This window comes from Mus caroli, unplaced genomic scaffold (assembly GCF_978045245.1).
Source record: "Mus caroli unplaced genomic scaffold, Mus_caroli_1 scaffold_7, whole genome shotgun sequence".
NCBI lineage: Eukaryota > Metazoa > Chordata > Mammalia > Rodentia > Muridae > Mus > Mus caroli.
The window spans coordinates 66,547,698-66,690,649 of NW_028227262.1; the positions used below are offsets into that span (position 1 = coordinate 66,547,698).

Below are 142,952 nucleotides of genomic sequence, written 5' to 3' on the forward strand. Positions count from 1 at the left end.
TGAATCCCAAGGAATGAATTCAGGTCACCTGGCTTGGTGGTGAGTGCTTACCCACTGAGCCATCTCACAGGTCCTCAGAAGACAACTTTTGAGGGTCATTTCTTTCCTACCACCAAGGACTCTAAGAATCAGATTCAGGTCATCAGGTGTGGTGGTTTGTATATGTTTGGCCCAGGGAGTAGCACTATTAGGGGGTGTGGCCTTGTTGGAGTAGGTGTGGTCTTGTTGGAGTAAGTGAGTCACTGTGGGTGTAGGCTTTCAGATCCTCAGTTTAGCTGCCTGAAAGTCAGTCTTCTCCTGTTTGCTTTCAGAACAAGATATTGAACTCTCAACTCCTCCTGCACTATGCCTGCCTGGATGCTGCCATGCTCCAACTTGATGATAACAGACTGAACCTCTGAACCTGTAAACCAGCACCAATTAAATGTTGTCCTTATAAGAGTTGCCTTGGTCATGGTGTCTGTTCATAGCAGTAAAACCCCAACTAAGACATCAGGCTTGCATGTCAAGTGCTTTTACCCACTGAGCCACCTTATCTGCCCTTAAGCTGTAATTCACCATAGCCACAAGAAGTGGCTCATATACTGTGACAGCAGTAGCCAGAGCATTAATATTTTTGTATTCATTCCTCAAATCCCAGTTGGTATAAGAGGGCATGTAAAAGCCAAATAATTGTACATGTACTAGGTCACATGACAAGAGCTGACCCCCAAGTTTAAGGTCACCAGGCTTCTGTAAAGTTCAGTAAGCCTACTTCAGTATGATGGTTGGATGAGAATGGCCATACTGGCTCACACATTTAGACGTTTGATCCCCAGTTGGCAGAACTGTCTTGGAAGGATTAAGGAGGTATGGCCTTGTTGGAGGAGGTGTGTCACTGGGGGTGGGCCTTGAGGTTTCAAAATTCCATGCCATTCCCACATTCCCAATTCATTCTCTCTCTCTCTCTCTCTCTCTCTCTCTCTCTCTCTCTCTCTCTCTCTCTCTCTCTGTCTGTCTCTCCCTCCCTCCCCTCCCCCTCATCAGATGTAAGCTCTCAGCTACTGCTCCAGTGCCATTCCTGCCATGTTTCTCACCATGATGGTAAAGGACTCTACTATCCTTTAAAATTGGAAGCCCAAATTAAACACTTTTTAATGAGTTGCCTTGGCCGTGCTGTCTCTTCGCAACGACAGAACAGTAACTAAGAGACTTGGGCTTGCCACAAAGAGACCCTGCTACTATGTAGGCAGCAAATAAGCCTGTATTTGCTCTAGAGGGGGATACCATCTCTGTTTTCCATGACAGTTTCCTACACAGTGGTCCTTGATGGTGCTCTGAATCCAAGATATGGAGAGGGGAGAGAGAGAGAGAAAGGGAGGGAGGGAGGGAGGGAGGGAGGGAGGGAGGGAGGAAGGAAGGGAGGAAGGGAGGGAGGGAGATGTGTTGGGGGTGGGGCAGCACTATCTGAAGAGTCATTTCCTAACACAAGCTTGAAAGGATGGTAAATTTACTTTGTGCAACTCATTATTCACTGGTGACTTTCCCAATTGTTCGGAAAGGTCAAGTCCTCCATCACACAGGCATTTTGTGCAGTGTCTTCCAGACATGGCTGCTGGGGCCCAACGTTCTAAAGTAAGGGGGAGATGTATCTGTCAGTACAAATCTGGTTTGGGGATCCTTCACAGAGCGGGTTCTTCACACTGTTTCCAGTCTTTCTGCATCAAAGCCTCAGATGCCTTACTAGATTGAAGCATTGTAAAGCTGAATCTGAGGCAAATGTGGTGGTGCACGAGTTTATAATCCCAGCTTTCTGGAGGTGGAGCCTAGAGGGGCAGGGTTCAAGTATGGCCAGGCATGGTACAGACTCCCTTAACCTCAGCAGTTGGAGGCAGAGGAAGGCACACAGGGCTACACAGTGAGGGTCTGTCTACAACAACAACAAACATGCTCCCTAAAAAGAGGAGACAATAAATAAATAAATGTAAGAAGACAAATAAATGAACATTTAAAAGTACATTGATTTGACTTCCATGGACCCAGATGAGAGCTCATGATAAAGGGACATACAAAGAATATATGGAATGTATGTATGTCCTAAAGATTCTGTCAGGTTTGAAATAAATAAATAAATAAATAAATAAATAAATAAATAAATAGAATTTCCCCAGGGTTAGTAAGATAGCTCAACAGTTAAGAGCACTGGCCACTCTTCCAGATGACCTGGGTTCCATTCCCAACGTCCACTGGTACAGCTCACAAGTGTCTGTAACTCCAATTCTGGGGAATCCAACTTCTTCTTCTGACCTCTTATGGGCACCAGGCACAGATATGCAGGTAGACTAGATATGCAGGTAGACTTGAACCTACCTATTCAGCAGCAGCAGCAGCAGCAGCAGCAGCAGCAGCACCTCTTGCTGTTCTTGGAAATCCAAGCTGAGTTCCCAGCATCCTCTTCCAGCTCCAGCTCACAGCTCAAACTCAGAGCCCCTGCAAGAGCAGCAAGCACTATCTCCCTACCCCAAACCCCTGGCAGCCTTAAAACAAAAACCAGAGCCGGGCGGTGGTGGCGCACGCCTTTAATCCCAGCACTCGGGAGGCAGAGGCAGGCGGATTTCTGAGTTCGAGGCCAGCCTGGTCTACAAAGTGAGTTCCAGGATAGCCAGGGCTAAACAGAGAAACCCTGTCTCGAAAAACAAATAAACAAAGAAAAACCCAAAAAAACCAAACCAGGTTTGTTTACTTTGATTTCGCTTGCATTTTGGCCTGCATGTGTATATTTGCACCACATTTGTGCCTGGTGTCCTCAGAGGCCAGAAGAAGAGATGAGATCCCCTAGGACAAGAGTCACAGACACTTGGGAGCCGCTATGAACCAATTTGGGTGCTGGGAACCAAACCTAGATCCTCTCAAGAGCAGTCAGTGATTTTAACCACTGAGCCATCTCTCCAGTGCCTAAATTTCTTCATCTTGAAGGTTCTTCTAGGCCAGTGATTCTCAACATTTCTAATGCTTTGACCTTTTAATACAGTTTCTTATGTGTGGGGACCTCCAACCTGATAAAGTTATTTTCAGTGCTGTTAGCATTCTGTCACCCCACAGTTACCTGGCAACAGCCAGGTAGGCCTGACCCAGTGTAAAAGGGGCTGCTTGCTCCCTCCTCCCTCTCTTTCCCCCTTGGTCTCTTGCCTTTTTGCTCCTTGCACCTTCCCCATGCCCTTTCCCACTCTCTCCATGTGCTTATGGCCGGCCTCTACTCCTCTACTCTCCCTCTCTCTGCCTTTCTCTGCCTCTACTACCCTCTTGACTCGCCTTCCCAGGCCCTAAATAAACTCTATTCTGTACTATACTGTCATGTGGCTGGTCCCTCAGGAGGAAGGGATGCCTTGACATGGGCCCACTGAGGTACCTCCTTCCCCCATACCTCACCATACCTCCACAGGACATATCCCCCGCCCCATATCTTTTTATAAACACTTCAATTGCTAGTTCATAACTAACTGTAATTTTGCTATTGTTGTGAACCATAATGTAAATGTCTGTGGTTGTTAGGTGTGGTATTATAAAATTCCTAGGGTCTTAGGCAATTCCTGTAAAAGGGTCATTCAGTCCTTAAAGGGGCCGTGACCTGCAGGTTGGAAACGACTGTCTGAGGTCATGGGCCTCATTACTCTATAATCATAAGGCAGTGGAGAGTGATACTCTGAAATCTTCAAATGACTGAGTTATCTAGGAACTGTATCTTTTTCAAGCCAAGCCCTATAGGAAGAGTCACCCTTAGTTCCACCCAAGGCTAGAGGTCTCATGTAGAAGTTGCATCTTACAGCAGTGGTCTAGTTATCTCTGTTAAATGAAACCAACAATAGTTTCATTACAATGACTGAGCCAGGAGTCAGCACCACACCAAAGATCACTGGGGACAAACTGCACATCAGGAGCCTAGCCTACTGTGAAGGAGCCCTTGAAGAATCAGCTCAGTACAGTCTACACTGGACAGGAGGCCTGAGCACTATCTACCAATCTGAGAAGGATAAACATCAGATCCACAGGGATGTTCACATGTCTCAAGTGGCATCTGCATCTAGTCACTTACTCTATCTTCCCTGCCAATTCCCCTGTTAGCATACACTACTACCTGCCTGCAGAGCCAGGACTCTGGAGTGTTCTTACCCTTTTAAACTCCAGCCAATCAGTGCATGATGTCCCTCATTTAAAGACATTGTTTTGACTCTATCTACTTCTCTGTCTGCAGCATCATCCTTTACCAAGCTTTTGCCATGTTTCGTCTCATTGTCTTACAGGCTTCTTAACTGTTCACTGTCTTCCCTATCCTACTTCCAATTTGAGGTCCAGACAGAACCCACTGTGCTTAAATATATGTGCATGCACACACACAAGTGCATGCACACACATACCTGCTCATGTGCTCCAATGTGTACACGCGCATGGAGGTACCACTCCTTTAATCCCAGTACACAGGAGGCAGAAATCTCTATGAATTCCCGTCTGACCTAAATAGGAAGTTAAGTCCACAGACTGCACAGGGCTACATAGTGAGACCCTATCTCAAAATGAGACCCCTCTCCCCAAACAACAACAATAGCAACAACACATGCATACTATCTTTCTGAACCATGTTATCACCTGCAAGACACCTGTGTGTCTTGTGTGTTTGTGTCTTTCTGTCTGTGTGTCTGTCCTCTATCAACCCACTGACAGGAATAAAGATCTCCCTTTCCTGCCTTATCCTTTAGGTTTCCCATGAATCCTAACCTTATCTTATACTCCCTTGCCCTCAACAGCACCACACTGTGTGTGTGGGTCTGCATGTTCATATGTGCCTGTGCATGCTAAGAAGAGAGGGTAGCCTTTGTTTTGTTTTGCTTTGCTTTGTTTTGTTTTGCTTTGCTTTGCTTTGCTTTGCTTTGCTTTGTTTTGTTTTGTTTTGTTTTGTTTTGTTTTGTTTTGTTTTGTTTTGTATTGTTTTGTTTTAACAGGTCATCTTTATGTAGCCCTGGCTGGCCTGGAACTCACTGTGTAGATCAGGCTGGCCTCTGGAACTCTTTACATGAACCAGACTGGCCAGCCTCTAGCTCACAGGTATCTGCTTGCCTCTGTCTCCTGATTGCTGAGATAAGGGGCCGCCACACCTGGCCCCTTTGGTTTTCTTGAGACAGGGTCTGTTACTGACCTGAAACTTACAAAGTAGGTCAGGTTAGTTGGCCAGGGAGTCCCAGGGATTGCTCTAGTCTCTCCAGTGCTGGGGTTAGCTCTGGGTAATAAGGATTAAAAAAAATCAGGTCCTCTTTCAAGGTAAACACTGTCTCTCCTGAGGTATCCTCCCAGCTTTTGTCTCCTGCCTTGCCAGCATCTGGGACTCCTGCATGTTGTGTTATTCATGAGCACTGCACCTGGAGGTGGGCATTGAGGCAGCCGTCTTTCCTGACAATTCAACCTAAAGCAATCTGAAGACACTGCCAACTTCCCATTCTGAACATACCCGCCCTTCCCCCTTAGAGTGTGAGTTCTCATTGGCAATGTACATTTTTTTGGTTGGTTGGTTGGTTGGATTTTGTTGTTGTTTGGTGTGTGTGTTTCTGTTTGTGTGTGTGTCTGTCTTCTCCTTTTGTTATGAATTCCACAGAGGAAAGGGTTAGACTTGCCTGTTAACCTCTGCATGTCAACTGGATACAGTCTGTACACTCTCTGTATCCTTGATGCAGGAGTGGATAGATGAATGAATGTTTACAGGACCAGGGGAAGGGGGCCTTACAGGGTCAGGGAAAGATGTCTCTAGGATCAGCAAGTGTGTCTCGGAGAGGCCCAGCCATCAGAGCCTTCAGAACTGTGTGCTCACTGTTCTTCAAGTGGGATAAATATTAACACAGCACATTCGCCCTGAAGGTGAACCCTGCACAGATGGCCTTATCTGTTGATATAATCATTAGAAATGTGAAAGAGAGATGAGGATTCTTGGCCAGTTCCTTGTTGAGCACTGACTCTGTCCTCTGATTTTCTGTTCTCTCAAATTCCTGAGTTCTATCTTCAGTCCCTGCCCCTACCCCCACCCACCTTCCCTTGGTTCTGTCTTTTCTCTGTCTCTACTTCTGTCTCTCTTTTTGTCTGTGTGTCTGTCTGTGTGTCTATCTGTGTCTCTGTCTCCCTTGGTTCTGTCTTTTCTCTATGTCTGCCTGTGCCGTGTCTGTCTCTGCCTCTGCCTCTGTGTGTCTGTGTGACTCTGTGTCTCTGTCTCTCTTTCTCTGTCTAGGTCTCACTCTCAGTCACTATCTCTTCTCTAGGTCCAGAGGACACTTTTTCTTTATGGCCCCTGTATTCCAGAAGAATTTCAGCACTCTGGTTCCTGTTTAGGTCATCTCAGCTCCAGGCTCCTGCATTTCTGGTCCTGGAGGCTGGAGACCCCCCACTGCTCCCTGACCTCTGCTTAGCATGAGCTCCTATGACTCGCCTGTTTCCTCAGCCAGATACCTATTCCCTCAGGCTTCATGCACTCTCTCTCTCTCTCTCTCTCTCTCTCTCTCTCTCTCTCTCTCTCTCTCTCTCTCTCTCTCTCTCTCTCTCTCTCAATGGAGGGCTTTTTCATTTCTCATGTCTTTGTCGTCTGAGGAGTCAGACATTACTTTATCACCAAGTGCTGAGAAAAACATTTTTCACAAGAGAAAACCTCCTTTCTCTGTGAGCCCTTTACTGCTTCCTCATTAAACTTCCCTTTTGAAAATGCCTGTTTTGATTTGTGTGTATAATCAGCACCAATTAAAACTGTGACTCAGTAGACAACAGAATGACTGCTGATACGTGGATGGGTACACATATTGATTACTGTTCTCCAGAAATTCTGTAGCTCCTGTCTGTGGGCACAAGATTAAGCGGGTATAAAAGCTAAGCAGGGAGTTTCAGTTGCCTTGACACACTTCCCTCTGCATCTTGCACAACCTTTCAAAGACCATCTGCAAGTTTCCAAACACAGGAGCACAACTGTCCCCTCCTCCATTTTACAGTGTCTATAATCTCATTCTGCTCTTGGAACAAATCGTTCTGTATCATTAAGCTGAAACCTTTCTAACTTAACAGCTATCTAATATTCTATTATTTGGACAAATCATAATTGACACCAAGCTTTTGTTGCTGGGACAGGGTCTCACTGTGCCACACAGGCTGGCTTAGAACTCACTCTGTAGCTCTGGCTAGCCTGGAACTTACTATGTAGACCAGGTTAGCCTGAACTCACGGATACCTGTCTACCTCTGTCTCTGCTTCACATTAGAGTAAATTATGTTTACTAGAATACCTTTTATTTATTCACCAATAATTTTATACATAGAAACAATATATTTTGATCATTTCTATCTTTTATTCTGCCTCTTACTTCCCCTGGACACCCTCTCAAATCTCTCTCTCTCTCTCTCTCTCTCTCTCTCTCTCTCTCTCTCTCTCTCTGTCTGTCTCTCTGTGTGTCTTTCTCTCTTTATTTATTTATTTATTTTTGAGACAAGGTCTTACCAAGTATTCCTGGCTAGCCTAGAACTCACTATGTAGATCAGGCTGTCCACTCATGCTTTCTGATTGCTGGGATGAGATGTGTATGTCACCTTGTCTGGAGAGAAAATGGAATATATAACATTACACAGATTCAAGTAATTTTAAAAATAAAATCTTAAGAATTAAAATGTTTTTAGTTTTAATTAAAACAGCCTTTGTTTTTATTTATTGGTGTGGGGATGGGTAGCTCCAGGACAGTCAGGGATACGCAGAGAAACATTGTCTTGAAAAACCAAAAACCCAAAACACAAACAAACAAACAAACAAAAACCATTACTATCACCACCAAAAACCCAAAGCTTAGTGTGGTGGTTCATGCCTGCAGTCTCAGAACCTTGGGAGCTGGAAGACAAGGTTTCAGGAGAGGATTGGGGATGGGATGAGCTGGAGAGATGGCTCAGTGATTAAGAGCACTGCCTGCTTTTTTTTTTTTTTTTTTTTTTTTTTTTTAAGAGGACTTGAGTTCAAATTTCTAGCACTACGTGGTGGCTCACAACTGCCTATAACTCCAGTTCCAGGGACTTGATCCCTTTGCTGACCTCTGTGGGCACCAGGCAAAAACATGTAGTACATAGATAAACATGCAGGCAAATACTCATGAATGTAAAATAAAAATAAATAAAATCTTTTAAAAAAGAAAATGCAAGTTAACCTTCTCATGTATATATATGTGTGTGTATAGAGAGGTGTGTGTATAGAGATTGTGTGTGTATGTGTGTATATTGTATATGGAGATTGTGTGTGTCCATGTGTGTGTATGTGTATATAGAGATTGTGTGTGTCTATGTGTGTGTATGTGTATATAGAGATTGTGTGTGTCTATGTGTGTGTGTGTGTGTATGTGTATATAGAGATTGTGTGTATGTGTGTAGCCTAAAGGACAACCTTCATTCAGTGTCTTTCCTCAGTCTCTAGAACTCCCCAAGTAGTCTGGGCTGACTGGACAGCAAGCCCCGAGTCTGCTTCCCCAGTGCTAAGATTTCAAAAACACCATCACTTTTGGCTTTTTGAATGTGGGTTCTGGGGACTGAACCCAGGTCCTCTGTGAGCAGGGCGAGCACTTTCCTGACCACATTACTCCTCACTCCTAGATGATCTCCTTTCTTGGTTAACTTCCCCTTTGTCCCCCCCCCCCCCCCCCCCGCACTTCGATCAATGTACTGTGTGTGTCTGGGCTGTTTGTTTTGTCTGCTGGTCTCTCTGAGGGCCCATTCTGGCTTCATGGTAGAAGTTCTATCACAAGTATTGTTTTTCCAAAGAGCTTATAACCTTACTTTAGGTTAGTACCTGCATCTGGCAAAGCTAACTAGATCCTACAGAGACAGACTCTTTAACTCTGGCCTAAACAAATCTTTGTTCATCCCAGGGCCAGCTACTTCAAAACAGGTTCTGACACTTTTCAGGAGTACTGGACTATGGGTGTCTAGAAACCTACAGGTGTTGACGAAGCCTCACAAACTCCCTGTGTGGTCGTGGCTTCCTTGGGTCATGCTAATTCCAAGAAGCAGATTCACTGAGGCTGCTTTAAATAATAAGGGGCATTGTGAGCGTGTTTATATTTGGAGATGTGAATCCCAGTCACTGTTTCAGGAGGGGCCGGTGCAGCCAGACCTCACAGGAAGGTCTCCGAGGTTTATTTTTGTATGTTACACATTATTTGTGTGATTAAAAAACATAAGCCTATAAAACACCTTTTATAAGCTTGAATGCAGGTATATTTAAGGACCTCTAGAAAATATTAGAATGCCAACCTGGGACCAGCACTGGGCAGGAAAGAGGGTATAGGTACTGGGGGCAAAGTGTGAAAAGAAAAGAGGTGACATCAGTGACAAGCTGAGAACGATGGCATGTCTACTGTAATCACAGTGTTTGGGAGACATCAACATCAGGGCCACTCTCAGCTACATAATGAGTCTGAGGCCAGCCTGGGCTACATAAGACCCTGATTCAAAAAATAGAATAAACAAGCCACCAAACCACATAGGGATCTTATGTTGAGTGGATAAAAGGGTACTATGTAACATTAGTGATCCACTTATATTGGGGTGTTTTAAAATTAAACACTGGAGTCTGGCACAAGATGGTCCAGTCAGTCAAAGTGCTTGCTGGGCAAGCCTGATGAGTTGAGTTTGATCTCTGGAACCCATAGTGAAAGGAGAGAAATGACTCATAAAATTTGTCCTCTGCCTTCTACATATGTGTTATGGTATTCACGTATACACATCACACATACCCATAGGATATACATAAGTCAAGGGCTGGGGATGTAGCTCACTTGGTAGGGTGTTTGTCTAGCATGCATAAAACCCTAGGTTCTGTCCTCAGAACCACATAAAACTGGGTGTGGTGGGCTACACTTGTAATCAGCCCTAAGGAGGCTGAGATGGAATATTCAGAAGTCCAAGGTCATTCTTGGCTACACATCAAGTTCCAAGTAGGCCTGAGCTACATGACACCCTGCCAGAGAGAGAGAGAGAGAGAGAGAGAGAGAGAGAGAGAGGAAGGAAGGAAGGAAGGAAGGAAGGAAGGAAGGAAGGAAGGAAGGAAGGAAGGAAAAAGTGTCTGGGTTTGGTGCCTGCACATGGGATGGACCCTAGGTGGGGCAGTCTCTGGATGACCTTTCCTTTAGTCTCTGATCCATTTTTGTCCCTGCTTTTCCTTTACACAGGAACAATTCTGGATCAATTATTTTGAGATGGGCAGGTGGCCCCAACACTCAACTGGGGACCATATCTACCTACTGGAGATGATCTCTTCAGCTTCCATCTCCCCACTGTTAGGCATTTCAGCTAATGTCATTCTCAATGGGTCCTGGGAACCTCTCACATCCTGGTGTCTAGGACTTTCTAGAGGTTCCCCCTGGCCCCCACCCCACACTGCTACATATTTCTATTCATTCTCCTGGTCCTCTGGGCTTCTCCCCTGTTTCCTCCCTTACCTGATCCTGCCCATCTTTTCTCCCCTCCTCCCCTCTCCTACCGGAGTCCCCACCTCCCTCTGCCTCTGGTGATTATTTTCTTCCCCTTCTAAATGGGACTGAAGTGTACACACTTGGGCCTTCCTTCTTATTAAGCTTCATATTGTCCATGAGTTGTATCTTGGGTATTCTGAACTTTTTGGCTAATATCCACTTTTCAATGAGTACATACCATGTGTTCTTTTGGGTCTGGGTTACCTCACTCAGGATGATATTTTCTAGTTCCATCCATTTTCCTGCAAAATTCGTACTGTCCTTGTTTTTAATTATTCCGTTGTGTAAATGAATCACATTTTCTGTATCCATTCTTCAGTTGAGGGACATCCGGGTTGTTTCCAGCTTCTGGCAATTATAAATAAGGCTGCTATGAGCATAGTGGAACATGTGACCTTGTGATATTGTGGAGCATCTTTTGGGTATATGCCCAGGAGTGGTATAGCTGGGTCTTCAGGTAGATCTATTTCCAATTTTATGAGGAACCACCAGATTGATTTCCAGTGTGGTTGTACCAGCTTAGAACCCCACCAGCAATGGAGGAGTGTTCCTCTTTCTCCACATCCTCGCCAGCATCTGCTCTCACTTGAGTTTTTATCTTAGCCATTGGGACCCATCCCATGTGCAGGAACCAAACCTTGACTATTGCTGATGCCATGTTATGCTTGCAGACAGGAGTCTGACATGGCTGTCCCCTGAGAGGCTCTACCAGCACCTGACTGAAACAGATGCAGATACTAACAGCCAACCATTTGTCTGAGCCCTGGGACCCCTATCGAAGAGTTAAGGGAAGGACTGAAGGAGCTGAAGGGGATTGCAACCCCATAGGAAGAACAATAGTATCATCTAACTGGACCCTTCAGAGCTCCCAGGGACTGAGTCACTAGCAAGAACCATACATGGTCTGGTCTGTGGTCCCCGATACATATGAAGCAGAGGACTGCCCTGTCTGGCCTCAGCAGGATGCCCCAGAGAAGGGAGGTGCTAGAGGGGTGAGGTGGGAGTGGGTGTGTGTGGGAGCACCCTCTTAGAGGCAAAGGGGATGGGGGATGGGGTGGCAGACTTGAGTAGAGGGTCCCAGGAAGGGGGACAATATTTGAAATGTAATAAGTAAAATGATTAATAAAAGAAAAAATTATTTAAAATATTAATATTATCCTGAAAAAAGAAAGAAAAAGCAAAAAAGAAAAACACCAGAATGTAAGACTTGAGAAGTGAGCAGTGAGGCACTGGATGGACAAAAGCAAGCCTGGACCACTGAAGGGAGAGATACAGGAGAAAGCAGATGACTAGAGCAGAGCTAATAGTTCCAGGAGGGTATCAGTCAGGGTGAAGTTGGTTCTGCTGTAGTGACAAATGATCCCCTCATTTCAGTGCATGGCACTACTAGGTCATCTCTTATAGGACTTACTCATTTCAGATTGATAGGGACCCTGCTTCCTGTTGTACTTTCCTAAGGCTCCAAGCTAAGTGTCTTAGGTTTTTACTGCTGTGAACATCATGACCAAGGCAACTTTTATAAGGACAACATTTATTTTTTAGGGCTGGCTTACAGATTCAGAGGTTCAGTCCATTATCATCAAGGTGGGAACGTGGCAGCATCCAGGCAAGCATGGTGCAGGCTGAGCAGAGAATTTTATATCTTCATCTGAATACTGACTTCTTTCTGTCAGCTAGGATGAGGGTCTTAAAGCATACACCCACAGTGACACACCTACTCCAACAAGGCCACACCTCTGAATAGTGCCACTACCCGGGTCAAGCATATTCAAACCATGACATTCCACTCCCTGGCCCCTATAGACTTGCTCAAACATATGGCATAATTAAAAAGCACATTTAGTCCAACTTGATAATGTGTAAGTCACCCAGGTGGTATTTGTTTTAAAGGCATAAAGGGGTCATGAAGAACAGCTGATGCTTGGCACTGTGAGAGGCCAGGGGAAGCCATTAGTGAGCTTCAAGCCTCAGTTGTAGTTGACAGCCCAGGTCTGAAAGGGTCATGCAAAGAATTTGAAGCTTGGCACCATGAAGAGAGCCTATGAGAGGCTATTGGTGAAGCCTAGTTGAAGAAGAAGACCCCAGTGTATAGGAGACACCAGTACCATGGGCGATCACCAAGAACAGCAGCGGCAGTGGAGTGGATCACTGAGCTTAGAGTGCTAAAGAGAGCAGAGCAGGAGAAGTGACACCAGCCCTTTCAAGGAGCCCAGAAGATCATGTGTGGATCCCAGACACTGAAACAAGAAGCTGTAATTTAAAGTTGTCTTGGAGACCCCAAGATTTTTGATATACCAGAGCCATGGGATATCTCCTAAGGAAAGCGGCTAACAGGAAGCAGAAACAGCCCAGGAAAAGAAATTTGTTGCAATCAACAAAGATGAAAAAGAAGTTGGAGATCTGAAAACTGCTGTGACATCAGACATGGAGATCCAGAGTTTGGAGTTTGCCCAGCTGGTTTCCTGTCTTGATTGTTTGAACTTTTAATATTGTTGATACTGCTCTAGACTATGGGGACATTGGAAGTTGGACTAAATGTGCTTTTTATTATGTCATGTGTTTGAACTCTGTAAATTGACCTTGAACTCAGAGATCTGTGTGGCTCTGTCTTCTGTAATGCTGGTGTTAAAGACTATATCACCATGCCTGGATTTAAGCTTTTTTTCACCTAGAGCCTGCTTTGTCCCAGGCTGTTCTTGAACTCTGAGATATGTTTGGCTTTGTCTTCTGGGATTAAAGGGGTGTACCACCACGCCTGGATCTAAATTTAGCTGGGTAAAATCTTGCCCCCAAAATTCCTTAATCTGTTATCTCCTAGTACATAGGATTCAATTCCATGCCACTTCCTGGTGTCCTGTTAATACTTGAAGCATATATTTTATATTTTTTTCCTTCCTAAGCTTGCTATGTTTGTTCAAAATGCTCTTCATGAGACTTAACCAGAGAACAAAGTCTATGATGGGCTTTTTTGAGACTTCCTTTGTCAATGCAATTAATATAAATCTCTTTACCTTAGACTCAGGTAGACTCTTCAGACCAGGGCAAAAAGCAGCCACATTCTTCAACAAAGTACCACAAAAACAGTCTCTAGGCCACGTGCTGAAGTTCTCCGCTCAAACGTCTCGAGCCAGGTCTGCAAAGTTCAAATCATACTCAGCAACACAGTCTTCCATATTTCTATTAGGATGGCCTATTAAGCCCAACTTAAAGCATTTCACTGTTTTCCAAAATTCTAAAATCTACATTCCTCTAAACAAAATCATGGTCAGACCTATCACAGCAATACCCCAGTCCCTGGTACCAACTTTTGTCTTAGGGTTTTACTGCTGTGAACAGACACCATGACCAAGGCAATTCTTGTAAGGACAACCTTTACTCTGGGCTGGATTACAGGTTCAGAGATTCAGTCCAGTATCATCAAGGATGCATGTCAGCATCCTGGCAGGCATGGTGTGGGAGGAGCTGAGAGTCTTTGTCTCTGTGATGGTGTGACTGTCAAAAGTTCATTTTAATAATATCTTCCTCATCTGGTGTGGTAGTGCACCCCTTTGGTCCCAGCACTAAGAAGGCAGAAGCAGTAGGATCTCTGTGAGTTCAAGGCCAGCCTGGTCTACCAAGTGAGTTCTAGAACAGACATGACTGTTACACAGAGAAAACCTGTCTCAAAAAAAGAAAGAAAGAAAGAAAGAAAGAAAGAAAGAAAGAAAGAAAGAAAGAAAGAAAGAAAGACAGAAAGGAAGGAAGGAAGGAAGGAAGGAAGGAAGGAAGGAAGGAAGGAAGGAAGGAAGAAAGAAAGAAGAGAAAAGAATAAAAAAGAGAGCTGGGCATGGTGGCGCACGCCCACCCAGCACTCAGGAGGCAGAAGCAGGCAGATTTCTGAGTTTGAGGCCAGCCTGGTCTACAAAGTGAGTTTCAGGATAGCCAGGGCTATACAGAGAAACCCTGTCTGGAACAACAACAAACAGCAAACAAACAAACAAAAAGAATAAAAAAGAAAAGAGAGAAAGAAAAAGAAAAAAAGAAAAAGAGAGAAAATTAATAATAATACATTTGCTCATTTTTTGTACTTTATGTATAATTTCATACAATGTGTTTTGCTTATATCCCCTTTCCCCTCAATTCCTCCCAGATCTACCTTTCCTTCCCTACCTACCCAACTCTGTGTCTTTTTTTTTTTTAAAGTAATTTGTATTGCCTGTATACTCTTAGATGTGTGGTCTTCTGCTGGAATATGGTTGACCTATGAGAAGCTTAAAGAAACTTGACTTTCCTTCTCCCAGAAGCTCTCAGTCGCCCACAGGGTCTTAGCTACGGATGAGACTTCATGCCCAACACTCTTGTCCACACTGGATTTTGTCTGGCTTGAGTGTGCATAGGTCTTATGAATGCTATCAAAGTTGCTCTGAGTTCGTATATACCACTGCCTCATTAGGTCCCCCAAACACTGATTCCTTGTAGTTCTTTGCCCCTCTGGCTCTTACCATCTTTCCACCCTTTCTTCTGACTAGCTTCCCGAGCCTTGGGAGAGAGGATGTGCTATAGATGTCTCATTCAGGTCTGAGGATTCCAGAGTCTTTTAGTCTCTATATCATGACAAGCTGCGGATCTCTGTTAATCTACTGGGGAAAAAAAGGGACGCTTCTTTGATGAAGATGCAGTGGTCTATGGGTACAGTGTTAAGTCATTAGGAGTTAATTTATACTATGTCCATTTGAAAAGAGATTCTCCCATAGAGCCTATGACCACCTAGTCACAGGTTCTTGGGTGTAGGTTTAAACTTGTGAAATGGGCTCTAAATACAATGAGAAAGTTATTGTTGGTTCCTGTGACTTTCATACTGCTCCTGTACTAGTGGGCATGCTTTGTCAGGCCAGTTATTATTGTAACTTGCTGGGTTCACAGTTGGGTAAAACTAGAGATTATTTTACTCCTCCAGCAACATGCATAGAAGCTCCCAGCAGTCTGAGACCTCGCCAGTAGGAATGGCGCTTTCAGGTCAGTACCAGTTTGATTGTACAGTCTGCGCCTTAAGTATGTGATGTCTTTAGCAATAGTCTTTTTGTTTGTTTGTTTTATTTTGTTGTTGTGAGATAGGGTCTTACTATGTAGGTCTCCGGCTGTCCTAGAACTCACTAAGATTCTCCTGCCTCTGCTTCCCAAATGCTGGAATTAAAGGCATGTGTCACCAAGTCCAACCACCAATGAGGTCTTATTGTCAAGTTCTGGAAGTAAACCAAGAACATTGGCCAGAGCTTTAAATGTTTAAGGGTCTATAGGAACTTACTAGCCAACAATTCCAAAAGAGATAACCAGGAAATGGAAAGAACTTAGTTGGAGCAGAAAAGTCCATTATTTGGCACACGAATAATAGCAATGTGGTATATGTATGTAACAGAATATTATTCAACTGTTAAGAAAACCAGAACTGTTGGGTGCATGCCTTCAGTCCCAGCACTCAGGAGGCAGAGGCAGAGGCAGAGGCAGAGGCAGAGGCAGAGGCAGAGGCAGAGGCAGAGGCAGAGGCAGAGGCAGAGGCAGAGGCAGAGGCAGAGGCAGAGGCAGAGGCAGAGGCAGAGGCAGAGGCAGAGGCAGAGGCAGAGGCAGAGGCAGAGGCAGAGGCAGAGGCAGAGGCAGAGGCAGAGGCAGAGGCAGAGGCAGAGGCAGAGGCAGAGGCAGAGGCAGAGGCAGAGGCAGAGGCAGAGGCAGAGGCAGGGAGATCTCTGAGTTCCAGTGTCCCATTGATGTCTACCGAAAAAGTAGGACAGCCAGAGGTACACAGAGAAACCCTGTCTTGGGGAGAGAGAGAGAGAGAGAGAGAGAGAGAGAGAGAGAGAGAGAGAGAGAGAGAGAGAGAGAGAGAGAGAGAGAGAGAGAGAGAGAGAGAGAGAAGAAGAAGAAGAAGAAGAAGAAGAAGAAGAAGAAGAAGAAGAAGAAGAAGAAGAAGAAGAAGAAGAAGGGAAGGAAGGAAGGAAGGAAGGAAGGAAGGAAGGAAGGAAGGAAGGAAGGAAGGAAGGAAGGAAGGAAGGAAGGAAGGAAAAAAAATCCCAAAAGTGACTTTCGTAGGTGAATGGGTAAAGATGAGAACATTCATTCTGAGTGAGGAAGACAAGACCTAGAAAGACAACTGCCACACATCTTCCCTCATATGTAGATGCTAGTGTTGAATTTTTAGATATGTAGGTTCCACTTGGAATTCTCATACAGAAGTTAGCAAGGGACCATAGGAAGCCCTTCAAGGGGATGGGGTGGAATACACTGGGCTAAAGGGGAATTGAATAGGACGGGTCCAATGGGGTGGAGAATGGGAGGGCAGGCAGAGGAAGGAATTCAGGGAGGGATAACTAACACTCAAAAAAGCCATGTAGAAACCTATTAATTTAGAAGCTTCCTACACACACACATACACACACACACACACACACACACACACACACACACACACACGAAGAATTGAAATGGAACAACCTATAACAGGGCAACAATGCCCCTACTGGACCCCATAAGTTAACAAAACCCCAATGTCAAGAAATGGTTACCTCTTTTGGAGTGTTTAGAAAACACATCTCTTTTGGGCGTCACTTGATAAAGTTTTTATTGGTCAATGGAAGTCACATTACAAGGTGTGATCTTAAAGGGACATGGTATGTCATCTCCCCTGAACTGCAAAGGAGAGGATATCTCTGGTAAGTTGAGTTAATGATTACCACCACCTATAGGATATGAGCCACAGGGTGAGTGAACCCACCTTTGAAATAGGGATGAGGATGGTCCTAATTACTTCCCATTGCTACAATATACACCATGACCAGAAGGAACTTAGAGAGGAGAAAGGTTATTTTCATTTAAAACCCATCAAGGGGGGCAAGCCAAGGCAGGAACTGAAGCAGAGACCATGGAGGAATGAATCCTACTGGCCTGCTCATCTGGCTCAAGATTGGTTACCATTTTTATCCTTCTCAGGATCACCTGCCCGGGGTGTGGTACTACCCACAGCCAACTGGGCTTTCCTGCATGATTCATTAATCTAGAAAATGCCCCATAGACTCTCCCACAGGTCAATTTGATGGAGGCATTTTCTTAGCTGAGGTTCCGTTTCCCAGAAGACACTAGTTTGTGTCAAGTAGACAAAAAGCTAACCAGTGCAGGGATGAAGTTCACTTGGTAGAGTGCTTGCCTAACACACATGAAGTCTTGGATTCCAAGTTCAGCCCTGCATAGAGTTGGCTGTGGTGATGCATGCTAGTATCCCAGCACTGGGGTTCTGGGGAGAGGTGTAGAGATAGGAAGATCAGAGCTGCAAGGTCATCCTCAGTTAAGGAGAAAGTTTGAGGCCAGCCTAGGTTAAATGAGATCTTGTCTCAAAACAAAGAAAGAAAGAAACAAATAGAGCAGAAATGGAAGATATAGCCACATTGGCTCAAAAATGGCTGATGTCTCTCTTGGGGGAATGCTCTACTGAAGACACCAGTCACCCACACCGGCACTGTTGATCTAATTACATCTTCAAGGTTTTTTTTTTTTTTTTTTTTTTTTTTTAAGGCTTTATCATCAGAACTTCTCAGTTCCTAAGATGGCATGTCAACCCTGACCTTTGCACCCCACATCTGGCCTTTCTCTGTCTCTCTCTGTCTCTCTCTGTCTCTGTCTCTGTCTCTCTCTCTCTGTCTCTCTCTCTCTCTTCTAAAGAGATATATGACATAAATACTTGTCTCAGTAAAACAAATAACAGAGATGCATTGTTCTTTTGGAGTGTGAACTCCTCTGTATCCTGAGATACCAGCCAATCGTGCCAATGGGGAGGAGCCAAGTCCACATTTTCCCACCTGGATCAGCTCCTAACAGTGTGTTGTCATGTGTTCCTCTCTAAAGTAACCCAAGGGAATAATAAGGTTTTCAGGTGGGCCAAGTAGTCTCTGGTAGCCCTTTTGAGTGACAGCTTGCTAGTCCTGAAAAGCAGTAGATTTTCAATAAAGACTATTAGCTTTACAGGCCTCCAGACTTTGTTCATATAGCCTATTGTGAATAGATCCGTGGCTTGTTTTCTCTCTTTGCTTGAGATACAATCTCGTGTTGTCACTAGATTGACTTTGAGTTCATAGCAATCCCAAAGCATGACCCTTCACATTCAGCTAGATCAACAATTACTAAATTGCCTACTTAGGCTACTGTGTAGGAGGCAGGTGCTTGCCCCCAATCATGGGTGAGGCAGTAGGGACACGATGACTGTCTACCACATACTTCCTCCCCGCTAAACCCTGATACTCTTTAGTGTGCATCCAATGATTGAGAAGAGGTAGATAGATACCCGCCATCAGCTCTAGAGGAGAGTGGTGATTAGTTTTAAGCCAAGGTGTCTCAGACTCAACACTACTAAGATGCTGGCTTCTGATGGCTAATCTGGGTTGCCAACTTGACATTCCTGGGAAGAGGGAACCTCAGCTGAAGAACTGCCTCCCGCAGACTGGCTAGTGGATTTGTCTCTGAGGCATTTGTTTGATAGCTAATTGATGTAGAAGGAACAAGCCCAGGGTAGGTGGGATGATCTCTAGGCAGATGGGCCTGGGTTGTGTAAGAAGTGGAGCTTGAACATAAGCCTGGAAGCAAGCCAGTAAGCAGCATTCTTCCAGGTTCCTGCCCCCAGGTTCCTGCCTCCATGTTCCTGCCCCCAGGTTCCTGCCTCCAGGTTCCTGCCCCCAGGTTCCTGCCCCCAGGTTCCTGCCCCCAGGTTCTTTCTGCCTTAGATTCCCTTGATGACGGACTGTAATGTGTAAGAGGAAGTAACACCCACCAAGTTGCCTTTGATCAATAAGTTTTCGCAGCAACAGAAAACCAAACTAAAACTGAGTCATTCCTTGTCGTGGAGATCTGGTGTATGTGTTTCAGGCTGTTTAGCAGAGTCCCTACCAGTAACACCTCAAGCTCTAGTAATTAAAACCCCCAAATGCCTCAGGATGCTGCCAAATGTCTCCTGGGAAGCAACTCTATCCTATCTTATGTAAAATAACTGGTAATCCCCTTCCGCATTCTAAAGAATTGGTTTAAGACTTGGTATCCAACCTCATGGCCAATAAGATTAAGAAGAAAAAGAGATAACTGAGACGTTTCAGGAAATATCTTTTTTTTTTTTTTTTTTTATGTCAGAAGAACAAGATCCAAGTCCCCTTAGACTAATCCTAGCAGATGAGAGATGGGAGAAGAAATTCCCACAAGGGGAGTCTGGGCTTTCTTTGTATGGCCTTCAAAAGAACAAGGGGTGGAGCTAGAGAGATGGTTCAGCAGGTAAGCACTTTTACCTCTTGCAGAGAACCTAAATTTGGGTTCCAGTGCCCATATGGTGGCTCACAACCATTCTTAAGTTCAGTTTGAGGGATCTAACAGTGAGAGACAGTGTCAAAACAAAACAGGACAACTGCTGGGCTTCGTGGTGGAATGCTGTAGCTCTCAGGAGGCAGAGGCAGGTGAATCTCTGTGTGTTCCAGGCCTATCTGGTGTTCTAGGACAGCCAAGCCTACATAAATGAGGGGCTGCCAAATGAGGAGGGAGGAGGAGGGAGAGGGAGGAGGAGGGAGGAGGAGGGAGAGGGAAACATTTGAAACAGTCATCACTCCCAGCTCAAAGCCTTTCGACTTGATTATAGGCCTTCATGGCAGGAAGTTTTTTCCCAGAGGGGGAGGGGGAGGGGGAGGGGGAGGGGGAGGGGGAGGGGGAGGGGGAGGGGGAGGGGGAGGGGGAGGGGGAGGGGGAGGGGGAGGGGGAGGGGGAGGGGGAGGCCTACTCAAGTAAGCCTTCACAGGCACGCAGACACCAAGCATGTATGTATACCCTACACCTAAAAGGAGAGATGGTTCTTTTCTTTTTCTTCGAATCTCATTCATGGTCAGAACCCAGATATACTGAAATCACCTTACCATCAGTTTTAAGATGAAGTCAACTCAGGGGTGGAAGCAGGGCCAAGAGATTCTCTGAGAACTTGGACACAGCCCTGACGCATGGGCCTGGAGCCTGTCCCACCACTGGGGAGCCTTTGAATTGAAACAACAAATCTCCTTATTGTTGGAGGAAGAGTATTTTGTTACTTGCATCTGAAACCATCCTAACTGAAGTCCCCGGGAGAGTGTGGCCTACAGAGAGACACCAGTGATTTGCAGGAGCTGCCAAGAACAGGGCCCCACTCATGCCTGCTGGGACAAGCGCTGTCTTAATTATAGGGGGGCACATTTCCCATCATTGAGATGACAGGAGGTTAGTAAGGATACTTGGGGATTTTGCAAGTTCATCCGAAGAATCCTGAGCTCCTACTGTCAGGGGGTAGGAATGGGGGCAGCTGTAGAAGCAAGGGCCAATTGTGCTTCTGGGACAGTAAGCGATAAGAAGCTCAGCCTGGCAGAGGGGTCAAACTGGCACTGAGGTGTTACAAGGGTCAGGCTTATTTATGTATGCATTTACTTACTATTTAACTTTATTTTTTGAGACAGGATCTCTTGTATTGCAGGCTAACCTTTTTTGCTTATCCAAAGATGACCTTGGACTTCATTTCTTGAGTGCTTGGATTACAGGTGCACTCAAATCCAGTTTATGTGGTGCTAAGGATCAAACTCAGGGTTTTACTCTTGCTTCGCAAGCAGTCTACCAACTGAGGGACAGCCCCAGTCCAGGTGTCACATGTAGATGACGAGACCAGCACATTTGCCTGAACGGCCAGACGCGGGGGTCCAAACACACAGAGTCTCCTTGGATTCTAATTGTTACCTTTGGCGTGCGGTTCGGAGCCCCTGGAGTCCTGTCTTCTGTCTCATGGGTTCTGATGAAAGAGGACTGGGGTGTTTAGGGGGGTTGCATTTTTCTTTAATGCAGAAAACATTTGAAACAGTGTCATCACTCCCAGCTCAAAGCCTTTCGACTTGATTATAGGCCTTCATGGCAGGAAGTTTTTTCCCAGTTTAATTCCTGTTTTGGGTGAGTAGCTATACATGCACCTGGTACAAGAATGTATAAGTCAGTGTGGTGGTGACTCTCCTAACCTTGTAACCTGGGAGATGCAGGTGGGGAGAATTCTCTCTCTCTCTCTCTCTCTCTCTCTCTCTCTCTCTCTCTCTCCTTCTTTCCTTCTGAATGTCTCCCCCACCTTTTTTTTTTTTTTTTTTTTTTGAGATAGGATCTCATTCTAGCTAAGGCTGGCTTTGAACTCATGACCATCTTCTTGGTTCAGCCTCCTAAAAGGAGCCATCCTGAAAGGATGATTGATGGGAGCCATCACACCTGGATCATATTTTGCATTTTCTTTTGTAAAGTATTTATTGTATATGTTTGTGCATGCCTGGATGTATGTTCCTGTACCACATCCATACAGGATTCCTTGGAGATCAGAAGAGGCATTGGATATCCTGGAAATGGAGTTCCAGACAGATATGAGCTGCTCTGTGGTTGTCAGGAACAGAACCCATGTTCACTGCAAGAGCAACAAGTGCTCTTAACTGCTGGCCATCTCTGTAGCCCTAAGCTTGCATTTTCAATATTGTGGCTAATGGCAGTCTTCTTCTCAGACGTCCAATTGATCATTTGCTGTTGTCCTATGAAGTCCCTGTGTCCTTTCCTGGAGGGTTGGGTATTTCTTAGTGACTTGCAGATACTCTTTATATAGGAGATGATACTCTGTATCTGGTGTGAATTTTTCAAAAGATTCACTTTGATTATTTGCATGTATGTGTCTAGGTCTGTGAGTGGGTATGTCCACATGTGAATGCAGTGCCCGTGGAGGCCAGAAGAGGGTGTTGGATCCCTTGGAACTGTAGTTCACAGGCAGTTGTGATCCGCTATCTGTGGGTGCTGGGAGCTGAATTCAGAGGTCTTCAGCAAGAGGAGTAGGTATTCTTTTTCTTTTTTCTTTTTTTTTTAAAGATATTTATTTATTTATTTTAGGTATATGAGTATGAGTACACTGTAGCTGCCTTCAGACACCCCAGAAGAGGGCATTGGATCTCAATACAGATGGTTGCGAGCCACCATGTAGTTACTGGGAATTGAGGAGTAGGTATTCTTAACAGATGAGCCATCTCCCCAGCCCTCCTGGGTATAATTTTGTATAGGCTCTTTTCCAGCTAGAGGAATTCCTCTATGGCGCTTTCTTTTATGGCACCTTTTAGTCTTTTTCAGGCAGGGCCCCATCACTTTCTCTTTATAAAACGAATGAGGGGCTGATGAGATGGTTCAGTGGGTAAATGCACTTGGCAAACCCAAGTGTGAGCCCAGGAGCCACGTGGTGGAAGAAGTCTGCCTCCCTGCAAGTCGTCCTCTGACTTCTACTTGATGTCGCGGACATGCACATGCTTGCTTGTACTGATGATGATGATAATCATCGTCATAATAGATAAGAAGAAGAAAGAAACAAATCCAGGAGGCGTGATGTCTCACATCTGTAATCCTAGCACTTCGGAGGGTGAGGCTGAAGGATGTCACTAGTTTGAGGCTAGCCTGGGCTTACAGTGTGAAGCTTTGTCTAAAACAAATAAGCGAACAAACAGGCAAGAGCAACACGGGAATCAAAGTAGGAAAAGCAAATGGAGCTCTATGTGGCAGTGCAGGCCTGCAGTTCCAGCAGGGGACACAGAGGTCAGGAGGGTCCTGAAAGCCAGGCCCTGAGGTCCACAGTTAAGTTTTAGTAACAAAAATCAAGACACATACACACATACATATACATATACACAGGCATGCATATGCATACAATACATGCATGCATGCGTACATGCAAACACACACATATGCACGAGTATATAATACAGTAGGCAAATACCTTTCTTCCCATGATTTGCTGAATGTTTGAGGGAACCTTGTTCATTTTTCAGAGAACTGTTAGAGTCGGCCTCTTGCTTGACACTGTGTTGAGGTGTATTGCTTTGAGAGACATAGGTTAGCCTAAAAGGAAGTGAAACTCCTGAGGTCCTGTTAGGCCCCTCCTTGTCCCAGTCTCTGAGCTCTTAGAACCGTTTCTATGCCTGGGAATGTTGGCTTTTGCTCTAAACTCTAATGGAGGAAGGTATGCTGTGAACGTCTGGTGCTGTTAAAGCCCCAGCAGGCGATTGTGACACAGTGAGCTATACACGGTTAGAAGGGCGGGATTGAGAGGAGAGTATTTCATCACAGTCACAGTTTAGAATTGCCAGTGACAATGACAATAAAACACAACAAAACAGACTGACGAAAGGGTTTCCACTTGCTTCCATACTCTCTATGGAGAGACCCACTCACTGCCATCCATGGGGGACCCCTGGCCCTGATCCTTAGGGCATTCAAGAGTAGCCAAGAGTTCCCCAGAGTAGCGGAAGCTGAGGACCACTGTCTTGGGAGCTCCCACCTCCCTCCTTTCCACATTCTTTCTGTTAGCAAGACCTTGTCTGGTTTGTATTCTGTATTTTGTTAACTGCTTTCATTACTCTACCTCCTCCTGCTGATGGGGGTGGGGGATAGGGTGGAAATGGGGCTTCACCATTTTCCCCAGATCTCTGGTCTCATTTTCCACCTCTCTGCTCACTGTGTCAAAATACCTGACAAAGGCAACTCAGGAAGGAAGGGGCTCATCGTGGCTCACAAGTTGAGGGTATTTGTGGAGGGAAGGGGGGCGGGGTGGCAGAGTCTTGAGGCAGCGGTTCACACTGCATCCACAGTCAGGAAGCAGAGAGGAATGAACGCTGGCACTCAGCTGCCTTTCTCCTTTCTGTTCAGTCCAGAACCCCAGGCCATGGGATGGTGCCCACCACCATTAGGGTGGGTCTCCCACTTCAAGGAACCCCAAAAGATCACAAGGTATAAGGAGTTGTGAATATTGTTTAAATATTTATTTACATAATCTTGCTTGTCACTTATGCCTCAAACTATGTAAGTTTTAGTTTGTTCCTGCTCTCCTTTCCTCTTTTTTTTTTTTTAAGACAAGGTCGTACAATGTAGCTCCGGCTATGCTGGAATTCATTAATTATACCAGGTTGACTAAGTATACCAAGAAATTTTCTTGCCTTTGTCTCCCAAGTGCTAGGATTAAAGGCCCATACCCCTGTGCTAGGCTTGTTCTTTTCTTTTCTTTTCTTTTCTTTTCTTTTCTTTTCTTTTCTTTTCTTTTCTTTTCTTTTCTTTTCTTTTCTTTTCTTTTCTTTCTCTCTCTCTCTCTTTCTTTCTTTCTTTCTTTCTTTCTTTCTTTCTTTCTTTCTTTCTTTCTTTTCCTTCCTTCCTGCCTTCTTTCTCTCTTTCTTTCTTTCTTTCTTCTTTCTTTCTTTCTTTCTTTCTTTCTTTCTTTCTTTTTTCTCCTCCTTGATCTTCTCTCCTCCTCCTCCTCCTCCTCCTCCTCTTCCTCTTCTTCTTCTTCTTCTTCTTCTTCTTCTTCTTCTTCTTCTTCTTCTTCTTCTTCTTCTTCTTCTTCTGACAGGCTCTCTTAGTTAGGGTTATTATTACTGTGTGAGATGAAACACCATAAGCAAAAGCGAGTTGAGGAGGAAAGGGTTAATTTGCCTTACATAATGCTGAATCACACAGTCCTTGAGTGAGACCAAGGCAGAGGGACTCAGACTGCCCAGAAACCTGGAGGCAGGAGCTGCCTGCAGAAGCTATGGAGGGATGCTGCTTACTGACTTGCTCCTCATGGCTCACTCAACCTGTTCTCTTAGAGAACCCAGGACTGAGATGGGTGGTAGCAGCACAAGCTTTTAATCCTAGGATTTGGAAGGCAGAGGCAGTTGGATCTCTGAGTTTGAGGCCAGCCTGGTCTTACAGAGCGGGTCCCAGGACAGCCAGGCCTACACAGAGAAACTATGTCTCAAAAAAACCAAGAAAAAAAGAAAAAGAAAGAAAGGGAAAACATCTCTACCACCACCACCAGCAATCCAGAACCACCAGCATAGGACGGTGCCACTCAACATGGGCTGCACCCTCCCACATCAGTCACTAATTAAGAATATATCCTATAGGCTTGCCTAAAGCCTGATATAGAAAGGCATTTTCTCAATTGCAGTTCCCTTCTTTCAGGTGACTTTAGGCTATTTCAAATTGACATAAAAAGGAGGCGCACGCACGGTCTCACTACATAGCTTTGGCTAACCTGGAACTTGGTATGGAGACCAAACTGGCCTAGAACTCCCAGCCATCCCCTTGCCTCTGCCTCTCAAGTATGGAAATTAAAGGCCTGTGCTGCCATGCCTGGCATAGGTCTTCATTTTTAAATAGGACCATTTTGCAGATTGAGGTCTTGAGCAGAGTAGGATTTTCCAGGAGAGTTTCCTGTAGCATTAAGTAGACTCAGGTCCATCTCATGCAGGGCCAAAGCCAGGGCCAGGAGCAGGACCAACCGGGTGTGAGATCAGAAAGATGGGATTCATATCTATTGGTCCATCTCTAGTTGACACTCCCAGACTCCCCTACATCTAAAGACACAGACATACTTGGCTTTTATGGATCCATTTTCTGGTCTGTATTATTTGTTCTGTGTGTTCATTTTATGTCTTAAATTAAACAGTAATCCTTAACCCTCCCCCTCTGTGTGTATGTGTTTGTGTGTGTGCATTTCTGTGTGAGTGTTCTGCACCCTGTAAAGGGCTTAATAAACATGTACTGATTGATTTTTCTCTTGGGATGTGGAGTGTAAGTCATATGGCTGCTCGACCAGCCTTCAAGGTTGGTGCCTGTATGCACTCATGGGGAGAGAGAGAGGGAGAGAGGGAGAAATAAAATAAACTCTAAGAATCTTGAGGTCAGAAAAGTCAAAGCTACAAACTTCCATTTTGTGTGGGTAGCTGTCCCGTGATTTGTCACATACAGATGGGTTAGGGAATATCACTGGACTTATTCCAGCCACCTCCCAGGGTTTCTGGGAATTTTGTAAGAGATCACATAAAGCACTCTGTGACCATGATTTAGTGCTCATAAAATGGGACCAGAAAAGAGACTGGAGAGAGAGCCGAAGTGTGTGCACAAGTGTGTGTGAGATACGGTGGATAGAGCCCAGTTGATGGAACTCTTGCTTGGCATGTGTGAATCTTCGGGTTTGCCTCTCCATCTCTAGACCTAAAGAAGGTAGATGAGGTGGTCAGTGCCTGTAACCTCAGAGCTGGGGAGGGGGAGGCAGGAGAATGGGAAGCTTAAGATGGTCCTTGGCTGCATGGTTAGCTAGAGGCCATCTTGGGCCACATGAGACCCTGTCTCAAAATAAACAAAGGAATACGATTACCCCACAGGGAGGAGATCACAGCTGACTGGCGCCCACTGATTTTGATCCTAGACGTCTGAGGTAAATGATTTTATATACTGATTTAACTATTGGGTTTTAAGTGTCTCTAAAATATTTTTATTACATGTGTGCCTATGCGTGTAGGTGCATGCATGCCATGGTATGTGTGTGAAAGTCAGAAGGCAATTTTCCTGAGTCGATTCTCTCCTTTGACCGAATGGGTCTTAGGGATCAAACTCAAGTAGTCAAGGTTTAGCAGCAACAAGCGCCTTTACCCACTGAGCCATCCTGCCAGCATCCAAAGCGTGTCTAGGAAGTAGGCCTTTTTTTTTTTTTTCTTTGCTGCTGCTTATCTTTAACCTATGCCATCAATTCTGCCTCAGACTTCTGAACACCTAAAGCCTTAATCAGACTCCGTGCTTCACCCTAGTCTTGCCTCTTTCTTTATCTTATCTGGGAGTTCCTGTCTCTTCTTCCCCTGGCCTGATCCTTTCCTCCCATTCATGTGGAAGGCAGCTTCTGTCCTACAGAAACACATCAGATGAGGATTCAGCCTCTGCTTTAAGCATCTTGGAGTCTGTATCAGACGCCTCTGGTTTATCTGCATCAAGAGAGGAAAGCTGGGTTATGAAGCTGCTGTAACTGGGTCAAAGATCCCGGTGAGCTGCGAGGACAGACCAGTGGAAAGGGCTTGAGAACTAATATAAAAAATGAAAGTCTCTCTTTGGTGTCCTATAATCATATGTGACATAAGAGTCATCGCTAAATCATCTAGTAACTCACACAGTAAATGCCTCCCACGTGATAGAGTGCCCCCACCTGAGGCCCTGCAAATAGAAGGGAACAATGTAGATGCAGACTCTTGTTCAGTCAGGTAGGACAGAAGGACGATAACCCTTAGAAAATAAGCCGAGTGTGGTGGCACATACCTTAGATCTCACCGCCTGGGTGTGGGGGCTGAGACAGAAACATTTTTGTTTGTTTTTTGTTGTTGTTGTTGTTTCGTTTTCAATTTTGTTTTTTTTCCAAGACAGGGTCTCTCTGTGTAGCACTGGCTGTTCTGGAATTTGTTGACCATGCTTGCAGCCTTGAACTCACAAAGTGCTGTTGCCTGGCTCTAAAACTTCTTTCTCCTTCTTCTTCTTCTTCTTCTTCTTCTTCTTCTTCTTCTTCTTCTTCTTCTTCTTCTTCTTCTTCTTCTTCTTCTTCTTCTTCTTCTTCTTCCTCCTCCTCCTCCTCCTCCTCCTCCCCCTCCCCACTCCTTCTTCTTGACAGGGTTTCCTTGAGTATCCCTACCAAGTCTACTTGCTTGGTAAACCAAGCTGGCCTGGTTTACCTATCAAAGATATGCCTGCCTCTGTCTCCCAAGTGCTGTGATTAAAGGCGTGTGCCACCACGTCCAGCCTTAAAAATTATTATTATTATTATTATTATTTATTTATTTATTTATTTTTTTGGTTTTTCGAGACAGGGTTTCTCTGTATAGCCCTGGCTGTCCTGGAACTCACTCTGTAGACCAGGCTGGCCTCGAACTCAGAAATCCACCTGCCTCTGCCTCCCTAGTGCTGGGATTAAAATTATTTCTAATAGTCACTCTTAGGAGTTTGGATTTTAGTTGAAGTAAAACAATGGTTTTAAGACCCCCCCCCCAAGACAGTCTGGTATATATCTATCAACCAATCTAATCTTATCTCCTATCTATCTATCTATCTATCTATCTATCTATCTATCTATCTATCTATCTATCAAGTGTCTCAAGCTATCCAAGTTGGCTTTGAATTCCTGACTCTTCTGCCTCCACCTCTGAATCACTGGAACTACAAGTGTGTGCCACTACATGAAGCACTGGTTTGTATTTTAAACACGTCTCTTTAGCTCCTGAGTGAACGAGGGATCACAGTGGTCAAGCTAGAGGTACCTAAAAATGGCAGCTAAGTGAAATTACATGGGCTCTGGTGGAGTCATTGGTGGCCTGGCCATGAGGGTCTGGCCTCTTTGATTTGCTAAGTTAGACTAACTGTTCACTGATGGTGTGAATAGATGTAAGAGCAGGGAGAAAACCATGGATGGTGACGTCATTTGTGGAGACAATTGGTAAAGGGGGAAAAAAAAACCTTGGGAAGTTCAGCCTAGTGCATGTTAAGTGTGAGATGCTAGTCACCTCCACAGGGATGACAAATGACAGCTGGTTAAGAAAGCCAGAAGCCCTGGGGAAAGTCCTTGCTTGTAGATTAGGTTTGTGAGTTACCTGTGTGCTCATGGTGTAACTGCTGACGATGGCGCTAAGAGGGATCACCCAGAGAGGAAATAGATGAACCACATCAGAGAAAGTGATAGAAGCAGCTCAGCAGAGCCTTTTTAGGACTGGGGTGTACCTCAGTGGGCAGGGTGCTTTTCTAGCACGCACAAATTCCCATGTTAGATCCCCAGTAAGTGGCACATGCCACTCTGGAGGTGGAGAGAGGGCTTGGGGAGTAAGATTATTTGGAAATGGTAGGCTTTGTCTTCCTTCCATGTAACTTTCAAACTCCTGGCTTTCCATTCTCCACCAGCACCAACCTCATGTCATCTGAGATGCTATTTCAATATTGATGACATCTACTCATAAATGTCAACTTAGAGTCTGGTATCAGGCATGAGCTGAGGTTGAGGTGGGCTCTTCTCAGCATCTATAAACCATTTCACACCACTTGAGCCTAGGATCAAGCTGTTACAGGTGCCCTTTCTCCTCCCATCTATCAGTCCCAGCCACCGACAAAGTTTCTCTCCAGCCTTTGCTGGCTTCAAGAAAGGCTGGGTAATATACTGGGGGTGGGGGAATTGCATTTCAGAGTAAGTTGTGTTCCTGTCTTCATCTACCATTTGTTAGGGGTGTGACCTTGGGCAAAATTCACTAACAGCACAGTGCCTAGGTCCCCAATCTGTAAAACGGGGTTAGTAAAATCCATATGCTATATTGGTGTGATATTAAGAAGGGCTGACTTTTGTAATGGCTTCGCTTCAGGGATCCGCTGACTCGTAGAGCTACAATTAAGATGAGAATCACGGTGCTTCAGACTTGTGACAGGGCAGTGGCAGCCCCTCACATGATCCCCAGATACCAGATTATGGCGTGTGCTGCTACGATCACTTGTCTTTCCAGTCGCCCAACATCTCTTGGGTCCGCGATCACGCGCCCCCCACCCGAAGCTGAGCCTGACGCGGCGGTGGCTCATGCGCCCTGGAGTCCTGAGCTCTAGCCACGGAACACACGTCCCAACTCTGGCGCCCAGCTCCGCCCCTAGCCTCGGGCGCGTCTCTCCCGCCGCCTGCTTGGGTGCTGGAGCAGCCGCGCCCGCGGGCTCTAGGAGCTGATTGGCTGTGGACCGCGGGCGGACAGCCGGAGAGCGCACACACCCTCTTCCCGCAGCCAATGAGCACATCCACGTCACTGTCCGGGGCGGCCCAAAGAGCCGGCAGCCCCTCAATAAGCCACATTGTTGCACTAACTCCAGTGCTGGAGTCTCAGGACACCACAGGCTACGCGGAGTTGTTCTGCTTTAGAGATCCGAGGGCAGGAGCATCACGCTAGTGACTCTGATAGGTGCGATCGCCGGATTGGAACAGAACTGTCATTTTTTCCGAAGTTGAGCCTTAGTGACCCAGTGAGTGAAGTTAGCGACGGGACGCTAAGCAGCTAGACCGGTCGGCAGGAGTGAGACTTAGGTGCCTTCTAGTAGTTGTGATTAAAGAATTGAAAAAAAGAAAAAAACCCTGTTTCTGGGAACTCGAGGCCCTCAGCTGGTGAGCCATCGTGCTTAGCTTCTTTGTGTGGCTCCTGGAGTCTTCGATCCCAGCCGGACACCCGGGCCTGGTTTCAAAGCGGTCGGACTGCGCTGCCTGCTCCATCGGTAGCGCTCGAGCCTCGGTTTCTCTATTTGGCCCCGACTAGCCGCAGCAGGATGATCGCCTCGCATATGATCGCCTGCTTATTCACGGAGCTCAACCAAAACCAAGTGCAGAAGGTAAGTTGGCACGGGCCGGAGCTTCTGGCTCGCTTCGGACCAAGTTGCGTGCTCTCCCGGAATCTGGAGCACGCAGAGGACCTGCTTCCTCCTCCTTCGGGGCTGGAGACGTGGAACCAGTCTGGGTAGCTGGGAAAGACCTGAGCGCGAGTAGCCACGTCTGCTAGGCACCCTCGTGGCCTGACCGCTCACCATCGATAGTCCCACCTACCCGGGACCTGCGCACACCCTCCCCACCCCTAGAGCCCCTAATTTCTTGAAGAGACGGCCGCCCTGCACGTAGTCTGAGACTGCTGCGCCCACGTGGGAGGAGCCCCCTTTTGCAGCCCGAGTTCCGGCAGGAGCACGTGGGGAAGAATCCTGCGTAGGGGAGGAGGCGGGGTGGAAGCGTGTAGCAGCTGGGGCCCGGCCCTCCTGAAATTAAGGATGCGTTGGAGAGGCCTTCGGTTCCTCGTGGCGCTCCTTGGAGGTGGATCGGGGGTGGGGTGGGGGAGAGAGAGCCACCCAGGAAGGAGCGGGAAAGGGCGCAGAAAGACTAGCCTGCCGCGCCCCCTCCCCGGAACTGAACTGCCCGGAACTGAGGCTCGAAAGGGGCGCCCCCTCACAGCAGACCTTCCTGGGGACCGCCCCGCCTCGTCCCCGTGTCTGGCCTCCGAGTTGGGGGCGGGTTTTGGATAGTATGTTCTGATTTGGAACTAAAAGTTACACGGAATGGACTCATCTTCCCACCCCACGACCCCCAGAGTTCTTTCTTTTCTTTTTATTTGTTTTTGTTTTGTTTTCTTGGTCTCTGAAAATGAACCTTTAGTCGCTCTGACCTTCCTGAGCCCACCTCACTCTGCCTTCCCGGCAAACTCCAGTTCTCTCGGCGCGCCATTTACATAAGAAAGCGCCTCCAGCCCTGCTTGGTGCCTCGCTCTCCGCTTCGGGCTAGAGAGGTGGGGGTGGACCGGAGCCAGGCCTAGAGCGCTCTAACTCCCAGGAGAATTGAGTTTCTAAAATACCCAGGATTACGGGATTGGTTCCTGCCCTAGTCCAGGATTTAGGAGAGGGAATGGTCTAGTATGGGGCGGGGGCCGAGGGTGGGTGCTGTCCAGAGGTTTGTGTTAGAGCTCAGTTACACATTTGAAATTACAGTGTCTCACAGGAACAGATTTTAGGGAAAGTGCCTTGACCACGTTCCAGCCCCCTCCCCCTTCTCATGGTCCTGACTGCGTGGGAGAGGTTGGTCGGTTGCTTTTGATGTATCCAGGGCCCTGGCAGATGAACCTCAGATTTGAGAGAGGCACCTGATTTGAGTTTCTCGGTTGGTTTTCTCGAATATCTTGGGACGTAGCCCTTCGTTTTAATTCGGTTTGTTTAGACATTTGCCTTTAGGCTGGCACGATTTTGCAGGCTCCATTGGGCTTATCTATTGATTCAGCCATCTCTTGACAATTCCTAAAACACAAAGTGGAGGAAGACTCTTTAGTCCTAGGGAGAGTGAATTTTCCTCTTGGACATCTGAATTCTTTTTATGAACTTTCTCTCCGGTGATGGGACTGTGGATGCGCGACAGACAGACACCCCTAGGGACATGCGGTAGAATCGTCAGTTCCCGGGAGTGGAAAGGGAATTAATCAGAGTATCTGAAAGTGAGTTCTAACTTCTGTCTTGTGGTTCATTCGCCATAGGACCCAGAGCCTCTTGGGAGGCCTGTTCCTACAAGATGCAGGTGACTGTGCCCATCCCATTTTATGGTGACTGACTGGGCACCACAATGTGAGCCTTTTGTTCCTTTACGTTTTTCTTTGCACTCCCAACCCCAGGACACTTGGATGTACTTCCTCTAAGCTACCAATAGGGGCAGAATTGAATCAGGCCTGTAACTTAAAAAACCAGGTGTCACACGAGGGATTTAGATTCCCAGTTTAGACTCCCTGATCTGGCTTAGGTGTGCAAAGCTGTTTGATCCCCCCGAAGTTTGAGACGAGGTGCAGAGTATATTGGGAGTGTCTCTGAGCTGAGGAAGAGTTAGAAGATGAAACTCTGGTTTAGAAACGCTTGGTATATTTTGTTTTTGGTTTGAGACAAGGTCCCTCTACAGAGTCCGCCTGTTTGTAGACCAGACAGTGTAGACCAGATCACAGAGATCTGCCTACCACCCTCCACCTCTCATTATCCCTGGCAGGCTGGACACTCACCTGTAGACCAGGGTAGCTTTGAACTCAGAGATGCACTTTCCTCTGCCTCTGCAGGAAAGGCATGGCCACCATGCCTGGTTTCTGATTGGGACTTTTCTGGAACTCCTCTAAGATTATCTTATTCTTGTCTTAGCACTTGGAAGTCGTAGATAGTAACCAGCTACAACTAGCTTCACTTGGCATCCTAGTGGGCAAGTGCAGTGTCTACTCGCTTTTGCTCATTGCTATTGTGTAATTTAATGGAGAGCACCTGCTCTGACTGCAAACAGAGCCCTGTTCCAGGTTCCAGACAAGGTTAGCTCATGAATATTCAAATAACTTCCCAAGATAAGCACGTTTGTTTCGAGTGTTCTTTATTGTATTGACATGGAACTGAGGTCACGATTAAGTTGCCCAAGATCACTTAAGGTTATTTTTGTAAGAACACCCGGATGCCTTGGTAAGAACAAATTGTTCTTGAGCTCACACGCTTGCCTGACTCTGGGGAACTTTAGGGCTGTGCAGTGTTCACTCATGGTGCTGGGAACCCTTTCACCCAGTGGTGTAGGCATGTAGCTGGTTTCCAGCTTGGCTTGAGCAATGGCATCGGTGCCACCAGAGCCCTGAATTCGTTTTTATCATCATTCTTCTGACAGCTACGACCCTGTCAGTTGGTCTGTGGACTCCTTGCAGACACCCAAAGAGTTTCCCAAGTTCTAGTCTCGGAGCCAGACTGGAGTATTCTGGGAGCCTTCTTCTACACTCCTGATTCCAGCTACCCCCTCATTCCAGCTTCATTTTTCTTGCAACTTTCTTGCAATTTGAAACTTTCACTTCTCAGGCCCTGAACATGGAGTCTAGTCTGGCTTTTCTCTGTGTACCGCTCCATCTGCACACCTCCTCATCCCTCATCCCTATTTTACTGGCTCTGCACATCCCAAGGACTGGGTTAGAGGTGGCGTCACACACTTTTCCCAACCTTGGAGCTTCAGACATTTTGTGCTAGAAAAATTTTGTGAGTGAGGGGCTATTGCAGTCTACAATAATATTTACAGTAAATAATTCTGTTTACCTTTTCCCTGTTTGAGACATATAGCTCAGGCTGGCCTCCAACTCTATACACAGAGGATGACCTTGAAATCTTGGTCTGATCCTCCTGCCTCAGCTCACATGGAACCTGCTTTATGTGGTGTTGGAATCAAACTCATGGCTTTGTGTATGATAGGCAAGGACTTTACCAACTGAGCTGCGGCCCCAGCTTTCCCAGCTCCGCTTCCTCTTTTTATTACCTGGCTTGCCTAAAACTGCTATGTAGACTGGGTTGGTCTGGAACTCAGAGATCCACATATTTCTGCCTCTTGGGTGCTAGGGTTAAAGATGTGCACAACCACACCCTCTTCGTTCTTTTTTTCCTTTTTTTCTCTTCTACCCCCCTCTTTTGAGGTTGTGCGACCGCAGTTTTCAGCAGAAGGTTCTACCAGACTCACGGGGGTGGGGGTGGGGGAACCAACTAGAAAGCTATGGGAGGTGCCTTTGTTTCAGGGAGCCACTGGGGAAGATTGGTGCTCTCCTCCTGGGAGTTTTCTGTCAGCTTTCTACACAAGGTAGACATTTGAGCTGGGGCCCGGGGGGTGGGGGGTGGGGGAGGGGGGCTGGTGCTACCTTTCCAGGGACAGAGGCAGTGGTTCTTGGGAGAGGTTGCAAGATGGAGTCCAGAGTAGTAAGCCTTGGCAGTTTGGGCCAATTAGGAAACATTCTTTCACTTGTGTTCTTTCTGGGGGAAGTGACACTCATACTCAAAGGTCTTGACTTTACTGTCAGCTGGGGCACCCCAGGTTGAAGCATCTTCTCTTTTAGGGAACCCTGTACCTGCCGTTGAAGTAGCTGACTTCCAGTAACTCCCTTTCCGAGGAGCAAAAGGGCAGAGGATGCCCAGGGCAGGTGGGAAGTGTGCACCTCTGGGAGCTGGCTTTGCCCCCGGTGCTGGCTTCCCACTGGGGAAAACCTTAGAGGTGGGCTCACCAGACCATGAAAGCTGTGGCTGTCATGCCCTCATTCTTTTGGTTCAGTAGGATGGGGTCTCCTAGAACTACAGTAGGGTATTTTGCCCCTCATATTCAGACCGTGGGCTATTGAGTGCTTTTTCTTCTTACTGACCTTGGGGAGCCCCAACTTACTCATAATGTTGTAGTTAGTCTCCCCTTACATTTCATTATTACTTTTTGAGGTGCCAAGGGCTAAATTTCAGGGTCCTAGGCAAGGACCTTCGGGCTCACCTAACTTCATCTCCAGCCCCACTGCGTGTGTGCGCCCGTGGTCGTCATGGTCTCATACTGCAGTCCAGGCTAAGCTGAAACTCACTATGTAGCCCGGGTTAATCCCAAACTCATGACAATCAGTTTTCTGACATTATAGTGCTGGGTGTGACCCACCCCATCCTTCCTAGCCCTTGTATGCCTTGAATAGGTTTCGTCTTCTTTGGTTAGGATTCGAGAGTTTTGGCCTGAGGAGCAGAGAATCTCATTTTATGGGTGGCCATAATTGCTTAGTGCTTCTGTCTCCAGATCTCTGGACATTCCTTTCTTGAAACTTTATCTTGGCGCCTATCCCAGAAGTCCTTGGAGTAAGGGACCCACCCGCCCACCTTTTCCCTCATGGTCTCTTGCCCAGCATCCCTGTCTGTCTGTGGAGGTTTGGTTGGGGGGCAGTCCATGTTCTTAAAAGCCCTTCTACCCAACTTTTCCTTTTAGCATCTTTATTGCCCGATAAAGGAAGGGATAAAGGCAGATAAAACACCTGACTACTCTAATGGGGGTTCAGTGAGGGCACCTGAGGGTAATTTCCTTTCCCAGCTGAGAGGCTGCCTCCTACTCACTCCCTGAGTTTTTCCTGGCTCAGGGCTTTATACAAAGCCATCGAGACTCACCTGTTCCTTTTCCCTATAAAGCTCTTTATTGGGAGCTCGAGGGTTGGGACAGGGTCTTACACTGTAGCCCAGGCTGGCGTGGAACTCACTATGTGATTCAGGCACGCAATCCCTTTGCCTCAGCCTCCCTATGGAGATCTGGGATATTTTATGTGTGAGCCACCTGTGCTTGCTCTCCAATGAAGATCTTATAGATAAACGTCATTTGTACTTAGTAGACGTTGGCATGTCAGACACAGTGCACTGAAGTATCTCAGGCCACCCTCTAGCTTTACTGCAGAGGAGATACTGTTATGTCATTCAGGTGAAGACACCAGGTCAGTACCTTGCCCAAGGCCAAGGCAGAGCTTAAACCCAGGCAGGCAGCCTCACTCCAGAACCATGCACTTAACTCCCGGCACAGCCGGAGACAACTGGAGATGGTTGGCTGTTTTATTGGGTTATGAGTCAGGTGTTAGTTGGAAAGGGACCTTCGGGATGATATCATCTAAGACCTTTTATGGAGAAGACACCAGCTGCTGCGTACCAGGAGACACGTCTAAACTTTCCCAAATCCCTGAATCTGGAACTCAGTTTCCCAGTCACAAGCTGCATGGCAGATTGTGGTCCCTGGCCTGGGGCTGTCTAGAGAGGGTAAAGTCACCTAGAGGACCAAGCATTGTGTAGGTAGATGAACACGGAGGAAATGGTGGCAGGAAATAGTGAGTAGTGACCTGAAGAGCGGGGTCAGTCTGGAGTAGCTAGCTCTTCATTTTCCTAATGTCATAGTCCCACGCTGGTAACCGTAGCCAAGCCTTCTTGAATACCAGCTCATGAGTACTGAGAGCTGCTTACATCACAAATGTGGCAAAGGCTGAGTTGCTGCTTATGATCTTCTGTATCTAGTGAGAATGAGGGACAGATGTTTGGTCAGCTTGGAACTGAGATGTCTGCGCATTCACCTTTATTGTAGCAACTACTCATAGAAGCCGAGCATCACACACACACACACACACACATATCATTTTCCCCTTTGCTTTTCTCCCTCCAGCTCCTTTGTACCTCCCCTTTCTTTCAGATTCTTGGCTTTTTTTCCTATACATGAATTTTCTTGTATATATTTATATATGCATGCAAATATATGTATGTGTAAATGTGCCTATGTGTGTATATAGATATATACATATATTTTCCCAAATGTACAAATACAACGTGCTCAGTCTGTATAGTGTTGTTATCTGTATGTGTGTTTTCAGGGCTGACCATGTGGCATTGGATAGCCATTTGGTGTGCTTTTCCTAGGGTAGATACTATCTCCCACGCCTCAGTGTTCCCTAGTTGCTGTAATTCTTCTAGGGTTGAGACCTTGAACTCTACCTCTGGCCTGACATTTTTTAAGATGATTTAATATACACTGTTTTGTTTTGTTTTTTAAAAAAAGAAGCTAAATGTGCCACCCACTGGAAATACTAGCACTTGAGTGACCAGTGCATGGGGATTGCCTTTGGTTTGAGGGTAGCCTGGGCTACCATCTCAAAACCAGGCAAACAAGTAAACAAACAAACAAAAAGTGGTCCTTGGAAGAGACACTACTGGTGTGTGTCACCTTGGGTTTGTAAGCGTTTCTTGGCTTATCTGCCTCTTGCTATGGACTGAGCTTCTTGTTGGCAGAGTCTGCTGTCTCCTTTACCCTGGTGTCTTCTGTGCCCAGCCCTGGCACACTTGGTTTTCTACTATTCAGTCAGTTCATGGGTAAATGGACCAAGCCAGTGTCAGATACACCTGGGACCTGTTGTTTGTTGCGACACTCCCTCCCTCCAGGATGAAATATCTAATCCAGGGACTGGCGGGCTCAGGCTGGGTATCCCCAATGCCCATCTCTTGGCTCCTGGCAAGTGTTGCCACCTGGTCTGTCTCATTCCACGTGGTTGAGAGTAAGAACTGGCTGAACAGGAAGGCCTGTGACTCACAACGAGGCAATAGGATCTTGGAGGAGTGGCCTGCATGCTCCCTACTCTTCCACATTCACTGTACTGCTTCGGTCTCATGAGCAGTGAGAGCTGGAGTCTCCCCAAGATGGCAGGGCTGCCCCAGCAAAGAACCTCCTCTTCCCCGTTTGAGGAAAGCGTTTGTTCAGCAGATCTGTTATTTTCCATCAGCTGCGTTTAGAAGGCTGGGGATGCAGCTAACGCTTTCAACGTCTTCCCTGGCTCACCCCTTCCTCCTCGATTAGACACTTGATCTTCCCTCAACCACAGCATGGCATACATTTGCTGTTCCCTGCGTGCACAGCCTTGGCCCTGCTGGGAGGAGTTGAGAGCATTGTAATTAATGAGGACATGGATACCATTTGCCAGTTTTTCCAGGGTGGACACGCCTGTGCCTGCCCCAGGTTGGGGTGCCTAGTGGAGCGACCACCTGAGGATGTGGACCTTGCCAGGGACAAGGCTTGTGGTCTGGGGAAGCTTCTCCAAGCCGTGGTTTCCTTGTCAAAGCCTGATGATAAAACATTGCCAAAGGAATAATGCAAACACAAATGGTGTGTGTGTGTGTGTGTGTGTGTGTGATTCCTTTGAAACTATGCAGCAAGCCTGTGTTGTCACCACATGGTCAGTGGAAGGCTGTGTGTGTGTGTGTGTTTAGGTTTAAAGTAGGGCACCCTCTCTCAACTGTCCTCTTGACCCCTCCATTCTCCTGGGTGCTTTGACTGTGCATAGCATGTAGGCTAGGGACAAATCCTTCTGTTTCTCCTATTGTCTTATACTGTCTTTCTGTGTAGCCCAGGCTAGCCCTGAACTTGAGCTCTTCCTGCCTGAGCTTCCTGAGTGCTAGGATTACAAATATGTGCCATATAAAACAGTATCGATTATATGTAAAATTAATGTACATAGCATGTATATATTTTACATTTTCTTGTGTGTGTGTGTGTGTGTGTGTGTGCATGCTATGGTGCATACTTGGAAGTCAGGACACCTTACTATATGGGTTCCTGGGGTCATACCCTGGCCATTCGGCACACCAGCAAGTCCCTTTATCCACTAAAGCCATCTTACAGGCACGGTGTATTTTAGATTATTTTTGTACTGTACTGGGGATCGAACCTAGGACTCTGCGATTGGCTGCCATTGTAGGCCTGTGCCCCCCCCCCCCCCCCCCCGTCTCAGTCTTCCTAACTTTCTAAACTGAAGTATGATACACATACGAAACTAAATACGGTCTGGATAACACCTCCATCCGTCCAGTATCACCAGAATCACCCCATTGTCTGGCACCCCTTCCCCTCCCCCACCCTGAAAGGGCTATCACTGTCTTTGTTCTTAGGCAAGCTTCTCACTATATATAGCCCAGGCTTGCCTAAGTAAGGATGACCTTAAACTCTGATTCTCCTCCTCCTCTAACTCCTAAGTGCCAGGATTCCAGACAGGCACCACTGAACCTGGGACCGGCATGACTTGTATCAACACCACAGACCTGGCTTTTGGATTCAGGCGAGTGGACTCCCAGGGTGGGTTGTTCCCTCCTGAACCTGCTTCTTTCACTGATCATCTTGTGATACACATTTGTGTCTGTGTAGGTGGTGGCTGGTGGCATGTTCTCATACTGTGTGATACTGCCTCATATCCCTTTGTCGTTGATCTCAAACAAGCAAGACCAAGCCACTCACAAAAGGCAGGGCCTATCCTAACTATCCTGTAGGAGGCCAGGCTGGAGCTGAGGCTGGAGATAGCTGATGTAGTTTTTTCTTCAGGAGGAGCCTAAATGATATGAAGTCAGGTAGGCCTTGAACTTGAAGTGGTCCTTCTAGGACCGCTGGAGGAAAATGTTCTAGATATTAATGGAAATGGCCAAGGACTGGAGAGTGGAGTGGAGTGGGGGGCGTCGGCTGTGTTTCTGGCTCCCTTCCTGGCTTTGCTCTGATGTACTGAGATGGTGCAGTCACTTCTCCTGTTTGAGCTCCTCAAGTCTGCCAGGAAGGAGTGCCCTCAGAGGATTTGGTGGCTTAGGTTAGCTTTGGTCAAAGGATTTCTTGACCAAGGAGGCATCAGCAGGAGTTGAGTGCAGAACTCTGAGCTTCTTGACAATCAAGGCAAAATGGACAGAGCCCTTCAGGAATCAGGTTTTCATCTCACATACCAAAAAATATGGTGACCCTGGCAGCCAAATGTCCTGACACCAGGGACTGAGTGGCCGAAGGAAGATCTGTTAACAATGCGGCTAATTTAAAATGCTCCAGCGATCTTTGTGTTTCTTCCTTCCCAAGATTTCTGTTTTGTTTTAAGGTGACCCGCTCGGTAGCCAAAACTGGCCTTGAACTTGTAATTCTCCTGGCTCAGCCTCCTTGGTGCTGGCATTCTAGATGTGAAGCGCCCTGCCTGCTCCAGGCTTCCTCCTCTGTTGGTGTGGCTCTGGAGGGACGTGGAGTAATTTAAAGGTTGGATGATACCAGCTTCCCTTTTTGGATGGGGTTTCTTGTCTTTAGAGTTTGTCCTGGCTCCACCTCTAACTCTGGAGGAAGAGTCATGTCGGGCTCCTGTCGTGGGAGAAATGAAACTGACCTGTATTGCCCAATGAGGAGGAAGTTCTAATCTCTTTAGCCTTGCTGCACAGCTATCAGTTAGAAGTGCTATCTCTAACACGCCCTTGCCTTGGGTAACCTGGCAACCTTTTCTTCCCTGACCCCAGCCAGCTTTGCTCAGGCCTGTCTGTGACTCCCCCATCAGCAAGGAAGCCTTCTGTTTTCCCGCCTCCTATTTAGATAGAGACCTAAAGGGAAGCACCTCCTCCTTCCCTCCCCCCTCCCCCCAACCTATCAACACAGAAGGAGAAGAGGACGGCTGGGGGAACGAGCCCTGCTATTTTAAACCTCAAGTTTGGGTAAGCAGTGCTGAGGATTGCCTTTGGCCCTCTCAGCGCGCCGCTTGGCAGAGGTTTCTTCAAGAGGAAAGGGGAGAGTTGGGGAGTTTTATGCTGGGCACCTCCATTCTGTCTTGGCTGCGGGGGGTCTCTGCACCCCCATTTTATAGTGAAAATGCTGTCACACGTCTCAATGTTATAGGATCTGTGTGCCTTGCAGCCAGAATTGGCCTGGATCCTGGTGCCAACTACTTAAACCTCTTCCCAGAAAGTGCCAGCTTTGTCTCTCCAAGTACCACAAGTCTGGGTCCAATGGACACTAGTTATTTATTTCACCATTGGCCTGCTGTCCCAACAACTGGCTCTTTTCCTGTGTGCACATGCTTACACACTTGCGTGTGTACATGCATGTGTACATGTATGTGGAAGCCACAGGGCATTACTGAGTGTTACTCGTAATCCATTTTTATTTTATTTTATTTTTTTTTTACAGACAATATCTCACTGGTTTGCAAATAGGCTAGGCTGTCTGTCTTTCTGTCTGTCTCCATCCACCTCCAGTGCTGGGATTCCGAGTGTATGTATCATGCTTGGCTTTTTCTGTGTATAGGTGTTTCGTCTGTGAATGACTGCATCGTGTGCATGTCTGGTGCACAGGAGCGCAGAGGAAGGTGTTGGATGCTCTGAGACTGGAGTTACCAGGTTCTGAAGTACCATGGGGATGCTAGGAATTGAACCCTGGTCCTCTGGGACAATAAGCAGTACTTAGCCACTGAGCCTTCTCCCTAGCTAACATCCCCTGGCTGTTTAAAATATGGGTTCTTGGGGGTGGAATTCAGGTCCTCTCTTTACAAGGAGAGCACTTTTTCTGGTGGAGTTATCCCCCCAACCCCCTTCCCCTTGCCTGCTCCTCTTTTGAAAAGGCAAGTTCTTACTCTCTAGCCTAGGCTGGCCTAGAACTTACTCTGCAGCTGGGGCTAGCTTCCAGCTTGCTGCAGGTTTTCCTGCTTTAGTTTCCTGGGTGCTGGGATTACAGGCTTGAGCCAAAAAGACTTGGCAAAATAGAAGAAAGCAACCTAAAGCAACACTCACTAGAAAAACCTGTCGAGCCATGATCACTTATTGATGCGGCAGGAACCCATCCACGAGAAGGGAGAGGATATTGGAACCCTCAACCCTAGGGTGTTCATTTGGTCAGCCTGGAACGAATGTTTAGAGCCTGGGCCATCCTCAGACTTGCAATGTAGCCAAGGATGACCTGGAACTTCTGTTCCTCCTGCCTATGCCTCCCAAGTGCAGGGGTCACAGGCTGGCACCACCTGCACTTATGACTTCTTTATTAATAATAATAATAATAATAATAATAGTAATAATAATACTCCCAGACCCTCCCCACCTCCTTACCCATTTTGTTTTCTCTCCCCCAAACAAAATCAAAACAAAAAAACCCCACCAAACTAATATAAGTTTAAAAAAAAAATTAACCCTGCCTCTGCCCCTTCCCCACCCCCCCCCCAAAAAAAAAAAAAAGCTTCTGAGAGCATCTCACATGATTCTGGATTGCAGCCAAGTTTGGGAACTCTTATCTCAAGTGGCAGGATGGAGACTAAGCAGAAGTTATCAGAGACGGATTTAGCTGTGATTGAAGACAGGACTCTAAACTAACCTAGAGTGGGACTGAGGGACAAAGCGGGCTGGGGCAGACTTGAACGCACTCAGTGTGAGGTTAGGGAACTCTTGGGGTAAAAGAGACACAGTCTAATGACTGGTCAACCTACTAGGGTGCCCCTTTCTAAGGATGTGTTTTGACTGGTTGGAGTCTCACTGCTGTGTGTAAAAGTAAAATCTAGGTGTGTGTGTGGGGGGGGCAGACCTTCCATGACTCCAGGCAGATATGCATTTCTTCCCTGTGGCTGCGCGCTGGGGGACAAATGGAAGGATTCTGGAATCTGCATTCACTTCTAGAGGCTGCACCTAGTTTCCCATTTCCATTTCTCTTGGTTGCCATTTATCCAGTGCAGGGCACCTGCCAAGCAATCAATGGGCACCTGTGGCGTGCTTGGGAAGTTGTGGTCCTAGGATCTCTAACCCAGGTCTGTGGACCCCTAGACCAAAGACAATGGCCATCAAGTCAGGTGGGGCCTGAGGTGAAGCTATGCTAAAAATGTTTACCTACTGTTAATGGCTACATTGCCCTTATCATTTGTATCTGCTACTGAAGGGTATGATCCACTGAGCAAAGGGTAATGGGCCTCCAATAAAGAGCAGCCTTTTAACTTCTTTTTTGGAGTTAAGAGAGAACAATTAGCAATTAAAATCTCAAAGATGGCGCTGGGGACAGCTTGGTTGGTAAAGCACTTACTTCCCCTGCAAGCAGAGAGGTTGCTGGGGAATTAGCTCTTCTGTAGACTTTGGAAGCGGCAGAGGGACTCATCACAGGGCAGTGCAGGCTTTCCTCTACCTCTTTGGCATTTCATCTCCCTCCTTGGCAAATGGTGGAGAGGAGGTGTCTGGGAGATTTCTGGATCTCTCATCTCCTTGGAATTAATAAAGTAAGGGCTCTAATTGAACATTTGTGGCAAGTCCAGGAAAGGATCAACTGCCCCTTTGACCTGCCAGGCCAACTGTTTGTGTCTGTGTTGGAGGGATTCTGATATTCTCTCCCTTCTGGGAAGTCAGCTCCTAGGCAGCCCCAAGTCATAAAATATGACTAGTTTTTCCTAGCTATGGTGATCAGGAAGTTAGGGTTAAATGCCAGTTGGGTGGGTTTATCAGAGTGTAACTAAGTTGGGAGGCCAGTAACATTATTTCCAAATTGTGGACTAGGTATGGGGTAAGGAAAAGCTGGAGTCCTTGGAATAGCCGGGAGGCATAACTGTTATCTTCAGGAGGGCCAGGGCAGGTTCTGGAAATGGGTCTTCAGGGCTGGCAGGATGGGGGGATGTACCTATAGATTCAGGATTCTCAATGCTAGGGAGGACAGCTTGGGACTTATACCAGAGAAAGAATGTCACAGAGACCAGAGACATGCCCTATGGTTAGGAGGTGGGCAGAGGCTAGCTTATGTGAGGCTTAGGATGTTTAATGGCTGTCTTAGTCACTGTTCTAGTGCTATGAAGAGACCTTGACCAAGGCAACTCTTATAAAAGAAAGCATTTAATTGGGGACTTGGCTTACAGTTTCAGAGGTTTAGTCCATGATCATCATGGTGTGAATCAGACAGGCATGGCACTGGAGCAGGAGGGAGAGAGGAGAGAGAGGGAGAGGGAGAGAGGGAGAGGGAGGGGGGGGGCTGAGAGAGGAGGCACTGGGCCTGGTGTGAACTTTTGAAGCCTCAAAGCCCACCTCCAGTGACAGAATTCCTCCTATAATACCTCATCTGCTGCAACAAGGCTGCACTTCCCTAATCTTCCACTCCCTGGTGACTAAGCTTTCCAATATTTGACCCTAAGAGGACCATTCTTATTCAAACTACCAGAGTGGGAAACAACTAACAGATTTTAAACTCAGGAATCCAAGAGTCTGGGGTGGGGGTTGGGAAACTGATAGAAGAGTTAAAAATAGACCGGGGGATTGTGTAAAATGTGGGGAGGAGGTGATGGCTGCTGGCCCTGGGGTGAGGGTGACCTCACTGAGAGGACTAGCCATGCCAGGTGAAGGCCAGTTTAGGCAACAAGAGAAGAGGGAGGCCATGAGCCTCTGTTACAGGATGCTTATAGGCGTTTTAATTTAACTTTGAAAATCTCCTATTCCCCACTGTCTTCCTCCAGTTCTCTATTCCCTAGTAGTTAACTTAAATGTCTGTTTGTTTGTTTGTTTGTTTGTTGGTATATCAGCCTCATGTAACCTACATCGGACTTACCTGTTGGAGGGATGACTTAGAACTGATCCTGCCTTTGCCTCCAAAGTCCTAGAATTTAGGAATGCGGCAGGCCTGGCAGGTTTTGTTGGGCTGTCTTGTTTCTTGAACTGCTGGGGTTCAGATAATCTTGTACGTGGTAGTAAGTGCTCCAGCACAGGGACATTCAACTGCTGGCTCAAGAGAACACAAAAAAGACAGGGTCTTACGGTGTTGCCCAGGCTGCCTTAGAACTTGCAATCCTCCTGCCTCAGCCACCTGAGTGCTTGGGTTACAAGCCTGACTAGAGTTTTTTGAAAGGCTGGGTTATATTTAATAACATAGAACCTATTCTTGTCCCCTGCCCCCTTTCAGGTTGACCAGTATCTCTACCACATGCGTCTCTCAGATGAGACCCTTCTGGAGATTTCTAGGCGGTTCCGGAAGGAGATGGAGAAGGGGCTAGGAGCTACTACGCACCCTACAGCAGCTGTGAAGATGCTGCCCACCTTTGTGAGGTCAACTCCAGATGGGACAGGTACTGTGTGTGTGTGAGTGAGTGAGTGTGACTGCCCCAAGGATCTCTGAACTGAAAGTCCACTGAGACATAGAACTAATCTCAGTCAAGGCCTCTTGCAAGGTTTAACCCTTAGTCAATGCAAGCTGATGCAAACACTGGGAGATGAATGGAAGGCTATGGGATGGGAGGGGACGGCTGTCTGACTGCTTGGACAGCCAGAGTCAAAACTCTTCTTTGTCAGCCAGCCTTCCCTGCGTACCGTTGACAGCCATTTGTTTTCTGCTCTTGTGCTGAGCAGAGCTTTTTGCCTCAGTTTGGGTTTCCCAGTCCCACATAGATAACACACGGTGGTGGTTAACCATGTCGACCATGGTTGATGGGCACGTTCTGTAGGCATATCGATCAGTGCCATTCATAGTGTTTCAATTGTTTCATGGGCTCCGTTGAAAAGTCCTATAAGTTAAACTAAACTGGAAAGGATGTGAAGAGCCATTTCCATTGTGTCTATTCCAGTAACACTTCTTTAAAATATTCATTTTATTCTTATGAGTGTGAGTGTTTTGCCTGCATGTATATCTGTACACCACATAGGTGTCTGCCCAAAGAGGCCAGAAGGCACCAGATCCCCTGGAACAGATGGTTATGAGCTGTCCTGTGGGCGCTGGGAATTGAATCCAGGCCCTCTGGAAGAGGAGCCATTATTACTCTTCCCTGCCGAGCCATCTCTCCAGCCCCTAAGACTAAAACAAGATGCTGTTGGTTGAGGTTTGTTTAATCTCCTATTTGGATAGTCTCTCTTATGATGCCACCAAGCAAAAGATTGACATTGGAAAGAGTGTTATTTGACTTTTTGGGGAAGACAAACATCCAGCCTGCCTGGTGCCCAAATTGCAGAGAGCTGCAGTCTCCTCCCCACAGCATTTGCTAGTGTTTATATAGCCTTGGGGGGGGGGGAGGTGGGGCTTTTGAATTTGTGACTTCCTGGTCTCCCTTAAAAGAGGACTAAATCCCAGAAAGCCTTTCACGTGGACCTTTCGCTGCTATGGTGGAGGTGATGGAAGTGTCTGAGGGCATGAACAGAATCTCCACACCCATGTGAGTTCATCAGCACAGGTTGGGTACATGGGAGACATAGTCATGGCCTAGTGGGGTGGGGTGGGATGGGGTGGGGTGGGGGTTTTGATGGACAGGGGACTCTCAAAGCGAATGCCAGGAGGTTGAACCTGCACAGTGGCTTTGGTAGCATCCCTGGTGGTAGAGGTGCAACCTGTCATTGGCAGAGCCTGTTCATTTGCCACAGCGACAACCATGTTCTAGACTGGCATTTGTGGGGTCCGTAGCAGTGGGGGGCACTAGTGTGAGGTCTTTATCTGGGGAGCAAGGGAGAGAGTGAACTCAGGCCAGTGGAGGATTCAAGAAGCAGACTCGGAGAGCCTGAGGGACGGACGGGCGGCCAGGGGCTGTGGGAGGCGGGCGGGGCTGTGTTGGAACCTGACCTTGGATCCCTGCGTGCCCTTGAGGAACAACTTTTGAGAGTCTCTGGGATCTGGTTTAACAAGACGTTGTACAGTTCCTAAAGTAAGAATATTTGTTGAAGCCTTGTGACCTGTTTGGCCCAGCACTTAGCATGTGTCCTTGTTCATGAATGTGTGTGTTCCCAGACCTTCAAAGAGTCCCCTGAAGTGGGGAGAGGGGACCCTGTGAGCTCTGCTGTGCACTCTAGATTGGCTCTGTCTCATTCTGACTGGAAGCCATACCACATCTGTGTTTCAGTGTGACATTGTGATAAATGTATCAACTTCTGAAGGGCAGCCTGTATCTCACTAAGTAAGCACCTCAAATGTTGAAAAAGTGCATTGTGGGAGCCGGGGCTTGCCCTGAGCACCTACCTGCTTAGTAAGCTTAAAAGATTTATTTATGTTTTTATGTGTGAGTATTTTTTTTTTGCTTGCATGCCTGCCTGTATGCCGTGTTTATCTAGGAGCCCTGAGAGGTCAGAAGAGGGCGTTGGGTCCACTTGAACTGGAGTTACAGACTGTGACCCACACAGTGGGTACTGAGAATCGAACCTGGGTCCTCTATAAATAAGAGCAGTAAGAACGCATAAGTGCTGAGCCACATCTCTAGCTCCAATTCATTTACTTAAACAGAACTTTGATGAACTATATGTTTATGTTTCTCTTGTGTGTGTTATGTGTGCACTTCAATGAGTCTGGGGGCCAACTTGCTGGAGTAGCTCCCTCCTTCAACCATGGGAGTCCTGGGCGGTAGAACTCAGCTTGTCAGGTTTAGCAGCAAGTACATTTTCCTCAGACTCATCTTACCAGCCCCTAAAGAGATTTTTATCCTCCAAAAAGCTTGGTTGTTCAAATAATTTTCCCAAGTTCACACAAGTGATGATAGGCTGAGCCAGGAGTCAAACATGAATGTGCCAAAGTTACCAGGTGTGCGAGTGTGAGCATGTGCATGCCTAGGGTGGTGTGTGCAGCTCTGGGTGGTATAGGTTGTGTGACAGACAGGGAACAAGTGGTGTATATGACAGTTCAGCTCTACACCTTCTAAGTTCCCATATTCTCAGCACTGTTTACAGTGCCACCATACTGGAAATGTACCTTTGCCCGAGGAGTCCTGCATGCCCCCTTACATACACAAGCATACTGAAGTACAGATCTCACAACGTGATGAGTTGTGAGAAAGACACAACCCCCCCAGTCACTGGATACAAATGAAACTCCAAGCATCCTTGCACTAGGTACGGCCATTGAAACAGAAACTAGACCGAGTGTACCAGACAACAGACAGTTCTGTGCTAAAGCCCTCTCAGGGTCTCAGTGGTAGATACTCTACGGAAAAGGAGAGTCAGTTTTCAGAGAACAGTCCCCTAGCAAGCAGGCGGTGAGACAGTCAACTCGGGCTGGTCCGAACCAATGCCCAGCCCCGAAGCACACCGCCGACAGCATGTTTTATTTTCCTCGTACCTCCCACACGACTAGCACAATGCCTTCATTCTTCTTTTGGGAACTCTGATTGGGTTTGATCCACAAAATCCTCTCCTAGATTCAGCCATCTGTGAGGCCGTGGTGTGCCAAGCTCCCGTGGCCTGCCTTTGAAGAGTGAGAATTGTCCTTAGGGAGATAAAGCTTACGCAGATGACACAATTAAAGCGTGATCCTGGGCCATATAATGCAAGCATGAGGTGTGATAAAGGGAGCCCAGCTCCGTGATAGGCTGGCTGTGTGCGAGCTGCCGAAGCCCCTTATCTTGGTTGCTGTGTATTTTACCAACATCTACGCAGTGGAGGCCTGAGTGAACTGCAGCACACAAGTGAGTTAATTAAGGGGGTTTATGATATAGTGCTGGCGACCTAAGCAGAGATTGTACTGATACCCTCTATAGTGGGTGACATTTACGTATGTTGGGTCAAACACCTGATTGTTGTTATATTGATTTTTTTTTTTTTAAAGATAAGAGTCTCACACAGCTCGTGCAGTCCCCAAGAGGCTACTGACAATAAATAATTCTGTAGGGCAGATATGGGCAGGCCCCTTTCTAGGGGCATAGATTTTGTTAAAGTGACAGTTCAGAAACTGAATGTGGAAGTCTACTTGTGTATTAGTGGGTGAGCTGGAAGCACGTGGCCGTTTGCTGCTTCCGGCATTCGGTGGCCAGGAGGTCTGGGAGTCCTGTGAGTCAGCCCAATGCAATCCACTTGGCTAGTTTAGTTAAGCTTAAGATTTCCCCAGCGTCACCACTGGAAGTCCCATTATCCCTGTACACTGAGTAATCCAATGCAGGAGGGTGACGCTCTTGTCTGGCCCTTGAACCTAGGCCCTTGCTGCTGTTTGGCTGGGCTGCAGCATCTCCTTGGCCCCCAGACACATCCATCCCCTCCAGGTTACTCACACACAATCTTATCTGCCTGGGAACCAGACAGTTCCCTCCCAGTGACAACTTTGACAATGACACTCGCCTAGGTGCCTGTAGCCCTCGTTGCATCAGCTCTATGCTGTAGCTGACTTTGACGTGACATATTTTGGCAGCTATAAATTGGTACCATGTTATATAGTTTTGCCAGACAGACACGCTGACACTTAACTATGCTGTGAACTTCCATGTATGCTGACCCTCTCTCCATCTAGAAGATTCATGCTAACTCCTGTTGCCTGTACCTGAAAGGCATTCTTGTAGAGCAGAAATGACTCCTACCATTCTCTTTCTTCCTGGGTCAGTGTGTGGCCGGGTGGCAATCAGAACAACTGTGGCGCTTTTAGGGGTCGTCTTCCATTCTCACTGCTGTAGCAACCGATGGCAGAAGATGACCTGATTTCGCCGATTCATGATGGATTTAGTTCTTTCCAAATTTCATTTTTGTGTGTTTATTTTTTAAGACTGAGTAGCCCTGGCTGGCCTGGAATGTACTATGTAGATCAGGCTGCCTCTGCCTCCCAAGTGCTAGGATTATAGCACTCCTGTCCCTTCTATTTATTGATTTTTTAAATAATTATGTATATGCTTAGAGTGTGAGTTTGAGCACATAAGGGTAGTGCTCTGGGAGGCCACTAGAGGGCGCCGTTCCTGGAGCTGCAGTGAAAGGTAGCTGTGAGCTGTGCAGTGTGGATGCTGGGAACCAAACTCAGGTCCCTGGAAGAGAGCAATGCATGCCCTTGACCATTCACCTTCTAATAATCCCCTGGGGTGTTTTGTTTTGTAAGTATACTGTAGCTGTCTTCAGACGCACCAGAAGAGGGCGTCAGAGCTCATTACAGATGGTTGTGAGCCACCATGTGGCTGCTGGGATATGAACTCAGGACCTTCAGAAGAGCACTCAGTGCTCTTAACCACTGAGCCATCTCCAGTCCCTCAAAATAAGGTTTAATCATACATTTTATACAAATGACTGTAAAGTCTTTTACTAACATAAAATAGTATATGCAAAGCAGAAAACACAAAGGTGTTGCCTTCCTCTTAGTGATATAACAAAAGGCTTGTTGGTTGTGCCAGAGCATTGACAAAGCGAGCAGAGCAGAGAGTCTAAACAGGCTGAGAGGCATTGTAAGAGGGCAAAGCTAGGGGCCTGGATGATCACCGGCTTTTTTGACTGTTAAGGTAGTGAGGCTCACACCATACCCATTACTCTTGAGTAATCTCTGTCACTCAGGTGCTTGGGGGGAGGTGCTGAAGCAGGAGGATTGCCATGAGTTTGAGGCCAACTTGGCCTAGAGAGTTGAGGAGGCCTCATCTCAAAAATCTAAAACCAAGGCAGGTGGCTCAGTCCGTACGGGCAGCCCAGCCCACCAAACTGAGTTTGCTTCCTGAGAGCAGCACCATGGAAGGAAAAGACAGACACTCCCACAGCTGTCCTCTGAAGACCATATCCACACAGCGTAAGTAAATGTAAAACAAGCATCTCTTGGGGTGACCCCCACCTCAGCTGTTGATGGGTGCACCTCAGTGTTAACTGTCACTGAATGAAATCTTAGGGCGCAGAATGAGAAGAAGTTAAACTAGAGCCAAGGGCACAGGAGGTGAGCTGTTATTTGGCCTCCCCCTAGCCCTTGCCCCAGACAGACCTTGCTTAGACTCATGGGAACTCTGTGGGATGCCCCTTATTTAGAAGGGGTTCCCAGAACCCATCATTTGTAAATCATCTGTGTAATTATCTACTGTTGGGGACTTAGAGCCATGCTCCAGCCCCAACCCCGACCCAGGAGGACACTTCCATTTCTCAACATACTTGCCTCAGAAGAATGGGCGAGGTAGCTTCGAAATACAAGGCCAATCACCTTTTTATTGCAAGGTATTCATAAGAGGGCTGGCCCGGCCTACTGCGCTGAGCTCCTGATGGGAGGAGCAGGTGGTGATCTATTTTAAATAGTGGCAAGTACCTAATGGTTGAAAATAGAACCTGCAGGGACATTCAACAGGCCCCTGTCCCTCAACCTTAAAAACCAGACAGAACGAAGTATGCGAGCATGTGTGTGTGCGGGCACACACACACACACACAGCCAAAAATCAAACCAACCCAGCTGTCGCCAGTTCCCAGATCACCTCGTAGAAGCTTTTAAACAACCCAGGAGTGATGAGTTACCCGTGTCTTGTTACCTCAGGTGACACTGGCTACCATGTTTAGATGGCTCACCGCCACTCAGTGCCCAGTCTTTCCCTGTGACAGGTGAGTTCCCAGGAGAGGTTGGAACGCTTTATCTCACTGACCTTATGTATCTGATAAGAGGCAAACTGCAAGTGTGCTGCTGGTTGTGTGGAATGGGAAGTGAGTCTGCAAATACACGGTTGGAGCGAGCAGCTTCGCCCTTCCCTGGAGATTTGATGAAGGGTGCCACCACCCTGTCCCTCTGTCCCCAGTATCTGAGCTGTGGACAGAAGCATTTTCTGATTTATTTTATGTGTGGGGGTGGTTTTAAATGAAGAGCGTCTTTCTTAGAGAGGCCTGAAGTGTCCTGTGAGGTGGGTACAGGGGCTTGGTGTATATAGTTACAGGAGAGTGCCAGTTTATTCTGTTGCCTAGGCACACAGCCTGCATCAGCAAGCTTCATCAGCAGAGAAGGGCTTCCACTCTTCATGATCTCATGCCTCCATCCCTCCACGAAGTATGGAAGATCTAGTTTCCAAGCGATGGGCTGGGGATCCTGGTACAGATGAGGTTGTCTTGCTTTTCTTTCTCATTGCTCTGTGGTTTCCAGGAATGGGAGTCATGGAGAGGAAACTGTGGTCCCGCAGGCTTTAGAGTCAGGAGCCTTGGCGTCAAACCCTAGCTCTCTCCCTTTGTGACCCTAACCAAATGACTCAGCTTTAGAGGGATCACTTCCAGACACCCAGCCCAGCTCGGAGGTGCTGTTGCCTCCGGGTTTTTCACTCTTGGCCTTGTAAGAGAAGAATTTCCCCTTTCAGGGCTTACAGCTTTCCAGTGCTTACTTATTGCTCAACAGAAACCTCCTTTGGCCAGCCAGCCCTGCGTCTGAGTCTCCGCTGTGATGGAAGGCGCTCGACACCACTCCCATCATATGCTAAAGTTTTTATTACATTCATTGTTTGCTTGGTGTGTGTGTGTGTGTGTCAGAGCAAATATGGAAATCCGGGGATAACTTGCAGGAGTGTCTTTCCTTCTATCATGTGGGTTCCAGGAATCAAACTCGGGTTGTCAGACAGGGTGTCAGTCACCTTTGCCCAGTTAGCTAACTCATCAGCTCTCATTTTATTTTTTAAAAATCGAAAGTTAGGATCCAGTGATAACCGCTGTACGGTTTAGCAGTAAGAAAAAGTCATGAGACGTGATCGTATAAAACCCAGTCAGACGTCTTATTTAATGAGTGATCTGTTAGAGAACAGATTCAACATGCGGTGGTAAGTCGCATCACAGTCCAGCTGTAGTTCTTTAGAGAAGCAGTCTCTGCGAACCTACTGGGTTCTTTACCTGTCGTTTTTGATAAATCTTTTTAAAAGTGTATTTTATTGTCTATTTTAAATTTTATATTATTATTTTAAATTTTGAAGTAGGGTCTCTCTGTAACTGACAGTCTCTGAATTCACCATTCAGACCAGGCTGTCCTGAAACTCACAGAGAATCTGCCCGCCTCTTCCGATTTAAGGCCACTAAGCCCAGCTTAAAATGTACTTTTATTCCTTTGTATGTATGCCTGCTTGTATGCATGTGCACCATGTAAATATAGTGCTCGTGGGTCCTAGAAGATGGTGTCTGCTCCCTTAGAACTGGAGTTTAAGGTGGGAACCCACCTCATTTTCTGTTTTAACCCAGAAGTAGGGTCTCTCTTCAACCCAGCTTGTATGATTTCTTAAGAAACTTCCTTCTCCCCCATTGGACTGAAACTTACTATGTGGTGAGACTGACTTCAGTCTCGGCCTCCTAACCAGTGGGATTGCAGGAGCACCCCGGAGCTGGGCTAAGACGCCTGCTCTTGGTGTATTTTCTTGCATCAGATCCTTTCTCCTGCCCTACCCACAGATGCTTTTGCCCTTCTCAGTCACGGTCTGTCACATGCTCCCATGAATGCTATTCTGGGATTCTGGAATGTCTTGGAAGAAGCCCAGTGGAGGTAGGGCTTGAGCTATGACTAGTGGTAGCATGTAGATTCAGAGTGGCCAACAAGAGTTAGGAGAAGACCTTTCAGGCCAAGGAACGGTGACACTGAAGGATGACAAGGACGGTGGCACTTTACTGACGATGATCTGTGTGTTGTACATGCATGTGTAACTTAGTCTGTATTCCATCGAAACCTCGCAAGTGCCCTGGCAAGTCAGCAGGATGAGCTGTGCGCTCTGCAGGTGAGGTAGCACGCCTAGGGAGCCTGGTGAAGCGCCCAGGCCACTGCTGAGCCAGAATCCGTGAGTCCTGGTCACCATGTATAAAGTCTGTCACCTAACCCCTGCTCTGTGGGGAGTGGTCTTATGCAATAGAGATTGGGCCTAGAAGGATCCCTCCCTTGCCCTGTGGGGTCATTTTAGGATTTCTGGAGTCACCGTCTCAGAGGCTCAGTCCTTGGAGCCGTGAGGATGTGTGGAATATGTGCTGAGGAGTTAGGTGCATTCTGAAGGAATGGGGAGCGCACCCCCAGTTCCTGCTAGCACTCATTATTTACAGTCCCCTTTGGTCCACCAGAAAGTACAGCCGAACCACATTCCTGATGGACCGACCATGCTGGGCTGAGTCCAGCTGGGCTGGTCTTGGATGATAACCAGCCAGAGGCAGTGCCGGCCACCTCTGTTCCTCATGGTCACTGATTCAGCGGATCGTGTGTGTCCCGGGCCTCAGAGTGCTGATGAGGCAACTCCCCCTTGATTTTCTCTTTCATCCCCCTGACAACCACCACATAGCATTTCCTAGAATCTGGCTGAGGCCCCATGGCCCGTGGAGGTTTGGACCTCGAGTGTCTAGAAAAGTCATCTGAGGCCATGGAGAGGGGGCGGGCAGTGTCCCTGAGTTGAGGCTGGCGTTGCTGTGGCAAGCCTTTAGTGAACAAGCATCTGGAGTGAGTAGTGGTGACTCCTTCAGAAGCCCAGTAGGGAGTGGAAAATTTGTATCTGCAGGAGGAATGCTAAGTCACCTGGCCTGATTGCAGAGGCCTTTCCTGGAAAGGTATCTATTGTCTCCCTTGCTATTTGGGAGGCTGGCCTGAATAGGTGTGAGACTGTGTTTGCCACGGACCTGGTGCTTACTGTGGCTTTTAAGTTCTGGCTATAATTCTGGGTGATTCAAGAATATTACTCAATTCTCTCATGGCAGTCCTGGGAAGTATGATGCTCCTGTTTAAAGAGAACAGAGGTCAAACCAAATTTTATGTGCCCGGGGTAGAAGAGGCTCTAGGCAAGGATTCTCACATACTTAACGTGGGTTTCAGATGAACGTTATTTAGACCAGCACTGCACCTGACCCAATGTGTGGGGGTGAGTCCTGAGGAACCTCAGTTGGTTGATGTGTACCCCAAAGTTTCTGCATTGCATTGAAGAGACCATGGACACTGTGTTCAGGGAGCTCATAAGAACTGGCCTTTGAGGGTGGGAGTGGGGCAAGGTACTGGGAGGGGGTGGGGGGAGGAGAGTCCAGGAGACCTGGGCACAGATGAAATCCTTTAGTCAGAACATACCTTTGATCCTCCCAACCAGACAAGAGGCTCAGTGTTGGCTAGCACACTAGTGAGTCCCCTCTTCTCTACCTAGAGATGAACCCTATCCTCTTTTTTTTTTTAAACTTTTTTTTTTAAAGATTTATTATGTATAGTGTTCGGCCTGCTTATATGCCTGTATGCCAGAAGAGGGCGCCAAGATCACATCACAGATGGTTGTGAGCCACTATGTGGTTGCTGGGAATTGAACTCAGGACCTCTGGAAGAGCAGTCAGTGCTTTTAACCGCTGAGCCATCTCTCCAGCCTGAACCCTCTCCTCTTAAGAGAAGGTGAAGAGGGTAGAAGGGGGCTGGGAGAGCCTGCAATGGGGTGAGTGCTTTCTCTTCTGGCTCCTGAAGCCTGCCATCCTGGCCTTCCTGTGGGCAGCAGGGCTTCTCAGCACTTATTTTCTTTCTGTGACTTCCCACAGCCAGCTGTGTTAGGACGAGCATCTGGGTGCTTCCCGTAGGTGCTTCCCGGCCCATGCCTGGCTTCCTGGTAGGATAAAGCCTACAGGCTAATCTGATTGGTGGTGTTTTCTCAGTGGAGTTTTTCTTCCCAGATAACTCTAGTTTTAGTCGTTGACAAGCCAAAAGGGACAGCTGAATGATGAAACTATCTCATGATTCATGTGAATTACAAAGTAATAAAAATATCTTATCATTGAGGAAGCCAGACATAAAGCTGGGTGTGATAAGACATGCTGATAATCCTAGGACTCTGGAGACAAGCCTGGGTTACATGGAGACTGTCTGAAAGAAAGAAAGAAAGAAAGAAAGAAAGAAAGAAAGAAAGAAAGAAAGAAAGAAAGAAAGAAAGAAAGAAAGAAAGAAAGAAAGAAAGAGGAAGGAAGGAAGGAAGGAAGGAAGAAAGAACCAAGTGTATACAGAAAAAGTGAGCCAGTTGCCCACCCTCACCCATGAGTGACTGGTACTGAAGTCTTAACTGCTTTTCATGAGCCAGTTTGATCTTGTCTTTTCCCAAATTGACAGTAGCCCTCCTTTGTCTGTCTACAGAACATGGCGAGTTCCTGGCTCTGGACCTTGGAGGAACCAACTTTCGTGTGCTCCGAGTAAGGGTGACAGACAATGGTCTCCAGAGGGTGGAGATGGAGAACCAGATCTACGCCATTCCCGAGGACATCATGCGGGGCAGTGGAACCCAGGTATGGCCTTGCTGTTGTAGCCACTGAGCTACCGATGCCTGTGGGACACCCTGCATCTTCTCCCACCACAGACGGACAGTCACTAGGACATCCTGGACACTGTTCCAGCTGTAAGGTTTCCTGTGGTGGGAGCCTTGACTATTCCTGCCATGTTTTGTGCCCAGAGGGCACTTGGCAATAAAATAAGTTTACGTGCACATTTTGGAAGAGGTGGGACCTCAACAGCCTAATTGACCTTTTTCCTACCAACCAGGTTCGCCCTGGAAAAAGGAGTGTTGATTATGAGCTGAGCCAGCAAGGGAGATATCATCAGATCCTTTGCTTGCCCTGAGGGTCACCTTGCCTCCTTTGGAGGCTGGGTATCTGGGGTTGTGGGCATTTTAGTTCTCCTGAAGGTGTCTCATGATCATTGTGTGATGTCAGGAGGAATACTGTAGAGGCACCATGGTGGGGTGTTTGCATAAAAGACTGGATCTTGTTTTGGGATGATCTCGCTGTATGATTCTGAGCTAAAGGGTACCAGCCAGCAGTACCCTAGTTGTCTGTTTGTAGAGAAGGGTGGTAGGGTGCTAGTTAGGTCATGGGCTGAGAGGGGAGCTGTGGTGACTGCAACACCTGGCAGGCTCGCTGGGGCCTGCTGCTTTCCACAGGAGCGTGCCCAGTCTTCAGATTGTCTTCCTGCTCTGTATTGTACCTCGTCGGTGTTGTTCCCTCTCATGAAGAATGTGTTAGCCCTTTCTCCATATTGCTTCTGTCTCGTTCTGGGCTCTGCTCCCAGATGACAAATATTTGAGAACCAAGTAAGACAATGCCAAAAAACACACCAGAAGTTTGGCTGTGGTTGTGAAAAACCACATTGCGATGTGTGAGCAATGTGTTGGGCGAATCTCCTGTCTCCGTAGACCTCTTTCTTCTATAACCACAGGAAGGTCACAGGCACCCCATGGTCCTGGCAGAGCCTGGCCAGGGCTTGCCACTTGAGTTGACATTTGCAGTGTGTCTGTCAACCTAGAAAGAGAATCTGTTTCAAACACTCAGGACCCCAAAAGTTCAAATTTACCTTGAAATCTCTCAAGACTGTCAGGGCCAGGTACACATCTGTAATCCTAGCATTTGAGAGGCTGAGCCTGGAGGATTGAGAGTTCAAGGCCAGTCTGGGCTATATATAGTGTGACCTTGTTTCCAAATGAAAGTCAAACCTATGAAAATAATTAAAATGTGACACCTGATAATAAAACACCTAATAATAAAAACATTTCAAACCACCGAGATTAAAGAAAATCACTTCTATTCTTTTTCTTTTAGCTACATTTAGAGAGAGAGAGAGGGGAGGGGGGGTCAGAGGATAATTTGTGGGAATCAATTCTCTCTACTATGTAGATTCTGGGGTTCACACATGGGCAGTCAGGCTTAGTGCTAGGTGTCATCTTACCAGCCCAGTTTTAAGTATTTTAATTAAAAGGGGGAAGAAGAAGATTTTTAAAATGCAGTTTTATTAGGTCAAAAGCTAAATTATCAAGCCTCAGACTTGCAACGGTCCTTAAAGAGCTGTGAGCCTGTCCAGGGAGAACTCTTATCTTCTGCTCACTGGTTTCTACCTCAGAGAACTTGGTGCCCCTTCCTCCTTGCCCTCCTGATGCTGGCCCTTGGGGGCGCCCGCACACCCTACACACACCCTGCTAAGGTTTTTGAGGTCTATCTCAGGACAAGAGGAGTGAGACATCCTCCTGTCAATAAGGAAAAGGAAATGTGTGGAGCACAGAGCTGGCAGACCGATGCCCTTTGAGCCTTTTTATGGCAGGAAGGTGTTGAGTTCTCTAGCATCTCATGCCCCGTCCTCAGATAGCAGGAGGAGAGGGTTGGTCCTCCAGCTCAGGGGAGCAGCTGTCTCCTCTTTTCCTTCTAGGAAGCGTGTAGGCTTTTGATCTTGCCGCTTACTCAGACCTTTTCTCTGTGGACTTGCCCTGTGGGAAACCACGAATCACATGAAGCATGGCAAACTGAAAATATGTCCAGCCAGCTGAATTTAGTTTGGCTTGATATCAGGCTCTCAAGAGGTAGCCTAGGCTGCCAGATTCTCCATTTTCCTGTCTCAGCCTCCTGAATGCAGGGACTTTTTTTCTTGCCTTCTGTGGGGAAGGAACAGAGGTAAGGGCCGGGGACTGGGAAGATATATCTTGCTCCTCGCCTTAGATTAAGGTCCCCCCAATTCCCATGACTGCTTGATGTTTCTGTGACTTGTCTCCTTTGGATAAAGATACTCACCCTAAAGGCTGTAAAGATACAGCTCAGTGACAAAGAGCTCACATACCATGCATGGGTAAGGCCTTGGGTTCAGTCTTCAGCACTGGGGAAAAAATGAAAGAATAAAGAAAAACTAACAAACACTGCTCTTGCCTTGGACTGGAGGTTCAAAGTTCAGCATCAACTGTGGGTAACCTTGCTTGGGATGAGACAGATGGGCAGGACCCACGTGGGGGCTCAGCCAGCGCTGCCTCCTCCTAGATTAGGCTGCCTTCCTTTCTGACTCCACCAGCTGCTCGTCGCCCAGACATCAGGGAGCCAGTGGGCCTGTTAGCCCCATCCCTTATTGTTGAGATCTGGAGAGATCTTCAGGATTCCAGAGGAGACTTGTCAAGAGCTTTCTGGGTCTCTTGAGGGGTGCGTGAAGGCTTCAGGACAGCATGGAGCAGTCGGCTTTCTCTCTAGGAATTAAACTCAGGTTGCACGCTTGGCACCAAATGCCAACCCTCTGAGCCATGTCGCTGGCCCTTTGCTCCTTTCTGGGAAGTAACACGCTTGTTTGTCTTCCATTCTTCCACTCTTTCTTCCTTTGCTTTTCCATCTTGCCACTTGGCTCTCTTTCCTTGGACTCTGTTTACCCTCTCCAGCCTCTATACTCGCGATACCTTGTGCCCTGACCTCTGTCTCTCAACATCTAGAGAGCTAAGCTTCTCTTTGAGGATGCAGAGTAGGTGACAGGGGACCTCTCAGTTGGTGGGCTCTAGCCTGAGTGATCAGGAGCGCACCTCTCTGCATGTTGAGGTGGCTGTGTGGGTCCTGCAGCCATTGCCCTATCTTTCGTTTTGAAACTGGACACCAAAAATAGAGACTGTGGAGATGACTTGCTAGTTAAAAGCAATTGCTGTTTTATTAGGGGACAAGAGTTTGTATACCAGGGACCAGATCAAGCAACTCATAACATAATGGAGAACTAGTAACTGCAGTTCTCCATGGCCGCAAGTGTGACTGCATGTATACACCTGTGTGCACGCACATTTAAAAAAATAGAATAAGATAAACAAACAACAATCCAAAAAATAATTTCCTTGAATTGCCTTCAGGGAATGTTTTTTCTTTTATAGAGGAAAAATAAAAAGGTGGTTTATATTGGTTGAGTTGGTTCATAGAGCGCCAAGGGAAGGAATCCTGTCAGTCTCCATCAAGAGTCAGGGGTGCCAGAGAACTTCTTGGGAGTGAGATGGGCTTCTATTGGGAGGGTAAGCTGGGCTAACATGACGGCCAGCAGAGGATGCTCTGTTCTCTGATGTACGCAAACCTTGTGATAACCACGACGGCCCATGATTTAGGGGGTTCTTTTGAGCAAGATTAATTTAAAAGTCTTAAGCGGAAGATGCCCTCTAATGAGCACTAATTAGCATTATTTATGCCTTTGTACACATTGCATGACTGAGTCCAGATGTCATTTTGAGTGTCCGTTCTGATGTCGTTTCCTTTTCATCGGGAGAGCAAAAGATGACATAAGTTCTACCAGCTCATCTTTATCCGTCACTTGTTTCTATAACTGAAGTAACACTAGAAAGGGGGCATTTATTTTGGCTCACAGCTGGAGAGTATAGTCTGTCATGGAAGGAAGAGGACAGACATGGCAGCAGGGGTCTGAGGTCATGATTGTGTCCACAGTCCGGAAGCAGAGAGGTGTGGTGCTCGGCTCAGTTAACTCCTTTTTTCAATCCATGGCTCCAGCCTTTGGAAGGCTGCCACCGATACATGGGGAGATCTTCCCACTCCTACACAGGCATGCTTAGAGGTTTGTCTTCTAGGTCACGTTAGACTGTGTCAAGTTGGCAGTCGATTGAACCCTTCACCCTAAGTCTGTCTCCCACTCTCCTGCTGCGCCCGGCTCACCTTCCTCTTTGTGCCCGTAGCTGTTTGACCACATTGCCGAATGCCTGGCCAACTTCATGGACAAGCTACAGATCAAAGAGAAGAAGCTCCCGCTGGGCTTCACCTTCTCGTTCCCCTGCCACCAGACGAAACTGGATGAGGTATGGCGGCCGAGATGCTTTCTCGGAAGGGGACTCCTGAGCCACCTGCAGCTGTGGGGGCAGTGGTGATAAGGGGATTTTTGCATATGAGCTTTCAGTACTGAGACTTCTGGGAAGCTGTATGTATGTGTTATGTGTAGGTGTGGAGGGTGGTGATGGAGTAGAGAGGCTGTGGTATTCTGCCCCTCCCCCACATACTTTGTGGTATCCTGTCCAAGTTAGCAGAATTAAGATCTTCTTTGATCTAAAGTGCTATGAGAAAGACCCACGGATGAAAGAAAGATACCCAAGAAGCTGGGGCTGTGTTCATTTGGTAGAGTGCTTGCCTAGCGCACACAGAGCCGTGGATGCCGTCCCCAGCACAACATAAACACACACGCACACACTATACATATATACATACACACACACACACATACACTACTGCTTCTTTCTACTTCTTGGGCAGGGAATCACAGTAAAACTCATGGATACACTCTCCTGTCCTGCAGTTTGGGCGGGGTTGGGGTGTGTGTGTGTGTGTGTGTGTGTGCGCGCGCGCACTGAGTTTCCCCTTTCCTGGGCTAGTTAGGAGACAATGTATAAATTTAATCATGACTTTGGGCCTGAGATAGAGGGCTCTGCTGAGGACTTGTTAGAATGTTGCTGTCGCAGCTGTGGGAAATAATTATTTTTTGGCCCTCTTCTAGAGTTTCTTGGTCTCATGGACTAAGGGGTTCAAGTCCAGTGGTGTGGAAGGCAGAGATGTGGTGGATCTGATCCGGAAGGCCATCCAGCGCAGAGGGGTGAGTAATGGGTGGGAGCTCAGAGTCCCCAGCCTATCTGAGATCTTTCCCTGTCTGTCTCTGGATTCTATAGGACATGGTTTTGTAGAGCTTAAGGATACGTATTCAGTATCCCTGCCATGTTGGCCTGTGACTTTTGTATGTGATCAGATACCTTTGGGGATTTGAAATTTGCTTGATGGACAGTAACTTTGGCCTTGGTGCAAGAAACACACTTTAGTCCTTAGCCTCAGGATTCTCCTTGTCAAGTAGGGATGTTGGCATGATTGACATGAGTGGGGAATGAAGCAGGGGATGGTAGGCTAGGTCTGTCGGTTGTGTGTGAGGGGGAGAAAGCAATACGATGAATTCAATCCATGCTGCTGTCTGGAAAATGGTCCTTATTGGTGAAGACAAATGGAGACTAGGTGGATGGAGCGTCTGAGTGATCCCCACCGCTATCCATGCGTGGCCATGGATTGGGTTAGTAGCATACTTGCATGGTGTGTCTTCCTCTTTCTCCATCTTCACACTCGTCTTCATACCCGTCTTCCCCTGGTGATGATGAAGGCCCTTTGATTCCCCTGCAGGACTTTGACATTGACATTGTGGCTGTGGTGAATGACACGGTTGGGACCATGATGACGTGTGGTTATGATGATCAGAACTGCGAGATTGGTCTCATTGTGGGTGAGTGAGATCCTGGTGTGAGGGCCATAGTTGTTTGAACTAATCATTAGCTTGGGTGTTTTCTCCTGATATGCGAAGAGAGCGATGCAGCTACTTTAGGCCATGCCAGGACTTACGGGGTTAAGCAGTGTACAAGAGGTCTGGCCCGCATGTTGTGTTGTCCCAGGAGGCTGCTGTGAGGAATCTCAACCCCTAGGCAGACTTCTACAAGCAGTAAAGAGGGAGGCTGCTAAGACGATAAGATATCCCACTAGGCACTGAACAGTTTCTTCCTTTGACCAGGTACTGGCAGTAATGCCTGCTACATGGAGGAGATGCGTCACATTGACATGGTGGAGGGCGACGAGGGACGGATGTGCATCAACATGGAGTGGGGGGCCTTTGGGGACGACGGTACACTCAATGACATCCGAACTGAGTTTGACCGAGAGATCGACATGGGCTCACTGAACCCCGGGAAGCAGCTGTAAGTAGCATGTTCCTTTGGGTGAGTGGATAGGGTGTGGAGCTGAGGGGGTACTGCCACAGCAAGGGCTTGTTTCCACGCTTCCTTTGCATTATCCCCAAAGGGTCGTGGAGGCACACTAGTTGTGGGAATGGTCGTGATCATAAGACTGCAAAGGGACTGAAAGCAGAAAGAAGAAGCCCTTCGGGGTGGTCACACTTTTGCTTGGGTTCTTCCAAATACAGAGTCTTGGGTCAGCAGCTCTCTGTGTAGCCCTGGATGTTCTGGAACTCACTCTGTAGACCAAACTAGTCTCAAACTCAGAGATCTGCTGCCTCTGCCTCCCAAGTACTGGGATTAAAGGTATGTGCCACCACTGCCCGGCAAGATGAAGCTCTTAAAGTTCTTACTGTTTTGTGGCTTTTGGCCCATCACTGCCTGGATGCCAAGATTGCAGCAAGCAGCTGGTATTATTTAATGATGGGAATTGAACCCTGAGCAAACACTACCAACTGAGTTACAAGCCTGGCCTGGATTTGGTTTTTTGTTTTGTTTGAGACGGGGTCTCACTGTTTAGTTTCTGGTGGCCTGGAGCTGACTATGTAGACAAAAGCTGGATTCAAACTCACAGACACCCACCTGCCTTTGCTTCCTAAGTGCTGGGATTAAAGATGTGCTACCCTGTGTTAACTTTTTTTTTTTTCCACCACTTATTCAGAGTCACAGACCTTGTGTCTTCATTCACACTAGGCCTGTGGGCCAGTTATGATCTAGAGAAAATTGGCAAGAGCTTAGCATTTTGCATCTTGAATCTTATATGCACCAGTCTTATTTTTGTTACTTTTGGCTCTTTTTTAAGACTTTGCATTTCTTTTCTTCTTCGTGTGTACTTGGTGACTGGAGAGGCACTGGATCCCCTGGAGCTGGACTCACACGTAGTTGTGAACCACCATCTGGGTGCTGGGTATTGGTTCTGGGTTCTTTTCGAGAACAGCCCCTGCTGAGCCATCTCTCTGGCCCTCCTTTCGACTCTTACACAACCTCCTTTTCTCGAATTTGCTAAACTTCTCTGTGGAAGCTCTTGAAACCGGGTTGGCAGCTGCTGCAAGGGCTAAACGGCAGTTGCAACACCGTTTTGAGCAATGAACCATTTATCTCTGTGGTTCTCTCGGTGCCGTGAGTGGTTTAGAAAAACTTAGTTCTGGTCTCTATTTAGAAAAGGAGCCCAGCACCCCAAGAACCCAGCGAACCCAGGTCTCTACAGTGGGGCGGAGATGGGGAGCCTTTCCCTAAGCCACAGGCTTCTCCCCTCCGTGTTGAGATGTGAGTCTCTGCTCTTTCACTTCCTTTAGGATCCTGTGGTTGTGTCTGCTGTGGGTGCTGAGAGATTAGCTGGAAAGCCATTCATTCACTCAGTGCCTCTTCCCTCAGTGGGATGAACCTAGGCCACAGTGAGGAGCTACGTGTCCTTGGGAGAGTCCAAAGATAAAATGAGCAACCGCACTGGCTTAGCCATAGATGACTGACAGTGATCGGAAGGGAGTCTACCAAACTATCCACTGGGGTGACCCTGAAGTCCTGCTGGGCAGTCCTTGTTGTAAAGAGCCACTGATGGAGGACTACCAGGGAGCCAGTGTGGCGTAGACATTGGAATTCAACAGTGCTGAAGCCTGAAGCCAGGCTGCTACTTATCAGAAATAGCTGCTGTGTTGGAGCTTTGGGTTTTTGCTTTTTGAGACAGCTTCTCATATGACCCGAGCTGATATTGGACTCACTTTCTGAGATGACCTTGATTTTTTTTTTTTTTTTTTTTTCCCTTCTGAGACAGGGTTTCTCTGTGTAGCCCTGGCTGTGCTGGAACTCAATTTGTAGACCAGGCTGGCCTCAATTCCTAGAGATCTGCCTGCCTCTGCCTCCTTAGTGCTGGGATTAAAGGCATGAGTCCCCCATCTCCCATTTATCTATTCACGTTATAAGCATGAGTGACTTTTTTGCATGTCTTTAAATGCGCTGTGTGCATGTATGCCTAGTACTGGGGAGGCCAGAAGAGGGCGCTGGACCCCCTGAAACTAGAATTACACGTATTCCTGAGTGTCAGGAATCAAATTTTGTTCTGCCAGAGTGATCCTCACTCAGAACCATAGAACCATTTCTCTAATGTTTGAGATAGGGTCTCACTGTGTAGCCTAGGCTAGCCTGAAACTTGATCCTCCTGCCTCAGCCTCCTAAATGTTGGCATAGCTGGTGTCTGGAACCACGTTGCCAGTGCTCCTTTACTCCGAGCAAGTCCCATCTTGCTGATTGAGGGCCTGGTTTTCAGTTTCTGTTAGGTGTTCTGTGCCACACCCCTGCTGGGCTTCCTGGGTGGTGTGGCCCATCCTAGTTAGTACACAGCCCATTATGCTTCCTGTCTGTTAGATGCCGATCCTTTATGAGACATCAAGGGGTTTTCTTTACCCAGAAGATATTCCGAAGGGCTTGGTTTCTTCTGTCACATGGGCTGAGGCAAAAAGAGCAATCGCTAAATAAAAGAGTGCCACCTAGTGGTGGAAAATTAAACTACCGGACTTCCTTAAGTGCTGGCCCTGATTTCTTCGTTTGGCTTTCAACGCGTTTACCACTAGATTCTTTTTGTTTTTTGAGACAGGGTTTCTCTGTGTAACCCTGACTGTCCTGGAACTCACTCTGTAGACAAGGATGGCCTCGAACTTAGAAATTCACCTGCCTCTGCCTCCCAAGTGTTGGCATTAAAGGCGTGCGCCACCACTGCCTGACTCACCACTAGATTCTTGAGCTCTCTTTTAGTCTGCCCTGGAACTCTACCCCAGTCTCTGTCCAGGTTACTGGCTTTTTTTTTTTTTAAAGACCAGGCTAGCCTTGAACTAACAGAGATCCACCTGCCTTTGCATCCCAAATGCTCATTAAAGACGTGCCTGACCACCTCCTAGCCTCTGCCAGATTATTGTCACCCATTTTCTTGAATTCACAAATTGGGGAAGGCAGTGTCAGTGGATGAGTAGGAAGATCTGTACCTTGATCTAATTATAGCCATCTTGTTTCCTATTGGGAACCTCTGTAAGCCTTGTTGTTGCTATGATACATTTTTTTCTTGAGACAGAGCCTCGCTATGCGTGTTTGCCCTCCTCTGGAGGAGAGAGGCTGTGCATCTGTTGATGGTGGGACGTCACTGGTCTGTCTCTGCAGGTTTGAGAAGATGATCAGCGGGATGTACATGGGGGAGTTGGTCAGGCTCATCCTGGTGAAGATGGCCAAGGCTGAGCTGCTGTTCCAAGGGAAACTCAGCCCAGAGCTCCTTACCACTGGCTCCTTCGAGACCAAAGATGTCTCGGATATTGAAGAGTAAGTCTAGGCCCACTGCCTCTCTGCTTACCAAGACTCCATGAGTAGGGCAGGAACTGGGGAGGGAAATAAGAGGCATGGCTTGGGGTTCTGTGTGTGTGTGTGAGTGAAGCCTTGGGTATGTGTTCTGCAAAGTGTCTACCTTTAAGACAGACTTCTCACTGGCCTGGAATTTACTAAGTAAGCTAGGCTAACTGACTACTGACCTCCAAGGGTCCACCGGCCTCCACCTCCTCAGTGCTCTGGGATCAGAGATATACCACATCTGGTTTTTTTCTTTTAGACATAAATTGTGGGGATTGAACTCGGGCTCTTGTGTTTGCCAAGGATTTACTTTTCCCAGTGAGCTCGGGAATGGGAGCAAAGGCTTTTTTTTTTTAATCACTAAACAATGTTCCAAAGATTTAGGTCTACTGTTCTTGCTTGAGATTTCTACTTGATTGAAGGGGGTCTTATAGTTTCAGGGACGTGATGGAGCGAGGAAGTGGTTTTAGTGGCAAAGAAGGGCAATGAAATAGTTCAAAGAACTTTGCTAACGAGGACCCTTGGAGCAGTTCTGCCTGCTCTTTGTTAAGCCCAAAGGGAGATGAAGGCGAGTGATATAGAGGCATGAGGCTCCTCAAGGAGAGGCTCAGGCCCTACCTCCAGCCTTTCCCCATGTCTTCAGACATAGACTGGCTTTTGCTGTTGCAGAGAGCCAACAGGTAGGGGCCACACTGGCTTTAAGTACTCAAAGGTTGCCATTCATATACTTTGAGGTAAACAGAGAGCAGGAACCTACATGCTCGCTTGCTCTGCATGTACAGCAGGGAAACCAGGGTCTTGTCTTTATAAGATACACACAAAGGAACTTCGAGGTTTTCCTTGTGGAAAATAAAAGAGCGCCGACAGAAAGCAGACCTCCCTTTGTGTGTGTGTGTACTCGGGTGTGGGTGGTCTGGGAGAGGAACCTTGAACTGCTGGCCACAGTGAATTCAACACTGCTCACACCCTATCTGTTTCCCAGCGATAAGGACGGAATCCAGAAGGCCTACCAGATCCTGGTGCGCCTGGGTCTGAGCCCGCTGCAGGAGGACTGTGTGGCCACGCACCGAATCTGCCAGATTGTGTCCACGCGCTCGGCCAGTCTGTGTGCAGCCACCCTGGCCGCAGTGCTGTGGCGGATCAAAGAGAACAAGGGCGAGGAGCGACTCCGCTCCACCATCGGCGTGGATGGCTCTGTCTACAAGAAACATCCCCAGTGAGTGAGCAGGCTGGGGCTGGGAACAGAAGGGTCCCCTGGAAACTCCATGAAGCAGCTCTGTATTGCTTTCCATACAGCATAAGTGTTCTCCAGTCACTTGGTATGAGTGGGATTGCTTTCTGAAGGCAGCTGATGGCTTGCCCTCTGTTTAGAGCTCCTGGTTGCTGAGTCCTTGGCTTGCTGCCTCCTCTTCTGCTCTGTTTTGAGACAGGCTTGTCCTCTAGTCCCTCCCAGGCTGGCCTTAGACTCAATCTGTGCCCATGGGTGAACTTAAATTCTGATCCTCTTGTCTGTCCCCGACTCCCAAGTTCTAGGATCACAGGTGTGTACCACCTTTCTGCAGAGTTTGCCATTGAATGCTCTGTGCACGGCAGGCAAGCCCGTCCTCACAACCCAACATCATCCCGGGCCACCTCCCTCTTTTTATGAGTTACTGATTCATTCCTTGTTCTTCCATTACTCTGGCTGGTTCATGTGGGTACCATGCCCTCTGTTAGTGGCCATCCAACCTTGAAGACGCCAGCCTCTCCTGATTTTGGTGTCGGATTGTTCCCGCCCTGACATGTCCCTTTGTTCGTATATTCCAAACTGTTCATATCTCACCCGAGATCCAGAAGAGGTCTCCTGTGTTCCTGTATTTTTCTGTCATTTTCACAGTGTGAGTGCCAGGTCAGGGCACCTTGAACTGAGCTGGTGGCTGCCATCTGGCTCTGAGATCCATCTTCAGCTTTCTAGCCCAGGGCTGTAGGAACATGGATAACCTGGGAATGTGGTTAAGAGGCCGGTTCTGGCTCAGTGACTGGGTGAGGCTGACTTTTACAGTGACTGGCCTGCAGTGAGGCTGCTTGCTGTCTGTGTGGGTGTGGGTGGTCTGGGAGAGGAGCCTTGGAATTGCTGTGCCGTGCTCTCCGCAGCAGTCTGCGCTCCCTGGAAGCGGCAGGGGGCCGCCACCCAAGAGCTTCTCCCTAATTAAACATTCTTACTGTCTCTAGTTGTTCAGATGCTTCTGAGGCCATTGGCAGGAACTGGAAAGAGAAAGGCCAGAGTCCAGAGAAAGATACTTGTAGGCTTTTGTTGTCATTGTTGAGTGTTTTCCTGGGGGCCATCAGATGAAGTGAGCCTGGATCTCCAGGGGCATCTGAAACATTTGATTCCTGTCGTCTGCCCTAGCGGGGGGCTGGCTCCATCTGCTAAGCAGAGGAGCTGAGGCCTGTTCCATGAGAAAGAGTGGGTCTGTGTGACTGCATTCAGGGGGGAGCCAGCTAGGGCAGCCATAATTGAATAGCTGGGTCTTTATATTAGTCACCCTAAGATGGGGGTGAGGGAAGGATGGAGAGAGGAGATTCGGACACCACTTGCTTCTGCAGGGGCCATGGTCTGCTCTGCGGCCATTTGTACCACAGACTGTAACCATGGACACCCGCGTCTTTTTCTCTGTGTGTCACAGTTTTGCCAAGCGTCTCCATAAGGCAGTGAGGAGGCTGGTGCCCGATTGTGATGTCCGCTTCCTCCGCTCTGAGGATGGCAGCGGCAAGGGGGCGGCTATGGTGACGGCGGTGGCTTACCGTCTGGCTGACCAACACCGGGCCCGCCAGAAGACCCTGGAGTCTCTGAAGCTGAGCCATGAACAGCTGCTGGAGGTTAAGAGAAGGATGAAGGTGGAAATGGAGCAGGGTCTGAGCAAGGAGACGCACGAGGCCGCCCCTGTGAAGATGCTGCCCACTTATGTGTGTGCCACTCCAGACGGTACAGGTACGTGGCATCGGCGCCGTGTGTGTGTGTGTGTGTGTGTGTGTGTGTGTGTGTGTGTGTGTGTGTGTGTGTGTGTGCTGTGTGTCATGAGCCAAAAGATATCCAGTCCCCCTAGAGCTGAAGTTAGTTAGGGGGAGTTGGGAAACCCCTGATGTGCTTATTAGGAGCTTAACTTGGAACCTCTGCAAGAACAGTGTCAGCTCTAAACTGCTAAATTTTCTCTTCAGCCCCATTAGTTTTGCTTTATGAAATGGGTCTAATGTAGCTCAGGCTGGCCTCAAATGTAGCCCAGGATGTTGTACAGGACGACCTTGAATCACCTATGCTAGGATTGTTCGTGTATGCAGACATTCAGACCAATTTTTTTGTTTATTAAAAAGTTGCTCTTTGGGCTGGTGAGATGGCTCAGTGGGTAAGAGCACCCGACTGCTCTTCCGAAGGTCCAGAGTTCAAATCCCAGCAACCACATGGTGGCTCACAACCATCCGTAGCGAGATCTGGCACCCTCTTCTGGAGTGTCTGGAGACAGCTACAGTGTACTTACATATAATAAATAAATCTTTAAGAAAAAAAAAAAAGTTGCTCTTTGGCAGAGAACTGAAACCAAGAGAGCCTTGTTCAAGTTCATACAACCAGTGTCAGCTGACAGTCAGACCTAGGAGTCTGCATTCCAGAGGCAGCTCTCAAATACTACATTAGTTGGGTCTACATGTATTTCCTGTTTGGCCCCATATAAAAAATTTCTGGTCCGTGATAGTTCATGGTTGGCACAGGCTCCCGAGGCAGAAGTTAGGGTTTGGAACCCTGTTGATATGGGGCCTAGCTCCATTCAAGCACCCTTCAAAGATCACCTTTAAGAGGGAAAAGGAATGTGTTCGGTTGCCTCAGGGTCTTATATATAGCCCAGGTTGGGTTTAAACTCACAGTGTGGCTAAGGCTGGCCTTGAACTCCTGATCTTCTTCCCAAGTTCCACATCCCAGGTTCTGGGATTGCGAGCATTCCACTTTCCCTGACTTCAGTTTTCTTTGAAGAGTCCCTCTACTTCTCCTTCTCTTCCAGAATTGTACCCTAGGTGGCATTTGTCTTTGCTCAGATATGACATTTAGAGAGTTTTAAGTATACTATATTGGCATTCCCCATGTTCTGAAGGGCCGACTTGTGACGTTCCACCAGATGGGCTCATTCGGATCTGGTCCTGAAGATGTTGCTCGCTTAACTGCCAGGTGGCGCTCACACTCCATCTTCTCCCAAGACTTGAGTTTCACAGTGTGTCTTCCACAACCCATGAAGGGAGATATATTTTGTCACCCCAACTCATTATCCCGGGTTCATTTTCCAGAGAAAGGAGACTTCCTGGCCTTGGATCTTGGAGGAACAAACTTCCGGGTCCTGCTGGTGCGCGTGCGTAATGGCAAGCGAAGGGGCGTAGAGATGCATAACAAGATCTACTCCATCCCGCAGGAGGTCATGCATGGCACTGGAGAAGAGGTGAGGCGAGGGGCTGGAGAAAAAGGGGTGGCGGCGGCAGAGATGATAGATTAGGGAGGAGGGGAGGACATGGTGGGTTGTGCTTCTGGGATGATTCAGCAACCTCCCCAATTTCAAAGACCAGCCTTTCTCGGCTCACCCCTGGCTTGAGGAGGGCAGTGATTCAGGGCCCTGGCAGAGTTGCTCTGGGTTGGTGCTGCCTGAATTTGCATTTCTCTCTGCTTGGGGCATCTCCCTCTGTCGAGGGCTCCTCTCTCAAAGCCCTTTGTTTTCACAGCTTTTCGACCACATTGTCCAGTGCATCGCGGACTTCCTTGAATACATGGGCATGAAGGGCGTGTCCCTACCTTTGGGTTTCACCTTCTCCTTCCCTTGCCAGCAGAACAGCCTGGACCAGGTATGGCCATCTTCTGGGAGGGCTCTTCTATGGGCTTCCTCAACCCTAAGCTCACTCAGTTTACAGGGAAGAGAGTTGCTCTTAGAAGAGGGAAAGAGAGAGGCGGGCGTGGTGGCGCACACCTTTAGTGCCAGCACTTGGGAGGCAGAGGCAGGCGAATTTCTGAGTTCGAGGCCAGACTGGTCAACAGAGTGAGTTCCAGGACAGCCAGGGCTGTACAGAGAAACCCTGTCTCAAAGAAGAGGGAAAGAGGGTATGAGTGAGTTTGGGTGGAGACCTTGGAAGAAATTGGATACCAATTTGGGTACACAAATAACGATAACGATCAAGAATATTAACTCATTTGTGTGTGTGTGTGTTGCCACATGCATATATGATCAGGTAGAAGTTATCAACTTTGTTTTTGAGACAAGGTCTCTCATTAGCCTGGAACTCACTCATTATGCAACTGTCTGGCCACCAAACCCTAGAGATCCTCCTGTCACCACCTCCCCAACTTTTATGTGGGTGCTGAATATCCAACAGAGGTCCTTGTGCACATGAGTAAACCCTCTCTTTTCATGCCAACATGTGCAGTTTGGTATAAAGAGTAAGCAAAGTAGGAGCCAGCAGTGGCCCTGGCTCTGGTGACATCACCTTTTTGATGAGGTTTCAGTAGGTGTTAAGGACACCTGGAGGCCCAGAGGTCTTTGGCCACATTTATTCACCACTGGCCTTGGGCAAGTCTCTCTGGTTGTTGAAGCCCAGTGTTGTCTTGTTATAGTGCTCATCTGGAATGAGGTTATAAACACTTTTGCCAGAGGCACAGGGCTTAGCAGTAGATGAGAGAGGAGTAGAAGAGACAAGCCTGCCTTTGTCGCTGTGTGGGTGTAATTAGCCAGGCCTCCGTGCTGTTGTGTTTTGTTGGGAATCTCTTGGGATCTCTCACCACAGTGTGACACGCCCAGGTTTATGGGATACCCAGGTGATGGGCATATACCATGAGCAAGACTTGGAGACACCATGCATGTGGGTGGCCGCGATTCCAGCCTTTTGTAAAAGGGATCTAGGATACTGGTTTGTCCTGGCTGCTATCATATCAAGAGCAACAGGGAACAAACCCTTTTTCTTCCATGTACAAAGCAAATGGGCACCTGTGTCTAGATGTGCGACCACATAAGCCCTAGAGAGGGGCTCAGGGGGCTGGCTCAGATGGTAAATTGCTTGCTTTGTAATAATGAGGATCTGGACTCAGATCTCCAGCACCCATATAAAAGCTGGGTGCGGTGCTGTGCCTGTAATGCCAGCACTGTGGAAGGAGAGTCAGGCAGGCAGGTCCTGGGTGCTCCCTGCCAGCCAGGCTTAACTCAGTGAGTTCCAGGTATAATGGCAGATTCCCTCAAAGAATACGGAGGACAGCGAATGGGGAAGGCGCGTGACATCAGCCTCTGGCCTCCACACACAAGCCATGTGCACAGCTTTGTGCATGCGCGCAGATATGAACAGAAACACTCCCCCATCATTCTCTTCTCTTCCCCCTCTCAGGGTCTGTAGAAGACTCCAAGGACCTCTCTAGGTTGTCACCGAGACCACTGTTCATTGAACTATGGAATTAAGGCATACACTCTGGCCTGCTGAAGGGAATAATTGTTGGAACATTTGTATGGTGCTTGAGCCATGAGTCACTGGGCCAGAGTGTAATCTAGATCTCGGGCAAATCCCTTCAGTGCCTTGCTTTCCCACCAAGTAACTATGACCATGATAAAGCTCTCACAAGTGGTGGTGAGGATCAAATGATGTAACCAAGTCAGTACCTTAGATGCAGGCTCAGGATCATTTGTGGGTAATCTGCTTTGTGAGGCTGAGAGCTAGACGCCAGAAGAGCCAGGCCCCAGGAATGACCCAGGATGGATATCCCTCCTTTGTGTGATTTTTATTTTTTTTCTATTTATTTATTTTCAGAGCATCCTCCTCAAGTGGACAAAGGGATTCAAGGCATCTGGCTGCGAGGGCGAGGATGTGGTCACCTTGCTGAAGGAAGCCATTCACCGGCGAGAGGTGGGAGACATGGTGCAAGGCTTGGTGTATCTGGAATCTGGGAGGATTACCACATGTTACTGCTTTGTTGGGGGGAAATTAACTTTATCACTCAGCGGTGATTGGTTAACTGCTAGAAGGCCATGCTCCAGCGGCAGGTGCTGCTGTAAGGGCTTTGAGGAATGGGGAGAGCAAAGAAGGGTGAGCAGATAAGTGGCTGTGTGTGTGTGTGTGTGTGTAGCTAGAGGGCAGCCTTACATGGTAGTCCTTAGGCATTTCCTCAACCTCTGAGAGGCTGGGATCAAAGGTATATGCCACCATGCTTGGCTGTTTTTGTTTTGTTTATTTGTTTGTTTGTTTTAAGATTTATTTTATTTATATGAGTACTCTGTAGCTATCCTCAGACCCTTATATGAGTACTCTGTAGCTATCCTCAGACCCACCAGAAGAGGGAATCAGATCTCATTACAGATGGTTGTGAGCCACCCTGCAGTTGCTGGGAATTGAACTCAGGACCAGAGCAGTCAGTGCTCTTCATTTCTGAGCCATCTCTCCAGCCCCTTATTTTGGTTTTTGAGATAGATCTCTCATTGGCCTGGGATGGAACGGTTAGACTAGGTTGGCTAGCCAGCAAGCCCTAGGAGTCTCTTGGTCTCCATTTCCCCAGTGCAGGCATTGCAAGCATGCACGACCATGTCTGTCTCTTGTTATGGATTCTGAAGATCAAACTCGGGTTGTCATGCTTGTAAGGAAAGCAAGCACTGCTCTCTGCTCACTGATCTGTCCTCCCTGCTCAGAACTGGTGATCTTAATGTCCTGGCCAGTGGAAGTGTAGGTCTCAGCCTGAGCTGGGGCAGGTGAAATGAGGAATGGGCCACGGCATGTACTATTTGGGGATGTGTGTGTGTGCCTGCATGTGCGCTTATGTGTCTTGAAGATTGGGACTTGTGGAGTAGACATCTTCTTCCTCTTTCCATCAGGAGTTCGACCTGGATGTGGTGGCCGTGGTGAATGACACAGTTGGGACTATGATGACTTGTGGCTATGAAGACCCTCACTGTGAAGTTGGCCTCATTGTTGGTAAGGAGAATATTGATCCTCCCCCGGTGGGCTTGCATGGCTCTGGGTGGGTGGAAGGCTGGTGTTAAATGAGCATTGGTGGCCTCTGATTGACAGGCACTGGAAGCAATGCCTGCTACATGGAGGAGATGCGTAATGTGGAGTTGGTGGACGGAGAGGAGGGACGGATGTGTGTCAACATGGAGTGGGGAGCGTTCGGGGACAACGGCTGCCTGGATGACCTGCGCACAGTGTTTGATGTCGCTGTGGACGAGCTCTCTCTCAACCCTGGCAAACAGAGGTAAGCAATCACCTGTGTTTGGAGCTGAGTCCCAGAACGGGACCTCAGTTGACTGGGCTCTCCGTCACCATGGCTTTCCTCAGAATGCCTGTTCTCTTAGGAGCCTAATGGGCTTCTCCTTCAAAGAGGGTCTTCTCAAACATACCTCAAGGTGTTGGAGAGTGTATTAGAAGCTAGGTCTGAGATTGAGGAAAACCGGGTAGGAACTGGAAACACACACACACACACACACACACACACACCTCCCAGTGTGAAGAAGCACTGTTGTGGCTCTGACAGAAGGGAACACATCTGGTTACTCAGCATCCAGCATCTCTATTGTCAGAAGGGACAACCATCAGAATGTTACAGAGCCTCATATGGTGGAGGGGCTTGGAGCTGAGCAGAGACCTAAGATCTGCCACTCTTCCTGGTAGGAAGATGCTATCCTAGTGTTACCAGACTGAGTTTGTAGTCAAAGATGTGGCCCTTTAGAACACACTGGGCAGTCTATGATTATTCTTAATTAGAGAATATCTCCCAGACTGAGATACCTCTGGGAGCCAGGCAGGCAGCATTAATGAAGGAAGCAGGCTACAAAAAGAGGTAGGACGATGACAGTGCCTTCAGTGCACCTTGAGCCCTTGGCTTTACAAAAAGGCATTGTGCGTATTCCAAAGACCTCCAGGTCATGTCATAGTCATGGTTGGTTCCAGAAGTGAGGATGGTGGGCGGGGGTGGGGGTGGATTCTGCTGTTGACAGGAGTTACTTAAGGTCCAAGAGAAAACATGTAAGCTGCCCAGTGGAATTAAGGAAGACTCAGCTATCCTCCCCTGCTCCTGGAATTGGTTGTATGTGTGTCTATCTCTGTCTCTGTCTCTCTCTATGTGTGTGTGTGTGTGTGTGTGTGTGTGTGTGTGTGTGTGTTTTCCTGATAAGCCTTGTGGGCTTCAGGTTATCAGGTGGTGAGTTTTGCTGAATGTTTGAGAAGATTCTTGAATGTTGCCTGTATGACTCCATGTTCCTTCTCCCTTCTTCCCTCCACCCCCACAAGAGTTTTTTCCCCTCCCCCTTTTGTCGTCGTGTCGGCCCGTCCCGTGTCCCCCCCGCCCCCCCGCCTGGACACATCTGCTGTCTTCTAACCTCCGTGGACAACGTCCCGTTGCAGGTTTGAGAAGATGATCAGCGGCATGTACTTGGGCGAGATTGTGCGCAACATCCTCATCGATTTCACAAAGCGGGGGCTGCTCTTCCGGGGCCGCATCTCAGAGCGCCTCAAGACAAGGGGAATCTTTGAAACTAAGTTCCTGTCTCAGATCGAGAGGTAAGGATGAGAGGCTTGGGAGGAAGGTGAGCCGTGTCCTCCATTCTTATCTAATGACTAGGCAAGCTGAAGGGTTTCTGCGGCTCCTGTGAAGCCGGGATGCAGATGCAGGTCTGCCCCTAGTGAGTTACCCATTCCTAAGTGACACTCTCCAAAGATCCACTCTGAGGATGGGGGTGGCCTGCATGTAGGATGTGGATTGTCTTTTGTTTTCAGTAGAGTTTGGTGTTGGCTTTCTTGAGGCAGGTCTCACTGTGTAGCTAACTTAGGTTGCCCTTAAATTGGTTTCAATCTTACTGCTTGAGGCTCCTGACAGCTGAGGTTACAGAGTGGCTGACTCACCATGCCTATGAGCTTCAGCCTGTAGTAACAATGCCCTACCTTGGATGTAAAATTGAATGAAGGGCCGCTTGTTTGTAGCTCAGTCACCTTTAGGAAGAGCAAGTGAATGAATACTGCTCAGAGCTGGGAAACCCCCTCCCCAACCCCACTACAGCCCTGCTGACCCCCATGGACCCAGAGGGGCCTTAGGGAATGCAGGCCACTAAGCTCCTCTGCGCATTATTAACCGTGCACTGTCCATCTCCCACGCAGTGACTGCCTGGCCCTGCTACAGGTCCGAGCCATCCTGCGCCACCTAGGGCTGGAGAGCACGTGTGACGACAGCATCATTGTGAAGGAGGTGTGCACTGTGGTCGCCCGGCGTGCGGCCCAGCTCTGTGGCGCAGGCATGGCTGCCGTGGTGGACAAGATAAGAGAGAACCGCGGACTGGACAATCTCAAAGTGACGGTGGGCGTGGACGGGACACTGTACAAGCTTCATCCTCAGTGAGTGCCTGACCTTGGGGCTGTCCTGTCTTCCTTCTTTCTTCTCCTTGTATATTTCTCTTCTCGCCCTTCTCTCCGCTGCCCCAAAGAGGGTTTAATGCTTAGTTTCTAGATTAGTGGCGATGACCCTTTTGCTGGCTTGAGAGTTTCTGTGCAGGTGTAGTTAGCTAATTTCAAGGCTGGATCGCAACTCTTTGGGTTTTGAGCCAAGATAGCCTTGAATTCATTATGTAGCTGATTCCAAATCCTCTGTCTCTTGAGGTAGGACCACGGGAGTTCACTACTACCAGAGATTGTATTTCCCAGTGATCGTATCGCTGATGTTTCTGTATTGATGTGATGTCTGGTCATTTTGATATGTTTTCGTCTCTGTGGGGGGTATTACACAAGAGTGACGGTACCCTGGCAGGTTGATTGCCTGGCACTGGTCAGTCGTGAGCAGCCTGACCTGTTACTGGCGATCAAACTTGGCTCCTGAAAGAACAATAGATGCTCTTAACCACAGAGCCATCTCTCTAGCCCAAAGTTTACCTTTAAAGGTTACTTGAATTATTTGATAGAGGTGGGAGGGGTGGGGAAGTCATGGACACGGGTACAGGGTACAGTACCTACGGAGGGCAGAAGATGGCACTGTGTTTTCTGGAGCTGGAGTTGCAGGGTATTGTGAACACTGTTTGTGTGAACACCATGTGGGGGCTGGCAACTGAATCTTGGTCCCCTGCAAGGGGTTTTGTACTTCTCGGTGTTGAGCCATCTGTCCCACCCCTTGCTTTGTTTTTTAAGCTAGAGTCTCTTATATCCCACACTGGCCTTTAACAACATAGCATATCCTTGCTATGTAGCCAAGGGTAACCATGAGATTTTGATTCCCCTGCTTCTTGTTTGCTGGGATTACAGACATGGGTGGGCTACCATGCTAGGCAAGTATTATCAATTGAGGTACATCCCCAGACCAACTGATTTGTTTTGAAGAAAGTTCACCAGCATCTCAAGACATTTGTGACAAAACTTGAGGTTTCTACTCTTGCGATTGGCCACTGTGGTATAAGGCTTGGGTGTGGTCCTAGCCCCTGCAAGCCTGTCTGTGGTACTGAGTACGAAGTAAATGTTTCTTAGTTTGTAGGTGCCGTGCTCCATGCCTCATTCCTCTTTCCAAGCTTCGCTTGAGGACACCAGCCACTCACATCCCCTTTTTCTCTCTTTCCAGCTTTGCCAAAGTCATGCATGAGACGGTGAGAGATCTGGCTCCGAAATGTGACGTGTCCTTCCTGGAATCCGAGGATGGCAGTGGGAAGGGAGCAGCTCTCATCACTGCTGTGGCCTGCCGCATCCGGGAGGCCGGGCAGAGATAGAACCTTGGAGCAGACAGGACTTCACTGTTTCCTCACTTCCCTGTTTTAAATTATGAGGAGATGGACCTTTTGGCATTTCCTTGGCAGAGAGGACCCTGAGAGACTGGAACTTTTGTCCTGATATTCACTGTAGAGTTTGATATCCAATCCTTGGCCTTCCTGAGAATCAGAAGTAAGGAATTGTTCACAAGTTGTTCCTGCTGGTCACCTCCTGGCATGTTCCCTCCCCCATTCTACTTCCTGTACAGTCCTATGGGATGGGGACAGTCTTGAGAATATGATTGCCTCATCTTGGAGCTGAATGTGACATTTGTAGGTGGAGAACATCTTGAAATGTTGATGCTTCTGTCATCAGATCAGGCATTGGGAGGGAGGGAGGAGGGAGGAGGAGGAGAGGTATGGAATGTCCCCTGCCCTACATGGCTGTCCCTCTTCAGCTCAACCTGTAGGCATCACCCTGCTGGTTCTAAACATTTGCTGTTCTGGAATAGAGGAATCCAAACCAAAGCTAGACTTGACACCCCCTTCAAGTGTCTGTGGCTTTACCTCACACGGCTGAACGTGTCATTCATGAGCAACAGACCTTGGGGCTAGGGGTGGCTTTGGTAGCTTTTCAATTTCTTATCTTTTCTTTCTTTTTTTTTTTAATTTATGTTTGAAATTTATTTAGTTTGAAGCAGGTCCTCTCCTTCATTGTGTAATGGTTAATTGTGTAAGTAATGTATTTATATGTTCCTTTGTTCTGTATATAGCTGGCCAGGGTCTCCTCTGACTCGGCCTCGTGAGTAGATAGATCATTGTAGTTCAGGATATGAGGTGGAGACACTGACTGGCTCTAGAAATACCTCATTCACCCTTGGGAAGAAGAGAGATGTGGAATCTCTTGTTGAGTAATGGGCAGAGCGCCACCAGCCTCCCCGCTTCACCTTCCTCTGCTCTGTGAGGTGTATGCAAGGCAGGGATGGAGACTGAGGGTGGTCCGCTGAGCAAAAGAAGCCACAACACCTGGCTGCTCGGTCCAGAAGCTTCCCTGAGTGAGGTCTCACCCGGGATGTTAGCCAAAGAAAACTAAAGGATTTGTTCCAAGTTCCCACTGCATAGAAGATGTGATGTGTAGGTCAGTCAGCGTTTCAGAATGGTTTGACAAGTTACAGGAAGCCACTGAAAATGTTTTTAAAGTCACATCTGATTGTCGGAGCAGACCACATGAAGCATTGAGAGAACTCGACCAAACCTCAGGGGCGTCTCGGGGTGTTTGTACATTTATTTGCCCTCCTAGCAGATCCCACCTCCTGTATGTCTCGTGTTTTACACGAGATGCACGCTGTCTGTCTGCTTCCTTGGACTGAGCTGCATCGAGCTGCCGACTCGCCTTTTTATACTTGTTATTTATTCCAGACTGTTTGAAGAACGGAAAGACACCAGTGTCCTGTTCTCTGCTCTACCAACACGGTTCACTCTGAATTCAAAAGTTCACTTCTCCCTTCAAAATATTAAATTGACCACCAATGTTAAACCTGGATAGGTAGGAATAAAGAGGAAACAGCCTTGTAACACTAATAAACAAGATACGGGGGTCAAAAGAGAAAGACCAAGAGAAAACTCAGCATCGTGGCAGCCACATTTTGAACATCTTTCAGACTTGTGCTGAGCAGAGCCTAGTTACAACCGAACAAGCTGGTGTACAGTGAAATGAAGGCTGCCCAGGTCCTCCCAGGATGCCCAGAGGGAAGGTCGAGTGATATCTGGCTGATACTGCCTGTCTGGTGTAGCTCCCTCAACCTGCAGTTACCGAAGCAGACCACTGAAAGCCGAAACCACCTATAGATGTGTGCAGCACTAGAGAGTAGCCACCTATAGATGTGTGCAGCACTAGAGGGTAACCACGGAGTACAATGGATTCTGACTAAATTTTAGAATCTTGAAATTTAAACTTTAAAATGAAGCACCATCTAGGAAAGGACTTTTTAAAAAAGTGTGTGTGTGTGTGTAAGTGTGTGTGTGTGTCTAACTTTTAAGGAAGTTGGCTTTCAATCCAGAGCATGAGACAGTGTGCTGTGTTCCTAGTACTAGGCTGGCTGCTGCTAGCACTAGGTTGACAGCCCTCTCTGCTAATGCTGCTTTGTGTGATCTTCAGTGAACCTTTGACTCATCTCATATCCCTGGGCACTCGGTCTAGTGAGCGTTTTGTTATCATGTACAGTAGAGAACTAGTTGAATTAACCATGTGATGTTAACTATTATTAATAAATTTTAACTTTTTTTTTTCAAAATATTCAGTGTGTGATTAGATCTTTTAAATGGGGCAAGTTAGGACTTCCTGGTCAGTTTGATCAATCATTGATGGGGTCGATACATTTGGAGTGGCCTGTTATCTTTCAGTGTCCATGGAGACGGATTCTGGAATACTGAAGCCTGTAGGGGGTCAGATCCTGTGATTGCTTTCTATGGCGGAGATAAGCACCATGAACGATCAGATGCTGAGAGCAGAGGCTGAGCCTCAAGCAGTAAAGACAGAGTGGTGTGAGTCCTTAAACCCTCTGCAGCCCCCAGTGACACATTCCTCCAACAAAGCCACACCCCCTAAACCCCTTCTAACAGCAGCACTAACCAGGGACCAAAGACTCATGCCTGAGAGAATGGGACAAGTGTTGAGCCTTGAACCCAGGGCCACCCTAGGAACCCTGTCAGTGGACTTCACCCCTGGTTCTCCCAACACCACTTTCAGATGGGGTCTCATGTAGCCCAGGTTGGCCTCAGACTCCTGGGCCAGTTTTAGCCTTCCAAATGCTGGGGTTACAGGCATGTGCCACCACACCTGACCATACTTGTTTTATACTTTTGAGTATAAAACACTGGGTATCTCAGTGTATAGCCTTGAAGCCCTTGTTGCCCAGTGTGCTCTGCAGTCTGGTCTGGTCTTGCAGTCTTAACCCTCCTGAGAAGATACATTTATAGACAGTCCTTTTGTGAGACAGGCTCTCACTATGTATCCCCAGGATGACCCGCCTCTTGCTATGTAGATCAGGCTGGTCATAAACCTGGCAGTCCTGTTTATCCTTCCAAGAACTTGGAGCTACAGGTGTGAGCCACTACAAGCTCAAGAAGTGACAGGAGCAGGACGGAGAGACTAGGTCCAGACAGTCTGCCCTTGTGATCCCAGGGCTGGGGAGGCTGAGGCAGGTAGATCCCTGGAGTTCACTGGTCTGCAAGCCTAGCTTACCCAACAGGTTCCAGGCCATAAGAGACCATGTCTCAAGAAACAAGGTGGACAGCTGAGGAATAACAGCCAAGCCCATCCTTTGACTTTCTCACATGCACCCGTGAGTGCATGTCTGGGACTTTTCTAGCCTTTACATTTCAGAAAACACTGCCTTAAAAATGTGATAAGATTGGCAAGATAGTTAAAAGCATAAAGGAACTTGATATGCAAATCTGATTTGATCCCTGGAGCCCACCACAGAAGGGGAGGACTGGTTTCTCACAAGTTGTTCTCTGATCTACACAACACGCACACACACACACACACATCCACTCACACATGGAGGTGCATTTTTATCCTACACTGAATCTGAGTCCATGATCAAGCAGGACTGTGTTTCTTGGTGCACACGTGGGTCCTTTGTTTTCCCTGCCTCCCAGCCTGGCTTTCCAAAGCTCATCCCACTGACTTATGTATATGAGGATGGCCTTGAAGTGACTCTCCTGCCTCCACTTCTTGGGCGCTGGAATTCCAGGCATGTGCCACCACCCCCCAGCTTAGAGGCCTCTTTGGCTTTTCTGCCTCAAAGCAGATTCTTACAGATTCCCCACTCTGGGCCTCTTGAGTTTTGCAGCTGGCTTGTTCCTGTCTGCAACCTCAGCCATACTGCTCAGCACAGTGTGGGCACCTCTTTCCCCAGGTCACTTTGGCCTCTCTGGCAGCTGGACGGAAAAGCTGCATTCGTTACTTCCCATGGATGGGGCTGGGGCACAGACAGCTCCGCACAGACCCTGACATTGGACTAGCAGGGAATATTTTAGTGCGATTTAGGGTACATTTACCTGCAGTGAGGCCCTCAATGTCCCGGATAGCACGTGTATCTCTTCCCTAGGCTGACTCCCTGCCAACTCCCCATCCTCCATCCCACCCAAGGAAAAATTAGTTTCCTCCGAGCAAGCGGACTGTGCACTCACGCTGCTCCCAGCTTGGAAGCAGTTTCCCAGCCAAACCCCAGGCAGCCCGTCTCCCTGTTTTGTTTTCTTCGGCTGGGCCCCAGGTGCCATAGGCTGGAACACAGGCACTCCGGTGTCGAGAGCATTTTCTAGCCTTTGCACAATCCGCTTTTGCTTTTCTGTTTTCCAGTTTCCCTCTGAGCCGTGTCTCTTTTGTTCTTCCCTCACCATCGGCAGTCTGAGCACCCTGCTTGACGCCACCTCGTTTCTGTACGCGGCTGGATGAGGCATACATTGTTTCGTGCTGTCTCTGGTTTTCTTTATTTCCTTTTCTAAGGACATGGATGAAATACAGGGGCCTGAAAATGCTGTGTGCTCTAAACTAAACGATAGATCCTTAGCTCTCTGTGATGCTTTAATAAAAACACACAAAACATAGTTGGCTAGAGTCTTTTGTGTACCTCTCTCAAAGCAGGGTTTGTTTACATCTATCTATCTATCTATCTATCTATCTATCTATCTATCTATCTATCTACCTATCTATCGTGTGTGTGTGTGTGTGTGTGTGAGAGAGAGTGTGTGTGTACATGGGGAGGCTAGAAGAAAACCTAGAATCAGCTTCCTTCTTCCATCCTGGGGGTCTTGGGATCAAACTCATATTGTTTCATAGGCAGGTATCTTCACCCACTGGGCTACCCTACTTGTCTGGCACATTTCAAGGCCCATAGACATTGCTGTGTTTGCATCTATTTCATTACTTCTAGTAGCTACAAATGTCTTGTTCTGTGTATGTCCTGTCTGCCCATTTGTTTTCTCATGGGTGAACATGTACTATTGACTCAACAATGGCTACACAGATACCGTGACTTTAAGCCCCTTGTAATGGTTAATCTTGGTTGTCAACTCTGCTACATCTAGAACCAACTAGACCCCAGGAGTCCAGGCACTCTCCTGTGAAGGGTTTTCTTCATCAGATTAGTTGAAGGAGGAAATCCCACCTTCTAGTCCAGCCCACCTTCTAGACCAGGACTGGGTGGAAGGAGGCTTTCCCTTTGGCCAGCTTGCCCCATTCTCACTGAGATGCCCATCTACGCAGTCGCTACAGCCAGGACTAAGCTCAACTTCTTCCAATGTAGGCTGGATCTCAGCAGCCCTCCAGGAGTCTCCCAGGACTCCAGCACAGACTGGATCTGCTAAGACATCTTCTCTTGTGGTCTGAACAATTTCCAGAGTGTCGGTCTTTCCGCTGTAAGACAGGCATTGTTAGACTACCTGAGCTATGCAAAGTGTGGTCTCCCGGCTTCATGCTTTGGCTGCCTGCTGCTGTGGTGTCCCTGTCATAATAGACTCTGATCTAACACTCTGGAACCCTGCTGAAGTCCTGGAGAAGCCTTTCTTCTGATGACTGTTCAGGGCAAAGAACATCATCAGAAGAGAATTTTTCTTTTTTTTAGCAAAGGTTCACCAGATACATACTTGCCTGCCTCTCAAGATCCCTTTTCTGCCCAGCCCAACTCCAGCCATGCTGGAGCTACACAGAGGGTAATCACAAAGGGAGATGCGAAGGGAGGCGGAGGGATGTGAAGGGAGGGGCACTGCTGGCCCCTTTGCCCTAATCAGGACGTCCCTCAAGTGTCTTTGTAATCACTTCTCTGGGCGTCCACTCAAGACTTCACTCTGGCTAATGGGCACATGTGTGCTATACTGGGCTCTTGTGATGACAGGCTGTCCCTGTCCAGACTCCCCTCAGCAGCAACCACCCTGACATTATCTGGTTGTCTAACCATTGTTAACTTGTGAATGGTACATTGTGTGTGTGTGTGTGTGTGAGAGAGAGAGAGAGAGAGAATATATATATATGCCATGTGTGTGCATGGCCCTCAGCAGCCCTCAGCAGACATCCAATCCCCCTGGATCTGGAGTTAGAGGTGGTTGTGAGCTGCCCTTTGTGGGTGCTGAAATCTGAACTTAGGTTTTCTGTAAGAGCAGCAAGTATTCTTAACCACTGTGCCATCTCTCTGGCCCCCTGGATCTATCATATTTATTTACTAAGTCAAATATATTCTAAGGGCAAAATCACTCCAAGTCAAGAACTGCTATTGCAGAGAAATATTAAACATTTGAAATTGATTTTAAAACTATATTTTGGGTCATGGGTTGTGTTGACACAGTGTCACTATGTGTCCCACGCTGACCTAGAACTCATGATGTTACAGCTTAGCCTCACAGCAAGGTCCTGCCTCAGACTCCGGAGATTACGAACACTAGCTGTCATGCCTTGGTGACCTCTATTATTGCAATAGGTAGTTTGTTCTTTTGGGTTTTGCATGTAGGTGGTCTTAGTTCTACAACGAATGCAAGTTTTAACTTTTAAATCATTAAACCTGCCCTTTTGTCAGGTGGTGGTTGTGCATGCCTTTAGACTCTGCACTGGGGAGGCAGGGGCAGGGGCAGGGGCAGGGGCAGGCAGATCTCCATGAGTTTGAAGCCAGCTTTGTCTACAAATTGAGTTCCAGGATGCCCCAGGCTACTTACTTAGTGAGACCCTGGCTCAAGTCAAACAAACAAACAAAACAAAAACAGACAAACAAACAAACAAAACCCCTACCTTTTCCTACTTAGCTTACCACATTTACTGGGGTCTTCAGTGCTAGGTCAGGTGGAAGTGGTAATAACACATTTTGTCTCATTCCTAATCTTGAAGGGAATATGCCTCCCTTCCCTTTATGAGGGGACTATCAGCTAAGCCAGGCGTGGTGGCTCGGGTGTTTAATTCCAGTATTCTGGAAGTTGAAACAGAAGTATTGTGAGTTTGAAGGTAGGCTGGGCTGCCTTGACTCCTTCCTAAGAACAATTGGAATTTCTTTTTTAGATTTATATTTTACCATTTTTAAATACATGTGTGTCTGTGTGGCCATTTTTATTTTATGTATGCATGTATGTATGTATGTATGTATGTGAGTGTCCCTAAAGGCCAGGAGAGGGTGGTGAATGTCCCCAAACCATTGTACAAGATACTTGAACACCCAGACTTTCTTTTTTACTGTTCTGATGGGAAGACCAAGGTCAAGCTGCTGTTTAGATCTGGTGTCTGGTGTAGGCTCCCTCCCAGATTCACACCCAACACCATCTCTTTGTCCTTATGTGGGGAAAGGAACTCTGGCCTCTCAGTCCCATCGAGGACTGAACTAACTAACCACTTCCTAACTCCATCACACTGGGAGTTAGGTTTCAATGTACGAATTAGGAGCAGGGCTGGGGAGAGGCACACATTGAGTCTACAGCATTTAGTGTTGCTGAATTTTTAGCCAAAGTCTCTCCAGAGCTGCTAGATTTTGCTAAATGACTTGTCTGTACTTACTGCAGTAATGCATGGCCTTCCTCTTTACTCTCTATGGCGGCCTTTAACCTTGCCTCTTATGAATCGTCCTTGCATTGGTGTTGGGAAACCTCACCTGACTCATGCTACACTATTAGAGCAGACCCTGTCTGCCATGTAGTTATCTCCTACAGAGAACTGCTGCTCAGGGTCCAGAGCCCCCACGGTGGTTAAGCATCTGCTCACTTCAAAATGAAGTCTCCTTGAAAAGCCTTGACTGGGTCAGCGCCCAGTGGGGCTTCCTTCTTGACTGGGTCAGCGCCCAGTGGGGCTTCCTCCTTGACTGGGTCAGCACCCAGTGGGGCTTCCTCCTTGACTGGGTCAGCGCCCAGTGGGGCTTCCTCCTTGACTGGGTCAGCGCCCAGTGGGGCTTCCTCCTTGACTGGGTCAGCACCCAGTGGGGCTTCCTCCTTGTCTGGGTCAGCGCCCAGTGGGGCTTCTTCCTTGACTGGGTCAGTGCCCAGAGGGGCTACCTCCTTGACTGGGTCAGTGCCCAAAGGGCTTTCTGGGACTTTCTCATCTCTCATGCCCTCTGGTCCCCACCAGCTGTCTCTTCCTCTGAGGAAACTGGATTATTTGCCTGGAGTTGCCCTGGGTGACATCTCTAGTGACATTTTCTGCTCTTCTGCCTCCTGCTTTCCATAAGTCGGTACTCAGGTCTGGAGTCTGATCAGATTTTGGTTGACACTCGAATGGACGTCTTTCCCTGAGGAAGGATGTTTTAGTGACATTACCCTTCATCTGTCTGTCTGTAGTTGTTTCTCCCATTTTGTGGTGTACTAGCCCCAACTCCTTTCTGTCCTCTCTTCTTGGCCAATCCTGCCAGAATAGTACCTCATTAATCTTTTCATAAAACCTGTTTTTGATTGTCATTTTTCATTTGTCTGTTTTCCTTTTCTTTCTCTGTGTCAGTCTTTAAAAATAAGTTACTATTATTATTAATTATTATTATTATTATTACTCAGAGTTTTTCTGTGTAGCCCTGGTTGTCCTGGAACTCAGAGATCCCCTGCCTCTGCCTCTTGAGTGCTGTGATTAAAGGCGTGCCGTCACCAGCCAGCTAGTTTATTATTTTTATTTTTTCCTTCCTGGTGTTTTGCTACTTTGCTTCCTTGCACCTGTCTCACTTTCTGGAACTCACACGGAAAATTACAGCCTCCGGTCCTCTGTCGCTCTGTGTCAGCGATTTGCATTCACGCCCATCTTGTGGGATAGGCAGCCATTTTGTGATTGTTCTAAACACACAACAATTTATAACTTGGTGTTCCCTCCTCCTTCTTTGTCTTCCTTTCTTAAATTTAATACTCTCCCACTTTGTTTCTGACACATGTCCTATTAACTAGTTTGCTATGCATTTCTCACTTTTTGGCATTTGTTCCAAGGAAATGATCCACATTGATCTCCAGGAACTGATCAGGTACTCTTTTGTAGCTTGGTACATGGAATGCATTGCAAACCTTAAAAGAAGATTTGTGTGTGTGTGTGTGTGTGTGTATGCCACATCTGTGTGGGTACTTGTCCAAAAGACCATTTGATCCCCTGAGCAATTGTGAACTGCCCAAGGTGGTGCTAGAAAGCAGACCAGACCCAGGTCTGTGGATAGTGCAGCCAGTGCTCTTAACTGCTGAGCCCCTTCCAATCCCTATTGTGTAGTCCTACTGTGTGTACTTGAAGACCACCATGGACACAGTGTTAGAGAAAGAGGGAAGGACAAGCCCTAGGGCAGTGGCTGTACTCTGGACTGTTAACAAATTATTTTTGAGTTTCTTAACACTGGAATTCCAGATAATTTATTGTATTTTTTTCCTTTTACTGAAATAGATTACTTCCTCAGATAACATATCCTGATTGCCATTTCTCCTCCCGCTACTCCCAATTCCTCCCCCCACCTCCCCTCCCATCCTGATCTGCTTTTCTTCTCTCTATCATTAGGAAAAAACAGACTTCTGAGAGATAATAACAAAATATAAGGAAATAAAATATAATAAGATAAAAACTTACTGCGTTATTTTTGGTGGCAGTAGTGTTTTGCTGCATGTGAGTGTGCTCACTCACGTGTGTGTACACGGTGTATGCAAATGCAAGGGTGTTTGTGCAGGCACTTATGTGGGCCCTGGGTTGATGGAATATCTTTCTTTGTTTTGAGATGGATTTCCCTGTGAACCTGAAGTTCACTGGGTTAGCGAAACTAGCTGACCAGCTCCTGGAATCCTCCTGTCTCCACTCCCCAACACTGAGGTTACAGATCCCTGCCACAGTGCCTGGCTTTTATGGGTGCTGGGGATTTGAACTCAGGTCCTCATGTTTGTACATCGAGCGCTTTACCCACTGAGTCATCTCCCTGGCCCCGATAGACATAGTCTTTACTTACCTATGTCTGCAAATGCTTTTGAGAATTATCTCAGAAACTTGGAAAGGAATGATTTGGACCAGGGCTAACATGCACCATTGCAGATCACTCTGATGGCTGACTGAACTGGAAAGTTTTGGTTTCTTTGGGAACTCAGTTGTGTCATGTGGTATTTTTTCTGGAAGTTGTCTTGTGAGAGAATGTTTTGCTAAAGCAGACTTGTGAGAAGATGTTTTGCTGAACGAGACATGTGAGAGGGTGTGTGATGTTCGGAAAGTCTATAAATACAACCCCACAGACAATGAACAGCATTCTTACATTGCTATGCCTTGCAACACTTTGCCAGACTTTCTTCTTCACTGTTTCTTTGCTGGTCTTCGCTGTGTAGAGAGAGACACATGCCAGGGAACTTCTCGTGGCATTCTGGCTGATTCTTGCCATTTTTGCTGACTCATGCCAATCTGGCAGAACTTTGTGGCTTCTGCTGGATTAGAGCGCTGCTGCTGATTCATGTCTGGTGTTTGCTATGGGAATGGACTGCTGGTGTTCTGACAATGAAGAGTGAAACCGTTCCAAGGAACTCTTTCTAAACAGGTCCACAACTCCCTTTTCCTATAAACCATTCCCCCCCTCCCACCTTTGGTCTGTGGGCTAGAAGGGAGGTTGAAGCATTTTAGAACTCTAAACAAAGTTTCTAAATGAAAGTTTAGAAAAAGCTCAGCCTACAGCTGGCTTAGTTCATTTCTGCCCTTGTGATTAAATACCAGAGTCGAGACACCTTATATAGAGAAAAGGTTTATTCAGCACACAGTCCTGACAGCTAGACTGAGTGACCACACCTGCCAAGGGGCTCTGCTGGGTCATGGCACAGTGATGTCATCATATAGTAGGAGCTTGTACAAAGGGTAAGATGGAGAAAGAGGAAGTAAGGGGGCGGGGAGAAGCTGCATTTGCTCTTTTCTGCCAGTCTGCTAGCCATGAGGGAAGCTAATCCCTTCTGCTGGTGCTTCTTGAATGACCTAATCCCCTCTCTTAAAACTCCTCCATTTTTCTGCGCCATTTCTTTGGGGGCCAAGCGTACGACACAGACCATTAACCATCCAAAGTGCGACATCAGCCTTTCCAAGCCTGCTACCCTACACTGTAAAAACAAGGGGATTTGAGAGGCCTAGCTTGAACATCCACCCTTCTGCTAGTTGTAAACTCCATCTGCTGCTGGAGTACTTACCTGAAAATCAGGGAATTCTGGGATGTGGGCCAGCGGTGTGCCAGCAGGCCAGGACTGCTCACAGAGCTGGCTCCAGGTGCAGTTGGTGGTGCTGTCCAAGCAGATGGGAGTGAGACTCTCTTCATTGTGTGTTCAGGAGCTGACATGCCTCTCCCTGCCTTGTGGAGCAATAGCCACAACTCTCTCTTCACACTCTGCTCTCCAGGCTGAAAGCCCATTTCCAGGGAAAGCAGGCAAGAAACACACCAATCATGGTGTCGAGATAAATAGAAATTTTGAATCCCCAGTGGCTTCTGGACTTTGGGTTCTCTGAGGGACAAACATCTATTGTGTTTTATTAAATGTTTTCTGTCTTAATAAGCACTGAAAAATGCCAGAACCACCTGCACTTCCTGCTAAGCCTGGTGACTTAGGAAAGCCAGCACTTGGGGCCTCTGAGTGGCTCAGTTTCCCCACTGCTCAGTGGCGCTTGAAATGTCTTTGTCCTGAGACTGCGGAGTTGCCCTAGGAGGCCAGCACCAGGTGTCCTACTGTGCTGAGTCCTATTTCTGGCAGGACCAGACGACGCCTTTCTTGGCAGTGGTCTACATATTTCTATGCTCCAATGTTGTCTGTAGAGCATTTAACCAAAGGCCCTAGAAGGAAAGTATTGAGAAAGGGCGCGTGCTTTATTCAGTTTGTAGATATTACACATGAGGCGACTATGAAACTCCTGCATAAACAATTGGCTGCAAGGAACGTGACAGTGAAGAGATCTGCTTAAATCGAGTTTCGAGGCCTTCTTCACCAGGGGGAAGGTAAGTCCAACAGATTCCTCATGGTGGAGCAGGTAGCCCCCCCCCCCCCCCCTGCTGCCAAATGACATGGCACTTGAGGATGGAACTCTAGTCCAGAACCTATCATGGCCCCCACCACTTCCCAAGGCCAGATGTTAGAGAGCTCCCCACGCTTGCCAACTTTTGTGCCCCATCCTCTCTGGCTCATCAGGAGTTGGTACTCACCCAATTGTTAGCCTAGAGATTTGGAGAGATGGTGCCCTGCAGGCAGCCCTCAACACTGCCTAAGGCAAATAAATTCCCTTCTCTGTGCCCTTCAGTAGCCCTGACTCAGAGGCTCCCTCCAGTGGCCTCTGGTGGACACTGCAACCCATGTTGCTGAGAAAGCAGAGAAGACTGTTCTAGGCTTAGCTATTACTAGATCCTTCCTTTTTTTTTTTTTAAATTTTTAAAACCAATATATTAGTTTAAAGCCATGTGTTTCCTAAGGTTATGTAATATTTGAAGGGAAGAGGAAGGAAAAAGAGGGGAAATGGAGAAAAGAAAAACTGAAAGTAGGAAGGCAATGGGGTGGGCGGGGAGGAGAAATATAAGTTGGTAAGGTGGCTGACATCCTTCTAGAGGAGTGGTTCTCAGTCTTCCTAAAGTTTTGATCCTTTAATACAGCTCCTTGTTTTCACTGCTACTTCATAACTGCAATTTTGCTAATGTTATGTATTGTAATGTAAATATCTGTGCTTTCCAATGCTTTTGGGCGACCATTGTGAAAGAGTCATTTGACCCCCCAAAGGAGTTGTGACCTATGAGCTGAGAACTGTTGTTTTAAAGGGAGGGGCAGGAACCAGTGCATTGGTGGGTGTGTCCAGTCTACACCTGATGGCTCTTCTGTCATATTACATCATAGGACTGCCAGTGCTGTGTGCCACCTGCTCAGGTGTGGGCATTGTTCCCAGAGTTATACAAAGAATTGAACTCCCACTGGCGGGGGGACCACACAAACAAACAAACAACCAAAACTCACAAAGACTCACCGAGGTGAAAACAGGCATTTAATGTGGCAGAAAGCGAAGAGCAGAAACATCCTGTTGGGGAAGATGGGGGTCTCCAAAGTTGGCCGGCTGTCTGGTGGAATCCAGGCTGGTATGCACAGGGTCCCTGGAGTCTCTCCTCTTTTGATCCCCCTTTTTTCCCAAGTCCCTCCTCCCATGACTTCATCTCCTAGGATGGAGTGGTTCTTGGTTCAGGAAGATAGCTGAGCGCAGTGAGGTTTCATCCCAGCTGCTGTGAGGAAACGCCATCATTCACTTCAACCTCTTTCCTGGCTGCCCATCCCGTTTCTCTTTGCACTTCTTTACCCTCTAAAGTCCTAATCTAGTGGCTGGGCACGGTTGGTAGAGGCGACAGGCACAAAAACATGAGGACCCAAGTTCAAATCCCCATCACCCATTCTAAAGGCTGGATCATCCAAACCAACATCCCAGCACTGGAGATGTGGGAATAATAAAGGCCAAACAAGCTCAGCTAGTGAACTCCAGTTCAATGGACAGCCTTGTCTAAAAAAACCCCAAGATGTAGATCTGTTGAGGAGGATACTTGCTATCTGTCTCTGAGCCCCATGTACACCTGCATGTTCACATGTGACCACATGTGAACACACACAGAGTTCCAGTCTACACTTAGAAGGAGCTCATGGCCTAAAGAGATGGCCAGACTTCTCCAGGTAAGTTGTCTGTCTGATTGGAAAGCAAGCTGTCTGGTAGGCTCACCAGAAAGCAGTCATGTCTGTCACTGCCTAAGCCCTGCTGTGGGAGAGGAGGTCAGGCTGGCTGGGCTAGGCATCTTAGCAGCTGCTCGGGCTCCTGAGCATTTGTTTTCTCATGTCTCTCTCTGGCTCTCGGGAAGAGACGTTCCAGGGCATAGGATCCAGGGCAGCCTCCTGACTTGACTGTAGATCGGATGAAACAGGCTTTGTGGGGGACAAGGAGGTGATCGATCACTAGCACAGGCTGGGACAATGTCTGTGATGTCTTGCCAGGTGAGTGGAACAAGAGATCCAAACCACCCTTTGAAGCTAAATAAGAGGTCTCTGGGCCCCTGGCTGTTCTGGAAGTTGCCCATATTTGGGCAGAAGGCCTGTGCAACAGCTGAGCTCAGGCTTCAGACCCCTGGGGCCAGTGCCTGGCCTGGCTTAAGCATCCTCAGGAGACCCAAAGGTCTCTCCTTTCTTACAGCGTAGGAATCCTCAGATTGAACTGTAGACTTCTTTTCCTCACCCAGTGTCTCACGTAGCCCAGAGTGGCCTTAAACTTACAGCTGAGGTTAATCTTGAACTCCTGATCCTCCTTCCCCTACCTCTGGAGTTCCAGGATTACAAGCACGTATAACTGTGTCTGTGTTATGTGGTGCTGGGGATTGAGCCCAGGGTTTGGTGTAGCGGGCACGTGCTCTGCTACATCACAGTCTGTTGTATTTTCTTCCCTGATCTCATCACACACCTCTCCTACCCTCAGCCTTCCCTGGGAAAGCCACAAAGCACCCCAGAAGCCCAGCCCTGCTGTGTGTGGCTCTATAAAGCCCCCAAAGGCTTGTTGAGTAAAGACTCAGCTCTCAAGTCACAGGGAATAAGAGATGGTTTATTCTTGAGCCAAATAAGAGTGACCATGGCCTAGGAACACAGATTCAGGTTTCCCCAGATGATGTTTTCCCACGAGGAAGTATTTCATGAAGTTTTAATAGTTATAGAGTAAAGAAAGCCATACATCAAGGCGGTTTTCGAATACATTGTTAGAAATACCAGGTAGGCTAGTGTATTAGTTACTTTGTTGCTGTTGCTATGATCAAAAGCCTGACCAGAAGCAGCTTCAGGGAGGGTCAGGGGAGGAGCTCAAGCAGGAACTCAGGACAGAAGCTGTGGGGAAACACTGCTTGCCAGCTTGCTCATGGGCTCTGGCTCAGCTAGCTTTCTTATACAGTTCAGTACCGTGTGCTTAGGGAATGGTGCTGCCCACAGTGAACTGGACCCTCCTATGCCAGTTAACAACTGAGATGTCCCCACAGACATGCACCAGCGGATGGGGGCCAAATGTTAAAACACGAGTGTGTGTGTGTGTGTGTGTGTGTGTGTGTGTGTGTGTGTGTTGTGTGTGTGTATTTCATATTCAAATCACAACAACGGGCTACAGAAAAGTGGGATGCTCTCCGGCATGGGTAACAGATGCTGTTCGATGGCATTCGTAGTGTTTGGGGTTGGTAGAAGTTAGTAGTTTATTACATTATTCCAAAGGCTCTTCTTATCTGGTCACAAGGATGTTAGGTCAGATACAGAATGGTCATTGCATGCTTATTAAATGTATCCCAAGATAATTCGGCTCTAGACTTGCAACATTCCAACTCTTTGAAACCATAGTTTTGTTTTTTTTTTTTTTCTAGTCATTCATTCATTCAGTCGGTCAGCTTTATACAATTTTTTAAACTTTGGTGTGACTCCCTCAGATCTTCAGTTCATGTTTATGTGCTATAGGCTTGATCACCTGTGAAACTGTGAGATGTAAGAGACCTTTCTTTCTTTGAGATGAGTGTTTGTTACAAGGTTGGAAACCCAGCACCTATCTTCTCTACTTGGTCCTTACTCTGTCTTTGCTCCAAAGCACCCATTGGTTCAGCAAATCTTGGCTGAGAAACTCTTGAGGACTTCTGGTGAATAAAGTGGATGCACTTCTGCTGGGTGCCAATGAAGTGGATGCACTTCTGCTGGGTGCCAATGAAGTGGACACACTTCTGCTGGGCATCCTGGAGTGATGGAGACGGCACAAAGCAAACTATGGAACAGCTGGTGTTCTGGCTTCCTGTCTGTTAGTGTGATAACACACTTGGACACATTGAGGTGGAAAGATTGATCGAAGTGTGCAGAAAGTCATGGCGAGAACTCAAGCAGGAACCTGAAGATGGTCTGCTTGGTATCATCCCACGGAGCCAAGGAAGCAATCAAAGACGGTTATGGTGCCTGCAGCTCCTCAATCCCTGTCCCTGTCCTGCTAAAGATGCCAGGATGTGGTCTTGGATGAAGATAAGTTACAGGAGACCACGTCATCACCATATGTGTTGAATCCCAAGAGCTTCGATGACATTAAAATTAATCTTGTAATTAGCCTCTGTTGCAGAATTACAGGGATAGGGCTCATTATTCAGAAAGCAGGCTAGTGGTTTAGAGGGAAAGAATAAATATTTATTTTGCTTTTGCTATGCATACTGTGCTGAAGGGAGAGAAACAGCAGACATCGGACATTTATTTTGACTGTGGTACCCCAGCCAATGAGTGAGAGGAGGGGAATGCATTTTGCTGGTCACCACCATAATGTTTGGCAGTCTTACTGAGGTGATGGGCTCAGGCATGGAGCAGAAAGAACCCTGCATTCGACAGAGACAAGCATACACAGTTTCCCCCGACAAGAAGCTATACCCCCACCAAGAGTCCAAAGACTAACTTGCAGATGACTTAGAGGAGGATGGGCTGGGCTCCAGGAAGCCACGAGACACATTCAGCTAAATCTAAGGCTAGGACACTTCATGAGAAGAGTTTATGAGGGTTTACAGTTCCTGAGGGATGAGAACCCATCATGGCAGGGGGAGGCTCCACCCAAGGCAGCAGGCACAGCCGCTGGAGCAGAGGCGGAGGGTGCAGATCTTGAATTGCAAGCAAGAGACACAGAGAGAGAGCAGCCCAGAAGTGGGCAAGGATCTTTACACTCAAAGCCCACCATCCTTCCTCCATTGAGGCCGCACTTCCTAAATTCATCCAAACAATGCTGTCCATAAGGGAGCAAGTCCTCAGACATTGGAGACTATGGGAGGGGGTTAGCATGCAAGCCAACATGGTCATCCTTGGCTATGCAGTGAGTTTGAGGGCAGCCTGGGTTGAGACCCTGTCTCAAAAACTCAGACAACCAAGATGGGACTTCTCTGTGTCACACGGGGAGGTAGTGGGTCCTTCCTGAGGACCTCCAGGTAGCTTGTTGCTGTGAGAGGGGAAAGCATTTTTGTCAGTGATGTAGGTTAGGTTCCCATGGTCCTGTGAGCAACCCTAAGGAAACTCACTGGGTCTAAAAACAGATACGTAAGTAGAACGAGGATCGTTATAAGAAGAAGGAGGATAAAGGGGTGAGCATGATCAAAACATGCTATTTACATGTATGAAAATGTAAAATTGACTTATGTGTGAAATGAGAACTTTATACATTACAGACTAAAATGTGAAGGTCCTCAAAACTGAAAAAGGGAGGAAGAAGAGGCAGAAAGGGAAGAGTGTCTCCAGGAAGTGAGAGGAAGAAAGGGGACAGTGTCTCCAGGAAGTGAGAGGAAGAAAGGGGACAGTGTCTCCCAGAAGTGAGAGGAAGAAAGGGGACAGTGTCTCCAGGAAGTGAGAGGAAGAAAGGGGACAGTGTCTCCAGGAAGTGAGAGAAAGAAAGGGGACAGTGTCTCCAGGAAGTGAGAGGAAGAGAGGAGACAGTGTCTCCAGGAAGTGAGAGGAAGAGAGGGGACAGTGTCTCCAGGAAGTGAGAGGAAGAAAGGGGACAGTGTCTCCCAGAAGTGAGAGGAAGAAAGGGGACAGTGTCTCCAGGAAGTGAGAGGAAGAAAGGGGACAGTGTCTCCCGGAAGTGAGAGGAAGAAAGGGGACAGTGTCTCCCAGAAGTGAGAGGAAGAAAGGGGACAATGTCTCCCAGAAGTGAGAGGAAGAAAGGGGACAGTGTCTCCAGGAAGTGAGAGGAAGAAAGGGGACAGTGTCTCCCGGAAGTGAGAGGAAGAAAGGGGACAGTGTCTCCCAGAAGTGAGAGGAAGAAAGGGGACAGTGTCTCCAGGAAGTGAGAGAAAGAAAGGGGACAGTGTCTCCAGGAAGTGAGAGGAAGAGAGGAGACAGTGTCTCCAGGAAGTGAGAGGAAGAGAGGGGACAGTGTCTCCAGGAAGTGAGAGAAAGAAAGGGGACAATGTCTCCAGGAAGTGAGAGGAAGAGAGGAGACAGTGTCTCCAGGAAGTGAGAGAAAGAAAGGGGACAGTGTCTCCAGGAAGTGAGAGGAAGAGAGGAGACAGTGTCTCCAGGAAGTGAGAGGAAGAGAGGGGACAGTGTCTCCAGGAAGTGAGAGAAAGAAAGGGGACAGTGTCTCCAGGAAGTGAGAGGAAGAGAGGAGACAGTGTCTCCAGGAAGTGAGAGGAAGAGAGGGGACAGTGTCTCCAGGAAGTGAGAGGAAGAGAGGGGACAGTGTCTCCAGGAAGTGAGAGGAAGAAAGGGGACAGTGTCTCCCAGAAGTGAGAGGAAGAAAGGGGACAGTGTCTCCAGGAAGTGAGAGAAAGAAAGGGGACAGTGTCTCCAGGAAGTGAGAGGAAGAGAGAGGACAGTGTCTCCAGGAAGTGAGAGGAAGAAAGGGGACAGTGTCTCCAGGAAGAAAGGGGACAATGTCTCCAGGAAGTGAGAGGGAAATAGGGGAGAGTGTCTCCAGGAAGTGAGAAGAAGAAAGGGGACAGTGTCTCCAGGAAGTGAGAGGAAGAAAGGGGACAGTGTCTCCCGGAAGTGAGAGGAGAGAGAGTGGCACTCTGAGGTTACAGTGGCACATGGGACAATGTGGCTCCCATGTCAAGTGCTGTAGGGTCAGATGTCCTCATGCTGAAAGCTGGTGCCTTTGACATACGTGTGGGTTAGGTCACTGATCACCTGGACCAGAAATGTTTTGGGTAGACCAGAGAAGGACCCCGAGAAGTGGTGTCTCTGGAAGACAGAAGAGAGAGGTTGTCTGTAGTCTCTTTAGCATTTGAAACACTGGTACAGCCTTGATGCCCACATGGCCATTCTGGGAGTAGCAAGGAAAATGAGGTTAAGGCCCACTGGGTGTGGTGCTCAAGGACCAGCACAAGGCACTTGGTAAGGTCCATGCTGGCCCAGGACAAGTTCACACAGAATCACATTCTTGGGCAACTCTCACACTTTCTCAGCAAATTCCTCACCTCCTCTCACTGGTGGTCAGAAAGGCAATTCTGGTGCCATCAGGAGTGTGGGCTTGTGGTTCCTAACACCATCCTCATAGCTCAGGCTATCAGTGACAGAGAACAGATGATGGGCTGAGGCCAGGCACACAGCATGCTGGATTGATGCCCTGATGTTCAGTAAGGACAGGCAGAAAAGAAGTGTATGAGAGTTGGTGGGAACATCACAAAGTGGGCACAGCAGTATCAGGCAAGAGACTCAGGAGAGAACAAAGCCTACAGGTCACCTCTGTGTGTGTGTGTGTGTCCTTGTCCTTTGTTTTGGTCCTAAGTGTAGTGATGCAAAGGGAAGGTGGAGAGCAATTGTGGCGGAATGGAGAACATGAAATCAAAGTGTGCTTGAGACAGTTCGGGAGGAGAGAGAGAGTCTTGGATAAAGAACCCTTCTGAGGAGAGCTGTGGAGCTGACAGGGAGAGGGAAGAACGCATCAAGGAGGTATTTACTGGTGTGTGTGTGTGTGTGTGTGTGTGTGTGTGTGTGTGTGTGTGTTTGTGTGAGCGTGTGTGTGTGTGTATGTAGGTACTTGTGCATATGAGTGAATGTGGAAGTCAGAGATGTTGTCTTTTCAGATACTGTCACCTGTGGGACCGTGAAAACGAGTGTAGTCCCCAGTTGCGCTAAGGCTAGAAGCCCTGGAGACCTTGAAGGACGGTGGGAGCTTTGCCTACTACACAGCTAACAGAGCTGCATTGCAGATGGCCGCTGCCCCAAGCTCTCTGCTTCTTTTGACTGCCAACCCTAGCCCAAGGTCTCTGTGGGCCAAAAAGCTAGATCCTCTCTCGCACTGGCTAGCAGGCTACCGAAACACAGATGGAGCACAGCTACGACCTCTTTCCATCAGAGCCATGGGGCAAACCCCTGACCCTGGGATTAAGAGTCCTATGCTTTTTGGGTCCTCTCTGTCATAGGGCATGGCTGCTCAGATAGGTGTTGGGTTGTAGGGAAGCCCTGGGACACTGCTCCGGGTTTGGGAAAGCACAGTCTGAGGTACGGGACAGCCAGAGCTGGCTTGTGAGTCCCCAGGCCTGTAAAGAGGTTCTTTACATCTTTACATCTGGTTCTCAGGCTCTTGGCCATCCAGGTGCCCCTGGATGCTGAGGAAGAGCTGAGAACAAAGTGGGGGCCCGAGGGCTGGATCTAGCCCGGGGCTTTGGGGAGCTCCAGCTGGTGCCATGGGAGAGAGTCCTTGGCTGGACAGTAAAGGGCTTGAACTTGGCTTGGTGGCAGTTGTATTTGGGACACAGAGAGGCTTTCTACGGGAGATTAGACAGAAGCTCTGTAGGCGAAGGCCATCTCCATGGCTCCCCACCGATGGTCGTGTTGAAAAGAGGCAGTCCATGGTTTTAAGGCATTTATTGTTATGGCAGAAAGTGATTGTGTAAAGCCATACCCCACTTCTCCGGGTGGGCCTGAGATTAAATACCTTTTGCAGGGAAGGATGTCTTGGAAGGAAAGCTTATCAGCTAAGCCCTTCAGGCTTTTAGGTACCTCATTAGAATGGTGATCTCTGCCTTGAGCCTGTGTGTCCTCTACATGTGGAGGGGCTTACGTGACTAATGGATACAAATCTATGGGGGAGGGGGCTGTGTCTAGTGACAGGGGCCTTGTGCCTGGGAGCAGGCAGAGCTCCTACTGTCCCTTCAGGGTCTCCGGGGCTTCTAGCCTTAGCTCAACCAGGAACCATGCTACCTTTCAGGGTCCCACAGTCACCTTACATTTGGAGACAGCTTTTTGATAATCATGGAGTCCACTAGTTCAGCTAGACTGGCTGGCCAGAGAACTGGAGGGATCCTCCTGCCTGTGCCACCCCTGTCCTGGGTTTATGAGCATGTGCTATTATGTGCACCTTTTTATGGACTCAGGTCCTCAAACTTGAACCACTTTGCCAACTGAGTCATCTTCCTAGATATTTATTTCTTGTAGGACGGCAAAACTGTAGCACGTGCCACACATGTTTATGAGAATGATCCAGTAGATAGAAGAATGTTCATAAATAGGAGACATCCTGAGGGTTCATCTCAATTGTCAGCCTGAGTAGATTTGGAAGTCACCTAGGAGATACAGCACCAGGTACGTCTAGGAGAGAGTTTCTAAAGAGAACTAACTGTGGACGCCCGACTTGCCAGCAAGGAGGACGCCACAACAGGATTCTTCTGCACACATTTATTGGGAGAGCTTGATAGCGAAGGCGAAAGACCCCGAGCCCCAGAACTGGTGCTGCTTATATAGGCCTAGGAGTGGCATGTTACCTGATTGGTTGTGCTTACATTCCCGGGATGGGCTGTGACTTGGCAGAAACCCTTATGCACATGCGCACATTGGGTAGCCAGCGCCATCTTGTAATGGCGTATGTGGCTTCCCACACTAACCAAGGAGGGAAGACCTATGCTGCATGTGGGCAGCATCCTTCCACGGACCAGGGTTCCAAACTGAATGAAAAGGAAGAAGTGAGCTGAGGACCAGCATCCGTCTTGCCCAGCTTCCTTCTACAGATGCAACATGGCCACCTCACACTCCTGTCACCATGCCTTCTTAGCACGGTGGATGGTTCCCTGCAAGCACAAGCCCAGATAAACTCTCCTATCCTTAAGCCAGTTCTGTCAGGTGGTCTCACAGCCATGAGAAAAGCTGAAAGGGACGAGCTAAGGAAACCATGCCCTCGAGTGATCCTAGGTCAAGCTGCAGGGTGTATGTGGAGAACCACAGCTTTTCCCCCAGCAAGCAGAGTTATGAGAAGAAACGTCCTTGGCCCACTGGGACCCCATGATCATAGGTAGGAGGGAGATTATGGAAGGTGCAGATATTTCTCAGGTCCCCAAATGTATTAATTCAATAATAATCTTGTCAAACTGGGACTAGTGACACAGCCCTGTAGCCCCTAGCCTACCTATGCTACTGAGTAAATAAAGCTAGCCTCAACACAACTCCTGTCTTAAACTATCTTTTAAAAAAATGGGGGGGGGGGTTGGAGAGTACAGCTCAATGGCAGTGCACTTCTCCTGCATGGTGAGGACTTCCTGTTTGCTCTCCAGCACCGCAAGACAATAAAACACTCTCCACAGTAATGAAGCAGCCTTTTCTGCATCAAGTCACAGGGGCTGCTGACCAATACGGGCTTCCCTTTGGTCAGGCTCACCTCACTGCTGAGCGGTTCTGCTTTGTCCTGCAAAGGACACCTGCCTGGCTCCTGGCTGACCTGACTCGAACTGAGTAGAGTCTGGTGAGAATTTGATGACCGCCTGTTCCAAAGTTGGCAGGTAAGTGACTGACTTAGGTTGTACTGTCCCTTGCTAAGACGGGGCTAATAGTTTCTTACTTCCTGACCCATTTAGAGTATTAAAGTGATAGTGGATGGTTCTAGTGTGGAGGTGCGTGCCTGTCATTCCAGCTTTTGGGAAGTGGAGGCAGGAGAACTGGGAATTCAAAGTAAGCCTTAGCAGTTACGTACTAAGTTCCAGGACAGCCTGGGTATTGGCTGGTTTTGTGTGCCAACTTGACACAAGCCAGAGTCATCAGAGAGGAAGGAGCCTCCGCTGGGTAAATGCCTCTATGAGATCCAGCTGTAAGGCATTTTCTCATTAGTGATCAATGAGGGGAGGGCCCAGTGCATTGCAGGGGATGCCATCCTGTGGCTTGCGGTCCTGGGTTCTATAAGAAGGTAGGCTGAGGAAGCCTGGGGAAGCAAGTCAGCAAGCAGCATCCCTCCCAGGCTTCTACATCGGCTCCTGCCTCTAGGTTCCAGCCCTGCTTGAGTTCCTGTCCTGACTTCCTCCAATGATGGACTGTGATCTGAAAGTGTAGGACAAATAAACCCGTTCTTTCCCAAACTTGCTTTTTGGTCATGGTGTTTTGTTGCAGCAATAGAAACCCTGACTAAGATCACCTGACTTCATAAGACATTGCTTCAAAAACAACAAGGGGAAAAATATTAATCAGGATTGGTGACAGAGGCAGAGGCAGAAGAATCTCTGTGAATGAGTTCAGCCTGGTCTATATAGTGAGTTCTAGGCCAGCCAGGGACACATAGAGGGACCCTGTCTCAAAATTAAATAAATAAAGTGGGTGTCTGGGTCTCCCTTCTCCTGGGGGAAGCAGAGTCAACAAGCGGGTGTGGAAGAGCCTGTGAGTACAACAGAAATAACAGACTTATCTCCGGGATCAGCTTCAGGGAGACAGATCAACTTTTCTTGGGGAATTGTTTTGGGGAAGGTGATAGGAATTGTATTGTTTTGGGGAAGGTGATAGGAATATCGAGGGTGGGCAAAGGTCATTGGCTGAAGGATAAGGAACTGAGATACCTCATTAGAATGGAGAGGCTTTTGGGGGGTTTCAGGTGCTTGCTGAATGGGTTCTGTTGTGGAAGAAAGGCAGCTGAAACTGTGAGCTAATCAAGGCTACGAATGTGACAAACCTATGGTAGAGGGTGGGGGCTCTGAACTCCTCAGGCAAGGTCAGAGAAGGAGAATCCCTTCTGGTAAAGGGAGTCTCCCATTTTGTGCTGAGCTCAGAAGGCTATCTGGACAATGGTAGACTTTGACCTTAATTAGCAGGACAACAGGTATTAAGTACCCAGTGCCACAAGGGTCTCAAGTCTATACTCTAGCGCCCCAGTATTGTTCCCTGTGCTTGTGAACAAGGTCAAACTATTATAAAAAACCCAATGATTTACCTGTGGATGGGTGAGGGCGTATGTATGTACATGCTGTGAATGGGGGATATTTGATGAACACAGGTCGTCAGGTTTGCTTTTCACCCTCTGAGTTATTCCTCCAGCACAACAAGGCCACATTGTTCACCGGTGAGAGCAAGCTCTTCTCTGCTGGCCCTGAACTCCTGCCTTGCTCTGTGTCCCAGCAGGTCTCTGATCCTCTCACGTCAGACACAGACTCCCTTTTTCAACAGCTGCCTTTTCTTTGTGCTTCTTCAATGAAGCTGTTCCTCCTGGGCAAATGCAGAACTGAGGGAAGTTTGCTCATCCACACCTGGTGCCTCACTTTCACCATCTCTGCTCCACCACTGGCTCCCTCTTCCTCTTTTCTCTTTCTTCCTCCCTCCTCTCTTTCTTCACATCCGTGTGTGTGCACAGGTATGCGGGTGTGTGTGGCTGTGTGTATGCCTGCCCTGGGAACTTCTTGCTCTCCATCTTGAATATTGCAGCAGGGCACTAGCCTCACTATTCAGTGCCTAGAAGGCACTGGTTAGGCTAATGTGGTGGGTCAGCTGGCTTTGGGGTCTAGCCTATTTACATAGGCAGCCATGGCTGTTTGGCTTTTATATGGGTGCTGGGAATCTCAACACAAGTCCTCATGTTAGCCCAATTTAACAAGTTCTGCCATCTATCTCCCTAGCTACTGGGTTTGGTTTTTTGTTTGATTGTTTTGTTTTATTTTTCAGACAGGGTCTTGTGTAGCTTAAGCTGCCCTCAAGCTCGCTGTGTAGCCAAAGTTAGCCTTGCATTCTTGATTCTCCTGCCTCAGCCTCCCCAGTGCTGAGTTGGCCTTCCTAGCTCCTCTGTTCTTAAGAGCACGTGGCCTCAAGTAGATTTCAGAGTGACCACCAGGTGGCGCCCGCCCCTCGGAGGTGCTGAAAGGGCTCTGCGGAGCTACACGTGTTGTTGCGCAGTGTCACAGGCACTAGAAACCAGCCCTTGGGAACCACGGACCAGACACGACTGGCTGACTGATGCGCAGCTTATGTTCCGGTTGCACCTCCTTTGACTGTATTCTGCAGGTGTGTTAGGATTGTTCCTTGGGGGCGGGGAAGTAGGGAAGCAGGGATGGGGGCCGGGGGCCCGAGTGATGGTGGTGATGATGGTGGTACACCTGCCAGTCTTTTACGAGGTAGCTGTTTCAGCTGACAGTTACCGGAAGTGGGGAAGAAGCCACATGCCCTTTCTTACAAGCTCCTCAACCTCTCCGTCAGCTGCTTCTGTCTTCTCTTGGCTTGCCCTGGACGCCTCCTGGAATTCAGTTGGCGGGTTGTGCCGAGAGGACAGAGGCCAATGTGAAACTAACATTCAGGGTCCTTGATTAGAATGTTTAAATTAAAGTTCGAGCTGGAGAGATGGCTCAGGGGTAAGAGCATTACTTCTCTTGCACTAGACCAAAGTTCACTTCCCTCAGTGGATAGCTTTATAACCACTGTAACTCCAGCTACAGAGGACCTGACACCTTCTTCTGGATTCTCTCAGCAACTACACGTGTGCAGCCACCCCTACTCAACACACAAATAGACCTTTTTTAAAAATGTATTTTTGCATATGAGTGATTTGCCTGTATGTATGTATGTATGTATGTGCACCAGCCACATATATATAGTGTATACGTGGCAGATCCCTGCAACTGGAGTTATTGATGTGAGCCACCATGTGGTGGCTGGGAGTTGAACCTGAGTCCTCTGGAAGAATAGCAATTGCTCTTAACTGCTGAGTCATCTCTTCAGCCCTAAAAACATTTTAAAAAATGTTTCAGAGCCAGGCAGTGGTGGTGCACACCTTTAATCCCAGTGCTTGGGAGGCAGAAGCAGGTGGATTTCTGAGTTTCGAGGACAGCCTGGTCTACAGAGTGAGGACAGCCAGAGCTATACAGAGAAACCCTGTCTCAAAAAACAAACAAACAAACAAACAAACGTTTCAGAATCTGTAGCCTGATGTGGTGACACATGCTTGTGTAAAACTCCGGGGAAGCTTAGCTTACTGGGGACCCCCTGAGTGAACCACGTGGAGCTGGGGTTGATGCAAAAAGCAAGAGGAATTTATTGTTCCAGTGCACTGGGGGCATCCCAGACCTGAAGGAGAGGCAGTGACCACCAACAGCAGTTCCGCGAATTTTTATATGGTTTCCAGGGGTAGAATAGAGCATCAGCAACTAGGTGCAATATGATTGGTGGAACAGTGCACCCTTTAAACTGATTGGTCTTTAGGGAATGAGGTGACAAGGACTTCCTGTCTGAAGGTGAGCAGGGTTAGCCATGTGGAATGTGCCCCCCACCCGCAGGTCTGTTCCCACCCTGTGGTCTGAGAATTGTTAATTAGCCTCTTCCTTCAGAGGGGCGAGTTTTTCTTGACCTTCCCAAAGTTTCTGAGCTGACCTTTTCACCTGTAATCCCAGTACTGCGGAGGTAGAGACAGGTGAATCTTTGCCACTTACAGGCTACTCGTTCTAGCCAGCTTGGTGTTCCCCAAACCAGTGAGAAACTGTCTCAAAACAAACAAACAAACAAACAAACAAACAACCACAGTGAGGCCTTTGAGATGGCACAGGAGGTAACAGGGCTTGCCACCAAGCCTGACAGCACGAGTTCTATTTCCAGAGCCCACACAATGGAAGGAAAGAACTGACTGACCGCTGAGTACAGGTGCTCACAACAAATAAATGTAAAGACAGATCACAACAATCCCAAGGTGGCAAGTAACTAAGGGACTTGTGAGGTTGACATCTGCCATCCACAGCTGTGCGATTGCACACGTGCATATGTACACCAACTCCTTCCCCCCCAACACACCCCAACCCCCACAACCCCACTTTAACCCACACACACCTACCTGTCTCCCCCTAGCCACTCACACTTTTGAGACTTTCCTGCTGGAGAAAGCCTGTTAATAGCTCAGGTCACACACCCAGAAAGGCCACACACCCAGAAAGGCCACACACCCAGGTCACAGTGTCTGATCCTTGAATTTTCGCAGTTTCCAGGGTCATCTGCTGTCCCCTTGGCCCTCTCCATGAGCCCATCACCATCACTGTTCCCAGCTCTTTTGGCTTCTCCCTGCTCCCCAAGCTTTGCTTGCCATCTTTTGGGAAGAACAGAGTGCCCGCCCTGCTACCTGGAACGTGGTATGGTAGACAGAGTCTGTTGTGGGCAAGCCCCTCTGTGGCTGCTATCCCTTTCCCATAGGTTCTGGGCTTCAAATATAGATGCTTACATCTATCTAATGCTTACAAGGAAAGCACTTTACCAGCTGAGCATCTCCCCAGACTCTCTTTATCTTGATTGCCCCCTTTTTGCCTTTCCAGCGCCTGCTCAAACAACAGCCTAGATTAAATCCTTTTTATTGAAGTAACACAGGCCATTCTTGCTTTCCTGACCCTGATAGACCTATGGCTAATGCAGCCCCTGAAGGCATCACCTGAGAACCATACCACGATGCTGCTTCTCTGGGTCAGGGTGCCCAGTCTCAGAATCCTTGCTGGTATGCTCAGCCCGCTGGTCTCCCAGGTAAAGGAAACACTGTATATGAGCATGGAAGGAATGTTTAATTTGAGAAAGCCAGTAGAGACTGTTTTTCTTCTTACCCCAATCAAAGCTGACAGAGCTAGTTAGCATCAGAACCAGTCAAGTGTCTCCCAAAAAGCTGCTGTGTGTGTATGTGCACAGCAGCCCATCCAGTCACCAAGGAAACCACGCATCAGTGAAAAGGGCCCCCAGGAACCAGCTAGAAACTCAGTTGCCTGACAAGTCTGTCATTTGCAACTGGGCCCAAGTGTAGAAGGAACAATTCTCCACAACTTCCCCGGCCCAACCCCCAGCTGTCTGCAGCTTCCCCCACTGAAAATCTGCTCACCCCGGAGAGACATGTTCTGGCAGGTGTGACCAACAGCAAGAAGAGCGCTTGCTTACTTCCCAACAAATAAGACAGGCTGTCTGCTGTGCTGGTCCTGGGACTCAAATCCTTGGAGGGGGAGGTGGATACCAATCCACCTTCCCAGGTCCTAGTGTCTTCTGGCTCCCAGACAGTGGTCACCGAGTCTGCCCAACATCTCTCGGCAGTGATAATCAGGAAGCTTGTTCCATAACTACTCTATACCCTTCTTTTCCTCCAATTGTGCTCTCTCTCTCTCTCTCTCTCTCTCTCTCTCTCTCTCTCTCTCTCTCTCTCCCCCTCTCTCTGTTTTGTTTCGTGTATGTGTGTGTGTGTGTGTGCACGTGTGTCTGAGGATGCCAGGAGAGCTAGAATTACAGGGGGTTGTAGCCTGTTGGACATGGGTGCTGGGAAGTGAGCTGGGGTGCTTTGCCAGAACAGCATGGGCTCCTAAGTGCTGAGCCATCTCTCCAGTCAATTCTGCTTTGTTTCTTTGGGATAGGGTCTCATGTAACCCAGGCTGGCCTCGAACCTGCTATATAACCAAGAGAGGTCTTATATTCATGATTCTCCTGCCTCTATCTCCCAAGTGCTGAGATTACAGGCAAATAATCTCAGATCTGGCTTGAACTGGTATTTGCTACTATCATTGCATTAAATATAAATTGCAAAATTTTATTAAATTAAATATCATTGCAAAAATTGTAAATACCCCCCCCAGCTCATTAATGAGTCTAATGTGACAAGAGGATTCATTCATTTGTGCAGTCTACAAATATCCATTGAGTGCTTCTTGTTTGCCAGGAAGTAGTAGGCTAAGTGTTGAGGTTAAAAGAGATAGTAATTCACTGGTTGTAGATGAAGTCAAGGAGTCATTAGAGGGCATGTGGGGGAGAGGGCAGTTCTGAGATGGGGACTCACTGGCTGTGTTCTAGTTATTTATTGTTCCTTAGCAATCCACCCCAACACATAATGACTTCAGGTAATCATGGTTATTATTCTCTCCATGAATTTTCAGCTTAGGTAGGGAGAGGGGAGGGTACAGAGTGACAGTCAACTGATGGGGGAACTCAAAACATCCGAGGGCTTTCTCCCTGGTATGTTTAGTCCTTTGATGGTGGCCTATTAATAGGGATCTCAGGCTGAAGAGTCAATTGAGACACCTGCAAGCAGCTTCTTGTTTATGTCACAGTATGGTGGCTGAGTTGTAGGCGTGGGTCTTCCAATAAAAGAGCCAGATGGAAGCCATAGCAGCTTTTAGTCTTAGAAGTCACACAGAATTTTATTCACAAAGTCACTCAAGACACTGCATCATTAAGGGGAAAGGAACTAGAAGCTACCTTTTGGTAGAATAAATTCAAGGGATGTGAGGACATATTCTAAAGCCTTTTGTCTATGATCTAAAGGAGAAGTTGTGTGTGTGTGTGTGTGTGTGTGTGTGTGTGTGTGATACCATTTCAGGGAGAGATGCTAAATAAAGTCTCTGAAGGTAGGCAATGAGTGATGTGTTTAAGGAAGAAAAGGGCACTAAGGGTGCAATACAGCTGTTGCTGGAAATAGTAAAAAAGACCAGTGAGGTCCTGCACTCCTGCTGGCAACTCTGCTTCGGTGCGTTCCCGCCATCTCTGCCTGTTGACTAGCCTCACCAGCGACCAATCGCATCTACCCAACTCTGGTTCCCTTGTCTCATGGCTGCCCATACCTTCTCAGCCATAATCCCCCTGTGGTTGGTGGTCCCACCTTTCAGGAACCCAGTAAAACAAAACTCTAGAAGCTTATAATTAACAAGTCAGATTTATATATCAATAAATTCCCAATTCTCAAGATGCCTATACAATAATTTCGGAGCCAATTGATAATGATACAAGCTGCCCACCTAGATCAGACAAGTAATCGCAATTATTCTCTCCCGACATGATATTCATAACTACCTGTAGCTATTTAAAACCACATGGGATCAGGACCTTCTTCCTGTCCATCTGCCTCCATCTTGGTTTCCCTCCTCTCCCGAGACGCTGTCACTGCAACTCTTAGCTCCGCCTCCCTTTATTCTGTCCAAACACAGGCCTCCTGCTGCACTAATAATTTAATGTAATTGGACAGGGAAAATCCTGCCACATACAGCAAGCTAAGAGGAACATCTGAGATCATGTTAGAGGTAGCTGGAAGCTGTTATCAGGTAGTTACAGGAGCCTGGATTTTATTTTGTTCTCTCTCTCTCTCTCTCTCTCTCTCTCTCTCTCTCTCTCTCTCTCTTTCTCTCTCTCTCTCTCTCTCTGTGTGTGTGTGTGTGTGTGTGTGTGTGTGTGTGTATGTGTGTGTGTGTTGGGGGGAGGAGATGGGACATTGCAAAATTTAAGGTTTATATATTTGTATCTTTCTGTTTGTATATCCATTGTATATGGCATTTGTTTTTGCACGTGTATGGAAACTGGTTAGCGCTTGTGGAGCGCTATATGGTTAGAATGTGGAGGCCCAAGGTTGATGTCTGGAATCATCCTCCCTCGTGGCTCTTCCACCTTACTCACTGAGGCAGAGTCTTTCAACGAAACCAGAGCTCACCAATATGGCTTGTCTCATTAGTCATCTTACTCTGGGGTCTCCTGTCTCTACCTTCCAAGGCTGGAATTACAGATGGGCTGCCATAAAACACCAGACATTTACATAGGTTCTGGGGTTCCAAACTTAGGCCTTCATTCCTGGGCAACAAACATTTAATCCCTGAGTCTTCTCTCTGCCCTCCATTCATATCCTGGTAGGACTGTTCCAGCTGCTTAGACTTGAGATGAGACCAAAACCCCAGTAAGGACATGAATGGAGTGGTTCAAAAAGAAGCTGGTGATGGCTTGGACAAGGATGTTGGCCTCAGAGATAAAGAAGATGGACTGGTGTGATGGTTTGAATGAAAATGGCCCCCAGAGGCTCATAAGGAGTGGCACAATTAGAAGGTGTGACCTTGCTGGAAAAAGTATGTCCCTGGGTTCAGTGGTTTGAATCTGCTTGGCCCTGGGGAGTGGCACTAATAGGAGGTGTGGCCTTGTTGGAGGAAGTGTGACACTGTGGGAGTGGGCTTTGAGACCCTCCTCCTAGCTTCCTGGAAGACAATCCCTAACAGCTTTCAGATGAAGATGTAGAACTCTCAGCTACTCCTGCACCGTGCCTGGACACTGCCATGTTCCAGGCTTGATGACAACAGACTGAACCTCAGAACCTATAAGCCAGCCCTAATGAAATGTTTCTGGGGCCAGAGATATAAATCTGGGAGTTATCAGTATAGAGACAGTCTGCAAAGCCAAGGGTGATGTCACCTGAGGAGAAATGGCAGTGAGCAAATCCTGTGAAGACAGAGTTCTGGGAAGAGAGGGAAGCTTCCAAAGAGGCCGAGGAAGACTGGGTGAGGAGGAGGGAGAGCGGAGCTACGAGTATTATGGGATGAAGAGAGACCTGGGAAAGAAGAGTTAAGAAAGAATTATCTAAATGATGCTTTAGGCCCCTCTAGATCTGAATTTCTGCAATGCCAGACATTTCTCAAGTTCTTCAAACTGAGATGTTCTATGACTCATCAGCCTTTGGCAAATGAAGAATCAATGGGTCTCTCCAAAGACTCACAAATTTGATCTTTAGTCCCTAGGGGAAGAGTGGCTTTCCTGTAGTTACTGGGGCAACCCTTGGGAACATTTCAAGAATCCTGGCATATCAGGAATCCTAGGTACACAGGGACAACTGGCAGATTGTACACTACTGGTAACGTCGGGCTTAGAACACGGGCACGTCCACTTACTGGGACTTCTGTAAGAGCATACCACAAACTTGGGGGCTTAAACCATAGGACTGAGTTGACTCAGAGTTCTAGGGTTTAGACATCTGAGGTGGAGGTGTTGGGAGGGCTGGCTGAGGACTGAGGGAATGAGTTCCTTTTGCACGTGGTCATCATCTTGCTCTTGTAGCCTTGTTCATCTTCCCATGTCTGTCTCCACAGTTGCTCCTTTTATTGAGACGTTGACTATTTGCTGATCATCTGAATGGCTTCATTCTAACCTAAGCTCCCCTCAAACAGCCCATTTCCAAGGAAGATCACATGCCAAGGAATGTAAAGTTAAGTTTGTAGTAGTTACTTTCTGTTGCTGTGACTAAACACCAGGACCAAAACAACTTATGGAACAAAGAGGTTTTGTGCTTATGGTTCCAGTGAATTAGAGTCCATGATGGTGGAGTGGAGGCAGGGCCAGTGGGGTAGGGGGCAGGCATGGTGGCTGGAGCAGCAGCTGACAGAGAGAGAAAACTAGAAGAAGTGGAGTCTTTAAACTCTAAAAGCCCACAGGGAGTGGGCACACATCCACCAGCAAGGCCACACCTCCTAACGGCTCTAATAGCAACACTGGCAAGGGACCAAGTATTCAAATGCCCTAGACTATGGGGACATTCAAGCCACCACATTCCACTTCTTGGTCCCCTAGTCTCTTGATCACAACATAATGCAAATGCATTTAATCCAACTTCACAACTTTTTTGAAAAGCCCAAGGTCCAGATCTTTTCTGAGACCTGCTTTAACTGTAACCCTCTGTAAGATTCAAAACAAAACAAAAAAGCAAATTATACATTTCTGATATAAACTTCATTCTGAATATTTTTGGGTGGGGCGGGGGGGATACAATTCATTCCACAACTGCTTGCTTACTGTTGGCTGAGAAGCTAGGCGAGAGGTGAGAGTGCCCTCCGCAGTGCAGAACTGTTCTGGATAGTTTTAAATAGATAAACATTCTGAATAGATAAACAACCCCTTTTGAGTAGAATGAGTCTGCATTTCTTCCCACCTAGGTCTAAGTGGATTTATTCCGAGGTTCCCCAAACCGGGAAGACAATCAAATAAAAACAAAAAAAAAACAAAAAACAAACAAACAAACAACAACAACAACAACAAACCCCCCAAACTCTGAGATGTCACTGAAGAAACAATAGTTTGCGGACTTGACTTCCGGTAGCAGCCAGAGCCGCTGGTGCGCAGCTCCAGAGGCCACGGTTGCCCTGGTTACTCTTTTCCGGGATCAGCTGGGACACAGTGGAGTTGGTGGGTTCTCAAATTAGAAGTGCAGGAGCCTCTCTACCGGATGCGCACACTGCAGGAGTCTCTGGGATCAAATTTGTATCCCAACAGGGAGCTCTACTTGCAGGTTTGGCTGGGAATTAAGTTTAAGGGAAAGAATAGAAAGTTCGGAAGAACAAATTAAGTAAGTTCGTGGGAGACATTCTGTGCATCGCCTGGACTTTCAAAATGGCCCACTACAGTGGGTAACGAACCAGGGAGGGAATCTCATTGAATCCTACCCCAGAAAGAATTTTCTTTGCTTCTCTGCATCTCAGAGCACCTTGTAGCATACTAATGAATCTCTTGCCATCACCACAGCTTGTGTGCCCTCTCCAATTTATATGTTGGAATGCCAACCCTCAATTGACTATCCTCGGTGGTAAATTTTATACTTTTAGGAATTAAGGTCAGATGAGGGATTTTATGAGTAGAACCTTGTTCCTAAAGGATTAGGACAGCCAAGTGCCTTCATAGGGCTAGCTTGAATCTTTCCCATTTTCTCTGAGAAAGCACAACAAGAAGTGTGTGTGTGTGTGTGTGTGGGGGGGGGGGGTCCTCACCTGAACCAGATCAGCTAATGTCTTGACTCTGAACTCACTGGCCTTTCAAACTATTGTTGACATTTCCCAATCTCTGACATTTTGTCATAGTAGCAAAATACACTCATGCAGCTGATTTACATTTACATTTACACAAGCCCTTCATCTTAGTGTCCCCAAGTACCAGTGTGCCTGACATGGTGACTCTCACCTGGCAGGTCTTCAATCATTATCTGTTAACAAAAAGAGTGATTAATAAGTCATTGACAGGATGGGGACTTTTAACTCACTGTGAATCGGGGAGTCCAGACAGCTATGAACACACACTTAATCAGCCTGGGACACAAATGGCGTTTCCAGGACTAGAGATAATTGAAAGTGGATTGGGACCAAATACTACCTTCAGCCACAGACTACACACAAAAGTCATCAGTCAGTCTGGCCAGAAAGGGAGGCTGCTTCCCTGATTTATGGCTTTTCCTTCTCTCTAATTAGGATCAGAGCTTTGCCAGTCCACATCATCCTATCTCTATAATCTAGCACTCTCAGAGTCAGCAGAGACATAGAAAGCTTAGAGGAACCCTATTGCCAAAGGCCAGGTGGGGTATCAGGCGACAAGCATTTGACTCATCTCAGGGACCGCACGGGGTTACACTGCCTCTGCCCAGGTCTAGGTCTCTGGAGTTTAAGAACCGAGTCTTTCAGCACAGCAGGCACAGATCCATCTGTAGCTTTTTCTCTAATTAATTATGCTATGGGAGCTGATGCATGAAACCACCATGCCAATCTATGGAATCCTGAGGGCACTGGGACCGTGTGTGACCGGAGTGCTCTCATCCTTCTCTCTGGGCTCTCACATCCTTCCACTGCAGGCGGACCTCTCTGAGGAAGGCAAGTAAGTAGGAGAGGGTTCCTTGGAGAACGTGGAGTCTAAACGCAGGAGGCCAGGATGTGAAAGTTCTTGGGGACATTGAAGGGCATTGAGCTGGGCTAGCCTGAGAAAACCATTCTTACTGCTAGCATGTCCTTCACAGTAACCTCAGGGGTGGGGATGGGGGTGGGGCATGCTTTCCTTCCCACAGCCAGAAGCACTGAAGTTTCTACTCAAGGCTGCTGTATTAGTATTTATGGTGCAGGAATCTGGAGTGCAGAGAGAGAAAATGGGAACTAGAGACCAGCTCAGTGGCATCCTAGGGACCAATTTTCCTAGGATTTCTAATCCCAGTCACCATTTTTCCTTCTTTAAAAAAAATCTAGCGCCCCCCCCCACCCCACCACATCATGTAGTCCAGGCTAGCCTCATTGCTCACTATGCAGCCAAGGATAACCTTGATTTTCTCATCCTTCTAACTCAACCTTCTTAGTGCTGGGATTACAGGCATGTGCCACCATAGCTGGCTTACGCAGAGCTTTGAGGCTGTGTAAGCACACTTGACCCATCAACCCACACACCAAGCTCTCTAGCCTGACGTTTTTATGTGTGACCTTCAAGGCTTTGGTACCCTTGCCCTTGAGTTTCTAATCCTATTCAAGCTTGAGTTGTACCGTCTTTTTTTCTTTTTTTTTTTTTTTTTTTTTGGTAGCCTCACAGCTGAATCTTTAATTTTAGCAATGTGTCTTCTGCATATTTGAGTACTCAGAATAGTTGTTTCTGCATGGCTACCAGTGAAACTTTGCCTGGAGTAACAGGCAAATCAGTAATGAAAACCACCTCATTTCATCAGTTTAAGATCTGAAGAAACTGAATTATTCTGTGTCATAGGACCTATAAAAGCCAACACAAGAGGCAGTTTTCTGCCGCCTGGGAGTGGGGACTCTGTCCTTGTAGGGTGGTCGTCTGTAGCCTGAGAGCAGAGGCTACTGTGATGGCTCTCCCCACTTCACTTTCCACAGCCCTCATTTGCACACCAGCATGTAGCCTCTGGTCACATGTGGCAGTTTGAGAGTTTATGTCTGTAGCCCCAACTTCACTCCCACATTCCAGAACTTTGTATTAATGTTCCTACCCTATGGTCTTGGGGTCCTCGGATGCACTATACATTCCATCCCCAACACTTTCCCTTCATCAGGGTGATGGCTCGGCGGGCCAAGTGCTTGCTGTGCAAGCATTAGGACTTCAGTTTGCATGCACAGAAACACACACATAAAAGCTACATGTCACAGTGAAAGCCCAGAGCCCCAGAGCTGGGAGGTGCAGACAGGGACATCCCATAGGCTTGTCGGTCAGCTAGCCTAGCTAAACCACCGAGCTTCTTCAGGTTTGCTGAAACCCTGACTCAGAAAGTAACATGGAGAGTGATCAAGGGAGACACTGCATTGACCTTTACATACATATATATACAAGGGGGAGTGAATGCATATGCATGTACAAACATATATACTATATACACTAGTTGTTTTGTTTTGTTTCTTTATCTGTACATTTTTTCTTATCTGTCACTTTGGAGTCCCAGGGTGCTCTTTCCGTCCCTTCCTAAGGCCTACTATACCCCTGGTGACCCTAACAGTTTTATGTTTCCTTCCCTAATTCGTTCTCTGGCTAGGCTGAGTTCTTCACTACCTCGAACCTACAAGACCGTGGTGTTCTCTCCTAACTCAGCTCCGTGCTCCCCTTTGCTCCTTCCTTATCTTCCATAGAGAGTTCTCCTCCCGTCTTTGTCATGCCTACAGCTATCCAGATGCTCTCCAGACCTCTCACAGTGAAGTACCTACTCTTAGCAAAGTGACTTCTCAGAGGGTTAAACTTCTCACTCCAGAAGTGGAGCTGGAAGCATGTTCTTTTTACTACCTGATTCCTAAGGTATGGGTGAATACAGGTATGTGATCATGCTTCCTTCAGAAGGTAGAGAGAGCCTAGCCACAACGGAATCTGGGGTTCCATCTCCATCACTGAAAAGGAAGGGTGGGGAGTTAGCATGCACACTAACAGTAGAAGTATAGTCAGAGAGGTGTTGCTGTGTTCACTGAAGACTTAGAAACAGCCCATCATCAGGAGCTGGTGGGGAATGATGAAGGTTGGGCTCTGTTTCAGAACATCTATCTTTCTCTCTTTGAAAATATTTATTTATTTGTGTGTGTGTGTGTGTGTGTGTGTGTATGTGTGTGATCCAGGAAGGCTAGAAGGGGATCTGAGATTCCTTGGTGGTATCAGAGTTTGGTAACACCCACTATGGGCCCTCTGATGGAGCAGTAAGTGCTCTTTATCACTGAGCCGTCTCTTCTGCCAGAACTACTTCTTTAAGGAGCTAGCTTAGTTAAGCCTTAACTCCTTAAAAAACATTTTAAAATTTAATTTTATGTCTGTGGATGTTTTACCTGCATGTATATACATGTACCACACATGTGCCTTATGTCCACAGAGGTCAGAAGAGGGTTTCAGATCCCCTAGCACTGGAGTTACAGACAGTCGTGGGCCACCAGGTGGGTGCTGGGAATTGAACCTAAGTCTTCTGGTGTGGCCTCCCTTCCCCCAGCCTGGAACCTGCTTGCTCAAAGGTGGAGCTACCGGCTCATTCGTCCTGCCACGCCCACTGCTGGAACCTGCCTTTGCTGCCTGGAGGCACACACGTGTTCGTCCTGCTACTGGACCCTGAGTTACTTGGCGGGATATTGGGTTCCCTCCCCCTTCCTTTATAACTGAGTGTCTGGAATTAGTAAAATTGAGCTTTGATCAAGATTTGTCTTAGCTCCATTCTTTCTTCCACCCCGTCTAGATTCCTCTCTTTTCAGCAAACTGCCATTCTCAGTTGAACCGTTCGTGTTGTAGACTGCGGGCAGGCCGCAACATTCTGGAAGAGCAGTCAGTGTTCTTTACTGCTGCTGAAAAGAAGTTAGATCACTGCAGGTGTGCCTTTGAAGGAGGATATCCGGACCCTGCCCCCTCCTATTTCTCTCTCTGCTTCATGGCTGCCCAGATATGAACAGACATCCTCTGTCATGTACCATTGACATGATGAACTATCTGCTGTGTCTCAAAGCAACAAGACCAAGAGTCCTTTGACTGAAACCTTTGGAACTGTGACCCACAATAAAATCTCCTTTTTAAAATTGATTGCCAGTGGTGTTTTATCATAGTAATGGTAGCTTACTGTAGTGGTTTGAATGTGTTTGGCCTAGGGGAAGTAGCACTATTAGGAGGTGTGGCCTTTATTGGAGGAGATGTGGCCTTTTAGAGGAAGTGTGCCACTGTGAAGTTGGGACTTTGAGGTCTCATACATATGCTCAAGTCTGGTCAGTGGGATCAGAGTCTCCTCCTGGACACCTTTGGTTCACCATGTAGAGCTCTCAGTTCCTTGTCCAGCACCATGTTTGCCTGTACACTGCCATGCTTCCAACCATGATGATAATGGATTTGAACCTCTGAAACTGTAAGCCAGTTCAACTAAATGTTTGCCTTTATAAGAGTTGCCTTGGTCATGGTGTTTCATTGTAGCAATAAAACCCTATCTAAGATACTAATAGTCTACCATTTAAAAACAGATGCTAGTCTCAAGTTTGTAGCTTACACATGGCAGTAAAGCCCTAGTTCAGTCTCCTGTCACACCCTTCTAATTGGATTTGTGTAGCATCCCTTCTGGTCTGACTATTTTGAGGGTGGACCCTCTAGAGTCTCTAAGGTGGTGGTTCTCAACCTGTGATATGCAAAGGGTTGCATATCAGATCTCCTGCTTGTCAAATATTCATATTACAATTCATAACAGTAGCAAAATTATAGTTATGAAATAGCAACAAAATAATTTTGTGCTTGGGGGTCACCACAACATGAGGAACTGTATATTAAAGGGTCACAGCACTAGGAAGGTTGAGAACCACTGCTCCAAGGGTTCTTGAATGGATCAGACAAGACTATTGTTACACTTTTTTTTTTTTTTTTTACAGAAATAAAAGACAGAATTGCTGAGCTAGAGTAAGAATGTCTGAAGGGGAAAGGTCTAGCTAGCTGTTTGGTTTCATTTGTTCAGTTCTTTAATGAAAATACAAGAATCTGTGGAAGCCAGGGGCTGTTCTGGGCACTTGGGAGATACAAGATCAAGAGAGGTGTGGATCGTTATTGAGAAGGGGGTGGGGAGCCAGGTAGGAAGAATACAGGAACTTACAAGTGACAGAAGCATTTGTGTTTCCCCAAGGCCATACAGTCTGTTATTCCCAATATGTTAAATCAAAACTAACCTGGGATATTAGTGTAAGGGTGGAGGTTATGTGGAAGGAGAGGCTTCTGGAGGCTTCTTGAAGTGTGTGTTGGTTATATGGGCTATGATCATTTATTGATGCATTCAAAAAATAAGTACAAATAGAATTATATACTTTGCCATGTGCATCCATGCCTGAGTTAAGTTTTAAAAACAATAGAAATAGTAGTGAAGAATATTTTATTTTTTTAGATTTCTTTTAACATCATGCATGAATCTCTCTCTAGGAATAGTCTCTTGTGTACCTCTCCACCCCCAATCGCAATCCCTTATATAACCCTCAACCACACCCCATCAGCCCAGTTCACATAACAGCAATCCATTGGCCAGAATCATCACTCATCATATGGTCTGATCTTGTATCATGGTGCACCTGCACAGTTAACCCAGTGGACGTGGCTTATTTTCAGGTGTATGAGGAAGTCAGGTGCAAGTCATAAGACTTGGCTGCAGTTCCGGGTGCCATCTTGGGACCGCTGCCACACCCGCTCCTCACAAGAGGGGGAGGTAGAAGAGTCTCCCCAAACTAAAATATCATCCATGTAATGATAGATATTGAGTCCTTTGTCTAAATAGGGTTTTAATGCAGTGGCTACAGCCTCCTGACAAATGGTTGGACTGTTAGCCATTCCCTGTGGGAGAACAGTCCATTCATATCGTGAGGCTGGGCCAGAGTTGTTAATGGGGGGTACTGAGAATGCAAAGCATTCACAGTCTCGGGGGGTGAAGGGGGATGGAAAAGAAGCAGTCTTTTATGTCTGTTGCTAACAGGGGAACATTAGCAGAGATGGCTGAGATGTGGGGTAGCCCTCTTTGTGGGGAGCCCAAGACTCGCATGGTTTTGTTAATTGCCCTCAGATCTTGTAATAATCTCCACCCCCCAGCTCTTTTTTATAGCAAAAAAGTATTCCATGGACTGTGAGGGGTCGGAGGTGTTGTAGCAACAGCTGTTCTACCAGCTGTGTGAGGGCTTTGAGCTTCTCCCTTGATAGAGGCCACTGTGGGACCCAGATGGCTTCATCAGAAAGCCAATCAAGGCAGGGAGTACTAAATCTGACAGTAGCCCCTAGAATTGGTGGTGATTTGGAGGAGGGTTTTTAGGGTCTCCTTCAGTATTATTTTTATGGATAATATTTTCTATTGTAATGTGGTCTCTTTCTGGTTGGGTGGTAAGAACCACCTCTAAGGTTTGTAAAATATCTCCCCTAGAAGACTGGTGGCTACTTGAGCCACCAGGGGCTGTATAAGGCCAGTAGCCCCATCCGGGTCTTCCCATTTGTAAGCCTGTTTAGTGATGAATGCATGAGAGGTACCCCAATGCCTATGAGCTGGGGCCCAGGGATCAGTTGCCAATCATGTGGGATCTCTTGCTGTCTTAAAATTGTCCTGTCTGCTCCAGTATCAATAAGGCACTTGAATGGTTTATTGTTTATCTTAATAATTAATTTTGGATGGGAGTCTTCTGAGATGCTGGATACCCATAAGGCTTCTATGGGAGTAATAGCTGTCCCTCTTACTGTTGGGGCTGAGGGCTGCCCCTTCTGGAGTTTAAAGGCTCCAGTCACTTACCATCCTTATCATATACAGCATTACAGTGTCTCCACCAATGGTAACCTTTTGTGCAGCTGGGGCAGATTGTCTTAGTGCGATTAGAAGCTGCTATGGGGAGAGAGTTTTGTGGGCATTCATCCCACCAATGTCTTCTCCACATTTGAAGCAGATTCCTTTTGTTTTTACTGCTGCTACAAATGCCTGAGCCATGGATGTAACCTGATGTGATATGGTTCCTATATCTCTGGTTGCCACAATCCACCTATTGTGATGCTTCTCCTGGAGACCCTGGCAAGCAAGTCTGTATTCAGAGGTCATACCTTCCCATACTATGGTTTTAAGGAGGAGGTATCTGGCTGTGGGGTTGGGAATTTTTCTTTCTAGGCTCATTTTGGTTCTGAGAATAAAATCAGATAGGGGTTCTCCAGGCTTTTGTTGGAGAGCAGGGAGGAGGCAGGGTCTTGTGACCCTGAGGGTGGAGTTGAAAGAGGAAAATTACTGGACACCTGAACTCTTCAACTCAGAGTCCTCCTACCCCTCCCATCTAGAGACTGTTCCCGGAACACACCTGAACTTTTTACCCCAGAGTACATTCCTGAACTCTTCACCCCAGAGTCCGACCCCCTCCCAATTAAAAACTGTTCCAGGAACATTTTTTAGATAAGGGTCTCCTGGAACAAACCTAGTCCTACCCCTCCTAACTGAGGACTGTTCCAAGAACATTTTTGAGATAAGGGCCTCCTGGTACTACCCCAGAATGTTCCAATAGATCGGGTACATTGCCAAAATATAGGACACGACCCCTTGGTGACGTAAAACTTGTACTTTTCCCCTGGCTTTTTCCTATAAAAGCCTGTAAAAATTTGGGCCGGGCATCGATTCTCCTTTACACCATGCTGGGTGTATGAGTTTCGACCCCAGAGCTCTGGTTTATGTGCTTTTTATGTGCTTTCTTGTTGTTGTTTTATTAAATCTTACTCTCTACATCTTAAGTTCGGTCTCAGTGTCTTCTTGGGTGCGCGGCTGTCCCGAGGCTTGAGTGAGTGTCTGCCCTCCGGGGGTCTTTCAGAGTGAGCCTATACCAAGCTTGGGATGCACAGAGGCAGACCTGCTCATAGTACCCTGCTGGCTGAGTTGCCTGCTCTGCTCCAGTAGAGAGGTCTTCCTGGCCAAAGAGTTTGTTAAAGCCCCATGGGGTATCTCCTCTGCTCTGGTTTTGCCTGACTTGTTGATGGCATTCATCTCGAAATAAGGTTTCCCATTCCAAAAACATTGGTCCAGGAAGGGCAGAACGACAAATAACTCTCTAATCTTGGGGGGTATTTAGGTTGGCAATATGGCTCTGTAGGAGAGATTTTGTCCAGGGTGCATGGATGCCATCTTCCTTCACTGCCTGCCTGAGTTCTTTTAAGTCTGAGGCTTGGAATGGGTACCAATTAAATGGTTTATTTCGGGTGGGGTTGATATTAACTGGGAATGCCTGAACAGTTTGGGTTTTTTGTTTTGTATCCGACTCCTGAGTAACATGGAAATCGGGGTTAGTTTTTGCAATAGAATCTCGAATATTGCAAAGTTGTTGGGTGATAGATGGTTGGGGGTAAGAGACCATGGAGTTAGGCGGGACTTCACTTTTACAGCTTGGAGAAGGGGGAGGAGAGATGCCTCTCTCTGGGGGAGGTGAAGATGGTATAATGAGTGGGAGAGGTAGGGGCCAGAGGAGTGGGCGGTTTAGTTTTCCTCTGAAGCATAGGGAGGCAGGGGTGGATAGATGGATTTTATCTCTTATTGAGTAAGGGCTGTGAGATTTGAAATGGAGTGGTTTTTAGGACCTTGACCTTTGGGTTCATCTGACTGAGGGTGCTCAGCAGCTGAGTTGCTGTCAGTTTGTCCTATTTTAGATGGCCCTATTCACTGCCTAATTGTGGCTAAGATTGGCAAAAATTCATGGGAGGGTGTTTTACCCTCTCGGGTATCTTTGTTTTTGATGAGAAGCAACTCTGAGCCATGAGTCTGGGCTATAAATATTATCACTGGCCATACATGGCGCTATCTGAAGGACGTCCTCCCAAAATAAGGAGGCTTGGTTTTTTGTTTTTGTTTTTGTATTTTTTTTTTTTTTTGTTTTTGACTATCTTTATCCCTGAAGAGACCTGGGCCTATTTAGGGTGCGTATTTCCCTGACCTGGGTTGATTTTTTTATATGATAGTGAGTTGCCCATGATAGAAAAGATGAAAGACGCTTGTCCAGTGGGAATGTTCCCTTGGCCTATTTGGCTTCGAGGGATTCCACAAAGGTCCAAATGTTAGCTAAGCCTTTCTGCAGATTTAAGAACTGGCAGCCACCCTGTGGCTCTCAATTGGCTGCTGCGTTACCAGTTTTCTTTGTTTTAAGGAGAAGTTAGAGTCTTTGCCAATGCCCGTTGTGGGCTGTTGGGATTTAGACAGAGGCCAGAGGAACCTTCGGCCAACACCAGAGAGTAGCTCTGGCCAGAAGGCTTCAGTTGTCCCTTTAGCTTGTCTAAATCCATGTGATGGCGCTGACTGAATTCACAGTAGGAAAACACAGATTGTTTCCAGAGATGGGGGATGGGGGGATCACCTTCCTGGAGTATTAGTTATGTGCAGTCGTTTTGTTCACTCTTGCCCCACTTTGGTCTCCAGATGTGGGCCTAAGTACCAGAAGTTTTCCACGGAGACCCCTCTCCAGGCCGGGTGGGAAGGCCACAGCGAGGGAAGTGAGTGCAGGCAGGGAGACAGACGAAGCCTCTGCCATGCCTTCTGGGTTGCTCAGTAACTCTGAGCCTGGGTCTGTGAAAAGCCTACAACCCAGTGAGGAATGCAGCAGAACTCAGGCACAGCTCTTCGGGAGAGAAGATCTCTTCCCAAGTGTTACAGCTCTTGGAACAAAAGGGTCAGACAAAGGAATAGTTCTTGCATTCCTTTAATTCCCTGCATGGCTCTCCTATACACAGTTCTGGCAGTGATTTAGAGTTTGACAGCAAGCCCCTCTCATTGGCTTGGGCTGAAGGCTTGGTGCTGATAGCCACGCCTCTCCTGTGGGGGTTGTGGAGGCAGGAACTCCAACAGGAACCAGGGTCCAGGAGACATGAGATAACTCCTTCCATCCCATGTAAGTGAATTATCGCTACCGGGTCCCAGGATTCAAGATCTAGCCTCGACTGGAAACCAGGCTGTCTGCACATAGTCCATTGCCCCACATTCAAGAATAAGGTATAGGCCCAGGCCCACATCACTCCTTTCTTTAGGCCTGGGCTGCTTCAAGAGTCAGGCATAGGCCCAGGCCCTCTTCATGTCTTGCATTGGGCCCAGGCCTCTTTAAATTTCAGGGATGGGCCCAGGCCTCTTTAAATCTCAGGGATAGGCTCAGGCCCACATCACTTCTTGTTTTGGACACAGGCCTCTTCAAGCCTCATGGATAGACCCAGGCCCTCGTTACTTCTTGCATAAGGGCCCAGGCCCTCATCTTTTTTGCTTTTGGTCCGTGCCTCTTCAATGTTCAGGGAGAGGCCCAGGCCCACATAACTTCTTTCTTTAGGCCCGGGCCTCTTCAAAGTTCAGGGAGAGGCCCAGGCCCACATAACTTCTTGCTTTTGGCCCAGACCCTCATCTTTTTTGCTTTTGGTCCAAGCCTCTTCAATGTTCAGGAATAGGCCTGGGCACATATTACTTCATTCTTTAGGCCTGGGCCTCCTCAAGGGTCGGGGATAGGCCAATGCCCACATTACTTTTTCCTTTTGTCCCAAGGCTCTTCAAGGGTCAGGCCCAGGCCCTCTTCACTTCTTGTGTTGGGCACAGGCCTCTTCAAGTATCATGGATAGGCCCAGGCCCACATCACTTCTTTCTTTAGGCCCAGGCCTCTTCAAACTTCAGGGATAGGCCCCGGCCCTCATCACTTCTTGCTTTTGGCCCAGACTCACATCTATTTTGCCTTTGGTCCTGGCCTCTTCAAAGGTCATGGATATGCCCAGGCCCTTATCACTTCTTTTTGGCCCCAGCATCTTCAAAGTTCAGGGATAGGCCCAAGCCCTCACCAATTCTTGATTTTGGCCCGGGGTGCTTCAAAGGTTAGAGAGAGGCCCGCTTCAAAGGTTAGAGAGAGGCCCAGACTCACTTCAGTTCATTCTTTAGGCCCTGGCCTCTTCAAAGGAATGGATAGGCCCAGGCACTCATCACTTCTTTCTGTAGGCCCGAACCTCTTCAATGTTCAGGGATATGATGAGGCCCACATCACATTTTGCTTAGTGCCCAATCCTCTTCAACAGTCAGGGATAGGACCAGGCCTACATCACTTCTTTCTTTATGCCAGGGCCTCTTCAAAGGTCGGTATATACCCAGGCTCTTTCACTTCTACCTTTTGTCCCAGGTCTCTTCAAACGTCAGGGATAGTCCCAGGCCCACATCACATTTTGCATTCAGTCCAGGCCTCTTCAAGGGTCAGGGGTAGTCCCAGGCCCACATCAGTCCTTGCTTTTGGCCCGGACCACTTCAAGGGTCAGTTAGGCCCAGGCCCACAACAATTTTGCTTTTGGCAAGGGCCCTTTTAAGGATCAGGAATAGGCCCAGGCCAATATCACTCCTTGCTTTTAGTCTCAGACCTCTTCAATGTTCAGGAATAGGCCCGGGCACATATCACTTATTTCTTTAGGCCCGGGCTGCTTCAAGGGTCAGGTGTAGGCCCAGGCCCTCTTCATGTCTTGCATTGGCCTCTTTAAATTTCAGGGATAGGCCCAGGCCTACATCACTTCTTGCTTTTGGCCTTCTAGGATCAGTGATCAGCAAGGCCTACATCACTTTTTACTTTTGGCCCGGGCCTCTTCAAGGGTCAGGCACAGGACCAGGCCCTCTTCACTTGTTGTATTGGACCTAGGCCTCTTTCAATTTCAGGGATAGGTCCAGGCACACATCACTTATTTCTTTTGGCCCAGGCCCTCATTTTTTTGGTTTCTGTCCGGGTTTCTTCAATGTTCAGGAGTAGTCCTGGGCACATATCACTTCTTTCTTTAGGACCAAGCCTTTTCAAGGGTCAGGCATAGACCCTGGCACATATCACTTTTTTCTTTAGACCCGGGCTTCTTCAAACTTCAGGGATAGGCCCAGGAACCCATTACTTCTTGCTTTAGGCCCGGGCCTCTTCAATGGGATAGTCCAATGCCCATATCACTTACTCCTTTTATCCCAAGGCTCTTCAAGGGTCAGGCATAGGCCCTGGCCCTCTTCACTTCTTGTGTTGGGCACAGGCCTCGTTAAATATCATGGATAGGCCCAGGCCCGCATCACTTCTTTCTTTAGACCCAGTCCTCTTCAAACTCCAGGAATAGGCCCAGGCCCCCATCACTTCTTGCTTTTAGTCCTGGCCCTTCTTTTTTGCTTTTGATCTGGGCCTCTTCAATGTTCAGGAATAGGCCTGGGTACACATCACTTCTTTCTTTAGGCTCGGGCCTCTTCAAAGTTCAGGGAGAGACCCAGGCCCACATAACTTCTTGCTTTTGGCCCAGTCCCTCATCTTTTTTGTTTTTGGTCAGGGCCTCTTCAATGTTCACGAATAGGCCCGGACACATATCACTACTTTCTTTAGGCCTGGGCCTCTTCAAAGTTCAGAGAGAGGCCCAGGCCCACATAACTTCTTGCTTTTGGCCCAGTCCCTCATCTTTTTTGCTTTTGGTCATAGGCCCGGACACATATCACTACTTTCTTTAGGCCTGGACCTCTTCATGGGTCAGTGATAGGTCAATGCCCACATTACTTCTTCCTTTTGTCCCAAGGCTCTTCTAGAATCAGGCATAGGCCCAGGTCCTCTTCACTTCTTTTGGTAGGCCCAGGCCTCTTTAAATGTCAAGGATAGGCCCAGGCCCACATCACTTCTTTCTTTAGGCCTGGGCCTCTTCAAGTATCAGGGATAGACCCAGGTCCACATCACATTTTGCTTTTGGCCAGGGCCACTTCAAGGGTCAGGGATAGGCCTAGGCCCACATCACTTCTTCCTCTTCAACGTTCAGGATTAGTCCAGGGCCTCTTCAACATTCAGGGTTAGGCCCAGGCCCACATCACTCCTTGCATTTGGCCTGGGCCATTTCATGGGTCAGGGTTAGGCCCAGGCCCACATCACTTCTTTCTTTAAGCTGGAGCAACAACAAAGTTCAGGGATAGGCCCAGGCCCACATCACTTCTTGCTTTGGGCCCAGGCCCTCATCTTTTATGCCTTTGGTCCGGGCCTCTTCAATGTTCAGTAGTAGTCCCGGGCACATATCACTTCTTTCTTTATGCCCGGGTCTCTTCAAACTTCAGGGATAGGCCCAGATCACTCCTTTCGTTATGCCAGGGCCTCTTCAAAGGGCAGGTCTAGACTCAGGCACTTTAACTCCTTGCTTTTGTCCCAGGCCTCTTCATATGTCAGGGATAGGCCCAGGCCCACATCACATTTTGCTTTTTAGCCTGGTCCTCTTCAAGGGTCATGGATAAGACCAGGCTCACATCACTTCTTCCTTTTGGCCAGGGCCTCTTCAAGGGTCAGGGTTAGGCCCAGGTCCATATCACTTTTTGCTTTTGGCCCAGGCCCTCATCTTTTTTTCTTTTGGTCCGGGCCTCTTCATGGGTCAGGGATAGGCCAATCCCACATTACTTCTTCCTTTGGTCCCAAGGTTCTTCTTGGGTCAGGCATGTGCCCAGGCCCTTTTCACGTCTTGCATTGGTCCCAGGCCTCTTTAAATTTCAGGGATAGGCCCAGGCCCACATCACTTCTTGCATTTAGCCCAGGCCCTTATCTTTTTTACTTTTGGTCCAGGCCTCTTGAATGTTCAGGAATAGGCCTGGGGACATATCACTATTTTCTTTAGGCCTCTTCAAGGGTCAGGCATAAGCCCAGGCCCTCTTCACATCTTGCATTGGTCCCAGGCCTCTTTAAATTTCAGGGATAGACCCAGGCCCACATCACTTCTTGCTTTTGGCCCGAGACCTCTTCAAGGGTCAGGGATAGGCCCAGGCCAAAAAACAAAAAGTGATGTGCCTTTCCTTCTCTTCCCACTTTCCCCCTTTCCCCCTCCCCCCTTTCCCTGACACTTGAAGAGGCCCGGGCCTAAAGCAAGAAGTGAAGGGGGCCTGGGCCTATCCCTGAAGTTTCCTTTTTCCTTTCCTTCCTTTCCCCTTCCCCCTTTCCCCTTCTCTCTTTCCCCCTCCCCCTTTCCCCCTCCCCTTCTCCCCTTCTCCCCTTTCCCCCTGTCCCCTTCTCCCCTTTCCCCATTTCCCCCTTCCCCCTCCCCCTTTCCATTTCCCCCTTTCCCCCTTTCCCCCTTTCCCCCTTTCCACCTTCCTCCTTGGTACACATCACATCTTTCTTTAGGGGGAAAGAAAGATATGATGTGTGCCAAGGAGGAAGGTGGAAAGGGTGAAAGGGGGAAAGGGGGAAAGGGGAAAGGGAAAAGGGGGGAAGGGGAAAGGTGAAAGGAGGAGGGAGAAAGGAGAAAGGGGGAGGGAGAAAGGAGAAAGGGGGGAGGGGGAAAGGTTTCCCCCATTTCCCCTTCCCCTTTTCCACTTTCCTCCTTGACACACATCACATCTTTCTTTCCCCCTAAAGAAATGTGTAATGTGCCAAGGAGGAAAGTGGAAATGGGGAAGGAGAAAAGGGAAAAGGGGGCAAAGGGAAAGGGGGAAAAACCTTTCCCTCTCCCCCCTCCCCCTTTCTCCTTTCCCCTCCCCCTTTCTCCTTTCCCCCTTCCCTTTCCCCTTTTCCCCTTCCCATTTTCCACCTTCCTCCTTGGCACACATTACATCTTTCTTTCCCCCTAAAGAAAGGTGTAATGTGCCAAGGAGGAAGGTGGAAATGGGGAAGGAGAAAAGGGAAAAGGGGGGCAAGGGGAAAGGGGGAAAAACCTTTCCCTCTCCCCCCTTTTCCCCCTCCCCCTTTCTCCTCTCCCCCTCCCCTTTCTCCTTTTCCCCTTCCCATTTTCCACCTTCCTCCTTGGCACACATCACATCTTTCTTTCCCCCTAAAGAAAGGTGTAATGTGCCAAGGAGGAAGGTGGAAAGGGGGGGAGGGGAAAAGGGAAAGGGGGGGCAAGGGGAAAGGGGGAAAAACCTTTCCCCCTCCCCCCTTTTCCCTTTCCCCGTCCCCCCTTCCCCCTTTCCCCCTTTACTCTTTCTCCCTTTCCCCTTTCCCCTTCCCCCTTTTCCACCTTCCTCCTTGGCACACATCACATCTTTCTTTTGTCCTAAAGAAAGATGTGGGGAGCTGGGGAGATGGCTCAGTGGTTAAGAGCACTAGTCAGTGCTCTCCAAGAGGCCATGAGTTCAATTCCCAGCAACCACATGGTAGCTCACAACCTTCTGTAATGGGATCAGATGCCCTCTTCTGGTGTGTCTGAAAAGAGCAACCGTGTACTCACATAAAAATAAATACATGGGGCTGGTGAGATGGCTCAGTGGCTAAGAGCACCCGACTGCTCTTCCAAAGGTCCAGAGTTCAAATCCCAGCAACCACATGGTGGCTAACAACCATCTGTAACGAGATCTGGTGCCCTCTTCTGGAGTGTCTGAAGACAGCTACAGTGTACTTACATATAATAAATAAATAAAAAAAAAAAAAGAAAGAAAGAAAGATGTGATGTGTGCCAAGGAGGAAGGTGGAAGAAAGGGGACAAGGGGGAAAGGGGAAAGGAAGAAAGGGGACAAGGGGGAAAGGGAAAGGGGGCAAGAGGAAAGGGGGAAAAACCTTTCCCCCTAAAGAAAGATGTGATGTGTGCCAATGAAGGTGGAAAGGGGAAAAGGGGAAAGGGGGAAAGGGGGAAAGGGGAAAAGGGGTAAGGGGGCAAGAGGAAAGGGGAAAAGAGTGAGAGGGAAAGTGGAAAGGGTTAAGGGGGAAAGGGAGGGAGGGGGGAAGGGTGAAGGGGGAAAGGGGGCAAGGGGAAAGGGGCAAAGGGTGAGGGAAAGTGGAAAGGGTTTCGAAGGGGGAAAGGGGAGAGGGGGGTGGGGAAAGGGGTAAGGGGACAAGGGGAAAGGGGGAAATGGTGAAAGGAAAAGTGGAAAGGGGAAAGTGAGGGAAAGGGTGAGAGGGAAAGTGGAAGGGGGAAAGGGGGGAGGGGGAAGGGTGAAGGGGGAAAGGGGGGAGGGGGAGGGGAAAGGGGGGGAAAGGGTGAGGGGGGAAGGGTGAGAGGGAAAGTGGAAGGGGGAAAGGGGGGAGGGGGAAGGGTGAAGGGGGAAAGGGGGGTGGGGAAAGGGGAAAGGGGGGAGGGGAAAGGGTTTCGAAAGGGGGAAAGGGGGGAGGGGAAAGGGTTTCGAAAGGGGGAAAGGGGGGAGGGGAAAGGGTTTCGAAAGGGGGAAAGGGGGGAGGGGAGAAGGGGGAAGGGGGAAAAGGGGGAGGGGGGAGGGGAATGGAGAAAGGGGGATGTGGAAAGGAGAAAGGGGTAAAGGGGGCAAGGGGAAAGGAGAAAGGAGGATGTGGAAAGGGGACAAGGGGCAAGGGAGAAAGAGGAAAGGGGAAAATGGGAAAAGGGGAAAGGGGGAAAGGGGGAAAGGGGGAAGGGGAAAGGGACATGGGAAAGAGGGAAGGGAAAAGGGGGGAAGAGGAAAGGGGGAAGGGGAAAAGGGGAAAGGGGGAAGGGGAAAAGGGGAAAGGGGGAAGGGGAAAAGGGGAAAGGGGGAAGGGGAAAAGGGGAAAGGGGGAAGGGGAAAAGGGGAAAGGGGGAAGGGGAAAAGGGGAAAGGGGGAAGGGGAAAAGGGGAAAGGGGGAAGGGGAAAAGGGGAAAGGGGGAAGGGGAAAAGAGGGAAAGGGGGAAAGGGGGAGGGGGAAAAGGGGAAAGGGGGAAAGGGGGAAGGGGGAAAGGGGGAAAGGGGAAAAGGGGGAAGGGGAAAGGGGGAAAGGGGGAAAGGGGGAAAGGGGGAAGGGGAAAAGGGGAAAGGGGGAAGGGGAAAAGGGGAAAAGGGGAAAGGGGGAAAGGTGGAAAGGGGGAAGGGGAAAGGGGGAAAGGGGGAAAGGGGAAAACGGGAAAAGGGGAAAGGGGGAAAGGGGGAAAGGGGGAAAGGGGGAGGGGGAAAGGGGGAAAGGGTGAAGGGGAAAGGGGGAAAGGGGGAAGGGGAAAAGGGGAAAGGGGGAAGGGGAAAAGGGGAAAGGGGAAAGGGGGAAAGGTGGAAAGGGGGAAGGGGAAAGGGGGAAAGGGGGAAGGGGAAAAGGGGAAAAGGGGAAAGGGGGAAAAGGGGGAAGGGGAAGGGGAAGGGAAAGGAAAGGAAAAAGTAAAGGAAAAGGGGGAAGAGGAAAGGGGAAAGGGGGAAGGGGAAAAGGGGAAAGGGGGAAAGGGGGAAGGGGAAAAGGGGGAAGAGGAAAGAGGGAAGGGAAAAGGGGGAAGAGGAAAGGGGGAAGGGGAAAGGGGGAAGGGGAAAAGGGGAAAGGGGGAAAGGGGGAGGGGGAAAAGGGAAAAGGGGGAAGAGGAAAGAGGGAAGGGAAAAGGGGGAAGAGGAAAGGGGGAAGGGGAAAGGGGGAAGGGGAAAAGGGGAAAGGGGGAAAGGGGGAGGGGGAAAAGGGGAAAGGGGGAAAGGGGGAAGGGGAAAGGGGGAAGGGGAAGGGAAAGGAAAGGAAAAAGTAAACTTCAGGGATAGACCCAGGACCCCATCACTTCTTGCTTTAGGCCCTGGCCTCTTCAAGTGTCAGGGTTTAGCCCAGGCCCACATCACTTTTTGTTTTTCAGCCCAGGCCTCTTCAATGGTCTAGGATATGCCCAGGACGACATATCCCCCTTCTTTTAGCCTGGGCCTCTTTACGGGTCAGGGATGAATTCTTGCTTTTGGCCTGGGTCTCTTCAAGGGTCAGGCATAGGCCCAGGCCCTCTTTTCGTCTTGCATTAGGCCCAGGCCACTTTAAATTTCAGGGATAGGCCCAGGCCCACATCACTCCTTGCTTTTGGCCCGGGATTTTCAATGTTCAGGAATAGGTCCAGGTACACATCACTTCTTTCTTTAGGCCCAGGCCTCTTCAAACTTTAGGGATAGGCCCAGGCCCCCATCACTTCTTGATTTTGACCCTGGACCTCAATTTTTTGCTTCTAGTTCGGGCCTCTTCAATGTGCAGGAGTAGGCCCGGGCTCATATCATTCCTTTCTTTAGGCCCGGGCTTCTTCAAACTTCAGGGATAGGACCAGGCACTTTAACTTCTTTCTTGTGGCCTAGGCCTCTTCATATGTCAGGGATAGGCCTAGGCCCACATCACTTCTTCCTTTTTGCCCGGGCCTCTTCAAGGGTCAGGGTTAGGCCCAGGCCCTCATCTCTTATTTACTTTGGCTTGGGCCTCTTTAATGTTCAGGAATAGGCCCGTGAACATAAAACTTCTTTAGGCCCGGGCCTCTTCAAACTTCTGGGATAGGATCAGGCATTTTAACTTCTTTCTCATGGCTCAGGCCTCTTCATATGTCAGGGATAGGCCTCTTCATGGATCGGGGAGATAGGCCAATGCCCACATCACTTCTTCCTTTTGTCCCAAGGCTCTTCTAGGGTCAGGCATATTACAGGGATAGGCCCAGGCCCACATCACTTCCTGCCTTTGGCTCAGTCCCTCATTTTTTTGCTTTTTGTCTGGGCCTCTTCAAAGGTCAGGATTAGGCCCAGACCCTCTTCATAACTTGCATTGTGCCCAGGCCTCTTTAAATTTCAGGGATAGGCCCAGGCCCTCATCACATTTTCCTTTTAGCCCCGGCCTCTTCAAGGGTTAAGGTTAGGTCCAGGCCCACTTCATTTTTTTGTTCTTCAGCCCAGCCCTCTTCAGTTGTCTGGGATAAGCCCAGGCCCACATCACTCCTTGCTTTTGGCCTGGGCCTCTTCACAGGTCAGGGATAGGTCCAGGCCCTCATCAATTCTTGCTTTTGGCCTGGGCCTCTCAAAGTTAGGTATAGGACCAAGCCCACATTACTTCTTTATGCTAGGTCTCTTCAAAGGTCAGGGATTTGCCCAGGTCGACATCACTTCTTGCTTTTGGTCCGGGACTCTTCAAGGTTCAAGGACAGGCCCAGGCCCAAATCACTTTTTGCTTTTGGCCTGGACCTCTTCTGGGGCAGGGATAGGCCTAGGCCCATATCTCTATTTGGTTTGGACCTGACCTCCTTCCAGGTCAGATCTTCCCATTGCCCACACTCTTTTTTTTCCTGTTTGTTTGGCCAGGCCTCTTTCTTTTCAGTCCTACTTATCTAGGTCCAGAAAACCTCACTATCAGGGTATATGATTCTTTTTATGCTTGACGTACTGGATTCTTTTGAGTTCAACTTTGTCCAAAGCTTCTTTGTTTTTAGCCTTGATCTTGGTCAATATTTTGGGGAAAAAGGAGACAGATATTGATGTATTTAATATTCTTCTCTGGCATCTCAAATACACTCAGATCATCATTGACCTATCCACTAGGAAACATGCTCAGACTTTACACTCATAGCTTACATGCAGTCCAGGTAAAACAAATTATACACTATACAATTAGAAAGATTAATAAAAAAAAGATCCCTGTTGCATAGCTGTCCATGCCTGTGGTAGAGAGTACCCATGAACTCACATGGAAAGATTGTTGTTTCTAAGTTGTGAGAGCCACAGGAGAGTCTCACCAAGGCCCCATGATGCATAACCCTCCTTCCGGAGGTCCCATGACTTAATATCACAGGAAGTTAGGGGAAACAATAGAGGTTAGTCCTCCAAATGTCTTGCTAAGGCACTGAAGGCTGTGCAGATCTTCACAATTTCCTATATGGGATGGGTCTTCTTTCTATGTGTTGTACATGGCCATGCTCTGTGAGGATATCCCTCAAGTCCTTGCTATTACCATGTCTGTCCTGTCCATCAAAAGCCCTCAGATACTGAACTGTGCCTTAGTCACCCCTTTCACAAAAAGCCCTCTGTCAAGTACATCCTGATGTGAGATCAGGTCTTTACCCAAAGATTTTCCTGCACTGACTTACCTAGAAAGGATCTCTGCCACCTTCTCCTATCATGGACTCTGCTGCCCTCAGAAGTAGGGTACACCCATAGCCATGACAGTGACCACTTCTGTGAGGTCACAGAGGCCAAGCCTCACTCTGTTTAGGAAAGCTCAAAGGGTGTCCAGGCACACAGGTGCCTTTTGGACTGGTATCAAATTGATTGAAATTTTGGCCTCTAACCTGTCTCTTCACCACCATTAAACACAACTTGTAGTAGGATTTCCCAGAAAGCAGCATTTCAGGAAGCAGGAGAGGGGCTCTGGGAAAGGCTTAGTCAGTGGTGCAAGCACAAGAGCCTGAGTCCCAGCCCCAGCCCCTGCACCCACATAAAAACCCAGATGTGTATATGTGTGTGTGTGTGTGTGTGTGTGTGTGTGTGTGTGTGTGTGAGAGAGAGAGAGATTAAGCACATTCTTGTAATCTCAGTTCTGGGAGACAGGGACAGCTAAGTTCCTGAGGCTTATTGGCCGGCCATCTTAGCCTCATCGACAAGCTCGAGGGTCTAGTGAGAGGTCCTGTCTCAAAAAACAATCTGGATGGCTCCTGAAGAGCAACACACAAGCATGAAGCTGAAGAAAAGGTTGTGGAGAAACAGCTTCCTGGCTTGCTCTTTGCTGGTTTGCTCAGCCTGCTTTCTAACAGCACTCAGGACTGCCTGCCTGGGGCACCACCCACAATATGCTGGACCCTCCTTTCATGTGCACATGCATTCATACTCACTAGGTCAACAGAGATGTAAGCTCCGAGGGAAAACCAGTAGAGAAAGAACTTTGGCGTGGGCTGTGGGGAAGAGATGATTAAGTAACACAAGTCTAGTGCTGTGGGGTGAGCAGTAGTGGTGAGATGCGCACAGGAGTAGTAACTGAAATGCCTGAAATGGCTGTCAGGAAAGTGTGCTGGGGGCTTGTGAGATGCCTCAGTAGGTAAAGGTACTTGCTGCAGATCCTGAAGACCTGAGCTTCATGCCCAGGACCCATAAGGTGAAGGAGAGAACCGACCCTCTTTATCCTCTTACCTCTAAGGGCCCTCATCTCTCCAGCTCTTCTCAGTGACCGTTTCCATGAGCAGAATCATAGGGTGATGAGAGTCACAGCCTCCACAGCCTCAGCGTTCCTTTCTTCATATGATCCTAGGACCTTCAGAGTCTTCCTGCTTGTCAGAAACGTGGGGTTTGGTCCAGACTTGACTTTGTATTCTAAGAACAGATATTTATCATTGATAGAGTGTCTTAATTGGGGTTCTACTGCTGTGACAAAACACCATGACCAAACACAACTTGGGGAGGAAAGGTTTTGTTTCAGTGTACACTTCTATATCACGGTCCATTATGGAAGGAAGTCAGAGCAGGAGCCTGGAGGCAGGAGCCTGGAGGCAGGCGTTGAAGCAATGAAAGAACACTACTTACCAGCTTTCTCTCTCCTGGCTTGCTCAGACTGCTTTCTTACAGAACCTAGGACCACCTACCCAGGGGTGGCACCACCACAACGGGAGGGACCTTCCCACATCAATCAGTAATTTAAAAAGTGGGCTTCAGGACTGGAGAGATGGCTCAGAGGTTAATAGCACTGGCTATTCTTTCAGAGGTCCTGTTTTCTGTTCCCAGCAAGCACATGGTGGCTCAGGATTGTCTGTGCTGGGGTCTGATGTCCTCTTCTAGCATGCAGGCATACAGCATACAGGTAACGCACTCATACATAAAATACAGAAATAAACTAAAAAGTTTCAAAAAGAAGATGCACTATAGACTTGCCCTCAGGCAGATCTTATGGAGGTACTTTCTCAATCTGTATACCTCTTCCCTGCTAGCATTGATGCGTTGACATAAAACTAGTGACGACAGGCAGTAACTATGCTATGTAATAACCATGCTATGTAATGACCAAAGCCATCATTTTTGTTGGTGTATTGTGAGCATGCCTGTGTGTGAGTGTGTGGGTGTTGGTGTGTGTAATTGCAGGTGCCTATGTTTGCGTGATTGCACATGTGGGCATATCTATTTAGAGGCCAGAGCACCACCTTGGGTATTATTATTCCTCAGGGAGTGTCTACCATTTATTTATTTATTTATTTATTTATTTATTTATTTATTTTTGATGGAGGCTCTCCTGGGCCTGGAGTTGACTGGTAGGCTAGCTGGCCAATGTCTCCTGGGCTTCCACTGTCTCTGTCTTCCTAGGTCTGGGATTACAAGTGTGTGTGTGCATCCACACACATGCACATAAAATGCAGGGCAATGGGTAAGTCATCCTGAGATGCAAGCTGGCAAGGAAATCAGCAGAGCGAGAACCTAGGCAGTTGCTACAGGGGAAGTGGGAGCACAGGTCAAGTAGAGCACAGCCAGCTTTTCTTTACGTGGGCTCTGGGCATGAGGCTTGGTTCTTTATATTTCCACAGCACACACTTTATCAACTGAGGTTCCCCCACCCCTCGGGCCAATTTTCATTAGAACTGTGGTTATTTTTAGTAATTCATTCTAAACTCCCATGGGAACATCTATAAAGGGATTTTTAAATTTAATTTTTATGTGTATGAGTGTTTTGCCTGCGTGTAAATATGTGTACCACATGTATGCCCAGTGTTCATGGTTGATAACCAACAGTGGTGCTGAGATCCAAATTCAGGTCCTCTCATAAGAGCAGTAATTGCTCTTTAATCATTGAACTATCTCTCCATTCTCTAAAGATAGCAAGTATTTTTTTTTCTCCCGAGACAGGCTTTCTCTATGTAGTCCTGGCTGTCCTGGAACTTGATCTGTACCCTTAACTCACAGAGGTCTGCCTGCCTCTGCCTCCTGAGTACAGGAGGGATTAAAGGTGTGCACCACAACCAATCAGCAAATATTATCTTCTTAAGAATTATGAGAATTGTTAATGAGATCTTAAGGAAGGAGATTGCAAGAAGAATAATGCCCATGGAATTCTCACTTTAATATTCATATTAATCACAATGTTTCTACCAGACATGAATATTCATCTCTCTACACAGTGGCTAATCCATTCAGTGCTATAGGCACTGAATCTAGAAACATCTTCAAAAGGACTTGAGATAATTTGCCTCTAAGACATTCTGTTCCCAAGGCCCTCAAGTCAATGGAGTTTTTACAGACTGCTGCATGCTGAGGTAATTATCTCCCCATTGACTTGGAGCAAGGTCAGCTGCTGTGTCTGCTCCTGAGTGACATTATGACATATCAGCACCCCCTAGCATGTTAGTGTGGTCAGGAAGGAAGGCTGGTAGGTGTGTTTTGTCTCCATGGTTTCTGATCTCTGTAGGCACATTTATTTACTAGGTATAACTTCTGGTACACAAAGGCCGTGTGATCCCTATCACTCTCCATCACATTTGTTTATTATTTGTGTACGGAGTGAGGCACATGCCCAGTGCATGTGTGGAGGTCTGACAACCTTGAGAGCCGGTTCTCTCCTCCTACCATGTGGGTTCTGGGACTCAAACTCAGGCCCTCAGGCCTGGTGGCACGTGCCTTTATTCACTAAGCCTTGTTGCTGCAACTGTCATTCTTTATAGATCATCTTGTCATTCTCTGAAATCTTATAATGAACAAAATGTTTTCATTCTTTTTCAGGTTAGTCTTATCATTTTTAAGGTTATAAAATGACATGCATTTACTGTAACCAGAGAGACAATGTTTAGATCTGAAGAGAAAAATTTAGTAATTCCAGCCTCTCTCAACTCTCTCCCTATCCCCATGAAGTAATAACAATTGGGCAATAGTGTCATGTATAAGTTTGTACATCTTCCGTATTTCATGATCATCACACACACAAAATACATATATACACACAAACATGCACACACGCACACACACACTACCCAGGGGTAAGACATGACTGCAGGGAGGGGATCTTCTTTAATACTGTGAGGAAATTACTAAATAAAACAAACCACTCAGTTTTCTGTATCCAAAGATTCCATGGTTGAAGTGGAAATTTCTGGTTTCTTTGTAGACTCAGCTGTGTCATGTGTTGTTTTTCTGGAAACTGTCTTAAAAGAGGTTGTTTGTGCTGAAGCAGACACATGGGAGGATGTTTTGCCGAGAACAGACATGTGGTGTTTTCTGGAAGCTGCCTGGGAAAAGGGCATGAGATGTTTTGCTAGAGTGGACACTTGAGAGAAATGTGATGTTTGGAGAGAGTACAAATATAACCCAACAGACAGTGGATGCTGCTGTGTGGTATTGGTTCACCTTGCCACTCTTTGCTGGTTATTATTTGTTGTGACTTCATAGAGAGAAACACACCAAAGAACTTCTGGTGGTGTTCCTGTGGTTTCCTGTTGCTTCTACTGACTCGGGCTGATTGACAGAGCCTTGCAGTTTCTTCTGGATAGAACTGCTGTTGCTGATTTACGAGTAGTGTTTGTGAGTGGATTGAGCTATTGCTACTGATTCATGTGAATTTAACTGCTGATATCCTGACAATGCAGATTGGATTTGTTATAAATCCAATCTATTTCTAAACAGGTCCACATCCTCCTTTACCCTATTAACTTTTCCTTTCTACTACCTCTGGTAAATGGTGGGCTAGAAGGGAAGTTAAAGTATTTACATACACTTCATTGTAGTTATTTTTAATCCCAATCCAGGGTTTCTATCCTGCCTTTAATCATCCAGTTCCTGGATAAAAGACATACTGTGATGGTTTGTATATGCTTGGCCTAGAGAGTGGCATAATTTGGAGGTGTGGCCTAGTTGGAGTAGGTGTGTCGCTGTGGGCATGGGTTTTAAGGCCTTTGTCTTAGCTGCCTGGAAGCCAGTATTCTGCTACAGCCTTCAGATGAAGATGTAGAACTCTCAGCTTCTCCTGTACCATGCCTGCCTGGATGTTGCTATGTTCCTTCCATGATGATAATGGACTGAACCTGTAAGCCAGCCCCAGTTAATTGTTGTTCTTATAAGAGTTGCCTTGGTCATAGTGTCTGTTCATAGCAATGAAACCCTAACTAAGACACCACTTATGTCTCTTCTGCCCAGCTATTGACTGTTGGCATTTTTATTTACCAGTCAGAAAAATTTGGGCATAGGGTCACATAGCATCACTTGAGTCTATATGCAGACTTCAGGTCTTGGGGGCCCACACTTAGCATTATAGTAGACAGCAAGACCAAACCTCAACAACATTTATTAAAGTAGGTTCTGAAAACTATAAGCACACACATGGTCTTCTGTTTAGATGTTTTTTAAAAACAAGGTCTCATATAGCACAGGATTGGCTTGAACTTTCTATGTAGCTGAGAATGGTCCTTTTGTCTCAGATGCTGGGATTATAGGTATGTGCTTTCACTTTTTCTATGCTCTACATTTCTGAAAACATAATGCCTTAAAATGTAATAAGTGGGGCTGGAGAGATGGCTCTGTGGTTCAGAGCATGTACTGCTCTTGCAGGGAACCTTGGTTCATTTCTCAGCACCCACAACATGTACTACCACTGATGGCTCAAGCTCCAGTGGGGGATCCAATGCTGTTTTACACCTCTAAGTGCACACACAGACCCCCCTACCAGACACATATACATAACATATAATTTAAAATAATAAAAAATGTTAAACTGTAATAAAGTTGACAAGATAGTTCAGTGGATAGAAGAACTTGATATGCAAGCCTGATAATCAAAATTTGATCCCTGAGGCCACCATGGAAGGGGTGATGTTATTCTCACAAGTCATCCTCTGATCTATACACACACACACAACACACACACTTTTTAAAATTTTTTTGTAGATCGTCTATGTTTATTTACTTTTATAACTAGCTATATTATTGACATTTTATACAAGTCAACTACCAATAACAGCCATACTTTTGGGTGTAATAATATCTTCATAAAAATCTAGCATTAATGCCCAAAGTACTATTCACAGATTTTCTTTTAACTTCATCAAAATAAACCCAGCAATAAAAATCCTCCAAATAGCCAGGTGGTGGTGGCACATGCCTTTAATCCCAGAACTTGGGAGAGAGTCAGGCGGATTTTTTAGTCCGAGGCCAGCCTGGTCTACAGAGTGAGTTCCAGGACAGCCAGAGCTACACAGAGAAACCCTGTCTTGAAAAAGCCAAAAAAAAAAAAAATCCTCCAAATAGATGATCAATAAAGAGTGATAATATAAAGCATCATACAAATCTTATCAAACATATCATTAAAATTAATTTATAGACTAATATATAGCATATAGCCTATGCAGTGTGCTACAAAGTTAGCTATTGACAATATGTTATAAAGTTGGCACAAGCCAGGAAGGAAGAAATATGGAATTGGGCAGGTGTAAAATAATTCTTTATAAAAGTAGAAAATTTAAAAACTTTTCTACAACAATCTGAATCTACAACAATCAGTTCTATATAGCTTCATTAATGATGTTTTCCCTATAAATTAGAAAGACATCTTAGAACATTTCCCATCTAAGATGAAGGATATAGGATCAGGAGCTCCAAAATGGACATGAAAATTTTTTTTTATCTTTAAAAAAAAAACTTTTTATTAGATAGTTTTTATTTACATTTCAAATGTTATCCCCTTTCCTAGTTTCCCCTCTGAAAACCCCCTATCCCCTCCTCCTCCCCCTGCTCACCAACCCACCCACTCTCACTTCCTGGCCCTGGCATTCCCCTACACTGGGGCATAGCACCTTCACAGGACCAAGGGCCTCTCTTCCCATTGATGACCGACTAGGACATCCTCTGCTACATATGCAGCTAGAGCCATGAGTCCCACCATATGTTTGCTTTGGTTGGTGGTTTAGTCCCAGGGAGCTCTGGGGACACTGGTTAGTTCATATTGTTGTTCCTCCTATGGGGCTGAAAACCCCTTCAGCTCCTTGGGTACTTTCTCTAGCTCCTTCATTGGGGACCCTGTTCTCCATCCAATGAATTGATGTAAGCATCCACTTCTGTATTTGTCAGGCACTGGCAGAGCCTCTCAGGAGACAGCTATATCAGGCTCTTGTCAGCAAGCTCTTGTTGGCATCCACAATAGTGTCTGGGTTTGGTGGTTGTATATGGGATATATCCCCAGGTGGGGCTGTCTCTGGATGGTCATTCTTTCAGTCTCTGCTCTGAACTTTATCTGTGTAACCTCTCCTATGGGGAATTTTGTTCCTCCTTCCAAGAAGGATTGAAATATCCATACTTTGGTCTTCCTTTTTCTTGAGTTTCATGTGTTTTGCAAATTGCATCTTGGGTATTCCGAGCTTCTGGGCTAATATCCACTTATCAGTGAGTGCATATCATGTGTGTTCTTTTGTGATTGGGTTACCTCACTCAGGATGATATTTTCTAGTTCCAGCCATTTGCCTAAGAATTTCATAAATTCATTGTTTTTAATATCTGCGTAGTACTCCATTGTGTAAATGTACCACATTTTCTGTATCCATTCCTCTGTTGAGGGACATCTGGGTTCTTTTCAGTTTCTGGCTATTATAAATAAGGCTGCTATGAAAATAGTGGTGTATGTGTCCTTATTACAAGTTGGAGAATCTTCTGGGTATATGCCCAGGAGTGGTATTGCTGGGTCCTCTGGTAATAGTGTCCAATTTTCTGAGGAACCACCAAACTGATTTCCAGAGTGGTTGTACCAGCTTGCAAACACACACACTTGTAATTTAAAATTTTTAAATGTAAAAATAGAGAGTGAAATCCCCATTCATTGATCATCAAGAGCTCATACATCAGTCTTCAACTCCATGAGTGTCAGTATCCCGGGGCAGATGGGCAGGCATTCACCAGGAGCTCAGCATTTATTAAATGCTAAACACAAAGAAATTCATGCTTCTATTGCTATGGTAATGGAGAATATGTGAGCACTTGTGTTAGAAGGCACTTCTAAGGAAGTGAGAAGCTCAGTTCAGCCTGGACAAGCCCAGAGCAGTGCAAGTGGCCAAGGTCATAAACAATGAGATCCCGGAAGTGTGGCCTCCCAGCTAAAATCTATAGTTAACAGGCACAGATAGGCATGCTCTCTGACTGGGGAATCCATCCAGGTTGGCTGTGGTTTTGTATACTTTTACATGGTTGGCTGGAAATGAACTGGAACAATTCAGCTTTTAATGGGAAAATTCTTAGTTATGGACTAGGTGCTACATCCAAGTGCTTGGCCGTGCTGCCTGAAAAGATCTTGTCGCTCTGATGTTGCTCTGTACTCTAATGATCTGGAGAGACCTTCTTGAAGAATAGACTTCAAGCGCTGCTGTGATCCTTTGAATGAAAATGGCTCCCATAGGTTCACAGCAAGTGGTTGGGCTTTCTTGGAATAGATGTGGCCTTGTTGGTGGAAGTCTGTCACTGGGGGTGGGCTTTGAGGTATTAGAAACTCAAGCCAATCCCAGTGGCTCACTCTCTTTTCCTGCTGCCTGCTGGTCCAGTGTAGATTTCTCAGCTACCTCATCAGTACCATTTCTGCCTGCATGCTGCCATGCTTCCCATCATGATGACAATGGATTAAACCTCTGAACTGTAAGTCAGCCCCAGTTAAATGTTTTTTTTTGTTTGTTTTGTTTTTTGTTTTTTTTTTTTTTGTTGTTTTCTTTCTTTATAAGAGTTGCCATGGTTGTAATGTCTTTGCAAGATACCTTCTGTTCTGGGCCTTCAACTGCCACTGAGGCTGCACCTTCACCAATGGCCTTTCCTGGCCTCTCACAGTGACAAGCATTAGCTGCTCTCCATAACTCCGTCATCCCTTCAAAACCAGTACCTCATGGGCAATTCTTACACATTACCAAGTATTGCTGCCAGCACAAGGTCTGTCTCTGGAAAATAGCTTCTTTGTGGTTTCAAAAAACACTTCCCAGAAGATTTCCCTTCAGTGATGTTACTCTCTTCTTAATCACTGCTAATTTTTTAGCTCCAGTCTACTAGCATCATTTGTACCAGTAATCCCTTCTATTCTTGACTCTAAAGTTACTCTTTACATGGTCCAAGAAGCTCAGTTCTGCTGCTTGCTGGTACTGGAACATAGCCTCCTTGTTCTATTACATCTTCACCGCTTTCTGTTTTCAATTATTTCCTGCACTGCCTAAGCTCAGGTGACCTAGAACTTGCTCTGTAAATTGAACTTGAACTCAGAGATCTGTATGCCTGTCTTCCAAGTGCTGTGATTAAAGGTGTATACCTTTACCTTTACCTGGAACTTGTTCTGTAGACCAGGCTTGTCATTGTCTCCTGAGTCCTGGGATTAAAGATGAGTATCAGAACCTAGATTTCCTTTAACTTCTTTTCACAAGATCTTTATAAGCATGGCTACTCTGCCTCAAGATCCTGATCAAAAAAGCCTGTGTCTTCTAGCCTCATGGTCTGGATTACTTGGGCGCCCTCCATTTCTAGATTGCAATTCATTCCATATATAGTCAAGTTGACAACAAAGAATAGCCGTCACCATCTATCCCTTGCTGATTTGACACACAGTTGTATCTTTTTATGTCCAAATGAAAACAATAAGCTGCTCATAATAACACCTAACATGATATAAATGTTCCTTGTTCAACTGCAAATGCATAAACAATTACACTAGCCAGGTGTGATCTTGCCCTGAGGTTACCACTCCTTTAATTGCAATTAACATCCTTGAACACTGGATTTACCTCTATTCTACTTCCTGATGTCCCTTTAATCTTTGAACCATACATTTTGTATTTTTCCTTTCTATGCTTGCTATGTTTGATCAAAAGGTTCTTCCTAAGAGTGAACCACAGGATAGAATCCATGTTATGCTGTTTTGAGATTTCCATGGTCAATGCAAGTAATCTAAAACTCTTCACTTTAGCCTCAGGCAGACTCTTCAGACAAGGGCAAAAAAGAAGCTACATTCTTCACCAAAATATCCCAAGTACAGTTTCTAGGTCACATACTAAAATTTTTCTCCTCTGAAACCTCTTGAGCCAGGCTCTCACAGTTCAAATCATCCTCAACACTATTGTATTCCATGGTTTTGAACATCTTTCCTAGGATAGCACATTAAGACCCACTTAACACATCCCATTGCTTTCCAAAGTCCCAAAATCCATATTCCTCCAAACAAGAGCATGGTCAGGCCTGTCATAGCAATACTTCAGTCCATGGTACCAGCTTCCATCTTAGTTAAGGTTTCATTGCTTTGAGGAGAAATCATGACCAAGGCAACTTGTACTGGCTAGTTTTGTGTCAACTTGACACAGCTGGAGTTATCACAGAGAGGGGAGCTTCAGTTGAGGAAATGCCTCCATGAGATCCAACTGTAGGGCATTTTTCTCAATTAGTGATCAAGGGGGAAAGGCTCCTTGTGGGTGGGACCATCTCTGGGCTGGTAGTCTTGGGTTCTATAAGAGAGCAGGCTGAGCAAGCCAGGAAAAGCAAGCCAGTAAAGAACATTTCTCCATGGCCTCTGCATCAGCTCCTGTTTCCTGACCTGCTTGAGTTCCAGTTCTGACTTCCTTTGGTGATGAACAGCAGTATGGAAGTGTAAGCTGAATAAACTATTTCCTCCACAACTTGCTTCTTGGTCATGATGTTTGTACAGGAATAGAAACCCTGACTAAGACACAACTCTTATAAAATAAAACATTTAATTGGAGCTAACTTATTATTTCAGAGGTTCAGTCCATTGCCACCATGTCAGGAAGCATGGCAGCATCCCTGCAGACTTGGTGCTGGAGGAGCCCAGAGTTCTACATCTTGATCCAAAGGCAGCAAGAAGGAGACTCTCTATTTCAGGCAGATAGGAGGAGACTATGTTCCACACTGAGCAGAGCCTGAGCATAGGAGACCCCAAAGCCCATCTACACAGTGACACACTTCCTCTAACAAAACCACATCTCCTTTAACAAGGTCACACCTACTAATAGTGCCACTCCCTGTGGCAAAGCATTCAAATACATGAGTCTATGGGTGCCAACCCTATCCAAACCACCACAGTATTTAATCTGGGTTTGTCCATATGGATCTAAAGAAATCCTCAGGTAAGGAAGACTTTAGCTAAGTACATTGTTGTAAGGAGCCGTCCTCACATTCGCCATTACAAGATGGCGCTGATGGCACTGACACCCGTGTTCTAAGTAGTAAACAAGCAAGCTGCACATATGCCGGGGTAGCTTTCCACGCCATGTGCTCTGCCTTTCCCGTGACGACAACTCCGGCCGATGGGCTGCAGCCAATCAGGGAGCGACACGTCCGAGGCGGAGGACAGTCCTCCATAAAAGGGAGAGGGCTCCGCCACATCTCTCTCTCTCTCTGGCTCTCTCTCTCTGGCTCTCTTCGCCACTGGCTCCTGAAGGGGTAAGCAATAAAGCTTGTGCTGCAGAAGATTCCGGTTGCCCTGAGCGTGTTCTTACCAGGGGGAAAAAAAGCGCGGGCAATACATTGTGAACAAGAACTCCTGAGAAGAGGCTGTGCCTGAAATAACTGATTCGCTGATTAGAATTTCAGTACTGTGAAGAGATTTAAATGTTGCAGGTCCAAAGGCTACCTTGAACTAGTTCTAGCTCTGTGGAACAGCCATTCATTGCCCATCTCTGTGTCAGAACTAAAATCTTCTCTCTAATACATAAAAACCTTTTGGAATCTACTAACTTAGCAGATTAATAGCTTCCACCACCCCAAAAGTTCATATAGTGTTTTGAGTCTATAGTAAAGGTTGGGCCCATCTTGCTGTACCTGCCTCTCTAATGTACCCACCAATGTATTTTAAACTTGCCTTGATGTGTGACTTTCTTTGTTCTGTAAATGAATAAAAACCTCATGAAACTGCTTCCCTGTTGGAACATAGAATTAGAGATAAGATAAATCTGTATTCCTTGTTCATAGAATTTCACTCAAAATGGCTCCACAATAAACTGTCTTTATTCCATTTAGGATGGGAGCTGTAACATTGCTTCAACGATATAAAGAGAATATCTTCCTTGAAGAGGCTTGTTACATTCCTTTCCCAATGACACATGGATGAATGTCTGTTTATTCCAGTTAGGGCACCAATGGACCAAAGGGAAAAAAAAGCCATCTGATTTTAGCTTAGTGTTCTAACGAGTTGTTGGAGTTACTGTAGAAACATGGGTGAGGAGTCACTTACAGGAGTGGGTGTAATTCAAAATCGTCTTCATCTCTGGGATCTCCTACCCTAGCATAGGCGGTAGAAATCACAAAATGTGAAGAGAGTTTTGCCTTCAGTTAACCTTTCTCCTATAGTACCTCCTGGAATGAAGGACAGGAGTATGTGGCTGTAGTCTCAAATGAGTGGTGGCCCCCCACCACTCCATGAAAGGAATGTGTCTTAGGGTTTCTATTGCTATAAAGAGACACCATGACCATCACAACTTTTATAAAGGAAACCATTTAACTGGGGCCTTGCTTATGGTTCAGAGGTTTAATCCATTGTCATCCTGGTGGGAAGCATGGTATCATACAGGCAGACAAGATGCTGGGAAAATAGCTGAGAGTTCTACATTTGGATGGACAGGCAGTAGGAGGAGTGTGTAACACTGGGCTTGGCTTGAGTTTCTAAAGCCTCAAAATCCACTTCCTGTGACACACTTTCTCCAAAGCCATGAGCCCTCTAATCCTTTCAAATAGTTCCTTTCTCTATAAGCCTATGGTGGCCATTTTCATTCAAACCACCACAGGAATGAAAATAGGTGAAAAATTGTGAGGGTTTCCTGGGGGTATAAATACAGCTTCTTAATTTCAAAATGGCAGTGGCTATAGCTGTAAGGAAGGCAGAGTTTCACAAGCTCTTCTTCATAACTTTAATTCACCACTTCCTCTGAGTTGCATTTTCTTTCACCAACATCCATTGAATTTGTTAGCCTGTAGAGTCCCAGGCCTAGGGAAGGAATCTTTACTCCTTCTAATGACATATTGAGTTACTGCAACTCTTCCATACACCTCACATAACGATTAGGTGGCATGAGAGTGATCAGTGGCAAGAGGCTGAGGGAGTACAAACATGCTGTGGGAAGCAAGTTTGGTGCAACTGTAAATAGTTACAAAGAATAGTTATAAAATAGTCCCTTCCATAAACCAGTTGAATTCTCCAGCTGATGATAAAGCAAGACTGGGA

At 47.4% G+C, this 142,952-nt stretch overlaps 1 protein-coding gene across 2 annotated transcripts; it reads left to right on the forward strand.

Moving 5' to 3' along the window:
• Positions 1-30,200: 30,200 nt before the first annotated feature.
• Positions 30,201-79,366, forward strand: Hk2 (hexokinase 2). Of its 2 annotated transcripts, XM_021164876.2 has the most exons (18): positions 30,201-30,718; positions 44,853-45,015; positions 55,654-55,802; positions 59,972-60,091; positions 60,781-60,876; positions 61,446-61,545; positions 61,828-62,011; positions 65,195-65,350; positions 66,357-66,590; positions 68,041-68,345; positions 69,686-69,834; positions 70,112-70,231; positions 72,173-72,268; positions 73,228-73,327; positions 73,424-73,607; positions 74,756-74,911; positions 75,506-75,739; positions 76,947-79,366. In XM_021164876.2, the coding sequence occupies exons 1-18, from the start codon at positions 30,656-30,658 to the stop codon at positions 77,089-77,091; spliced, it is 2,754 nt and encodes a 917-aa protein (XP_021020535.1). In that variant the 5' UTR covers positions 30,201-30,655; the 3' UTR covers positions 77,092-79,366. The 2 variants fall into 2 exon arrangements, with proteins under 2 accessions (XP_021020535.1, XP_029334510.1); XM_029478650.2 differs by lacking the exons at positions 30,201-30,718; positions 44,853-45,015 and adding an exon at positions 50,981-51,170.
• Positions 79,367-142,952: the final 63,586 nt, after the last annotated feature.

Excerpts from the sequence above, each read along its gene's own strand:
- Hk2 (XM_021164876.2), top strand. The coding sequence starts at position 30,656 with ATGATCGCCTCGCATATGATCGCCTGCTTATTCACGGAGCTCAACCAA. Across the intron at positions 70,232-72,172 it reads AGCAGAACAGCCTGGACCAG|AGCATCCTCCTCAAGTGGAC; the intron begins GTATGGCCATCT and ends ATTTATTTTCAG. Across the intron at positions 75,740-76,946 it reads CTGTACAAGCTTCATCCTCA|CTTTGCCAAAGTCATGCATG; the intron begins GTGAGTGCCTGA and ends CTCTCTTTCCAG.